Source organism: Mercenaria mercenaria, chromosome 6 (assembly GCF_021730395.1).
Source record: "Mercenaria mercenaria strain notata chromosome 6, MADL_Memer_1, whole genome shotgun sequence".
NCBI lineage: Eukaryota > Metazoa > Mollusca > Bivalvia > Venerida > Veneridae > Mercenaria > Mercenaria mercenaria.
This window is the reverse complement of record NC_069366.1, coordinates 78,962,104-79,071,270: the sequence shown is the minus strand read 5'-3', so window position 1 is coordinate 79,071,270 and position 109,167 is coordinate 78,962,104. Positions and strand designations below refer to the sequence as shown.

The following is a 109,167-nucleotide window of genomic DNA, read 5'->3' as shown; positions in this document are numbered from 1 at the left end:
AGGGTTTGGAGTTTCATTGTGATCAGTTCCAACAGTTGCTTAAATATATGTGACCACTGGACAGAAATGTTTTTTGAAAATAACTTGTTTCCACTTATTGTAAAGTGAATAAGTTAATCACTTAATATGTAGATAATATATATTACAGGTATGTCTTGTGTTTAAGATTAGAGCTTATACCAGCCATTTAATATCTTTGTCTGAATTACCATTAATTTCTGGTATGGTTCTTGAAAAATGGGGTCTGGGGTAAATCAAAATGTTCCTAATTTTTGTGTATGTGTAGCGGGGTGGGGTGGGTGTGGGGGATATGAGAATTGCTATTTCAAGTTACTGAAGATATAGTTTCAAAAATGTGGCTATTGTGACCTTTAACTTTGATATACTGACACTGGTGTATAAACTTTCTGGTATTATCTAGCCAACTACAAAAGCATCCATTCCATGGAATAGGTTGTATTCTGCTAGACCTGTTGATAAGAAAGGACTAAAATCCTCCAGACACCCCCATTTCCCCACCCCTTTCCCCTGCTGAGTTTGACCAAGGTGGAAAAAAAATAACTAAATGGAATGACTTGAAATTTTAAACTATATATGAACAAACAAATAAACAAGGGATGGAGATTTTGTCCACTTTGGTCAAATTTGAATTAGTTACCTGTGCGGCCCGACTTACCAGTAGAGGCTACATATAGACTTTGAAAAGCATAATTAGGAGTTCTGCATATCTATATTAACAACTTGCAGCTTATGTGTGCAATACTTTGTTAGTGCAATACTATCTAGCCTGCAGGTAACGAGTGAGATACTACCAAACATGCAGGTTCTTAGTGCAATACTACCAAACCTGAAGATTCTTAGTGCAATACTTTCAAACGTGCAGATTCTTAGTGCAATACTACCAAACGTGCTGGTTCTTAGTGCAATACTATCACACATGATGGGTCTGCTTAGTACAATAGTACCAATCGTGCAGGTTCTTAGTGCATTTCTACCAAACTTGTAGGTTCTTAGTGCAGTACTACCAAAATGTGCAGGTTCTTCATGCAATAATATCAAACGTCAGGTTTTAGTGCAATACTACCAAACATGCAGATTTTTAGTGCAGAACTACCAAACATGCAGGTTCTTGATGCAATACTACCAAACGTGCAGATTTTTAGTGCAATACTACCTAACATGCAGGTTCTTAGTGCAATACTACCAAATGTGATGGTTCTTAGTGCAATACTAACACACATGCAGGTTCTTAGTGCAATACTACCAAACATACAGGTTCTTAGTGCAATAATACCAAACATGCTGGTTCTTAGTGCAATACTAACATACATGCAGGTTCTTAGTGCAATACTACCAAACGTACAGGTTCTTAGTGCAATACTACCAAGCATGCTGGTTCTTAGTGCAATACTACCACACATGATGGTTCTGCTTAGTACAATACTACCAAACGTACAGGTTCTTAGTGCAATACTACCAAACATGCAGGTTCTTAGTGCAATACTACCAAACATGCAGGTTCTTAGTGCAATACTACCAAACATGCAGGTTCTTAGTGCAATACTACCAAACATGCAGGTTCTTAGTGCAATACTACCAAACATGCTGTTTCTTAGTGCAATACTACCAAACATGCAGGTTCTTAGTGCGATACAACCAAAGCAGTACTATCAAACATCCAGGTTCTTAATGCAGTACTACCAAATATGAAGATCATTTGTGCGATACTACCTTACATTCAAGTTCTAAGTGCAATACTACCAAACATACAGGTTCTTATTGCAATACTACCAAACATGTAGGTCATTAGTGCAATACTACCAAACATACAGGTTCTTATTGCGATACTACCTAACATGTAGGTCATTAGTGCAATACTACCAAACATACAGGTTTTTATTGCGATACTACCTAACATGTAGGTCATTAGTGCAATACTACCAAACATACATGTTCTTATTGCGATACTACCTAACATGTAGGTCATTAGTGCAATACTACCAAACATACATGTTCTTATTGCGATACTACCTAACATGTAGGTCATTAGTGCAATACTACCAAACATACATGTTCTTATTGCGATACTACCTAACATGTAGGTCATTAGTGCAATACTACCAAACATACAGGTTCTTATTGCGATACTACCTAACATGTAGGTCATTAGTGCAATACTACCAAACATACAGGTTCTTCGTGTGATACTACATAACATGCAGGTCGTCATTCCTAACATGCAGGTTGTTAGTGCGATATTACCTAACATGCGGGTGGTCAGTCCAAACATGCAGTGCTATACTACCTAAAGTGCACGTCGTCAGTGTAATACCAATCAACCTGTAGCCCGCAGTATGGAGAGCCCAGATCTACGGATCGCGGGGTCGTGAGTTCGAGCACTGGGCGAGGCGTATGTTCTCCATGACAATTTGATAAAAGATATTGTGACTGAAATCATTCGTCCTCCACCTCTTGATTCTTGTGGGGAAGTTGGCAGTTACTTGGGGAGAATAGGTTTGTACTGGTACAGAATCCAGGAACACAGGAGATTAACTGTCCCACGACAAACTACCTAACATGCCGGTCGTTAGGGCAATACTACCTAACCTGCAGGTCGCGAGTGCAGTCTATCAAATCTCCCGGCCGTAAGTTTGATACTATCTAACCTACCCAACGTGCAGGCCTTGAGTGCTATACCATTGAATGTGCTGGTCATGAGTGCGATACTACCTAACATGCAAGTCGCGAGATCACATGAGTCCAGGAATACCGGATAATCGTTAAATCATAAAACAAACGACGTGATTAAAAGGTGGTTTTCACAACAGGTAAATTGCATCTTAGATACAAAATTGAGCTTGTTTACCAACGTTTTACGCCTGATGTACGTTACAGAATAGATAATGTTAAATACCAGAAAAAAACTAGTATATCATAATTGTCGTGACACATGTATGGATTTTGCGTTACATCGCCGGCAGGTAAGACCTAGAGTAGTTTTATTTAAAATTTAAAGTGTATTTCATTTTTGAATTACTTTAAATTGTGATAGCCCTTATTTCAGACATAGCTTTGTAGGGCCACATTCGTAACAGATCGCATTTGTAACAGATTTCGTACGTATGCGATCTCATTCGTAACAGGTAAAATGTGTTACGAATGTGTTTGTCCAACACTGGTGTTGCAATGAGAAGCACATATGTATCATGTTGAGTTTTATACTGCAAATGTTCAATCAGTTGGTTGTCATCGCAACATCATTAAATGACTGCCATAAGCACCATCACAAGTTAGCGTGGTCGTCGTCGGCGTCAAAAACGTCATAAAATTATTTGAGCCGTATCATGAGAAAATGGGCCTTCGGGAATCTTCGAGGCTTTGCAACCAGCGTGGGCCTAGATCAGTGCAGCCAACACCGTTCGCTGTTATCTCAAAGAAGGCTTAGTAGAAACTTAAGATAATACATTTCTGAAAGAACAATTCCAGAAGATTAATTCTGGATATGGAACACTCGAATCAGTCAACCATGAAAGCCTGGGCAAACTGTTTTATGACGTCATCTTTAGGACTATTGAATTCGTAAAAATAATTTGATCATGTTCAGCAACGTATACAATTTTATTGCCCTTTTCGAAATTTCTAATAATCTGGTGACAAAACAATTGGGCTATGTAGAGCTTCTCAAAGTTACATTACTTTAAGAAATATCAAAGAAAGGTTACTTTTGGAATAATTGGTATGAACAGGGATAAATTATCTAAAACGTAGTATCACATTTCATAAACTTTACATCCTGTTTTCAAACAAAGACATTTTTTTATAAAATAGTGTTATAAAAAAGAGGAAGCATGTGTTCATAATTAGATTATATCGCTTTAGAAATCTTCCGACTATAAATGCCTTTTCGGGTCATTTTAAACTTGTCCACACATACCGGGGAGAGATACCTCATATTTTGCTCATTCTGAATGTTGTATATTTCTTTCTTGTAGATACGAACTAAACCACATATTTATGTAATGATCAATTCATACGTAGATCTAAATTCGAATTAAATACTTTTCTATACTTTTGCAGCGATATATTACTTGATACCATAATGAAGAACAATGTAGACTGATTAATTTCATGACTATTTCGCAACAGAGCTAGGCTAAGAGATGGCATATACAATACTAAGAAAAGCAGACCCTTTCTATTTGTTTAAAAGCAAGGAACGTATATAAAACTGAAAGAAGAAATATTCCCTTTATTCCCTTAAAGAATATTTGTAGGGATATGTCAGAGAGATTTTATTTGTACCGCGATGTTGCATACAGCTGTAAACTGTATGACAACATGCACTTAATAAATCTTCTAGCGTGGTACTTAGACTTTTTCAAATACCATTCAAATTACTAAATGCACATATATTTACTCATTTAGAAAAGTATATTGTTAGTAAAATGTCAAAATTAAGCTAACTGAAATATGCAATATCAAATACTTTTATTCACATCAGTGCCTCAACCCATTTAGAAGCGGCTCAATAAAAAACTTAATATATTTATTTAAGTATCTAGCTCGTATTTTATTGTTTATTGTAGTCATTTAAAACATTTATTTAGAACTCCATTTTTAAACGTGGCATGTGAGATAATGTTTTGACACGAACTAATGCAAGTTGATCCCGATAAGGTAAAATATCCGGAAAGAAGGTTTGTTGTGTGTGCGCGCGCGCGCGTGTGTGTGTGTGGTGGGGGGGGGGGGGGGGGGGGGGGGGGCGTACTCATCCGAATACTAGTATACTTTTTAATTGATGAATAAAACTTAATATTTGAGCATGTTTGAAACGATTTCCTTACTAAATTACATTTTTGGGGTGTTTTTACCTGTCAGAAATACATGCATTATTCTATTGTATAAATTAATGAGAAAAAAATGTATGATTGCTTAATGTTTTTCTTATAATGTGGCGACTTTGATATAACATTTTTATATCAAACTGTATTTCACCAGTGAGATGATATACTGTGCTAGTCTGTCGTATGACTGCAAACAAAATATTTATAAATGTACTTTTACATATGTTTCTAAGTCAACAAAGTACATTACATTTCTAAGTCAACAAAATACATTACAATTTGGACAGCGGGTGGGGGTACTCATCCGAATATACCTTTTAATTGATGAATAAAACTTAACATTTGAGCATGTTTGAAACGATTCCCTTATTAAATTTCATACATATGGGAAAATTAGACCAATCGATTTTTCACACGAGTGAAAAAATTTTATATAGCGCAAAGAAGGAGCCCTTTACCTTTTTTAAATTCATGGAAAAATTATTATAGGTATTTTAGCTTTGCAAACGATGTGATAATATTCAATGCATTGTCTTTCTTATGAATATTTTATTTTAAAAATGAATTTAAAAGAAAATGGTCTTTTTTGCGTATACTTTATGTCTGTCTATCTACAATTAGAAATATAGTAAAATATGGATAATTTACTGAAATTTCTTCCGTTTAACAAAGAATAAATAGATTCTTATGTGTGCTTAAAGACCTTTGCAAACGACTTAGTAATCTATATTCATTTAGTTATTGTTTCATACTAATTTCAGTTTTCTAGGTGAAGAAAAAAATGGTCTTTTTTAAGCATTTTGCAGATGAGTATAGGTTTTTTTTTCCTTATCGGAAAGACTCGAACATTCTCGTATGTTTCCGTCAATTCTTACGGAATTTAAGCTCCTTAACGGTAAAGACTGATATCTTCTCACCCGCTAAACAGCACACATGTACGGATTTATAAATTATTGGACGCTCCATAATATTTGTTTACAGCCAATAGTCAATTTTAAACAGCTTGAGGATCGAAGTTCAAAATTTAAAAAAGAAACGTTGAAATTTTAGGCGGCATATTTTGGGCAAGTTAGAAGTAGAAAATCAAAATTCAGATTTTGAAAGGATGACGTTGAATTTCGCTTACATTGAATTTCGCACAGACTCGGAAATCGAAATTAAAATAAAAAGAATTCGTCGAATTTCGAGGCAGAATTGAAATTAGATCCAGCAGGATGACCGAAATTCAAATATTTTGAGGGGTGCGGTCGTCCAGTGAATAATGTGTCGGCCCCTCAACCCAGGGGTCGTGGGTTCGAGCATCCGTGAAAGGGGTCACGACCATGACTTCTCATATGACACCAGTCCTGGGTTTTCCCGGAAGCTGACTGTTTAAAAGATAGTTTCACATTCAATACCAGTATTAAATTCGATTGCTTTGAAAATTCGAGCATGCTTGAAATATAATACCGAGAATAATCTATTTAGATTTTTAACAAGGAGCTGTGTTCAATAAACGCTTGATGCCCCGGGTGGCATCCTTGTCGATACAAAGCAACCTAAGTCCAAAACGAGGTCAAGTTCAAGGTCAAGGTCAAACTGAGGTCAGGTGATGTCTGAAGATGAGGAATGGTCACAGGTTACATCTGCATTAGTATAAAGTCATTCTAGTAAGGGGTATTGATGCTAGATGAAACGGTCCCATTTGGTTAACCTCGTACGGATGGACGGACGGACGGACGAACGAACGGACGGACAGGACAATCACAATATGCCTCCCGCATCAGTAGATACCGGGGGCATAAAAACTTGAATTTCGATATATCCGATCTTGCACGATTTTTAATCTTTGAATCTTGAGCAGATCGCAGTTTCAGTATTATACTGAAATTCAGCTTTCAAAATTTGAAGTACGATTTTCGAGATGGTTCGACACTAATTGCTTGCTCGATATTTGACTTTTTCATTTCAATATCAATCTTGGAACAGGCTGTTCATTCAATACGAGATCGAAATTTGGCTTTTGGAATATAAATTTTGATCATTGAGCTGGCCCGAAATTAAAAGCTATTTTGCAATTTGACGTTTTTCGATCTTCAGGTGTAGCTTAGGATCAAAATTCGATAAGTTATGAAGTTGAATTTCGATCTTCGAGCTGGCATAAGATTCTAAGCTCACGACATAATAATAAATGTGCAATTATTTGATTACATAAAAAACTACTGAAAATCTTCATTTCATAATCATGAACATCAAAGAAAGTATTATAAAAGCGAGTTTCCATCTGATTGTAAGAAAGTAGAAATTACTTTTGGCAAGTCATTGTTTGGTTTTATAATGATGAGTTTGTTGATTAAACCACCAACAGCCATTTAGGTTTCTATTTTCTAATCTATCTTTGCAATCACTGTAAATTAGACTTAACAATATCCCTAAATTCATATGATCAAAAGTATTAATGTAACGGTACATTGGCGAAGAAGGGTTAGACATCGGCCTGAAATACGGAGTAGGCCGAAAACTAGCGAACAGTCTCGACAGCCGATTTACCTGGCCAAACGTATTATCGGCTTTTGTGGTGATTTTCACGATGGGTCTAATTTTCCCATATGAATATTTATAAATGTACTTTTACATATGTTTCTAAGTCTTTGCGTAAAGGTGGAACAATTGCGGTATAGTAAATGTGTATGTTACCGGATGTGACCAGTGGGAAAACTGCATTGTGACACGACATTAATACATTTGCTGTAGGGTTCCCGAGAGGTATAACTCCTAAAATATGTAAAATTAGACTGAATATTTCAAGTAGTAATTATAAGATACACATCACCATCATGGTTCAGAAATTTATATTTTGGTATGAAATACACGATTTTTATTTAAAGCGCGTGTGAAGACTACCACCCTGTATAAACTAAACACGTCCATATGTTTCATACCCAGATGTGAACCACTAAACCACAGGCTGTTTCTTAATGATAGGGAATGTAAGATGAACATAAGCATTTTTACACAGCTTAATTAGTACTCTAAAACGATTGCATTTGATGAACTGAAATTAAATAAACAGTTCTACCGAAGTTAATTGGCTTTCCAAAACGGGGCTACAAATATCAGAACGTTTTGGATGTACGACTGCTTACAGACGTCGCGTAGTCATTCTTTTATGATTACACTGGACATTGGTCATTAGACAATTTGATGCATGCTTGTATAAATATATGCCGTAAGTATAAAAACAGCTTAAGTAATGCAAAACTGAATCAGTGTAAACAATGTTAAAGAAAGACTAATAAAAATGTACTTACATGATTTAAAAAGCAAATTAGCAGTGTACTACATTGATGCGTTCGAATTACGCACCCCTTAACATTTAAAACACGAATATATTTAGCTGATTTTTATTTTACACTATGGCCATAGACCTTTAGGATGGTAGGTCAGTAATAACTCTGTAAGACTTTTTCATGCTTTGTGTGATTAAAGTATGTTTTGATGTCAATTTTCTTTCAATCTAAAAATGTTCAAATGTCAGATATAAATACAGTTTGATTAATGTAAGAAATAAATTGCGACTTAGTACTGTTCATTTGAGTATATCTTTTATTACGTTAGTTTGAAAAAATATACAGAATGATACATACACCATGCCGTTGCATACACCATGCCGTTGCAAAGAGTAAAACAGCTTTGTTTGATTTATAGGAACATTTCACTTAAAATATCACAGCCATGTCTTTATAAAGGCCTAAATCACGTTGTTAAAATATCACATTTTAATTACATTTTTTGTAGATATATTAAAAGCATTTTGTTTCAATTCCTGCGCATCTGAGCTCTGAACCGTGATAAATCAGGTGAAAAACCACTCGACGGCCTTCTTTATTTTCATTCTTACATGGTCATTGAAATTTTATGATAAAATTTTGCTGGGCTTTATTTATCCAAGTAGTAATAAACCGGACGTCATGCCACCATTTGACGTCATAATGGGCTTCATAATGCTGTCTTACCGGTCCGCACGTCAACCGTTGTTTATCGCAGATTCTAACACAACCGAATTCATAGCTGATTATTGTGTATTTTGATATATCAGCACATTTTCCTGACGTCACAATTATTACGTCAGTCGCGCTGGAAAAGAAATCAACACAAAATTAAAAATAGGATGTAATTTAAAGTCCTTCATAACGTGTTAGAATTGAAATAATATATCTAATTTAGTGATTTGCTCTTCATTGTTCGTCGTTCTGATGTGTATTATTATATCACTCGAGCTACGCTCCCGTGCTTTTAATAATCCTTATTTCTTAAAAATACAGAGATTGAATACTTTCTTCTTTGTTTAACTTGCAACCAAATCCATCTATGCCAGAATGTGCAATTTATTTAATGGTAAATCGCCATGAATGATTCCACTCAATTACTCTTTTTGAGACCACGAACCTTTTAATCTAAATACATGTGTCTAGATACATGTACTTGTAATTGACCAATATTATAACACATTAATCACGGTAATGCGACAAATATGCACAATCTATTTCCATTTACCGATTACCTCCCTTTAAATTGCGTTAACTGATTTTTTTTCAGCGAAATGATATTTTCGATCGCGGATAATGTCACAAAAGTGTAATAAGTGTTGTTTTAAGGGTTTTGTATTGAAAAATGAATATTATATTACAAACATTTTACGGTAATTTTGATAATAATTAAGGACCGATAGCTGTTTATATACCACAATGAATATTTTTGTCTTTTTCTGAAATATATTATTTATTTACATTATTTCAATTTTGCATTCCTATAAAGATAAATCATATAACAACTTTGTCAGGAATCATTAAAAATATAACTACTAAGAGCATTTTTATCAAAATAACGGAAGTCGCTGCGCATGAATAAACTTGAGAGTAAACCTGCTTTTAATAATATAAATAGAATGACATTAACACAAAACACTTAAATCCCAAAAATCTTAAAGTTTTATTAAAAATTGAACGAAATATGACGATTTAAAATGGAATTTGCTGAAAATATCCTTTATAAATATGAGTTGAATGCCCCTGACAAGAGAAGGTGCGAAAAGTCAGTGTTCCATATCCAGATTTCTATTTGACATAACCTTCAATCATTTTATGTTCATGGCTTGTCTGTACTAAAAAGTGCAAGATCGAATGACTTATAAGCCGGGCTATCACTGCCACTACCACTATAATATGATTCAGCTACTTCTACTGAATTTCGACCAGTTGCAATGTAGACCCACATGCTCAGGTCACTGGTTCGAACCCGGTGGCGACATACATTTGTAGCTATCTTTCGTTATCCAGAGATGTCTCAAGCTGGGTAACAAACAGGAAGTTGCTATGTCCTGGGACAAATTATATACAATTTGTCATGGACGGAGTCGTTAGCCTTAAGTCTAGGAGGGTCCGACCTTGTGCATGCTGCGAACTAATGTCTATGAGATTTTATGAAAATACACCTTAGGTTTTAATTACCCTCACCCCACTGAGCTCGCTTGTAAGGATATAGGCCTTCGTTTATTATAATCCCGTCGTGAAATAGCGGAGTTTGTGCGTTCGTGTAGTTATATATAAGTTCTTGTCCTTGGTATAACTTGCCCATGCATTGTCAGTTTTTCAAAAAATTTGGTACAAATGATCAGCACGGATAGAAGGTTTGTTGCGATCATGATCCATGTTGCTATATCCAAGATCACGGTCACAGCTTTGAACTTAGATTTGTTTTGTTATTTTGCTGTAATATATACGTTTGTGTCCGGATCATAACTCGCTTTAGTCAGATTTCCAAATACCTTGGTACAAATAACCACCATTTATTGACAATCTGTAGTGATCATATTACACATATTACTGCAAACGACTCAAATTTTGGCACCCTGTAGAGTTTTGATGAATTTTATGTTTGTTTGTTGGATTCAGAGCGCCTGTTTTCAACAGTATTTAGGTAATACGGTTTAGGGCAGTTAATCTTACCATTGATCCTACAACGCACCAGTCCAAGATAATGCTGATGATGATTATGATGATGATAATGATGATAAAAATGTCAAAAATATTAAAATCAGTACAACAGTATCCTTATGTCAGTAACAGATAACTTCCGAGCTTGTAACAGCACCGATAGGCGAAAATCGCAACAGATACGCGTAGTTATCACCCGGTCTCGAACGTGTATCCCTCGACACTCTAGTCGATGGTTAGTTCCTCCCATTAATATTAATTGAATTTATACCCTGGCTCATATACGAGTTTACACTCATACGTTTACAGGTCTGGTAAAACGCACCGATACACGTAAGTCTTATCTGGGCGGATGAGAGACACAATATCTCTGGAAATTCCGGCCCTGACTGGGAATTCAACATGCTCCGCCGGTTTCGTAATCTGCAAAAATATCCACTGCACCACCCTCACCGATGGAGTTACTTGTGCCGCTCCTATAAAGATACAAAATAAAAGTGTTTCCATACGAATGCAGACACCAAGCCAGGCAAGAAAACTCTCTTAGTAAATATAATCCAATAAAGTTCACGTCGGGGTTTTGAATAGGACATATTTCATTTGATGTATCCATTGTCGTCGGTGTAAGTTTTTTATTTTTATTTTCGATGTTCAAAGCAATGCGAATTGACAAAGATAAACAAAACGAAAACGAAAAACCTATCTTGCAGCGAACCCGCGCACGCCGACATCAGGATCAGAACAAAGCCATGAGCAGTCTTCGAATAGTCAAGCTAGTCACTATTTAAAACTCCCTGGGGCCGAAATGCGACTATAGGCGTTATATTTTCTACCCCTGTAGCGTCGATATGCGACTATACGCGCGTTATCAGGACTCCCCAGGACGGCGATTGACGAGTATAGTCGCGGCACCGAGATCATGATGATTGCGATAAGTACTTGTTAATTTTTGATAAGTTTGACAAAAGCAAAATCACTTTGCATACGGCTATTATTTCTTTGATGTAATAATTACTAGTTGTGCTAATAATTAGTCCCCTTGTTAAAATAAATGTCTGTAACTATGCGGTAATGTAAATGAAATAAAATCTCCGCTGTGTTTCGTTCATACTGTATTTCAAAAGAGTAATTTGAAAATAATGTCGTCGGCCAGAGATCTTTCTTAAAATGAAGAAAATATTTATTTATTATCATGCTGATTCTGAAATATCAGTTCCGTCGGATGATGATTCCGACGATGCGATTCCATTATCAGACAAATGAATGGTCGGAAAATGTTAAGTTTTAGAAGGCTGAAATATTGGTACACTTACATCACATACGATACAAATGGATTAAAAATAACACAACAAAGCATGTTTCATAAAATACAAAAAAGTATATGTAAATAAACGCATGTTTGTAAATTTAATAATTATTCAAAGATGGATGTAAATATTACAACTTAACTGTCTCAGCGCGTGACACATAACATTTGTCTACATGTTTAGAAATAGATTATACATCAAAATAAACCACTGATACTCACACAAAAACGGGTGTAAATTTATGTAATGCTGTGATGCATTTCTATTTATTGGATTTTAGTGTTCAAATATCTATTAAACGCAGTAGGTGTGTTAAAATTGTGAATATTTCGAAGTGAAAATTGTGTTCTATTTGGATATAAGCTACGGACGAAATTGGATATAAAAATATTTGTTCAAACTTCGAGTATTTTGTAAGTATACCCAAGTTAATAATGTTTCCCTGCATGATTTCAACGGACTGTATGCGGGTGTGATTATGATAAGGTTAGATAATGTCTTCGACGCCAGGTGGTAATTCTTATCCCGCCGCAGCAAGTATATGTTACGATATCGGCCTCAGGGAGTTAAAAGTATACATAAATGTATATAGAAGACATGAGACTGTCTTGATCTTGTTTTTAGTGCATTTTATTTGTCGTTGAAGCGATACAACCTATAAAAGTTGAACAGGGGTTGCACGCGGTGTGCATGTGCCCCTTTAATCATACATATTCATATATTCATGCATTCAGTAAAATGAAATAATACAAACCAAAACCGATATGGGAAATTTATATGTGACATGTACATGTAGTACAATGCTACTATTGGTCCGAGAGCTCACGGACTTTTATTGCAACAATTGAGGCCAAAAGAAGTTTATACATTTTTGGAAACAATATTTCATATCCTCCATGAAAACCCATTTCTTAAGTGTCAAAGCCGTGCCTATCTATATTTTGTTCACTTATATTTGTGATAGGGGTGGTAAAACTCACTTGTTAAAATTTAGGGGGTAGGGTAAAGTTTACGACTACCAGTTTTTTCACTGTTTAATTACAGTAACTATCTTATTATCAGTAAATGTATATATGTCAACCAATGTCAGCAAAAAGAAATTCATCGAAAAGGAATGAAGGGCAAACTTGATATTTAAGGTCAAAGGTCAAATTATGTACAAATCACAAAAATTGGCATATTTGAAATTTATCTTTATTCTTAAAAATTAGTTTGTTATCATAAGTCACTTAGTTTTACTTATGTAATGTGTATATGTCAGCCAAAGTCAGAACTGTAAATCTTATTGCAAAACGTCAAAGTCAGTTCTGATAATTGAAGGTCAAAGTTCATTTTCATGCAAAAATGTGAAAAATATTACCTTTACTTTTTTAATCTGTTTAATATGTATTCACATTATTAGTCGCTGAAGTTAATTTGTTTTAATGTCTGTATGTCAGGCAAATTCAGCAGTGCAGATGTAACCCTAAAACTGCCAAGGGTAAAGCTTATAACAAAGGTCAAAGGTCAAATTTGTGTGAAAAATTGCATGAATAGCTTCCTGTTTGACATATATATGCTATTTCTAATCATTATTAGTAATTGCTCGTGATTTATTGTAATGAATATATGTCCCACACTGTCAGTAAACAGGATTTCGTTTGAAATTAGACAAGTTCAAAATGTGATATTAAGGGTCAAAGGTCATTTTCACGTAAAAGAATGAAAAAATGGCTCTTTAACTTTTCTTTTTGTTGATAATATTTCGTCGATATTAGTCAACGATATCAGTTCATTTTAATGTATAAATGTTAGGCGATGTCTAGTATGCATATATAATTTCAAAACATTTAAGGTCAACCATAATATCAAAGGTCAAAGGTCAAAAAAGTGAGTAAAATGTTGCAATAATATCACCTGTTTGTAATAATTTTTATTGTTTACAAGTATTTGTTTTTCATTTTATTAACTGATTGGGTTCATTTTACTGTATATATGTCAGACCATGTCATGGAAGAGAAAATAAGTCAAGGTCAAACCTGGTATTGGAGGTCAGGGGTCACTTTTGTATAAAAAAATCACAAATTTACCATACCTACTAATTACTTTAATCAAAAATAGCTTGTTGTTAAAATTCACTGTTAGCAATTTACTTTAATGTATACATATCAAGCAAGGTCAGCAATGAAGGTCTTATTCTTATAAGTCAAAGGCAAACCTATTATCAAAGGTTAAAGGTCAAATTTGTGTAAGAATTCGCAAAATAACAAGGACTTTGCAATGATTTTTTTCTTTATTGTGTAGGTTATTTTTGTCACTACTAGTAAATCTGATCAGTATTCATTTTAAAGTATATACAACTAATAATATTACTGTTGAAATAATAATGAAAAACAAGTCAAGGTCAAACCTGAGATTAAAGGTCAAAGGTCATTTTCATGTAAAAAATTCAAAATACAGCATTTTTTATTCCTTCTTCGTTACAAATTACCTTGTCATTTTGTTCATTGAAAATAATTTTGTCTGATGTTGAGGTAAAAGTTGAAATTTGCGTGAAAGATCGCAAAAAGCATGTTTGCAATACTTTTCATTGTTTAAAGGTATTTTGTCATTATCAATATGTTATGGCTATTCCTTGAAGTTTCATATATGTATATATATATGGGTCAATTTCAACAATGAAGACACCATAAGACATGAGTCTAGATCAGCCCTGATGTTAAAGTTTAGAATTCATTTTTGGGTAATAAATTCAAAAGATAGCACTGTTATTTTATTTCTTTATTCAAACATATCTTGTTATAACTTTATGTTAATTCATTTTAATGTTAGCCTTTACTTACTTACTTCCTTTCATCTTCTTATGGCCGTATATTTTATGATTGGATGCGGCAATGAACTGCACCGTATTCTGCAGGTCGCTGGCATCTCTCCACGGCTTGGTCTTAAATGAGATGTCTGTTGGCCAAACTTTCTGGCGTGCTTCTTCCTGACAGGAACAGCTCTGCAGAATGTGAAACGGTGTTTTTTCCTCTGATCCGCACTGACATTTAGCTTTCTCTGCAACTCTCAGCTTCTTCATATGTTTTCTCAGGCCACAGTCTTCAGTGCGCAGTCGGAAGACAGTTAATTGGCTGTTTAGCTTGTGTAGATAGTCCTGATTTGGCAGGTAACCTCCATTTAGGTTCTTCCAGTCTGACGCAAAGTTGTTCTTCCACCGAGTCTGAGCTTCTCTGTATGAAGTTGGAGGTTGGGGCTGTATTTGCCTGGTTGCTGTCTTTGCAAGTTTGTGCGCAGCTTCATTTCTAGCTATATCAAATATGTGCAGGAACCTATCAAAATGCTACATTGTTGCTCTCAGGTTAGGGGACTGATGTTTTTCAACATCTGTCTGATTAAGTTGTCTGATGGACCTGCTGAAAGAGCCTGAAGAGCTGACTTGGGGTCTGTTAGGAATATATTGTCCCTTTTCTCCTAGCTCCTACAGTTCGAGTGTCGCCGATGTGAGGGCTTGCATCTGGATCTGTTGTTGTGGCATCTCTTGCCGACTGGATGAGAGAGTATGAAGGAGGAGCTGTCTGAAAATTTGATGTAGGCACCACTCCCAGCTTTCTGAACTGCCCTTTCCATTGATCCATCGGTATATGCTAGGATACATGAGTTTGCTGGATAGCGGTTATTGATCATTTCTAGCGTAAGAGATTGTTAGTAAGCCTGATGTTGCTTTTCCTTTTTCTTCTACTCCTGGCACCTCCAATCTGATCTCAGGAGCACACTGTCTGGGAACCCGTTCACTGGGCTCGAGCGGCTCTGCTTCTGTGTCCAGTGCTGCTGCTTTCCCCCTTTTCAGTTCTTTGACGATATGGTTAAGACTCTGTCTTTTCAGTCTGCTCTTGGTTCTGCTCTCGAGTTTTGAGAGGAGTGGTAATCTCTTTGTCTTCTCTGCACGCACAAAAGCTTTGTACTCTCGTCCTGTCACTAATGGCTCAGCGTTGGCTGTCTTTTCCATTTATTTTATTGAAGTTGTCTCATTGCCCCGGGATTATCCTCAGACTTGAAATAAACCTTGTCCAGTTTATCTTTACTGATTTTGGAAGCAGTTACGCATGAGGTTGATGCGTACTCTGCTATGGACTGTACGTTGCCTGTGTAGACTTGCAGAGGATCTTTGCATTTACTCCCAAACATGTTCCAGCCAGAGTTTTTCATAATGGCGAGTATTTTGAAGGCCCTCTCCTTTGACCTTTAATGTCAGATTTGACCTTGACTAATTTTTCATTATTATTTCAAGAATGATATCATGTGTTATATATACTTTAAAATGAATAATAACTAGTTAATACTTTTGAAATACCCCCCAAAATAATAGAAAAATCAATTTTCACGCAAAATTGACCTTTGACCTTTGATTATAGGTTTGGCTTTGCCTTATTTGGATAAGACCTACATTCCTGACCTTGCTTGACATTTATACATTAAAATAAATTGCTAACAGAAAATTCTAACAAGCGCTTTTATTTTTTAACAAAGTAATGAGTAAGTATTCTACAATTTGATCTTTTACACAAAAAATGACCCCTGACCTTTAATACCAGGTTCGACCTTGACTTATTTTCTCTTCCATGACATCGTCTGACATATATACAGTAAAATGAACAACGATAAGTTACTAAAATGACAAAACAAATACTTTTAAACAATAAAACTATTACAAACAGGTGATATTATTGCAATATTTTACTCACCTTTTTGATCTTTGACCTTTGAAATTATGGTTGACCTTGAATGTTTTGAAATAATATGTGCATACCAGACATCGCCTACCTTTTATACATTAAAATGAACTGATATTGTTGATTAATATCGACAAAATATCATTAACAAAAAGAAAAGTTAAAGAGCCATTTTTTCATTCTTTTACTTGAAAATGACCTTTGACCCTTAATATCACATTCTGAATTTGTCTGATTTTAGACAATATCTTTAATACTGACATTGTGGGACATATATACATTAAAATAAATCACGAGCAATTACAAATAATGATCAGAAATAGCTCTTATATTTCAAACAGGAAACTATTCATTTTTCACATTTTTGCATGAAAATGAACTTTGACCTTCAATTATCAGGGTTGACCTTGGCGTTTTGCAATAAGATTTGCATTTCTGACTTTGACTGATACATACACATTACATATATAAACCTGAATGATTTATGATAACAAACTAATTTTTAAGAATAAAAATAAACTTCAAATATGCCAATTCTTGTGATTTGTACATAAATTTGACCTTTGACCTTAAATATCAAGTTTGCCCTTCATTCCTTTTTGATGAATTTCTTTTTGCTGACATTGGTTGACATATATACATTTACTGACAATCATATAGCTACTGTAATTAAACAGTGAAAAAGCTAGTAGACGTAAACTTCACCCTACCCCCTTAATTTTTACATGTGAGTTTTATCTCCCCTGTCACAAACATAAGTGAACAAAATTAGATAGGCACGGCTTTGACACTTAAGAAGTGGGTTTTCATGGAGGATATGGAATATTGTTTCCAAAAATGTATAAACTTCTTTTGGCCTCAATTGTTGCAATAAAAGTCCGTGAGCTCTCGGACCATATGAACAGACCAGTCATGATAACTGTATTCTTTCCAAGTTTAATAGCCAGATAAACCAGTACCAAGATATTAACCTGACCGGAAATATCCCTCTAATCAACAAGAGGGTCGTCATGGCCCACTATCGCTAACAAGAGTAATACTACATTATACATGTTATTAAATCTGCGATTTTTGCCATTTCAGGGACCAAAACTCTAAGACAAATAGCGTGATGTGGCTAGTCTTCGAGAAAAAAAGCAAGATCTTAATGATATATAATTTCAATGCAAGTCTGGTCATAACTCCAAGACAAATGGTGCCATTTAGCTGATTTTCGCAGGGAACCGAGATGTTATAGATATATAACTTCTATACAAGTTTGGTCAAAATGAAGTAATAAATATGGTCTCTATTGTGTTCACAAGACTAAAATAAGCAAATTTTGCCATTTCAGACAAATGACGCGATATGGCTGTTTTTAAGGTAGTTCTGCACGTTAAGATCGAAATTTTTTCTACAATGTAGAATTTGATTAAACTCTGATTTTTCAAAACTTCCGAAATACTAAGAAAATTCCGCAAATAAAAAGATGGGGTCGTATGCTTGATTTTTTGCTAGACTGATTTGAAATATTTCGACCTCACGCACAATTTTTCATAATGGGAGCCTATGGGAAAACGCAATTTTCATAACATTTTCGCGAATAGAAATTTTTCTACAATGTAGATTTTAATGAAACTCCTCTCAGTCGTAAATAAACATATGGCCTATAATATGGTGAAATAAAATGTACAGGTCCGTATGCTTATTTTTGAGATATCTGGCTATGATTACTGTGAACCGCCTATTTCAAGCTAATTTTAAGATATTATTTTGAATTATTTAACGTGTAAGATTTTTAAATATCATATTTTAACTTAAGAAAGATAGTAATAGTGCCATTTTAATACATTTACTCCCGGGTTGCCCTTAACTCACTCATTAACTGACTTTCGGTTCCGTACGCCGAATCCGGTTATTATTCTACGTTTTCCGGATATATGACGTTTTAAAGGAAGTGAGATCCTTCATAAGTTCAATAAAAATCAAATAATAAATGTAATCTCCATTGTGTTGATAAGGATAATTCAGCATTTTTTGTCTTGCCAAATCGGGGGCCGTAACTCCAAGTAAAATGGTGCAAAACGGTTGTTTTTGAAAGGAATCGAGCTCTTATAGACATATAAGTTGTGTGCAAGTGTAGTAAAAATAAACAAAAAAATGTGGTCTGTATCGTGTTCACAAGGCTAAAATCAGTAATTATTGCCATCTCTGGGGCAATAACTCCAAGACGAATAGCGTGATATGGCTGGTTTTTGAAAGGAACCGAGATATCATAGATATGTACACGTTCTGTGCAAGTTTTGTCAAATTGTCTCTATCGTATTCACAAGAAAAATGTGAACGGACAGACGGTCGAACGACGGACGACGTACAAAGGATGATCACAACAGCTAACTTTGTCACTTCGTACAAGTAAGCTAAAACATGTTACAAATGTGTTTCAGATGTAAAAATGCACTTTTTTGTTCATTTTTCCGATTGAAAATGACGTGTGACAAATGTGATCAGATGTCACATCAAAAATCGGCATCGATCACATTTGTCTCAAAAATTGTTACAAATGTGCTTGATTTCTGTTACATATGCGATCTAATTTGTAACACCTGTTACAAATGCGATCTGTTACGATTGTGGCCCTACATAGCTTTAATGGTCGTTCAGGTCCTTATTTTGTCTCCCTCTCTTAAGATGAATTGGGGGAGGTGGGGGGAGGTGCGGGTAGTGTCGGGAAAGGGTGCTGGGAGAGAATTTCCAACTTCCCAAAATTCGTCTTATTTTTGTGAGCAGGCATTTAGATACCCAAAGGAATTGGAAACACTCGGGCTTTCCAGGTTGCTCCTGGGATTCATGCCTTCGATATTATTTCGTTTCTTTTGTAAAACTTTAAGGGATTGAGATAGACCTACTAAGGTTTGAAAGTTTTCTTTTTGATCGCAATCAATCTTTGTTCACAGCTCACACAATCATACATCAGCATAAAGTCATATCGTTCTTGTTTGCTGTGTGTTGCATAAAAAGTATGAAAATGTGGTATCATAAAAGATGTTTTCTTTCTTCAATATTTAGAACTGAAACAGCTGTCAGAATAGCAGACGAGAACATTTCTGATTAGTATGTGATTTCGGAGAGTTAATCCATTCACAGATTTATCAGTTTTTGATTGTGCTTTTCTCCTCCCCACTCCTTTTCAGCGTTAATCCATTAATTACCTCGAAAAGGGCTTCCCTGGTTGCCGGATCATAATTCTGGAAAAAGCTGTTCCAAGGCTTTGTTTTGTTATTGGTTGCGCCGTTCTTCAACAGTACTTCAGTTGTGTAATGGTAGATAGTGTTCAGTACAAACATGTTCTTCGCACGTAATTGACAACTTCCCCACATTAATCAGAGGTGGAGCACGGATGATTGCAGACACAACGTCTTTTATCAATCGGCACGGAGAACATACGCCTCGCCCGGGGATCGAACTCACAACGTCGCGATCCGTAGGTCTGCTCTCTCCCTATTAAGCTATGCGGGTGGACATACCTTAGGACTATCGCTGCAAAATTTATTCAAAGTCAAACATTGGAATAGAGACCACATCGCAATACAACTGGTTATTCTGTAATTTGCATCTTGCATTTTAACATGTTCTTTTATTTAAAAAAAAGTGTGGTCTTCACATACTCGGTATGTTTTTGAACATTATTTGTAATTCTTAGAGATATTTTAGTACATGTTTCAGCACATTTTAAATGTTTTTTTTTTTTGTCATTTTTTTCCTGTTAACAAAACAAAGTGACAGTTTGCAAAAAGTGTACTGGGCAAAAAAGTTCTTATAACATTGTTACATTATGAACAGCCGACACAAACACATGTTCATATATACTGGCGTATTATAAATACATAGAAAGTAGACTAGGAATATTAAAATTTAAAGGAGATTATGATTATATATGTGAAAAGGAGAGGATATAGCCTTAGGGAAAAAGAAAAGAAAAAAAGCAATAAATAGTCCCGCTACGTGACGCGTAATAGGCCCATTATCTGTTATGTTACAGGTAGGTAATCAACATATTTCTAGCATAAAATGTTCTTATCGCATTTTCTGGGTGGGGTGTTAACCGGAATCTAAACGTGCATTAGCACAGATTTTCGCGTTCACATATTATTAAAACACCCTTCACATCTGCGCGTTCTATAGCCAACGTAACTAATGCATGACCCGAGAACTCCTTGTTGAAGAAAGTTTGAAAAGAAATGCGCCGGCGTCATTAGATGACGTCAACGTCAACGTCATCAGATGAGGCCGACGTTCCCGTGCTTTAATAAAACTTTAATTATGCTGGTTAGCACAATGGTTATCTTTTTACACTTTCGCATGCTAGAATAGTTTAGTGTTGTAGCATCGGCAGAATCCCTCAGATGTGTCTTTACCCTAACGTGCCCTGTCACCAACCAGTTCCACGGTATTATGCAGATATTGTAGCATAAAACTGCTTGTCGTTTTCGGGGGGAGGATTCTCGTGCTCAAGAGCAATTAACACAACTTTTTACCTATGCGCGTTCTGTGGCGGAGCGTAAACGTATTACGACCCTAAAACTGATCATTTAGACGGAAATGACTTAAACGTGATCAAACAACGCAGATATTCCTGCACATTTCATGAAAATGTTATGACGTTGATGGACAGTATATTACATTTACGCTTTTTACACGTTTTGTTTTGCTAGAAAAACGTTAACGCATGTTTGTTTCATGTTAATATAACATCAGCAGAATTCCTCTGTATATGCTGGTACCCTCGCCCTACCGGGCTTAGGAACCAACCAATCCCGGTATTTCGCAAAAGTCACCAACCAGTCTGTCCCTCCTCTGACAGGACTCGAACCTTTGACATCTGGACAGGTGCCTTATCCATTAGGCTGTAAATAGGAATAGAAAAACGATTTCCGCTCATTATGTCTAATTAGGAATGAGACATTGCAATGGATTTTTGTATGTATGTACCTTAATATGACAAATATTTTGGATTGTTTTCCTGACCACTAGAGTCAATGCACTTTTAGGTCAAGGTCACTGTTACTAAAAACTGTTTGAAAAACCTGGTTTTCGGAGAATTTCATGCACGGTCGACCGTTACTGAATTGCATTTAATTATGAATGTAACTCTACATACAAAATTAATTTATATATTTAGTAAAGTTAAAAACATTTAATGAGGATTATATACATTTAAAGTCGATGTCTAAAGAAAACAGATTCTTGTGAAAGCCGAACATTGGATATATTTTTAAAAAAGTTTCAGTAGTGCCTGAAACCAGAGTTTTCATTAAGATAAAAGAAGTTTCATAACTATCAAAGTTGAAAGGCTAATGGCAACACTTAATTTGTTAAATGATTTTATATAGATGCATACGAAAATATATCTTATTTTAAATTTGGTAAATATCGTATCATTACTGACTATTTCCACACATGAATCTTGTTTTCTATTACTTCAGTCATAAAAAATGGCACGTCCACGTTGGAGTAGAAGGATCGAGTTTTTCCTTACTTCTGTCGGATATTCCGTCGGTGTCGGTGATCTATGGAGGTTCCCCTACCTTGTGATGAAGAATGGAGGCGGTAAGTTAAATGATGAAGAAAAAAATCAGAATAGATTATAGAAACTACTGATAGGTATTAACACGTATATAATAAGACCGTTCTTATTTTGAAGCTCGAGAACTGGCTTTCAAACAATATACTTACATTCTTATTATATTGAAACAATAGAATTTATACAAAATGTACATGTATAACATTGGAAGCCAATATTTGTAGAAACTGTTGACATTCTTACACGCTTGTTTTCAGTTGTCTATTCGGAAATGGCATTGCTTTCAGTTCAGGGTGGATTTTTTCCAGAAATATCTGTTAGCTTTATAAAGTTTTAGGTGTAAAATATCACTCATTAAGACCGTTTCATTATGGTAAGAAATATGCTCAATGGAAAAGATATACAATGTAGTCTAAGATATTAATTTTGCATTAAGTATATTATTGCATATCCATGTTTTGTTTTCATCTTGCAGGAGCATTTCTGATCCCGATTGTTATATTCAACATATTGGGAGCAATGCCAATCGTGTATCTCGAGATGATAATGGGGCAATACTCCCAGACTGGAGCTTTACCTGTATGGAATGTCTGTCCTCTGCTCAAAGGTTTGCTTATTTTATGCACAGTTCCCCTGTTAATCTGTACTAAAAGATCCAGCTCTTAAAAGCAAACATAGAACTACGGTGCGTCATTTGGGCCATCGTTGTTCCGCTACCTTTGACCTTTTGACCTGCATGGACATCGCTCTTTCATTTCGTCTTGATCGTGTCCTAGCACTTCGTTATTTCACCAATCTGCATCTCAAAGTGGAAAAAAAACGATCACCCTAACGGAACAGCGTACCTAAGACATAGGTGAAGAAAGTGACGGAGTTACGCATATACAGTATTATGTATAGCTTAAAATCAAAATAGTCTTAAGTGTAAATTTTAAATACTGTTTAAGGTATTATGTTTCTACACATATAATGGTTCTTGTGAAAACTCACATTTTACGATTTTTAAGTACTCATTCTTCCTTTATACAAAGGTAAGTGCACAAATAACCTTCTAGTCAGGACAAACTGTATTTTCAGGAGTTGGTTATGGCACGGTGATAGCGACCTTTTTATTTTCTATTTACTATGCCGTGATCATCTGTTGGATGCTATTCTACTTTGTCCATTCTTTCTTCCCAACACTTCCATGGACAACTTGTGATAACGAATGGAACATGAGAGAAACGGAAGTTTGCATTCCAAGAGCAGGGGCCGATAGTACCGATGGAGCAGCTGACGGAAACGATACGGTTGTTGGCAATATTACGACTATGTTAACGACATCAGCAACAACTGCAATGTCTGTGGTTTCAGATGTCTCCGAATTACCAAAAGTTACATCAGCGGAACAGTTTTGGCGGTAAGTTTCCTGAAACATTACTTAGTGGTTTATATAAAATTTGAACACCGGGAACATGAAGTGCCCTGTGTAGAAGTAAACCACATACTAGTATACTTGGAGGTCAGTCCCCTCCCCTCGCCGCCTTTGGCAAATTCATCTATTTTTGGAAACCAGAAAGTTTAAAAACTTCAATGTTGGTTTTATTTGTTGACGAATTGCTATTAATCTTTAAGATATCTTACTTAGCAAATTATCTCTTTGAATATTTGAATATTTTCGAAAAAAAAAAAAAAAACAAAAAAAAAAAAAACAAAGTTACTCATAGGCCAAACTTTTACACAAGGAAAATTTAATTTTTAGCTCGTTTGACTTAATATTTTCAATTATTACGTATACTCGTTTCTCCCGGAAACGTCAATATTTTTCCATACACTGAAGCCTGAATTTCATATCGGGTGCGTGACCTAATTTAATATGTGTCTTTGCATTAGTTCTTTTGTTTTGTTCAGTATTGTCAACCTTATTCAGGCTGTTGAAATAATTCATAATATTTACATTACATTTATACGTGTCGATACGTATGTAATAAAAAGTTTATTATCTTTGCATCGGGAAATATGCACTCGTTCCTTTGCAGAAGAATATTGCGCTCCTAAAGTCGCGCAATATTTCCGCTTATGTCCCGATACAAAGCTAATAACCTATAAATATCAGAGCGTCATAAATGTTTTGCATTTAGTGGTCAAATGCTTACACACTTTATACATGTCTTCGGCACCATAAGATGATTTCAGGACAATACACATACAGCTAGCTTTGATTTTGTCAGAATTATGATCCTTTTTTGCATTTTCGGTTAAAGTAAGTTTTGCCGTTTTACATGTTCCTCAGAAACTATAAGGCCAGTGCTGTCAAACTTCCATGTCTCCGATTTAAACGGACAGATATCAAAATAGCTCTGTTTCAAATGCTGAAACAAGGTTTCTAGAGTGACAATATATTAGAAATCAAGAAAATAATTAGTTAATGTTATTTAAGAAATAATAAATTTGTTCCTATATTTTATCAGTTAATAAAATATGGGCAGGAGTTTGGATGCGTTATAATTAAATCACGAGTGCGTAGCACGAGTTATTTAATTATTCGCATCCAGACGACAGCCCATGTTTAATTAATTGATAAAATTATTGGAACATATTTATTATTTCGATTCTAACAACGCAAATAATTCGCATTTTACAGTACTACATTTTTCAGCGTAATACGTCATTCGGGTCATATGCGGTTACAATTTACCCCCTATGGTTAGAAAGTGTTGTCCATAGCCAATGGAACGTATAGATATTTGTTTCTTTTTTATCAGAATTTTGAGAAGTGTTTATAAATTAGTAATCTAACAGCTCCCAAACTAATTATGAACAGAATCACCAAATTAGGCGAGTTGACCATGTGTTACGAGTGACGAGCTTAACTTTTATATGACGTCACATCATTATGACGTCATACTTTGTCATACATTTATGACGTCAGCGATTAATCAAAATTGAGCTAATTGAATTCTATCGTAGAGATCAGAACGTGTTTTACGGTCCTACACATAAGTCAGTATGACTTTTTATCATATTTATGTTTTTGAAATGCTGTTTTCAACCGTTTGGCCCTGACATAATTCGTATGTAATGGAACTGAAGTAGAATCTCTTATGTCACAATAATAGGGAGTGAAATGTAACAGCCAACCATATTTTATCGTAGATTCATGTATAGGCGATTTCGCTATATTGCTGCGGATCGTGTTAGAATAAAATTTAGACATAGTCATATCATACACAAGTTGACGTTGTCACACCTTTGAAAACGCTGAATGTTGGCCCATTACCACAATCAGATATCGGTTAGGCATTGATGTATGATATCGATTGAATGTCGCACCAGATATTGGTTACCCGGTATCGGGCCAATGTAAAATGCTTTCTGGTCAAGTAACGGCCCCTATAGCAATTAATTAAAATATAATTACTTGACATGATATATCTAACCAGTAGCAGGTTTTATTTCTTATTCAGATACAAAGTACTGGATATATCAGAAGGTCTGGATTATTTGGGGTCCGTTAACTGGCCTCTTTTTGGATGTCTTGTTGCTATTGAAGTGATGTGCTTCCTCTGTATCTTCAAGGGTGTAAAAACGACTGGAAAGGTATTGAACACTTAATCTTTTTCAGTCTGTCCTTTTTCAAAGCCCAGAGGAAGTATGTATGCAATGCACTTAAACAGATATAACTTAAACTAAAATGTGATAAAAAAGAATATTACATTTGTGACTTTTCACATTGAATTTATTAAACTTGTTGAATAAAATTGATAAAATGCTCGGCAGAGGGGCCCTGAGTAGAACCACCGACCTTACGGAAGCCAGCTAGTTCGCTTTTACACATGAAGAATTTTACGCTCCGAGTGAGGTTCGAGTGATTTGAAGTCAGCGACCTTAACCACACGGCAACGGAGGCCCCCATCAATAAAAGAATAAAAATGATGTTCTCTTATTGTCAGAAATAATTTTATCATTTATAAATTGCACAAATCCTAGTATAATTTTGTGCTGAAAGTTTTCATGCGATATTGAATGACATATAAAAACAAGAGTTATAAAACCATAGTCTCTCTACTTCTCGTTAACATGTGGTGTACTTCACGGTACTTGGTCCATTTGTCCTGCTTGCTGTGTTCCTGGTTAGAGGTGCAATCTTGCCTGGCGCTGACATTGGCATCAAATACTACTTAACACCTGACCTGAACAAACTCAAGGAAACGAAGGCAAGTAATTTATTTGTTATTATTATCTTACACTACTGTTCCATTTTGGACATATACCCCAAGGACATGAAGATACTTATGTACTGGATACTGCCTTTTAAACTTCAGGAACAGTGTTTTTTATGAATATAAAAAAATGTTACATTTTCAGGAAAATATGATTAACTAAAAATAGTTTAAGATATTATCTTAATTTTATAGAAAAATGTTTAATGTCAGTCTCAACATAAACTTTTTTTCTGAAAGAGTCTTGATATTTTAAGATATGGGCTGAAGCATGCATGCAGGTTTTCGTATCCATCGGGCCTGGGTTTGGCGCGATGATCACGTTCGCAAGCTACAACAAGTTTAGTAACAACTGTATGAGGTATGATAACAAGTTTAAAGGTCCATTACTAAGTGAAAGTGAGTTGGCAATTTTTTTCATAGCCAGTGCATAGACTTCTGCAAGACACTAAATAATGAAGATTGGCAGGTCAAAATTTACAGAAGGTCTTTGGAACTCAAAGAAATGTATGTGTATTATGTTGAAATTTCAATAAATCGACAGAATGACCCCCCAGGTCTTTTTAACTTTCTTCATACTTCATAGAAAAATAATTGTACATTTACTGCGATTTATTTCGAATTTCTACATACCAACTTTCATTTTCCAATAAAATGAAATAGTTTCTGTGCTTTTTAAAAGAAATTCTAACACGATCCGCAGCAGTTGCTATATAAACATATAACGAAATCGCCTATACATGAATCTACGATAAAATATAGCTGTTCCATTCCACCCTACGATTGTAACATGACTGTGAGATTCTATTCTGCTTCCGTTATATGCCGACTAAATACTCGACTTTTTCAGTGCTAATCAGTAGTAATAAAATGTACATCAAATTTTCTGAAACAAACAATTTCTAACTGATGAATTTATTTGTTTATATTTTTACCGTAAGAAAATGTTTCAGCCCGGGAAGTTTCAACCTCAACACCAGTGCATCTATCTGGTCGTGTACGTAGTTTACAATTTCTGCGCTGTAAGCACCACGAATTTCAACTAGATTCTACTTTGACATTACTAAAATAAAATTATAATTCATGTTCCAATCTTCCAGACTCAAGTGCTTACGTGTTTATATGCCGCAATGTTCTGGCGTGTATGTTTCAGTGCCATCATGTAGTGACGTGTACTATTTTAAGAAACTGCATATATATAAGGTTTGAATAAAGTATTTACATCTGATTTCTATATCTGACCTTAGATATTATTGAAAATAGCATTTTCACAACTTAATACTTCAATTAAAATTTAATGAATATCGGAAAATTCCGTTTTATGCAACGCTTTCCATTCGTGGGAGGTTTTTGTAATAGCATATGGCCAGCCGAATGACATATTGAGCTAAAATGTAGTGCTGTAAAATGCGCAGAATTTGCGTGGTTAGAATCGAAATAATAAATATGTTCCAATAATTTTATCAGTTAATAAAATATGGGCAGTCGTTCGGATGCGAATATTAAATCACTCGTGCTACGCACTCGTGATTTAATTATTACGCATCCGAACTCCTGCCCATATTTTATTAACTGATAAAATATAGGGACATATTTATTATTTCTTAAATAAAATGTTCACTTTCCTTAGTATTGGACCTTTAATAACGCCTTTATAGTATTGTATCATTGTATGGTAACATAGTTATAAAAGACTGTTAAAATGTTACCACTTATTATCTGCTATTGGTGCATTCATTTAAGGGAGGTATACAGAAGTTACGCTGTCCGTCTGTTGTACGTTTGTTATTAAATCGTCACTTCACCATTCAATGTATTTCGTTAAAACTTTGCAGAATTGTTTTTAAAAGCATGTTGAGAATGTATGTTGTGTGGAAGTGTCAGGTCTATACATCCAAGATCAAGGTTACTTTAGGGACATTTGTCACTTTCGTTTCTTTCAAGAAAAATAATCCTGAGCACATTCCTCTTTTTATACCTTTTAAAATTAACTTACAACTTTATAATTTTAGGGATGCGATTTTAGTTTGTTTAATGGACCTATTAACTGGATTTACTGGAGGTTTTGTGATTTTCTCGGTGCTTGGACACGTTTCACACGAGACTGGGATTGACATTAAAAACTTTAATCAGTCAGGTAATAAGAACTGTACTTAGTCGCATAATACCGAAAATTATATTTTGCCGAACTGTGTATCAAGTTAACATCCCCAACTTTGAGCGTGAAATATACGAGAACCGCAACTCTTGTCGGTATTGATTTTTTGCCTTGTGCGCCGTTGTAGTTGTTTCCCTTTACACTAAAATATCGATAAACCTGCTGTTTGGCATTTATAGGTAAACTCGGCTCTACATTTTTGAGCAACGCATCTTGGTTAGATAGAAATATTGAAGTAAGCAAATTAAAGCAGAATATAACACATCTTTAAGCTACTGTAATTAATTGTATTTTATGGACTTTGCTAGATACCGACATTGTTCCATGAGTTATAAATAATTATATTATATTAAACAATAAGTAAAATGTACGATTTTACAGTAAAAATACTTGTTTATCATGCGTGTGTAATGTGTATTTTCTGACATGTATATGCTGAGTGAAGTTATAAGTTTCGTTGAATGCATGGACCGAAAATATAAAAATGAAAAATGCCACTTTTCAGTGGTAAAGGATATACATAAAACATCACACAAAACAATTTCTTTTCTTTCAATTCCCTTTTGAAAGCTTTTCCCCTTTTTGCTGTGAAGCGTAATGTTGTAAAATTATGTTCTCGAGTTATTTTTATTTTAATTTATCGCCCTGAAAATTTCAGTTTTGACAATTACTGCATATTGACTGTAAGTGTTTTACGCGTGATGTTTTATGGACCTTTGCAAATACACCGGATGGAGACAAGATAAACACCCCAGGCTATGCTAATTACCCCCAAAATAGGTCTGTAATAAAAATCATCAACTGAGACATAAAGTAGAGATGTTCTGCCATATATATATCTTCTTATAGCTTAAACGATAAAACAGATATTTATTTATTAAATTATTTATCGGCAAATTGATCGTAGATGTACTTTTTTTTACTTATTATACTTTTTGCATAAAATTTTAGATGGGTGTAGAAAATTATAAAAGAAATTTAGGTGACGGTTAAGCAGTTTGTTTCAGAATAGTTTCGAACAGCTGGACAATACAACCTAAACTGAATTAAAAACATATATAAATTTTGGCAATTTCTAGTGCCATGTGTGTTTTTAAATGCCTAGATCCACTACTATATAATTTCAACATTTCATTTGAGTCATCTTTGTGCACATTTATATTATACATACATTTGTTAAAAACAACAACAAACACATTTTATAATTGTCTAAAACACATACTATCTTACATTTTACAATTAACCTAAAGTATCTATTTGCTATTAAAAATTATTGTATTACAATAAAACTTCACTGTTTCACAATATTCGCAGTATGACCATAAAACATTTGTGAAGAGGTGTCCTACACGATAAACCAATCTTAAACCCCCATCTTATCTGCTGCTTATCAGCGATTATGTAATAGTCGCTAATTGATGGGCAATTTTGCACAACAGAGGTCCCCATGGACCATGAAGATTTGTGGAGTAGGAATTAATTTACCTTTATGGAATGTAGAATAATAATATAGTTATAAAAATGTCTTTGTTTTCATAAAAGATTTCTGCCAGTATCATGATAATGAAAAAGGTTATATACCTGTGAAAGTGATTATTGTATTTGATAAATATATACTTGTTTTTTTTTTCAATTTGAATAATAAGTTTCGTAAAGTGTACCTTTTTTCATCTTCTACTGAAATGCACGCACGGGTAAATAAATCAAATTATCACCACAGTTAATATGACCATCATTCATTAATTTGTAATTTATACTTTTACGTTCACGCAGTGATAAGTGAACGTAAAGAAGTCATGGTTGTATGTAATATTTTAGGCCCATATATAACAAAATTTCCGCGAAATGTTTCAATTATTGAACAGTTCATTGTAATATCATCAAAAATTATACCGGCACATAGTTTGTGAAGCAATTACATAGAATTAATTCTAATTGCCTTTTTAATTTAATGCGGACTATTTAAGACCATTTTTTTCCAATTAAAGATGTGACTTAAAGTTTGCCAATTCAAAAAAGTTTTACTTTTAATCATTATATATAAATAAATAAATAAATGCTCGAACAGATATGCAACACATTGATAAGCATTGCCTTGTGCCGTCAAGTAAATATTTGTGAAAAACATGCTCAAGATTGCTAGTACTTCATTTTCAAATTAAAATGGAAGCAATTTGTCATTATTCAATTTTAAAATAAAAAATACCCAAACAATGTTCAGACAATGGAGAATACTTCACGAGGTTATAAAATAATGTCATTTTGATAGAAAATGTTTTTATAGCCTTTTAAAACCTGACATAACCGATCTTTTCAAAATTTCTATATAGAAATACATAGAAACCATAGTCATCAACTTCAAACAAAAATGGAAGCAATAAGTTTTTGTATCACATCGATAAAAAATATATTGAAATAAAGGGCAAAAAATGAAGATTACTTCACGAGGTTATAAAATTTTGTTAAATAACGATAAAAATACGTTTAAAATGTTTGAAATATATTTTCCGATACAAAGCTATAGTAAAACTGTTTATCGATAAACGTTATCGGGTCCGCGATCCGTGTATATTCAAGGGAGACTACTTTTGCCGAAACTACTGGTCAATGTATTGGAATGTTGGCCATGAGCAAGACCTACTTCCGGCAGAACAGGACTCCCTTGTTAAATTCATCAAAATGTCATACAGTTTAAACTCGGTATCTCAAACTCGCTTACCTCGAAATTCCGCTTAAGTCGAAGAAATTTTCAAGTCCCGTCCAATTTCCTTCTTTATATATGTAATTCAACTTCGGTTACGTCAAAATTTGACTTACCGAGACTCCGGATGTGTCGAAAGGGATTTTTAGTCCCGTCATTAAAATGCAAGTGCATTGTAAACTCGGTAAGTCGAAGTGAGAAAAATATGCGATAAAATTTTACACATGTCATTGTGGATGTGTTTGGTTTTTAACACATTTCCATGTTTATTGCCTAATCAGAAAGCCGTGATGCCGACATACCAAAGGTACGGCGATTATTTGCATGTGCTATAATGATAATTGTTTGATGTAAACATTAGATTTCTTTAATTAGCAGTCATTTGTTATTAGACTTTATGAAAATTGCTTTTAATTTAAACTAATGAATTAATTTGTTTGAACACTTAGGATCTAAATACGGATTTATTAGAGGTAATCGCGATGAGACTGTATAATAATTAACTTTTTGGGGGAATGCAAAATTCGTTCAAAACGTCAGATCGAAATGCTGTCTGTCCTCCGGGAGAGAAACGTGATCCAGAAAGGAAACTTGACTCAAAAACATTTGAGGTTAGTATCATTTTTATTCTTCGAAAAACTGAAACATTTGATAAACACAAACTGTACGGGATCGTGTGCGCGTAAAGTGCCGATGGCGTATACACGGCATCAAGGAAACACTTTTTGTTTTTAATTAAATATTTTCACAATGTGTACACATTCCGTCCATATACTTCCCTCCTCATAACTCGAATTTCGGTTATCTCGAAATAAAAGGACGGTCCCTTGAAATTCGAGATACCGAGTTTCGACTGTATTTTAAACATTTGTAAAAAGCGTTAAGCTCAAGAGAAAAAAATTATGACATGTATGTGGAGATAGTTATAATACTATGTTATTATTCCCAGTTTAGAGATTTGAACTCTTGAGAGCTAAAAGCGCGGGACTGTCTTCTAAATTTATATGATACATTTTGACCAAATGATTCACTTTCTAAATACTCAACAGAAAAATGTTTCTTTTCTCAGTTATCTCTGATACAATTTATATCCCATTTTCAGGGTATGGTCTGGGTTTCATCGCGTATCCAGAGGCAGCCAACTATTTGCCTCCACCTCAGCTGTGGTGTGCGTTATTTTTCTTTATGTCTATATTCCTTGGAATTGATTCTCAGGTAAGAAATGCATTGCGTTCTGTTGCTTTGCCAATATTATAATTCTAATGAAAATGTTTAGTTTGAACTAATTTATAATAGCTCGTGTATAAATAATGATTTTCGCAGGCATAGGTGCCATTGTAAAGTTAGGGAAGTGGATGGGGGGGGGGGGGGGGGGGGGGGTGGAGGGCGACTGGTCGAACATATCCATATTTCCCAGAAATTTATGTAACATCCAAAAAGAAAGGAAAAAACCACTTAAAAGATTTTGATAGAAAATTACTCGTTTGCTCGTACTTAAATTTTCTCAAATAGGCTTTTTACATGTTTTTACTTTTTCTCCTCTGAAACAAGAGATTTTGGGATCAAAGTTGTGGAGGCCAGGCCCAAAGCATAAGCAAGTCCCCCTCAGTCAAAACTTGGAGTACCCCTCACCCTCCACACCCAACCCATACCCTGACTCATGCTGCTATTCCTTTGAAAGTAATTTGAAATTGTATTACCGTATTAGAATACGGAATTTATAAATATGGCTATCTCCTTCATTATATCATTAACGTTTGAACTAATTTCTTTTGCAGTTTCCGAACTATGAGATTGTGGTTACAGCGTTTCGGGATGAGTTCCCTAAACGTTTGAAAGGGAAGACAACTCTGCTAACATTGATTGTTATTGTACTTGCGTTCCTGCTCGCCATTCCACAAGTCACACAGGTAAACACAGTAACACATGTGTGGAATGCTTAGTAAAACTAACAGGGTATTTTCTGTAGACTCCTTGACGCTTGACTCCCCATGCATTTACGTTTTCATAATTAAAAATCACAAAGGGGCAACACAATGAAAGATTGGAATGAACATGGAGACAGTACGTAGAACTACACTTCATGTCAATAATTACTGTTAATCATCAATGCGCAAGAATTCCATGAAAAATCATCGAGTAGGAAAATGGCGACTACACTTCATACTAACCATTATGAACATCTATTCAAATCCAATCAGTACTTTAGAAATGCGCTGTCAAGATTTTGTGACTCAGATGAAGAGACAGACGGATGGACACCACAGATACGATATATTCCCCCTACAGAGGAAGACACAATTATATCTGAAAATAACAGAGTCAGCCAACAATCTAGATTGTATGTAAAGAAGTCTGTGTCGTGGGTAACGAGACACCCGTTTCTGGATACTTCTTGTTCTTTGGTATACTATTTAAATGGAGGTGCACTTGCAAAAGTACAAGTGCAGTCCAATTTTGAAGATACTTATCCATTCAAAAGCAGAGGCGCATCTGTTAAATACAGATGCACTGATAAAATGCATATGCAACTATAATTAAGAAAGCCAGAGCAGCATTTTTAAAATATGGATGCGCTTGTAACATTTTTAAGCATACATTTAAAAGTAAAGATGTACTTCTAGTAGCATTTTAACGTTTGTCAAAATAGTCTGATACCAGTATGTTTTAAAATTCAGGGAGGATTTTACCTACTTACGCTGGTTGACTGGTATGCCGCCACATTTTCGGTGACAATTTTTGCCCTGATTGAGTTACTGGTGATGACGTATGTTTATGGCGAGTATATATTTTACTTCTTGCATACGATTGTTTTTGGAGCGACAACATAGTTACGCTTCATTGAATTATCTTACTGATAGACATAGGATTTTGGGCGCGCCTTAAACATTTGGCCTATAGGCACAGGAACTTGGGCAAGCCTCAAACATTTGGCCTATAGGCACAGGAACTGGGGCACGCCTCATACATTTGGCCTATAGGCACTGGAACTGGGGCACGCCTCAAACATTTGGCCTATAGGCACAGGAACTGGGGCACGCCTCATACATTTGGCCTATAGGCACAGGGACTGGGGCACGCCTCAAACATTTGGCCTATAGGCACAAAAAGTGGTTTACGTCCCAACCATTTGGTCCAATTTGCACGTTACAATTAGATCAGGTTTGACTGGCTGCCTCATTCCCATACAAGACCCAAACTTTGAAAATAACTCGACGCCATTTTTATGTTTATCAGATAACCAAGGCATTCTCATGGTTTATCGGTTCAGAGTTATGATGCGTAGGACTGAATTTCCTGGATTTAAGGACATTTTGAATAAAAACCAGGAGCTACATACGTTTATGGGAAAGCTTGACTGTTCCATTTAAATGTTGAAAAGATCTACAATAACATGGAAGTTTTAAAATTATTTTCAAAATGTCAACAGCCATGATATGTTTATTTCTTATCATATATATGTTTCATAGTTCACAGACGACCAAAGTATCGATTTTAAGATTGTTTTTAAAGGGTGCTAATGCTGTAATCAGGTTCTTTAAACACATATTTGGGCATTTTTCACACCAGAATATGAACATTAGATCTGTACATTTCAGGGGTTAAGAGAGTAGATGCAAATATGAGAGAGATGACAGGAAGAGGGGTACCACTGATATTTAAAATTGCATGGTGTGTTACAACTCCTATACTCCTGGTGGTACGTATTCAAGCATTTAAATTGGAGCCGCGCCATGAGAAAACGAACATAATGCATTTCCGATCAGCATGGATCCAGACCAGCCTGCGCATCCGCGCAGTCTTGTCAGGATCTATGCTGTTCGCTAACGGTTTCTCTAATTGCAATAGACTTTGAAAGCGATCGGCATGGATCCTGACCAGACTGCACGGATGCGCAGGCTGGTCTGGAGCCATGCTGGTCGCAAACGCACTATGTTAGTTTTCTCATGATGCAGCTCATTTATGGAAAGGACAGGGCGGCTGTCGTTATTTCAATATCACCAGGGTCGTTGTAAAGATGTCATAACTGTGGTTAAATTCAAGATGACTATCATGATGTTTCTGAAGTTTCCTATCTGTATCCGAATTTTTGCCCAAGGGTGTTGAATTTTCAAGACGTTTTTTTCTAATGCCGGAATAACGTGCCCAAGAGGGCTTCTTTATTTTAGACGCAAGCGGGCAGATTAGTAGAGCTGTCGGCCTTTCGCAAGCCAACTAGATGGCAGCTCCGTACGGAGATCCGTGATGGGACTCAAACGTGAAAGAGTAAGAAAAAAGTCACAGTCAAAACTTTCCACCACCCTTTCACCAAGGAGACAATAAATGATTCAAGGGCATATCTGTTTATATGTTAGAGCGTCGTACTTTGAAACCTTTATGAAATACCTAGTAAAATTATGTATATTTTGCAAATATTTTGAAAATACATGTTAAGTTATACAAAATCATTTTGAGAGAGACAGAGACAGACAGAGAGAGAGAGGAGACTCATATTTACTGTAGCCATAATATCTTAAAGGAAATTGAACCGATGATCCATTTTGACATGACGGCTCTCATTTTGGAATATTTTATTGCAGGTCACCCTAGGTTTCACTGTGTATACATATGCACCACCTTCGTATGGTGACTACGAGTATGAACCATGGGCTATTAGCCTAGGCTGGTGTATAGCCGCGGCATCATTAGTCCCAATACCCGTCTACTTAACCTATCGACTCTACAAAACACCCGGATCAATTCTTGAGGTAATACATTAATGCGTTTACAGAGCTTTTGTAGTACTGTTACTCGCCTGCTTGATTTATTATCTCAACAACCCCCCCCCCACCCCAACCCGCCCTCCCACACCTCAAGTAATACGTTTACAGAACTTTTGTAGCATTGTTACCAGTTTACCTGATTTAATTTATTGACTCAACAACCCGTCACCCCCGGAACATTTGTTGAAGTAATACAGTAATTATTTTACAGGGCTTTTCTGTTACCCGTCTAGTTGATTTGTCCACTCTATAAAACCACCAGAATAATTCTTTCGGTAATACAGTACATGTTTTTAGTGTTGTTATCCGTATACTTGCTTTATCTACAGCACATGCTAAATCAATATTGTACTATATATACTTTACTGGTGGTTTCGTTATTTTAAAAGATCCAGATATATATATATGGTGTTATGTATCACGAGGTGGTAGTAGTTACTTTTAGATTTTATAAGCAACATGCCATTTTCTTAGTAAATCCCTCGCAAAGTTTTTACCAAAGAAATATTTAATTTTTGATAGTATCACTACATGTGTTATTTTTGTTCAGTGGAATTCATAATCCTTTATGCTAAAATATAGGTTACTTAAAGCATCCGTGCTTTTTTACACTGGTTGAAGCTCCAAAATATTTAAATTAGAGTAGTGGAAAAATCAAGCTTATGTTCGTAGAATTTTCTAAGTGAAATGTGAATAAAATAGTGCAACGGAGTTGTCTGGATAGCTTAATTCTTATTTTTTTTTTCTTTAGAGATTTAGAGTGAATCTACGTCCTAATGAAAAATGGGGTCCACCAAAGGAATTAACAAAACCAGAAATCATTTCTCCGGAGAAACTATGGGGAACCGACTCTACCGGACAAGACGCTGTCGGAACGGATGTTTCAAAGTCTTCGATAGAAAAAGGCGGATTGGATAATCCCGCATTTCAAACAAGACTCTGATTATGTCTTTTAAAACACATGGAGGCATCTGCGCATATATACTTTAATTTGATTTTTTAAAAAAATTCATATGTTATTGATACTTTATAAATCGAAAAAAAATATATAAATATAATGTATAAATAATTGCAAAAACGTACTACAAGTACTTTTTGAGATATTGACAAAAAAGCTAATGGTTAGTTAGCTTTTTTTAATATTTAAATCATGTTTTGACTTTTCAACTCATAGCTGGGATATTGACAATGAAACACAAGTACACGAAATAGACATTAACAATTATAAGATAAGATAAGATAAGAAATTGATTTATTATAGTGACATGTGTAACAACAATGATATGATACATATAAACAAGAAACATGAAATTTACACCCGGCCCAATGGACCTGTATGTACCTTATTTATAACGTACATGTATTTACAATTTTCAAAATTATTTGCACTTGAATATCTAAGAATGGCGATTATAAAATTTGAAACAATCGTAGAATAAAACAATGAAATGAAGCTCCCCTATGAATGAAGACTTAATTAAATGAATTTTAGTTAATTATCAGTGATACGGATTAATAAGGCTTAGTATTAGGATAATTAATCGAAAAGTGTAGTGAATTTAATGTAAATGAGAAGTTTTATCTGATGAAGTAATACTAGACAGATTATATTTATAGCATTAGTGTAACACCAACGTTAAATTGCAAAAGCGACTTTCTATATTAAATTATGTCTCTCATCCTTACTATAGCTATATTACAGTTTATGATTGCAATGATTATCACAAAACGTACTACCATACATACATGTGCGATTTCATTATATGTGTACAATTATCACAAACATCAACCTTATACGAAGCGAAAAGAATGAGATGTGAAATTGAACTGTTAAAATATATTGTAACAAAAGTGTTGGTCTTGAAACGAAACGAAAATTCAAAAAGAACACTACTAGTTTACAGTTACAATATACAGTACATTTAAAAGTATGTATTTTAACGATATAATAAACTTCTTCGTAATATGAATGCTTTAACAATATATTTTGCTACCTTTCTAGTATATGACTGCATTAATAAACTTAATAGAACCGTCTCAGATAAACTGTTCTGTGAAGTGTTTATATCATTAAATGTATTATTTCTCAAGGTTGTGTATTTATCACAAGATACCAGAAAATGAGTTTCACTTTCAATCTGGTTATTGTCACAAAACAGACAGTCTTTCCTCCAGACGTTTGCCACCGAAGCGACCGGTTTCTATCCTTAACGGGCGGATTTCAAAACGAAATTGGCACAACAGCGAACTTCAGTGTTAAGTACTCCTCATTTTTTAAACGAGGATTTCAACAGGCGATAAGTTCGTAGCCTATTCACATTCATGATGTCATTTTGCCATCTGATGTTGTACTTTGTCTTTAAACAACCATTCACAGTTGTTAAGTTAACAGTAGTTTTTGTCGTAAATTCATGATTTAGATTTAAGTAGTTCATAATTATTTTCGCGTCACTGGACCAATTGTTCGTACACCGTTCGTAATCGTAGTTAAACACTTCCTTGTATCTTATTTTAATCTGTGTTCATTGTACTACATACTGTTTATGCCACTAAGAATTAATTTGTACATAATACATTACTTTTGTTCATGTCTTTCACTTCACTGTATATATTAGGATGAATTTTCACCTTATTATGGTAGAGGACCATATGTTAGACTGGCTATTGCCAAATAAGTTATCCTCTTTAAATAAAGTTAAACGATTCGAAATATATTTTTTAGACTTTATCATCTTTTCTGAAATGCTTATTTGAATATGAAATGTCTGGCTTTACTGCTGGAATAGTCCTTGATGAAATTATCACAACTGTTTTTGCAGACAATTTGACACTATCCGTTGGCCCAGGCATGTATGATGCACGTTGTATTCCTTATCTTTGTAGGTTTGAGCGCTGCTTGAGCGTTATCAACGTCACCCTTGCAAAGATTGTTTAAATCTTAACCGACAAAACACAATATTCAAAGAGTTGTTCAAGCATGGAAAGACCGATAAAATGTATGGCGGCATTAAATTTAATTTAAAATATTTGTGTGGCACAGAAGAGCAGTTTCGTTTCCCTTTTTATTTAAGTTTAATAAATGATATATGCAGATATCAATCAAGCTCAAAACTCGTAAATGTAACGTAGCAGTTGGTACCAGATTTTATGCAGTTGTATTAGCTGCATTTGATTTGCACATGTTGATGTAAGCATGTCTGTTACATTCATTGTATAACCGGCGGTCCATAGTTGGTGCTACATGACCAGTCTATTGTCAACAAATAGTGTGCTTGCATGTTTTTGTGCAATGGTTTGACGGTTATTTGTATACCAGGGATGGATTCCAGTTTTTGTTGGAGGAGCATGTGTATGTGCGTGGAGCCACAAAGACTGACGTCTAAATTCAAGGATATCAAAAATATTCATAACTTTACTTCAGGAGTTAGAGGGCTGCATTTTCAAGTACCCGTCAGCTTCCACTTTGGTAAAGCGAAGTATTTTTACAATGAGCATATAGTGATTTTAGAAATAAATCTCACACTTTTTTTCAGAAATTAAATTAGATTTTTCACTGCATATGCCGAAGACAATGCTACAAACTACAAAACTTCGAAGTTTCATTTAAATATTATACGGATTAAATACTTTGATTTTAGTTTTAAGTTTGAGATTTTACACTGGAAGTCTATGATAAAGTCCGAGTAAAATGTAATCATTGCCCAAATGGAATTAGTATCATTTTGCAATGTTTCGGACATGTTAAAATTATGAGTACTCTCACTGGATTTAGGGAGGGGCTAGGGTGCGCACCCTTGTATCCTCCACAGATAATATACTTACTGAATCATTTAGGCTTGTCGGTTAATAGTCAGAACTATCTGCCCCAGGTCAGAAGGCAAACCATTCAATAAACGATAAAAAACCAACTTTTACAGATCTCGTTTGACAAGGCAGAGACATAAGATAGCACGTTGGTACATATTTAAGAATATCATTTGTGCGAAATCAGCAAAACAGATCGATTCTAATAATATCTAAAGCGGCTGTTTTTTTAGACATACTGAATAATATATGGCACAATATTACGGGTTATGTGTACAAAATATTGCATTATCTATGGACATGAATTCGTGTGATTATGGACAAATGTCTGGCAATACTCACTGGCACAAGACCAGAAAGAAAGTGCACGTGCATTATTTACAAAGATGGTGAAAGTACATTAGCAGGGTTATTTTGGTTTCAAATAAATTCTTTTCAAAATGTCTGACGCTTTGTTTTTGTACCAGTGCTGATGGCCAAATCCACATTTATGATATGCCTTATGGAATTTTGCGTCAATTTTATTTTGCAACGCACTGAATAGCTTAAAATATAATATCCCTAGCATGTATGTTTTAGACCAAAAAAAAATACATGCAGGTAAAAGCAGGAAGTAAAATGATCGGGGGAAAGTTTCTACGCTTTTGACAAGGGCTTTGAATCCACGAGATCATTACAGTACAGTACAAGAGGTATGCTTTGAACAGAACAAAATATGAATGGTATAAGTTTCAAAAGTAACAAAGACTTATTAACATTTCCAAAAAAAGATATATCTGTACACACGTATGTAATGTATGCATGCAGTCTGTAATATATGATATGTAACAAGTACACTCGAAGTGGTAGCGGCAAATACTAATGTTGAATTACAGCTTTTTGTAAATATGAACAACATTGTCATATGTTTCGTCATTTTTGGCATAACTGACGTACAATTTTCTGCTTGTACCACACCAACATATACCCCAAGGCGATGTCAGACCCTCCAACCAAGCACTGGCCCTAGTCAAGTCACAAGATATATTTTGTATCTTACCATTTCCATATTCACACACTAAAATAGATTCTTCATCCTCTAGTGTAGCTAAAGATCTTGGCTGATTCAATCCATCATACTTTCCTCCTATTTGTTCACCTTCGCCGTCCAACCGTAAAACTGCACCCTCTGCGTCAGATACATAAATATAGTGGTTGTTGGATGTAACATTACATGGCATTTCAGAATCTGAGATTTTTATATATTTTTTCAACACCATTCCTTTCAAATCAATAAATTGCAGGCACTGTTTCCCAGGATAGGAACGTGTAAGTACAAGTTTTTCCTGGAAATAACTTATACCATGGCATCTTCCATCAACCTTCAGCGTTTCACCGAGTGAAAGTTTGTTTGAAGAGACAGACATGAACTGGACTGAAGCCTTGTTAGGGAGCGTGACAGCAAGTAGGTCACCGGTTACTAAGGTGATATCCCAGGGTTGAGTATCTAGTGGTAACCGATCAGCTATGGAACTGTTGTTCAGATCAACCATTTTGATTGAACTGTTTCTGTTGTCAGCGAGAATTAATTTTGAAGGTGAAAGGAGAACCATTCCGGTTATATAGCAGGCTTTGCTTTCTTGTGGTGTCTTTACACAGAGTTCATACTCTGACGAGATTTTAACTTCCGGTTGTGCTTCTTTTGATACAGGCATCCTGTACCTGGAACACAATAACTATTTTGTTGAATGTCTGGAATGCATATAAGTTTCAAATTTGCTTTTTAATAACATTTATTTAATAAAGAAAAACTCTTTGAATGCGAAAGCAAACAAAAAACGGTATATATCTATAAGAGCACATATTGGTACATTTTTTATTCATACTTACTACATCAGGAGTTGTATAAATTACTTCCTTATTCAGCAAAACCAGGAAAAGTTAAACACACACACACACACACAGCTTAAACTTAGACATTTTAATTTAATGAACATAAAGATATATCTTTGTCACTTGTACGCTCTTCAACATCGCTTATGTAAAACTAAAGGTTGTTTATGTTAAACAATCATATAAATCAAGAATCGAACTTTGGTCATATTTATATGAATCAGGGCCCATATTCACCAAATTTTAAAGTCTGAAACGTAGACAAATGCAAATCTTCATTTTGCTTTTGCCTAATCAAATATGCAAATCAAATGTTGCATGAAAACCTTTTTAGGAATCTTCGATCCACAGCAAATGATGGTTCAGGTTATTTTAGTAGGCCGTTCCTAATTATAACTTTCAGGTTTTAAATGATGATGAAAACGGGCAGAGGTGTACAAAAATCTGACACTTGTTGAAGAGTAAATTTCTATTTGCGCATCCTTTCTCATTTGGTATAAATCATTGTTTAAATGATCAATAAATGTTAAAGCTATATATTGTGACAGTATATTTATTACACCACAATTTATTTATACGCAAAGATCTGGTATTTACAAGCAAGCGAATTAAATTACCACGTCGGAAAGTCATAAATAAAAAAAGTGAAATCTCAATACTGACATATAGTAGAAACAAATTTAAATTTGGTTTGATATTTGACCATATATCAGTAACAATATATATATATGTCCTAAAAAGTGACGCTTGCTCGTTTAATAAAAAAACAAAACAAAAACAGAACATCCGTCTATATTTTTACAATAGTTTTTAAATACAGGTAGAGGAGAGGCGATATCAAATGTATTATTCAACTTTATTGAATTTTTAATATTAATTAACAACTTGACTTTTAAAAGTATAGAAAACGTTGATACATGCACTGTTAGTGATATGACATATACTGTCAATTACCAAGGGGTCTTTTTTAATTGTTTTACTTTTCATATAAAACTGTACAAACTCTGGCTGCCATGTTATTTTCAAACCCTATATGGAGTAAATGGTGAGTTGATGTCCATGCTTACCATTTCATACATTTTCCTTGTTATTAGTAAATTGATTTACCAAATGTATTTCATGAATAATACCCTTTATTTCTTATTACCGTGGTTTGAAATGTTAATGCACCCCCACTGTCTCTGTTATAAGGTGGTCCGACGGTATAGTGGTATCACGCTCGACTGTCAATCCAGAGGTCCGGGGTTCAAATCCCGGTCCAGGCACTGGACATTTCTGAAATGCTCTTGGGTGTCTCCCACCTGACTAAGAGGCTCCAGGAAAGACGGATTCGCGTGTAACGGTAAGAACCAGACTGTCTATTCGCAAAGAGCCAGGCTAAATTAGCCGGACAAACCTTTATCTAAATGGATCTCTCTCTCCCTCTCTCTCTCTCTCCCCCCCCCCCCCTCTCTCTGTTCTAGGGGGTTTGTCTCACTCTGGGTCTGTACTAGTAGATGATGAATTTGGCGCCATGAGTGGCTGTATTTGCGCTATATAAAGCGCAATTGTAAGTGTTTATCATGAAAAGGGCCCGATATAAATCTGGTATAATATATTCTAACACTTTTAAAATTTTCTTTTATATAAATAAAGAAGGATTTTACCCTGTATTGTCTTGTCGATTAAAACACGTTTCGCAAAATGACCTACTTTTGGCTATTCCGGTTTACTGCATCCATTTACGCCTAAAAAGGATTCCAGATTAATATTTCTTCCTTTTGTAATTCAAACGTGTAAGAATGGAAATAGATATTAGTTTTGCGTGATTTGTTGGCAATAAAACACGGTTTTGAGTTCAGATGCGTAGCAATCTAATCACGAAGGTCGAAGGCCTGAGTGATTATTTACGACGCCACTGAACAAAAAAACCCCCAAACAACTCAACATAACTCATTGGATCTGTATCATACTTAAAGGAATTTCTCTTCATCATAAAGTATGACCAGATAGAATATTTAACGAAATATACCCATATCCTCTTTCGAATTTCAGTATTGACACAATTAAAAAAGATTATGTTTCCCTTCGCTTACAAATTATTACTGTCAACGAAACAAGCAAATCTAATAATTTTCATAACAATAGCGATAGAAAAATGCCAAAATTATTTCAAACTTTCTTTAAGGTAAATTCACCTGTTCACCATCATTGTATCGTTGTTTAACGTTTTCGACTATTCATTATCTTAATTTTGGCATTTCACCAAATTCAATGAGTTTCCACTTTTTCAATTTTCGACTTTTCACCACCTTAGTTTTGCTGTTTTATCAATTGACCTTCTGGCTTTCGTTGTTGACGGGTTTTTACTTTTCACCTTATTTCGACATTTCAACAATAGAATTTCACTTTTTCATAATTGTAATTTAGCCGTTTCACCATCATACTTTTTTCGACGTTTCACCATCATAATTTTGACTTTTCGACTTCCATTCGCGCATGTAATTGCGTGCTCACATAATAATTTGACATCTGCTCTCATTTTCATGATGTTGACAATTATTTTTTTTTAACATAAAACCTTTTTTTAAAAAAGTTCACAATCGTGAAGATATTTTAGCGAATACAATTAATATGATGAAAAGGATATGTAGATACTATCTTATTTACAAACACCCGTGTATATCATCCTCTCAGTGCTAATAAATTACTTTTTGGTATAAATCATTTAACTTATGAAGGCAATAAAAGGCTATTACAACACTTTCATTATTTTCTCAAATCGACAAGAAGGTTCGAAAATGACTAAATATGTTCTAAATTTTAATTAAAATACATTTTAACAACTGCTGTCTGACTTTGCGATTGGGCGTTTGGGCACGAAAATATCGACGCAGGCCTTTTTTATCTTCCTTTTCTCTTTCTTCCAAGAGTTGGGCGACAAGCCTTAACAACATTATTAAGGGTTGGCCCTTCCCAAAATGAGAGTAATAAAATAGGCATTACTTACTTTGTATTTTCGTAACATTTGAGGAAATGATGATAACGAATATTTGATAAAATAATGAAGTTCAAAGGAAAAATGAATAAAAGGGGAAAAAAAGAAAAGAAAATATAGAAAACAACAAAGAAAAAGAATGAACAGACTCAATCAAACCGAGTCTGCTTTTATTTTTCTTGGTTGCACATACTTTTGGATCGATTGTCTCACAATCGATCCAAAGTTAACAATGCAGAAATTTCCTTACTGCATACCGAACAAAATAGTGCGGAAAGTAGTTCCATGTTATAGATTATGTCAACCATCAAAATATAATTATTCTGGTACGACTGTATTTTCAGCTGTCGAACGTCCAAAACAAGAAATTCTTAACGTATTTTTCAGTTTTTATTATATACATTTCTGTTGTGTATTTCTGACTGCAGTGACTTATTAAGTTATTAATGCGCGAAAACTAGGTCACCAACAATCCTACAATGCCAGCTTTGTTTACAGCACAGGCCGATCCTTAAGACGTTGTTAAAAAATTACAGCTAGCCTAGAAGTCTTTTTTGTAGCGATTTTACTCGATAAGATTTTATTGAACTGAAAAAAAATCAGTCCGGGATAGCAAGGGAAACAGCTGTAGTTCGATTCGTCTTTAAAAAGTTACATCCCTTTGTTTCATTTACGTCCTTTGCATACATGTCAGATACATTTTTCCACGAACAAAAAGGTTAATATCTCATTCCAACTATTCAGATCATCAGGCAAATCATAACTTTATTGTACAACAGACATGCTGATTTAATCTGTAAATGCTCTACAGTAGACTCTACTGCAGTTTGTTAATATCTGTTTATGCAGGACGAAGGTGTTATTTCGCCCCAGTCAGTCCGTCCCAAACTTTAGTAAAATTGGTTAAGATTCGTTACTTAATATACAATAAGTAACATGTACGTATTTATGTACTGTAAAGCAAGTGTATAAAGTAATGTTTATGATTAGTAAGGTCGGTGGTTCTACCCATGTGCCCCTCTCGTGATGAAATAATGCACGGAGGGGCACCTGGGGTCTTCCTCCACCATTAAAGCTGGAAAGTCGCCATATGACCTATCATGTGTCGGTGCGACGTTGAATCCAACGAAAAAAAAAAAGTTCTTATCACGAGTTTTGTAAATGTATTATTTATAATTCTGATAATTACAACAAGTCATGAGCACACTCCATACCTCATTTACTAAAGCAAAGAGCTATAAAAATAAATAAATCAGCAACTTGAAAGGCATATAGAGCAAATCTTGCCAACGTCCCGTGACTACTGAATGAGATCTCGTAAGCATCTGTTGATCACTATTAATTAAGTCGGCAAACGCTTTGAAATTAGATTAATTTCGGATCGTTTGTTAATTTACAATGATAATGGTGTTTTTTTATTGTTATTAGTATTTTCTACATGGGGAAAGAATGAATTTATGACTGGAAGTCTGGCAAATAACAGTTGTTTGAAAAATGGACTCGATTCTGTTTATTAGGACCAGGCGTACAGCCTGTTTTATACTTAAGGTAAGCGTCTGTTAATTTGATCACAATTGATCAAGTTGGCAAACGCTTTGAAATAAGACAATGCGCTAACACGCAATGATGCGGAAGTATCTCCAGTTGCCATTCTTTGCATTTTATAGTTCTTTGACTGAAGGAAACGTTGATTATTTTCATCAGTCAGTTCCGAGACAAATAAGAATTTAAGAAAAGCTTCTGATTATGGTGTACAAATATCATTGGAAGTGTCTCGCCATCTGGTAAATGGATGTCTACTAATAGCCTGAGTTCTAGGCATTTCCAGAAATGAGACCGTGTTTTGAAGAGTATTGTCCCTTGATTATTAAGCCAGATTGGTTAAATTTGATTGTTTCCCTTTATACCATCTTAACGCGAGTATCGATTTTTGTTAATCTCTCTTATCTTGATAATCCTGACTTTACACCGGTTTTGTTAATTAGGGTTATTGTGACGACATTGTGAAACTTTTTACACAAGCGGAGTTTCTACCTTGCCCGAGGCTATTGCAGTACATTCTTCAAATTGGTGATTTTGAATGATTATCGGGTTTTTGTTTCAAAATTGAGAGCCGGGAAGGATATTCCCATTACTCAGCATAACTTTTAGATATGTATTTAATCCTTTGATTATATCTTTTAAGGGCAAAAATATATGTGAATCATAAATTAAAAGTTAATTAATTAAAAAGTAATTTTTAAAATTTAAATATTTTTATTCAAACATGTAATTTAAAATAACAATTTTGATTTATTTTGACAAAGACGGAATTAGATCGACATACATGTTTGTTATTTGATATACATAACATTATTATTTCTTGAAATTGGTGATTTTGAATGATAATCTGGTATTTGTTTAAAAGTTGTCAGGAAGCATGTTATTCCCATTCCTTAGCGTATTTTTTAAATATGTATTTAAAGGCATTGACTTCCAGATTTGGCTAAAATATTTCGTCAAAACCAATAGCGCTATAGCGGAATAAGTGAATTATGACTTCAAAATATAGATTTTTTTATAATCGAGACAGTTTACCTTGAGTAAAACGTTACAGTCGCTTTTCGATTTTCATTATAAAAAGTAGTAAAACAGCAAATTCTCATGTATTTCCGTAGCATATAATTTGCCAGTAATTAAGTTTTAAAGCCTTCTTAAGAAATATAGCATTTATTTCCAGATATCTATAAAAGCATTTTTTCTTGTTGTCGAACGATCTGGAGGCCAGTCCCTTTAATTTTTAAAATATTTTTTGAGGGCAAAATATGTGTATTTCGGGTCTCCTTGGAAACGTGTCTTTTCAGTTTAAAAAGTTTTTAAATATTATGGACCCGTGGCCTATAAATGCATTTTACTTTACAATAATGTTAATTTGGATTTTGAACGGTAAGATAAATTATCAAAATTTATAACTTCATATCCATAATTTAGAATTTAACTTAAACGTGTCGTAATAATTGTCCCTTGCCGCGGGGCATGTTAGACAAACAGACACTAATCCAATTAGTAACGGTGATAAAAAGAAATATGTCAGCATTCGGTTAACTTATTGTCAAACGCGTTATTTGACTTTATCATTACAAAAAGATAAGAAATTTATAACAACAATATTATGATACTTACAAACAAGAAACATGAAATTCGCACCTGACCCAATGGACTTGTATATCTAAGAATGGCGATAATAATATTTGGAACAATCGTAGAATAAAACAATGAAATGAAGGTCTCCCTTTGAATGAAGACTTGAATAAATGAATTTTAGTTAATTATCAGTGATACTGCAGCCGAATAATATGTTTTCATATGTGCCCATTACTTTTAAGTGAACTATGTGAAAAAAGTAAACTGCAAATGTACGTTTTAATGCGAATATTACTTTCAATGTCCATGTGTTATATTTACATGTACAATATTTAAGTTTAACTATGAACATGTAGATCTAGTTCTATATGTTCATCAACTTTATGTTATGTTATGTTTTAACGCAATAAATAATTCTGGTAGTGAAAATGGTATTAAATGAATTAAAAAATGGAATATTTGTTATTTAAACATGTAATTTAAAATAACTTTATTTTTATTTAAACTGACAAAGTAATGACATTAAACACGGAATTAGATTGACACACATGTCTATCTAATTCAGAGACGTGTACCAGTTTATCCGGTGTCATCAGTACACGTGTAATGTGACGGGCAAAATTTTCCAAATTAGTAAAATCAGTGCTATTCAAACGTTTAGGGAAGCAAGAAGACATAAAAATAACTTAAAAATAAACTCATTGAAAGGAAGATTAACTTTTCTAGTTTTCTTCAATAACTTAATAAATGTTGTGAGATGATTATAAATATAAGAATATATCATTTTAAAAGACCATGTAAAGCTTAAAATCTGTCATTTCCTACAGAAATCAATGTGACTCGGGATCAAAATAAGTTACTTATTTCAAACGCACAGGGAAGCAAGAAGATCATAATTTATTTTATCAAAAATTATATTGAAAGTAGTGAAACTAATTTGACATTGTCCTCAGAAATATTGAGATATTTTTCATATGGGCAATATCCGCACTCGCGTCAAACACTCGAAAGACCAAAAAAGTTGAAGCGATTTCCGATGAAACTTTCATGGCTGCTGACGCTTTACGTGCTATTAGTTTAATTGGCAATAAATTCAAATACAACTTACATGTATCAAAAGGGGATTTAATTCCTGATTGATTTATGAAAAAATTATCAAATAATATCCAAATTACAAATGGTCTGGTGATTTAAACCTATGTATGTACTGTACACAATTAACATCTACTGTTACGTCACAAGTAAATTAGGCCTAAAACAAATTCTTTGTTTCCGGTAACATGATAGAAAAAAATAGGGTAGGTAATTCGGATTTTTTTTTATCAGGGAGACTTTTCGGAAATTATTTTTGTTTAAAAAATGAAAACAAATAAGCGGGTAATGCCTTAAGAGCATCAGTAAATTTTTTACCAACATCACTGGCCATGTTTAAAGCTTAAAAAGTGCAGTTTTGCATCTTTTTATTAAAAAAATTAAAACATATTCAGGCCATAAAGAACATTAATTTAGGGCCGGGTGAAAAATTTAGGTTAGTTCTAGGGGTGTAACGATACATCGAAATATCGATGCATTGCGATACTGAGTGTCCCGATAGTATGCATCGATAGAAAAGTCACGAACCAATAACAATCGCCGATAGTTCCTTCAACAATCGAAAGTTTCGATAGTTTTAAAATTTTAGTAAATACAGAAATAATTTATAAACCAAGAAACAGAGCCAGCTTTCATTTGCGCATTGGAAAATGTTTACGTCTCCATTACAATAATTACCCTCACGGAATTAAACTTCCACAAAGGACTGGGAAGTCTGGGAGATAATAAATAAATTTGGTTTCTGAGAAACTTTGATTGAATATATTTAAATAACCTGTTAATCTTAAATGAGAAAATGTACAATGGAGAAAGTAGGTTACTTGTATGATATAGCAAACTGTTAGGTAGGGCCCTTCATTTAGTGCTGGTACACCTTAGTCCGATCCGTCAATTTTCGTCTTTTTCGATGATTTGGGTTATTAAACATGTTGACATTCGCAACAAAATGGCCGATTCGTTTGAGTATACCTTGCATAGGTTTATTGTTTTACCTATTGTTTCAAAGCCAAGGAAGGCAAGAAATAGAAAAAAAATGTTAAAAATATTTAATGTTAGATTTATTTCTGTCCATTTCAGTTATACAAACATGTATCTCAATGTGTATTAACAGCAATTATAAACAGTGCCGTGTCTTACATTGAGTAACAATGCCAGTTGGTAGTTTTACTGTATAAAACATGGTGGCCGATAACTATTGCAATAGTATTGCAATAGTAACCTGCAATAGAATAGTATCGCAATAGTTTTTCAGCAATATCAGTAGTATTGCAATAGTCAAAATTGGCCTCAATAGTCACCCCTAGTTAGTTCGGGATACCAGAAACAAACAATTTTTTTTTACTCCTTAGTGATAAAACCAATAACTTTACATGACTGTGCATTTTGATTTATATCTTCCATTATTTTGGTTTCTTCAAAGTTTTGATGTTAAGATTGCCTGTCACAAATATAAAACAGTATGAACGTCAAATTATTTTGACGCGCCCTCCGGTGACCGGACAGTTATCAGATTCTCAGGTGATTTTCTAGCTGTCACGTTATTGATTTCTTAATGAATAAGTAATGATTTTACATAGTTTTAACTGTTATTTACTTAAGATATCAATACTTATCTGTAAACAAAATATTGTATGAAATTCACACTGTGAATACATACCAAGGTACATTTTTCAACGTCTCGGATAGATTACCAATTTATCAGTTGATAAAACAAATGAGATTGTGTTTGTATACAAATCCATTGTTATTATCTTTTAGAAATGATATAAGATTGATCATGATCAACAATTAGGTAAAATTTGCCGTCTTATCGGTAAAATTATCTCCCTTGAAATCACCTGGCTGTGCGATATCGATGTTTATATGGTTGATATTTTCCAATAGAAACAAAGACGGAAAAAAAGTTTGAACAAATATTGTTTTAATTAGAATGAACACACAATATTTATTATCCTATTGAAGTGTTCGTCATTCTTTTCTCTATACAAAGATATAAAAATTATTTATCTAAAATGAAGAATTAATGTTTCCCTTGGCGTTTAAAAACATCTCTATCAGTCTCTGTTTACGGCATATAGGTACTGAATGAAATAAGCAAAAACCTGTGATACGTATCTTATTCTTTCCCCTGTAGCCACTTTATTCATAATTTGAGAATATTTATTATCCTATTGAAGTATTTTACAGACAATCAATTTTTTATATATGTTTTTATTTTGAAATTATTTTAATGTCTTCTTGCTTCCCTAGACGTTTAAAAGTTGGTGATTTTTGTATTATTTCTTTATTTGCACGTTTCCGTGGTATTTCCGAACGCGCGCGGAAACGCACGAACTCGCCCGAAGTTTAGCTGCCGATGATACAGAAAGAGATGATTGTTACAATAGAGTATTATTTTCAACTGGTAATTCTTACTGCATGCATCAGTATAAAAGAAAGAAAGGTAGAGAGAGAGCAGAAAGGAAAGTCATAACAATTTCATGCGTTAAATTTACACAATTAGAAAAGAAGCTAAAGTATATAAATGGTCTATGTTTTACTGTTTGCTATACACATTTAGAAAAGAAGCTAAAGAGTATGTAAATTATCTATAATTTCAAATGATTATTTCTTTTAATCTGGTTTAACGAAAAAGATATTGTGCAAATGGAGCGGTATGTAACCAGGTGTGCAACTTGGAAAATACGTTTTATTATTGCAGATAATGATAAAAGTGATAATAACAGTTCGGGAATAATTTCAGTTATATTAAGGCGAACCATAGTTTATTGAAATTACTAGATTTCGGCAAAATATATGTTACAGGGAAAGATGCTGACGTATCATGTTAATAAATAAAAAAAATCATAAGACATGATGCACGTTGCAACTATATATATTTCTTTCTAAAGAAGATAGCCACTGTCTCGTATTTTAAAGATTCGTTTAACTATACCCCTTAGTTTAAGTTTTAACCATAAATATGTTATAAAGAATTTATGTGATGCAACATTTTGAATAAATTGTTTTCGGAGCCACTGAAGCACTTTTTGATAGTTGCTTATTACCAATTATCAGCTTTTGGCAAGTTTATTGCTTATCAACACCTTTTTATTAGGGGATTAGGGACGATCAGGTCTTTTTATTACACAGATAATAATCTTTTCGGTGATTGCGTAAGAGCATTTTGAAAATTAGATTAGATAAGATAATATAACAGTGATTGAGTTTTTACTTGTATTTGATTAACAGTATTTTTTCCTGAATACAGGTTAATTGTTCGATATTAAAGTATAGATACATAGAACACGTGTTAAAGGTTCGCTTTAGAGTGAAAATATTATACAATAAAGTTTTGTGACAACATTGTGAAAAATTGTCGTTTATTGATTTATTAGTTTATTCAAAGAAGTATAAAATACATTTTATAGCTCTTTGGTTTATTGTCTCTCCCGAAAATTGTTATGTACTCTCTTTGCTCCATATTATATAATGCTTTCACTTGCTGTAGGCATTGTATTTATGCAATAAATCGAAATTGAGTTGAACTGAATGTACGCACAGCTAATCTCTAGCAGGTACAGCATGCACTAAAAGATATGAAAAATTTATTAATCCCTTGTTCATATAGTAAAAATATTCGTGATAATTATTATGAATAACCTTTACACTACTTTAGTGTCACATTATACTAAATTTTTCCTAAAATACTTTTTTCTATAATGAGCTTGTTTTGTTCTTAGGTTTTCCACTTTTTATTTTAAAAATCTGACATTTATTAAATCAGTCAGTCAGTCCCTTTGCGAAACCTTGAGAAGTCATAATTCGCACATACTTTACTACACAATGACTGGCTCGGGGGTAAATAGATCACACTTCCAATTAAACAGGCTCTGGTGTCATAAAAAGAGACCTTTTACATTGTCAAGTATGTTTGTTAGTTTTTTTTTCTGTTCATTTTTCATTAGTGTGTGACTGACAATATGTTTTTCAAATGTTCATTGCATAGAAAAATTATTTTTGACAAGTTAAACATGACTATATTTGCTGTTGTTAGCTTTACCGGTACTTAAAATTAGTGTAAAATAAATCACCCTTCCCACTACGTTTTTACAGTAGATCTCTAATCTATAATACTTGTTTTTATGATCGGCACCTCCCGTGATACGATAAGCGGAGATAACCGAACCATAACGATCTGCAACAGCCGCTAAAAAGACGGTCGAAGGGAGACAAAAATGTATAGCGTTGATCTCAATAAACAAGGAAAGATAATAGAATCGATTTTTGCCCAATTCTTCAGTATGTGCCGAACGTCCGTGTTATGTTTTTCTAACGGCATAAACTTTAATCCTTACAACACAAATTTAGAAATATCTTTTTGATGAATAGAAAGCTTATAAACCAAGCAATTCATTAATCAGTTTTTACTTTACACATGTATTTAGAATAAAATGGATTATTTCTGAATGCTTAACTACTGGTTTTCAAAAATTTGAACATCACATTGCCGCTATTGGTGTTACATGTCATTTAAAACAGTTATTCATTTAAAAAATATTTGAATACTAAAATATGAAAATTGTAAATATTTCAAAAGTTGAACTGTTTTACCTTTGAAAATCCATTGATAATGTTGTTAAAATCTAAAAATCTGAAAGAAAAATTTAAAATTAGGGCTGGGAGGATTTCAAAATTTTGAAACTGATTAATTATTTGTATGAAATCGAACCGATTTGTTTAATCGGCCGCCTTACCCTTGCATGATCGTAAGAGGCGACTAATAGGGTCTTAACACTTGGTTTTGCAGTAACTCTGTGATTCCAGCAGGTATGCAAATCTTGATTCCATACCTCCTGTTTTTACTTCGATGTAAATGAGATGTGGAACCAAAATTTGTAGTCCTGTTTGGCGCCATATAACCTATACTGTGTTGGTGCGCCGTAAATTTTACCCAAATAAATACATAAATAAATAATCGGCCGCCATATTTAAAATGCTGTTGTTTTTTTCCCGACGACTGTGTCAAGGTACAGACAGCAGCTGATTACATTAGGAACTTCCGGAATTTATCGTTTGCAAGCAGTGTGATAATTAATAAGTCATATTTTGATGTATTTTATTTTAAATATATCATGACAAGCAAATGTAGCAGTGTCATTTTTACACTTGCATTATGTTGTACATTTAATATTTAAACTCATCTCATATTTCATATTTGTCAACATCATGGGCCTTTAAACCTTTTATTTATTTATTAGCATAGGGCCTTTAAAGTACAGAAAAGTGAGATGTTGTCAACATTTCCACGAACTGATTATTTTTAGATTGGCTAGTTTCACTTTGTTTCGTCCAATAGGACTGGAATGTTGGTTGTTTTGTGGTCACGTGATCTTGGTTTGCGGTAGAAACCGCCATGTTTAATTTCTGGCCAGCAAGGCAAAGTGGTTCAACAAGCGTTTTACTTTTTATAAGTTTGCATGGTCTATTTGGATAATGGAATTGGGTTCGTATAATGTTATTACATTTTATCGATGGATTTGTATTGTTTCTGGTTCGGTTGATATTGTTGTATTCGTTCATTTTACGCGTTCATTCTGTCATTCTGGTATCCGCGTAAAGTTCTGTAATCGCAGGTCTACAACTGCCATTTACTTCTGTTTTAACATCTAGCATGAATATCACACTATTCACATTACAGCACAGTTACAGCTCTTGGGGATACTGATACACTGTAATGTAACAGGTTTGAAAGGTTCGGAATATTGTATATTCTATAAATCATTGTTAAATATGTTACGGAGAAAAATGATAAGGGATTTGTAATGTAACAGGTTTGAAAGGTTCGGAATAGTGTATATTCTATAAATCATTGTTAAATATGTTACGGAGAAAGATGATAAACTGTAATACTTGAATCTGAATAGAAAATATTGAAAGTTTGCTGATTTATCAAACCTGTCACAAAACATGTAGCCCAAGGGTTAAACAGGTATACTTAGTTGTTTATACCATTTACTTCCGGGATCAAATTTAGATATGTTTAAGGAAAAAGGCACGACGAATTGCGTAATTTTACATAGCGGCTAGACTGCTTAATTAAATATATATGTTGAAACATAATTATCTAGGGAGATTTTAGAGTTAGAGAGAAAGATGGGTTAGAAATGCTAGATTGATAAGGTCACCTTCACTTGATAATATCTAGCTAAAAATGTTATGTTTAATTATTAAAGACTGTTGCTATGTTAAATAAAACTGGTTAAAAGGTTATGTTTGTTGTATTAAATGGCCACGTTACGTTACAACGCGCGTTTCTGGAGCCGCAGACCAGGATGAACCTTTGGAATGTTGTCAGGGCACTACGATGAAGTACGCAATACCACTAGAAGATCACGCCGAGAAACAAGGTTAGAAAACTGTCTATTCTATTTGCTTGTTAAATAATTTATTCTAAAATGGCAGACAACGCTTCAATTTAGCAAATTTTTCAAGATTTGGCTATTCAATTAAAAAATGTTTCCACCGCAATAGGAACTCAAAGTTTACAACAGATGGTTTCAAAATTTGATGGTAATTCTGAAGATTTCAAGTCTTGGGTAAAATCAATAGAAAAATATTCCATTTTAAATGATTTAAATGATGAGAGAAAGAAATTAATTTGCTATCAGACAGCAACAGGGCCAGTGTCAGATTTTATACATAGATTTATGAACGAAAATCAAGATTGTACTTGGGCTGCTTGAAAAAAATCTTTATTTACTAGATTTTCGGAGATACACGACTCACAGCGTGCTTTATATCTTTTGCAAAATATAAAACAAAAACCTGACGAAAATGTAAATGTCTATGCTGAAAGATTATTAACTCTGGCAGAAGATGCCTATGAAAATCAAGATCAAGGTCAAAATCATATTGCAAATTTAGCAATTATTCAGAAACAGTTAATAGGTTATTTTATTGACGGGTTAACAGAAAAGTTTCTTAAAATGAAAGTTATGCGTGATTCGCCGGAAACTTTACAGGCTGCAGTTAAGTCAGCAATGAATGAACAAAATTTAAGAAATCGGTTGAATTTACGATTCGGAAATGCTAGCCAGCAAAATTTTTCAGAAACTTGTCAAAAAACTAAAGACTTAGATCACACTCAGCCAAAAATTCGTTGTCAATATTGCCGTAGGCAAGGGCATAATGTCAAGCAATGTAGGACACGTCAGAAATATGTTCATGCAGTATTATTTCGAAAGAAAGCAACTAGGCATATGCAGAAATTAAGCCAAAGTAAGTTTCAAAACAATTATGATTGGAAAAAATATATTGATTGCTGGAATTGTGGGAAATTAGGACATTTTATGAGAGAATGTAGAAGTGTATTGAGACCTAAAAGAAACATATTTAGGCCTTTAAACTAAGATCTTCCTGTCATAAAGAAGTCGATGGTAGGAAAAATGATTTATCCACGTATTTTATAGCGCTAGCAGGGAATCCAAACTCTTGTACAATTAGAATAGGGAAACAGAAGATTAGGGCATTAGTAGACTCTAGAGCAGAAGTCTCGTTAATTAATAGGAGGACATATGAATCATTAAACAGAATTCCAAAACTATTTAAAAATCATAAAGTTTCATTACAGTCTGTAAATGGTAATTCACTGCGTGTAGATGGATACACCAATCTTATTTTTCGAATAGGTGGTGAAAAAATAGAACATAAATTTTATGTGGTCTCAAATATGAATAGAAAAGCAATACTTGGAAGGGACTTTCTCATTCAGAACAAATGCAGAATTTATTTTGATCTTTTATCAATGAGAGTTAAAAATAGCTATGTCACATTACAAGAAGATGTACATATTGCTTCAGTAGTTAGATTGCAAAAAGATACTGTAATTAAACCTCAGACAGTGCATATTTGTTCAGGACAATTAAGAAAAGACTCTAAACTAAAGAATTTTAAAACATATGAATTAAAAAGTGTTGAAGATGGTTATCTCAGTACAGAACCTGGTTTAATGGTAGCTAATTCAGTCATAAAGTTACGAAAACATCGTAGGTTTCCTGTTATGTTAGTAAATTCTACAAATAGAACAGTTAAATTAAGAAAAGGATGTGCTGTTGCAACTGTTGAACAAATTGATGAAAAATGCATAGCTTCTGTTTCTGATGTCAATAAATTATCAAACAATAAGGGTGAAAAATCAAGTATTAATACAAAAGAAATAATAGCACCTAAAGAACACTTTCAGTATGTAGAAAAACTAGTTCAAACAAATAGGGACGTTTTTGCGAATAATGACTCAGAGTTGTCACAGACAGATACGATTACAATGAAAATTTCTACTGTAGAACATGAACCGATAAAACAGCGACCATATAGAGTGCCATTAAATGACAGGAAAATTATGAGTGATGCTATAAATGAAATGCTTAAGGCTAACATAATAAGACTTTCTCAAAGCCCTTATGCAAGTCCTGTTGTACTGGTTAAAATAAAAACGACAATAGTCGTCGTTTCTGTGTCGATTTTAGGCGTTTAAATTCCCTGGTGAGACCCACAGCATACCCTCTACCTATTATCGATGATATATTGGCTCTTTTAGGTGAATCAGAATACTTTACTACCCTAGACTGTCGCTCAGGAGTTTTGGCAAATACCGATTGATGAGAAAGATAAAGAAAAAACTGCATTTACCACATTCAGGGGTCTATTCGAATTTAACGTTATGTGCTTCGGATTAGTTAATGCCCCTGGGGTGTTCCAGGAATTAATGTCTAAAGTCTTAGAGGGATTAGATTTTGCTGTGGCATATTTAGATGACTGTCTTATATTCAGTAAAACATTAGAAGAACATAAACGCCACTTAGACATTATTTTTCAAAGGTTAAGAGAGCATTAACTTAAACTTAAGTTGAAAAAGTGTCAATTCATGCAGCCTTAAACCGAATACTTAGGTTTTGTCATAGATGAAGATGGCATCAGACCAAATCCTGATAAAGTTAAAGCTATTAGGTCACTTCCGGTTCCAAAAAATGTGCGTGAACTTCGAAAAATAATCGGGACTTCCTCGTTTTATCGTCAGTTCATCCCCTCATTTTCAGAAAAAGCAGAACCTCTTGTAAACCTTACAAGGAAAAATTCTCCATTTATTTGGACAGAAGAATGTCAGAAAAGTTTTGAAAAAATTAAAGAACAATTAACAGCTATTCCTTTCTTATCTTACCCGGATCCAAACAAGCCGTATACATTGTATACCGATGCCAACGATAGTCATGTGGCAGCGTGCTTAACTCAAGCGTGTAATTCACCAGAATCAGATGAAAATAAAGAAAGACCTATATATTTTCTGTCTCATAAACTTAAGTGAAACACAAAAGAAATACAGCACTATTGAGAAGGAGGCGTACGCCATCTTTTATTCTTTGCAACGTTTAGATTTCTTTTTACACAATGCTGAATTTACAATCAAATGCGACCATTCTCCGCTGCAGTATTTATTAAAACGTCAAATGCAAAACAAGAAAATTCAGTTATGGGCATTGTCTATTAGTGGTTACAACTGTAAGATAGAGTATCTTCCAGGAAAAGCAAATGTTATTGCTGATTTCTTTTCACGACCACCAGATTCTGAAAATAAACAAACAGAAAGTGAGCAAGAAATTGAACCAGATATTAATGACAATACCTACAAAATATCTGACAAACATACAGTGAAAAGCATAAATGTTATAAACTCTAACAACTTAAATCCAAAAGAGGTAGCTAACAAAGAATATCAGAAACAAGATTCTTTAGTAGAAACTGTCCCAGAATTTGCAGAGTTAGATATGAGATTAGAACAAGATAAAGATCCTGCAATTGTTCAGATGAAAATGCAACTTAAGCATGGTGACCCAAGTAAGGCTGAACTGAAGAAGTATTTAGAAGTAGACAATGTTCTATACTATATTTCAAACCCAGATAAGGAACCAGTTATGAGACTATATGTTCCTAGTCATTTAAAATCATTAGTTATAACAGAATATCACAACAATGGTCACCCCGGTACACAGCGTATGTTTGCAACTATAAAAACAAAGTACTACTGGCCAATTATGTTTAAAGAACTTCATAGGTATGTAACAACTTGTGTTGATTGCCAAGCTAGAAATTTGACAAAGGTTAAAGCGCCCTTAAGAGAAACAAATATTGCACCATTTCCATTTGCTATTGTTTCAATAGACATATGTGGTCCTTATGAGAAAACACTTAGTGGCAATCGTTGCATCATTTGTTTTGTTGACATGTTCAGTGGTTTTCCAGAAGCTTTCGCAGCTCCTGATAAAAGTACAAATACAGTAATAGGCTTACTTTTGAATGAGATATATCCTAGATATGGATGTCCTCTCCAGATAATTCCTGAAAGAGTTAAATATTGACAATGTATCATGTACAGCATACCACCCTGAAAGTAATGCAAAGCAAGAACGAATGCACAGAGTTCTACATGATATTTTAGCAAAAAGAGTTCAAGGTAATACACGAGAATGGGATCTCCATCTTAATATGTCTTTAGCAGGCATACGTCACAATGTTTCTTCAAGTTCAAAGTTCACACCTTTCTATTTAGTTTACAACAGAGACCCGATTTTACCTATTGATAATCTGCTAAAGCCTAGGGCTAAATACCATGGCGAAGAGTTTCACAAGATAGTTCTCCAAGAACAACATTCAAGTTTCCTTACTGCTTATAGACATTTAAAACGCTCAAAACGAAAACGTAAGGCACAAGTAGACAAAAAAGCAAAAGACATTAAGTTCGAAATAAACGATCCTGTCTATTATAAGAACTATCAAAGAAAAAACAAGCTTGAAGATCGCTGGAAATCGCATTACAGAATTCTTGAACAAAAAGGTCCAGTTACATACCTTATTAAGAACCAGCTTGGCAACTCTGTTGTTCAAGTACATGCAGATCAGATAATGCTTGCTGACATTGCTGAATGGCCCGAACGCAAAGCTGTCAAAGGTTATCCAAGACGAAGGGTTAACTATGTAATACCTCCAGATGATTCTAGCTCAAGCAGTAATGATGAATCTGATGTTTCTGAAATATCAAACAAAATCAGAAAAGTTAAAATGCCTAAAAGCACAAATAGGGTCCGTCAAGAACGTAAAAATTCGTCCTCAGAAGATAACATGCCTTTAGCTCATTTGAGAAAACATTTAAGAGAACAGAGTAGGGAACAAAATGACTCAGAAACGGAACAAAAAGCAAACAATACTGGCGAAAGTTCAGCTAGTATAGGTAACAATACAGAAAAAAACAATTACCTTGATAATGAATCCCGTATGGAATCAGGTGCTTCGCATTCTGATCAGTCCATAGAGACGGATGACATGGATACACAGTCTTTGTCAAACGAGTCTGAAAATAATCAAAGTAACATGGTTATTGAAAATGTAACAAGACACACAAAAACACCTAATCTTGTTATGAAACATGATACTGATGACAAACAAAAATATCTGCAAATGATATTAAGTCACATGGCTGAGAGTGAAAAAAGCAAAAATATGATGTTAAGTCACATGGCTGAGAATGAAAAAAGCAAAAATATGATGTTAAGTCAAATGGCTGAGAATGAAAAAAGCAAAAATGACATGATGCAAGATCTGCTAAAGACATTGTTTTAGACTTTAACTGTAAGACAATTGTTTCAGGGCTTAAACGAAGGTCCTATCTTAGAGAATACTTTGCTAATTTATAGCATAGCATGATACACAAGAGATTGGTAAGAAAAGTAGCGGTATATGATGACGTTGATAAATCCAAATGACTTCACCAAGGTGTATATTCATATACACTGTATTGTTTTTGTAAATATCTTCAATTAAAGTTATTGATCATACATTTATTATTATAATTGTTTGGTGTTGGTTAAGTTCCCAATGCACAAAGTTATATTTTCTGCATAGTAAAAGGCTAGTAGAAAATATATGATACAATCACAAAGTAACGTTTTTTTTCTTTAATTCTGATTAGAACAGAATACCTATACCTATGATAAGTTTCTCCACGCACCTGTTACATTAACTGGTGTCATGATAAATTTCTCCACGCACCTGTTCCAGAAACCCGTGTCATGAAAGGTTTCTACACGCACCTGTTACAAAATCCGGTGTCATGGTAAATATCTCCTAGCACCTGTTTAAACGTATTTCTGAATATTTTAGTTTAAGATTAAGAAATAAGAAATAGTTATATTCAACCCATTTGAAGTTTCTATACGAGATTTATGTTTTATTAAAGCACGTACGCTTTGCCAGTATCTAATGACTTTTGATCTTTTTTTTTTCTTAATAGTAAAATGCAAATACGACTAAAATTAAGAGGCATAACAACAATTTAATAATATATCATAGAATAAGCCGAATAAGTAAGGCTTACAATACGTAATTACTTTATTGCATATATGATTTTGTTGATTTAGATTTAGTGTTCTCATACCTTTTTATGCCCCCACCACTTTGGGGGGGGGGGATATAGATTTGCTCTTGTCCGTCCGTCCTTCCGTGTGTCTGTCCGTCCGTCCGTCCTTCCGAAAATGTTGTGTCGTGCGTAGCTCTGAAAGTATTTGACGTAGAGTCACAAAACTTTACAGGAATGTTGGTCAGCATGTGTAGTTGTGCACCTGGGGTTTCGCGTCCGGATTCATTCAGTCATGTAGAAGTTATGGCCCCTGACTTTGTAAAAATTGGTCATTTTCATGTTGTGTCGCGCCTAGCCCCAAAAGTATATGACCTAGAGTCACAAAACTTTACAGGCATGTTGGTCAGCATGTGTAGTCGTGCACCTGGGGTTTCGCGTCCGGATTCATCCAGTCATGTAGGAGTTATGGCCCCTGACTTAGTAAAAAATTGGTCATTTTAATGTTGTGTCGCGCATAGCTCCAAAAGTATTTGACCTACAGTCACTAAAGTTTACAGGAATGTTGGTCAGCATGTGCAGTTGTGCACCTGGGGTTTCGCATCCGGATTCATCCAGTCATGTAGGAGTTATGGCCCCTGACTTAGTAAAAAATTGGTCATTTTAATGTTGTGTCGTGCGTAGCTCCAAAAGTATTTGACCTAGAATCACCAAAGTTTACAGGAATGTTGGTCAGCATATGCAGTTGTGCACCTGGGGTTTCGCATCCGTATTCATTCAGTCGTGTAGGAGTTATAGCAACTGACTTAAGTTAAAAATGGGTCATTTTAATGTTGTGTCGTGCGTAGCTCCAAAAATATTTGACCTAGAGTCACCAAAGTTTACAGGAATGTTGGTCAGCATGTGCAGTTGTGCACCTGGGGTTTCGCATCCGGATTCATTCAGTATTGTAGGAGTTTGGCCCCTGACCTAGGAAAAAATTGTCATTTTGATGTCATGTAGTGGGGGCATCTGTGTCCCATGGACACATTTCTAGTTTGTGAGAACAAGCACATTATTTTACTAGCAATTATAGTTAAAGCACATTTACCGCGATACATTTCCACAAAATGAATGAATTGCTGTAATCGCATTAATTCTATTTTTTTGTATCAAATATACATGTTTCAAAGTTCATATATCCTTAAAGTATTCATTTTAAAGTTATATTGTTCTATCTTTAAATAAAGTAAACATGGTCACAAATGCTGTGAAAAAAAAAGAAAAGAAAAATGCGACAACCAGTACAAAAATTGTTATTCATTTAACTATGTATCAGATTCACTTGCCCGAATAATTTTAGCGAAATAATTCATAAAATATAAGTCTGTTTGCAAATGCAAATTAAATGTTAGAGTATTTTTTATTTAAAACAATTTATATAAATTAGAGGATAAATATATAATGTACTTACCTTATAATAACTTGAATACGTGTAATCATTCCTCCTGTCCATTGTTATATCCTTTTATTATATCTGAGTGCTCGTATTACGGTGGAACTTTAATTAAATTTCAAGCAAAATTTCTAAAACACGTCTGCACACAATACAAGCAAGAAGTACAATGCCAGTTAGCTAACAGTTTCTGCCACGAATGCAAAAAGGGACTGACAAGTTCACGGTTGAACGCACAATATTGACCAATAAAAAACTGCGTAACAATAACAGCCCTCAAGGACTTATTATCAGTCAACTATACCAGCAACTTCCTGGTGGAATGTCAAAGTGTTAAAGATAAAATCATGAATAATACAACAATCAACGAAAAATAACCTCGAGCTATAATGATAATCAATCTTTCTCTCCATCTACAATTAAAGGAACTTTGTTAAGACAGAATTTATGAACAATGTAAAAATGAAAAAAGAAATAATCTGAAATTCTGTGTAGAAAAACAACAAAGAACCAAGACAAATATGAAACATTTTAGCAATAGATATATTTACACGATGCCAGATTCTCGTCAGTGTATTTATTCCCTGTATTCCCCATGAAATTCTTATTGAAAATACCCGACACAGTTTGCAAATAAATTGATTATGAAGACTATTTTACCAAGCTGATATGAAGACTATATTTTGCTTTAGCTGAAAACTGTAAAGAATTAACATATTAAAAACTAACTGGAAGTATTTTAGACAGTTTTAGTGATTAGCAAATTCAGGATCCCACAGCCATCTACTACTCCGCAACGAGATGTGTGCGTATAGAATTCAGCAACAACAGAGAATTGTTGCGGAACTATGGGACGCCGATGTGAACAACACGAAACAGCAGACATGGTACCACTTGCGGACAATTGATGTTTGTACTCTGCAGAGAATCAGCTGATGTTGGAGGCAGATTTGTTTAAAACTTGTATCATTTATTGTTTATTTCATTTGAATATTTAAAAGAAAGAAAGGAAATTTATTAAAAAAATAAAAAAAATAAAAAAATAAATAAATGTTTTCGGTGCATACAAATGTATTTATAAAATGTATACTCTATATAAAATGTATAAATGTATACTCTAGATACAAGTCTTTCAGAATTTATACTTTTGAAAGAATATTCAGTATTTTTAAATGTGTGCTTTAGATATCCGACTTTCGGCGTATACACTTGTAGCATGAGCGCAATAAAAAAAATACATGTTCAAGGCATATAAATACATTGATCTTTAAACTGTACTTTATACATGTGCGCGTATTTAATTTTAAAATACTAGCATGTTTCAAAAGATATATCGTATCTATAGAAGATGTGATTTTACGGCTGTTGATATCTATAAACATGTACATGTAAAATTTAAAAACAGATATGTACTTTTGCTTTCTAATTTCAGAACCACTTATGTTTTATATGTATGGCAAGCTCTGATAGATGCATTAGAAAGACGGAATTTCCACAAAATGAATGAAAAACGAAACAAACAGACGCTTATCTGACAAACGTGATACTGTACATGTTATAATAATATATATATATATTATATCTTTATTCTGTTATAGACATGTGATTGCGGAAATATAGACAGATGTGACTTTCGCAAATGAAATACTGTTTAATTTCAATGTATAATGTTGTAATATTGTAAAACTACAGACGAATGTTTTAAAAAAGATATATAATGCACTTTATTTGTATGAAAGAAATCATCACGTTTAAGGAAATTCCTCGATTATATTTGTATTATGCTTGCACTAACTATTCTGATGCCTTAATACTGAGAAAATTGTATCTATCTGTAATATTATGTACTTTAAATTGTCTTTTAATATGTATGTGTAAAATTACCCAACTGTTTAAGTCATGCAGTCAAAAAGCTAATTCCGTTTACAAAATTATACCTGGCGAACCCTCGGCATCATTTCTAAACGATCAATATTAAGGATTTGTTATAGCTTAGATTTACTATTAATCTTTTTTTTATTATTTTTTTTGTGGAAGAAATGAAGGGATTTGTAATGTAACAGGTTTGAAAGGTTCGGAATATTGTATATTCTATAAATCATTGTCAAATATGTTACGGAGAAGGACGATAAGGGATTTGTAATGTAACAGGTTTGAAAGGTTCGGAATAGTGTATATTCTATAAATCATTGTTAAATATGTTACGGAGAAAGATGATAAACTGTAATACTTAATTCTGAATAGAAAATATTGAAAGTTTGCTGAATTATCAAACCTGTCACAAAACATGTAGCCCAAGGGTTAAACAGGTATACTTAGTTGTTTATACCATTTACTTCCGGGATCAAAGTTAGATATGTTTAAGGAAAAAGGCACGACGAATTGCGTAATTTTACATAGCGGCTAGACTGCTTAATTAAATATATATGTTGAAACATAATTATCTAGGGAGATTTTAGAGTTAGAGAGAAAGATGGGTTAGAAATGCTAGATTGATAAGGTCACCTTCACTTGATAATATCTAGCTAAAAATGTTATGTTTAAATATTAAAGACTGTTGCTATGTTAAATAAAACTGGTTAAAAGGTTATGTTTGTTGTATTAAATGGCCACGCTACGTTACAACACAAGCACAGGAGACTGGAGAGTGTTGTTACATGTAATGTGGGTGTTTATTCTACAAATAAGGTATGCTATATTGTCAGTAATCTAATTTTTTATATACATGTGTTTTAGTATGAAGGAATAGAGTGATTGAAGTCAAGATCAGTGCAGTTTGCCAGTTACTTGAAACACTAGGTATTAGCCACTTTACAGACCACTGGACCACTAGATAACAATGATGTGATATGTTTTATATCGTTTTTAAGTCATTTATAATCTGTTGTGTAATTAATGTATAACCGGTAACCTATAAATGAACAACAGATAGATTAATGGTTCTACTTAGTATAATGTAAATGTTCAAGTAAAGCGGTATGGTGTATAGTGTAATTGATATCTATTGTATGTATGATATCTATAGTATGTATGATATCTATTGTATGTATGATATATGATTATCTGTATGATATCCGTTTGATATCATACCTATCTTTTACTATTGTTATATATGTTTCAGACCCGGACATGTTACACGTCTTGAGTGGTTTGATGATAAACAGTTATGTGTTCAGAGACATTCAGAGATAATACAGTAACATTCCATTCAGAGATAGTATGTATATGCAAAGTGAAAGGGACATTTAGAAAGACTGTGCCATGATATACATGATGACAAAATATGATGACTTTATTTTACCATACATGTGTTATCGAAGAGTATATTAAAAGTAGTAGAAACCCCGAACTGTGTAGTTTCGTCTCTACTAGACAAGTTATTGACTATTGACTATGTTCACCATGTTTTAACAGAAATATTTCGCGGGTCTATGTGCTTGTCAAAGAAATGTATAAAGATAAACTACTATTCTTAATTTTAATTTTTGAGAGCAATTAGCGGCTTTGCAAAATTGAAACCGGTTTCAACTAGTAATCAAATCAGATCCAATTAACCAAGGAATCGTCCCATTCCTATTTAAAATCTGGCGATGATTTTAAAAGTTTGCTCTCCTACTGTTTTTCTTGTCCGTTTATGTGGAACTTAGTTACAGGAAACATAATGGTGAAAATACAATGGCAAATTTGGCAAATATTAAAGGAAGTGTCTAGCTGTCCGGTAAATGGATACCTAGCCAGGGGATTTTCTAGCCGTCTAGTAATAAATTTCTTGAGCCACGCCATGAGAAAACCAACATAGTTTGTTTGCAACCACCACTTATCCAGACCAGCCTGCGAATATCCACCCAGAGTCTGGCCAGGATTCATGCTGGTCGGAAAGGCACTATGTTGGTTTTCTCATGACGCGGCTCTTAATGAATAAACTTACTGATACCTAAGGGTGACTATTGAGGCCAATTTTGACTATTGCAATACTATTGATATTGCTGAAAAACTATTGCGATACTACTCTATTGCAGGTTGCTATTGCAATACTATTGCAATAGTTATCGGCCACCATGTTTTATACAGTAAAACTACCAACTGGCATTGTTACTCAATGTAAGACACGGCACTGTTTATAATTGCTGTTAATACACATTGAGATACATGTTTGTATAACAGAAATAAATCTAACATTAACTATTTTTAACATTTTTTTCTATTTCTTGCCTTCCTTGGCTTTGATACAATAAGTAAAACGATAAACCTTTGCAAGGTATACTCAAACTAATCGGCCATTTTGTTGCAAATGTCAACATGTTTAATAACCCAAATCATCGAAAAAGACGAAAATTGACGGATCGGACTAAGGTGTACCAACACTAAATGAAGGGCCCTACCGAACAGTTTGCTATATCATACAAGTAACCTACTTTCTCCATTGTACATTTTCTCATTTAAAATTAACAGGTTATTTAAATATATTCAATCAAAGTTTCTCAGAAACCAAATTTATTTATTATCTCCCAGACTTCCCAGTCCTTTTTGGAAGTTTAATTCCGTGAGGATAATTATTGTAATGGAGACGTAAACATTTTCGAGGCGCAAATGAAAGCTGGCTCTGTTTCTTGGTTTATAAATCATAAATTATTTCTGTATTTACTAAAATTTTAAAACTATCGAAACTTTCGATTGTTGAAGGAACTATCGGCGATTGTTATTGGATCGTGACTTTTCTATCGATGCATACTATCGGGACACTCAGTATCGCAATGCATCGATATTTCGATGTATCGTTACACCCTAGTGATACCTGTTATTTACTATAGATATTGATACTTATGTGCAAACAAAATTTTGATTTGAAACAAGATTTTAGAAAAGCATTGGTTAGCTGGACTTAGTCATCATTGTGGCGAGTAGGTGTTTGTGTGTGCGTCTGTCAGTCTGTGCTTCCGTCCGATTTTGTCCGGATCATAACTTTTACATGCATCTTGTTTATATTTAGCATGAATGTTTAGAAGATGTGACATGCATAAACCACATGTTCCTATCTCAAAGGTCAAGGTCACAGTTGGGGGTCAAATTTCAAATTGAAGTTCTTCTTCATGCATGGTTGGATTTTGAAGTAACTTGGCATGAATATTCACCTTTGAATTTGCAGGTGGCACTGCAGTTAAGTGCTTTTGCTTTATGTTCCTGACTGCCAAAAACAGACAGAGTGTCCAATTTGTATGTTCTTACAACTCAATTTTAGTGATTTTTACCAGTGTGACTGAAGTATTTCTAGTTTCACAAGAGAACTAAAGGTTTAAAAAATGCTGCACAACAGACCTAAAAGTATTTATGAGGAATTCTCATCCTATTTCAAAATAATTATATAGGTAATTTCTTAAACTTGCATTTGGTTGAAGAAGTTAATTTTGGATTAATCTCATGATTTTCAATGTCTCGAAATAAAATAGATGGAGGAAATACATTTAGGCATAACTATACATTTTCACTTTGTCATTATAATGTGTATACATTTGTTTTAAATTCTTCTGATTGTATTTTCAAGTGTTACAACATTTTGGTAAAACCTCTCCATATTTCAATGCAAGAATACTTCTTACACCATGTAGGAAAAGGCCTGGGTTCAAGTCCCAGTGGAGAGTATTTTACTACTGGGTATAAAAACATTGTAGACTGGACAAAAACGTACCTGCTCTGCATAAAAAGTGACTAAAAAGGAAATGTAAAAATTATAGTGTAACCCCCACCCCTAATATACCAAAGTCAAAAGCTATACGATATACATAGCTTTAATATGTTTGTATTGTTATATTCAACAATAATATTGTTTACAGACAATAAATAAATATTGAGTTGATTTCACAAAAAGTAGGTTTAACTTAATATTACCTGTTGTGCAAGCTTTGAATTTTCAGTTCAGTTTTGTTAAAATCTACTCCTCATTACCATTTAAGATACTGCTGTGATAGGTCATATGGTGGTGAAATATGATTACTGAATGCAAAAGGCAAGCACATGCGTTCCTACATCAAAAGTAAAGTTCACATATATGGTTAAATGTCAAACTTTGTGTACATTTTTTGTACATTTATTCCCCTGATATTTACACAATGTGTACAATCTGTGTTGTTCAGAGACAATCGATCCTTCAGTGCTTTCAGTGCTTTGATATCACAACAGCAATCTTTAAGTGCCGTGTGGCAGCTGTAAAAAAAGTCTCCCCGTACTTGGATTCAGTGTTGTTATATTTTCTGGTCCTTTCGGATCATGGAGTCCATTCAACACATGTGTAATAGAGTTCAGCTTAAGCCGGTGCTAGGGGGCATGAGAGGTGTTGCACATTTCATTACCTCTCATGAACAGACTCAATTAAACCGAGTCTGCTATTATTTTTCTTGGTTGCATTCTTTGCTTCCAAAGGACCCTTTTACAGATTTTATTGCCATGGGTTGAAAGTAAAAATATATGATTAAATTAGATACAGACTTCCACAAGTCTCATATAACTCCCTAAGTTTGGCAGGCCATTAACGATGTTTTAATTTGTCATTATTCACCCCCACCAACACACAAACACACATACACACAATTCCCCCATCCACACACAGACAAAAATGAAAATCGCTCGTTTATAAAATTTAATACATTAAATCCATTTATTGTGACTTTTGAAAATGAAGTACGGTCGGAAATTGAACAAATTTATGTGACAAAATTATTAATTTTTTACATAGCTGAAACTTTGATATGCTACTTACAACATGCAGTGTTCAAAGAATGTAAATTTCTGAATTGTACTTTTAGTAACATTAATGATATTTGTAAAATATATAGTGTTACCTTAGAAAATTTGCTAAGTAAATCTTGGACGACATTTCTCCTTAACTTAATCAATAGCAATTATCTGTTATTTTTCATTCATACCAAAGATCAGAGCTTTGTTTTCTAGTACTTAAGGTAATGGACCAGTAGTGCAATCGACAAATTTCGTTTGTAAACGTTTTCTCCGTGTGTGATGTCGGCATAATGTTGTTATGAAAAAAAATCTATTATGGCCGAAGGACAAAAAAATAGCGTACGGGAATCACGCGGAAATTGCCGAGTATCATAACGGGTTAACTACCTTGAAAAAATAAATTTAGTTAAATTAAAAGTTTGACTTCAAAACTTACCATACACTCTTCCTAATTCCCAAATTAAAAGTCAAAATGATAATGTATTTTCGAAAACTGTGAATGTATACAAATTACAGTGTCTTTTCTGTAAGGCGAGTGAAAATATCAGTTTGGGTATAATCTATTGACTTTTAAGATTAAGTTATGATAAGATAAGAACGTAAGAGTGTACCTATTAGCTCGACTATACGAAGAATAAGGAGGACCGTTGTACTAACTCCGACGACGCCGTCGTTGTCGAATATATATTACATTTCTAACACTAACTTGTATCTCATATTATCATATTGTCTCTTACTGTCCCTACTGACCTTCCCACACCCCACACGACAACATCAACAACAACAACAGCAGCAGCAACAACAACAACAACACAAATTGTAACAGACAAACAAACATTTTTTTTTTCATTTCTCCTAGAACACCTCCATCCTGTATTACACCCCCTTACTCACAACAAACACATGAAGGTAGCTGTAAAATATTTTTATTGCATTCATAGTCTACCTTCCTTACATCTTCGAGCACGCTGTCCTGATGACATCTCTAGTTTATACACTCGTAAGTTCACCCATAATCTCTGTTTGTTCAATGATTTGAGTATTGTTGAGATATCAAACGGATGGTGTATCTATATATACTAGGTAGGTCAAGTTATATAACTATGTAGGTCAAGTTTTGAATGTACAGTACAAAACTTATCTTAAACATAACCCTAACCTTTAGGCAGTATATTTGTACAGTCAATACATGCATACATCCAGTAGGGGCGTTTTAACGTTAAATAACCAGCTAGAGCACTATACTCAGGGATTTTCGCCCTTGACTTTAAAACAACAATGTCCGCACATTAACTTTCTCATAAATGATATTTTTGGCGGTTAACATTAAGACTATTTCTCTCGGACTGGTCAATCCGTTGTTAGTATAATGTGACTGGGTGGAGTATCATGTCACGTGTCTATGGCGTGATATTCCAACACTATTAAGTTGGACATTATGCTCACTGCTATTAGCAGACACCATCGTTTATTTGACTGAAAAACTGTTGAAAAATACGATAAACCCGAACACACTAATTGATATTTTCTATTATATGTAGGTGCAATTAAATTACTTGATTTTAGGATAAGAGCTCTTTGAGTTATCGCCCAAAAGTTACCATAGTTTTTCAAACTTTATCTGTATCATTTTCGTTGGATGTTGCAAATAACTTATAAATTTTGTATCGAACCTAGGTTACAAATATACATTTATGCCAGATTTTGGAATATTTTTATTTTGTCACCCATCCTTTTTTGTTGGTTATACACCGACACAATTATGGGTCAAAATGCGACCTTCCGGCTTTTAATGGTGGTGGAAAACCCAAGGTGCACCTCTTGGTATAATTGAACGTAAGTAGAATAACTAATATTCCGGGCACCAGCTGAATGATTTCCTCACATGAACAAATTCTACATCCTAAGTAAGTTTTTGAATGTAACAGATTAAGGAGATCGGACAGTGCAAAACTATACTAAATGGATATCTCTAACCATGAATAAGGAGACATATATATTTCAGTAAGGAAATCTGAGGTAAAAGAACAATCATATATTTAATTCCTTGAAATAAACATGTGCACGTGTTTTGTGCATTAGAATGTTTAACGACATTTTCTTGAAAAAGTAACGCTCGTGTGCACTATTTTGGCATTTCTTTGATTTGAAAATAAATATTTTATAGCAATTTAGGTTGCATACGATACCAAAATTTTGCACCAAAAATGTTCACTCATTTTCTTCCAAAGCACTGTGGAGATAGGGTTCAGCGTAGCTTTCATGCTCGCAAGTTTACCTACAGATATATCATTTCAGCTTTTATTATATATTTTTTGTGCTCTTGCATTTCGAAAGCTGTTTTCACATGAATTTCTAATTTCAATTTGCGGAAGTACCTTAATCTAGTTCTAACCTGTTCATTAACTTTTATGTGTAACTATTAGTACGTTACACTCTATTGATTATCATGTTTGGTGTTATTTTCTCTCACTGTCACGTGATGCTTGCAAGGTGCTCGCTGAACAGAATTCCGTTTTTTTGTGAGTCCAGTAGCTCTACCTATTTATTCAAATAGTCGAGCTAATGATCTCACGTCTTCACTTAAAATAAAAAAATATGGAAATATATGGTAAAGTATACAAAGTAGGATTTATTAATAAGGTTTAGCTCTAAAAAGTGCATGTTGTTTATATTAGACTCACGCGTGCGTCGGCGTCGACTTCCCGATTTGGATAAGTTTTTGTATGTAAGCTGGTATCTCAGTAACATGTTGTGGGATGGATTGAAACTTCACACACTTATTTACTGTAATAAACTGGCCTGTACTGCACAGGTTCCATAACTCTATTTTGCTTTTCTACAAAGTTATGCCCCTTTTTCGACTAAGCTGGCGTGTTCATTGCGGTTATTTGACATTCATTGCGCAGAGTTCATAACTCTACTTTGCATTTTTACAATATAATGCTCCTTTTTTTATTCAGCAATTTTTGGTTTAGTTTTGTATGTAAACTGATAGCTCAGTACCCACTAATGGGAATGGATTGAAACTTCACACACTTGACTACTATGATAAGCTGACATGCATTCTATAGGTTCCATAACACTGAATTGTATTTTTACAAAATTATGCCCCTTTTTCAAGATTTATATCAATTTATTTGACAATGCTGTTGCATAGTCGAGCGATGCTGCCCCAACAGCTCCAGCTCTTGTTTTATCTACGTATCTGTTTTCCATCATAGGACCAACAGTCGATAAGCGTATGCCAAAACAAATATTTGTATAAAATAAAATTGAGGGGCTTGTGACATGAAAAAGTTTTATAACATCTTTGCAAATATGAAGTTACAATGTGTATGTTTTAGATTATGCCATGTACACAAGCGAAATGATATAGTAGGCAATTAAAGCGACTTACCCACACATCGTGGTGTGAGATTTGAAAAAAAATCAAACTTTTCCTATATTCACCTTTATGTCGCATATTTGCTGTTCTAACAATTTTTTTTCATCGAATTCTGTTGAAAATCATTGTTTTCCTAATAAATTTAAAACAAAAACATTCATGAGGGTTTCCCGGTTTATAAAAAAATCGGAATTCTGTTCAGCGAGCACCATGCAAACATCACGTGACAGTGAGAGAAAATAACACCAAACATGATAATCAACAGAGCGCAACGTATTAATACAGATTTTCAACTTACTTCGACGCGGACTGCGGATTGCGTACTTACAGTAGGGGTTTTCTCAAAATATTTAAAGGTTCGCAAAAAAAGGAAACATACTTAGGGTTTATACCTTTCTTTTACCTATACATATGTGTAGTAACTTTTGCCTTCATTGTACAAATTAGTGTATTGTGATATAATTATCTGCTATAATACAATACATACGTTTGAAAATATATGGATAGTGAATAGGCTACATTTAAAACACGTAATCGCAATTTTCAGATGTCATCTTAATACTCTGTCCCATTTTACCTGCGTTAAGCAGGTTCTTCAATTATCCGTATGCTTTAACATTTTGTTTTTATATTTTAAGACATTCCTGGCGTTACTTAACCTCCGCGCGAATCGAAAGACATGACATGTGAAGTTTCGAACACCCTATACTACAATAATACTTTACCATAATATGTTCATGCATTAAAAATACAACTTGAAACATGGATTGGAAGATAACGGCGATTCCTGGTTTTAATATGTGTCCGTCCGTACAATTCCTACACTAGTTTTTCCTAGCAACAAAATAAGAAGAAAAAAAAAACGCAGTACAAAATATAATTGTGAAAAAAATAATAAAACATTCTGAATGAAATGAAAGTCCGTTTAATTTTTGTTGCATAGTATAAATACCGTGTTCTCGTAGACTTCTGTACGAAAAAGGTCATCGTTTTCTATTAATTTTGATAATTGTATCTAATGTTCGATAAAATAGAAGTTTTACTGAAATATCTTGAATGATTTAGTTTAACACTTTGTCTAAACATACAGGAAGTTCTCATACATGTATCTTTCAACCCCGTCGAAACGAGATCCGATACATTACCATATTTTAACTAAATCATCCTGAACTAGTGATGTATCAGCATGTTTGGAAATAAAAAAAAGAAAATTAGCCACTTCGTATTTTCATAATGATTAAATCTGATATCAGAATTGCATGCTAGAAGTTAAGTTTTAAATTTACTATCTTAAAGTGACTACTCAGTATGGATTATCAGTCTCAACTGGAATTTAATCTTTAAGTACCATTAAAACTGGTTGTCAAAATGATTCCCTGATCTAAAATAGGGGAACCTCTTGCGGCACAGAGGAAGAGTGTCTGTCTTCTTACTAGGTGGTCATTGGTTCAAATCCTTGATTAAAAGGTATGTTGATCGTTGAATTAACAGCCGTTTTCACTGCTAGCGAATACTGGCTAGAACTCACGAAATTGACTACAAGCGTATTAATAAATTGCTACACTTCAGATAAAAAAGAATAAGTTTGCGATGTCTTGTTTATAAATACGGTAGTCGAAAAATTTTAATAGATACATAAATAAAAAGGGTATAAAAGGTTAAAAATGCGCCCACGCTGTTAAGAATGCTTGTAAGACAAAATACATGTATATCGGTAATTCATGTATACAATACAACGGATATTAATAAATCTTATAACTGTCTTTTCTCGGATATTTTAAATGGAAACAGTATTAAGGCATTAGAACCGGATGCTAAATATGCCACTGTTCAATTATGCATAAAAAACAAACTTATATACAGTTTGAGAGAACCCCTATAGTAAGTTCGCAGTCCGTGGTCCGCAGTACGCGTCAAAGTAAGCTGAATATATGTATTAGACCTTTATCACGGACACGGACATGGAAATGTAAATGTAAACGTACTCTGTATTTCGGTCAAATTTTGGGGGGTTTCTCAAACATGTTTTAGGAATCATGGTAACTTGTACTTAGTGTGTATTGAGAATATGTATTATTATAATTATAGCGCATTTTCTTTTAAATTGTGTAGAGGTAAAGTTTAACTCTGCAAAGTTGCATGCTGTATATGCTTACAAAAAGCACTGATCTTTCACGTATTTGTAATTGTTTGGGAAGGGGGGGGGGGGGGGGTTAAAATAATTAAAAGATATACAAGGAATTATTGAAAAAGAAAGGAATATGAATAGAAATTACAAAAATAACTCACGGTTGGTGTAAGAGTGTAATAGGAAGGTTTAAGGGTCTGGGTGTGTTTGGGAGAATACTAAAATATTAGAACATATTCATTTGTTGACTCATATTTTGGTGGTCAGGATGTAAGAGTCAGTGGAATTGAGGAAAAAGAATACTTAGAAACAATATCAGCAATAACACGGCCTGTAAACACTGGATCTACTTTTCATGGCTAGTAAGTTAGTGGAGGAAAGAGCTAATGATACTTCTGAGAAGGTTTCGAGTACTAAAAAAGACTACTCTCTGTAACAATTAGGAACCTTATTCAATTAAACGTGCAATATAGTGCTAATCGTAAATGACCGTAAATTACATTTACGAAGATTTTTTTTCAGATACTGTTTTATGTTAGCACTTACGAGAGTAGTGATACAGCGTGTTTAAAACTAAAGTTAAGTTTTGCAATATATTCTGCTAAATAGTATTCCACAGAAATAGTACCTATTTATTTGAGAAGCTTACTTTATTACAAAATAAATAATGTGGTTTACTGTTTGTTCTTACTTACCGATTTGCACTTTTGAGATACGAGATGCAGCCATTGCCACTTGTACAGGCATAAAGAGTTGGAGCCTATGAGATATTTACTTTTTTACAAGATCAATCCTTAAGAAATGATTCTTTTTATTATAGGGACTGTCACGAGTTAAGAAGGCATTGAGAAGGTTGACCTAAACGTTTAACCAACACTTTTACAAAATAAGAAGTTTAATGATTATAGGGGCAATTAATAGACAAATTTAGAAGGTGGCCAACTTTGACCCCAGTGGAGCTCGAACCCACGACCCCTAGATTGAGCGGCCGACACGTTATCCGTTAGACCACCGCTCCCCTTTCCATATTATAGGGTACCTGCAGATAGTTTCAACTTTTGTTACTGAAAATAGAATCAAAGGTTTTCGGTCAATAACTAAAGTTTGGAATGACATATTATCTCCAAACTTGTGAAATAACACGGTTATAAAAAACCAGTTTGCGATTGCATTACAGCTGCTTGGGTCAAAGTAGCTGTATCTAAATTAATAGATAATGTTCTGCCATAAACTATACTTATTTAACTGAAGAGACCTAGCTATGGGCTATTTGAGTTGAGGTCAGAATTATTTTACCTATACAAAGAAACAGCTACCGTCCGATGAATTTAGTTCAGAATTTATTTTCTGCCACTACGACGAAATTTGTTTTTACTGCGTTGCTTGCTGAAAGACTGGCAAAATAATTCTCATAAATTTACAAAATTAAAAAAAAGGTATTTTATCAAATTGCAGGTATGTGACGTTTTATTAAACTGAACATAGTATGTTTTCATCAGTATACGTAGATATAAAACGTTCGTCTGTGTTCTCCTTAGAGACAATGTTTATTCGCAGCAAAGGATAACACTGCCAAGAATTATAAGGATATGTTGTGCGAAAACTTTTTAGATTAATACCTTACAAATGAAACGAATCCCTGATGTTACGTGTTTTAATTTTTGTGTTTTGAAAAATTCCCCAGATTTTGACCATAGTACATAGTACGATTACATTGTCCGTGTCCGCTATAAAGGTCTAATAGTGACACATATAAGTAGAACAAGATTAATCAACTCGTTTTGTCTTCGTTGAATCGTATTGAAGAATCAAAGCCCTGAGAGGACTATAGGGAAGCGTAACTGAACCGGTATCATGCCAGGCAAGAAAAGATTCCATCATTTTACAATATTTCACTAAATGCTTCCAGTTTTTTTAAACTTATTGAACCAAAAAGTAACCCCAGACCAAAGCCAGTAAAGGTTTCTCAAATCATAATCTTTGACTTGACTCTAGATCTAATAGGGAACCAATGACTGTATGTATGAAGTCTGATCATCAGTAAAAGCAGACGAAGGCTTTAAGGTCATCGAAATCAATAGGGGTTGTTTATGTCTTTGGCAAGGTTCTAAGAAAATCAAACGGACCATCATGGCAGGATCTTCCAAAGTGAGATGTAAATGCACAAAACCAAGAGAACAAACAGAGAAAATATTAAAATATTTATCTTCTAAACTGTGTAACAAATTTTTAAAAATCTTACAAACCTGTGTAACAAATTTTTAAAAATCTTACAAAACTGTGTAACAAATTTTTAAAAAATCTTACAAAAAAAGTGAGATGCGCGTGAAAATAATTTGGCCAGAATAGCAGCATATCAACAAAGTACCACAAGAGGGTTGGCAAGACTAGCATCATATCAGTGATATTTAAGAAAAGGGCCCTAATGGCATTTTTAATTATGAGTGACTACTATTTTTTGCAAATACTTCATAAAAAATCTATATCCGTGATTTTCACGTTATAAGGATTGGTGCTACTTGTATTTTAGCGGATAGTTTCCCGTGTGTCATTCGCCTTGGTCACATGAAAAATATTACCGCGTAATTAAAGTAGTTCAACGCGTAGACAAAAATCAATACATTTATAATATTTACAAGTGTATCCGATCAAAACCACATTTTTATTTGAAAATTAATTAGTGTTCACATTTATTGCATATCCATAATAAATTGCATCGGTCTGTTTACTCTCGTATCATTCAGTTCCTTGTAAGTATTGACCTACTTTTACGGCCATGTATGGAGAAAGGTAGCGCTGAAACGGAACCATGTGTTCCTGGTCATGGTCAAGTGATAAATATTTACGTCATAAAGTAGTACAATGCGTAGACAAAGTTCTTTAAAAGAACTTATAATCTTTGCCATATTTTTCATTTACTAATTATAAATGTTCACATTTATTGCATATGCTAAATTACTCTGAGACCCTTGAATTTCATAGAAGTACTGAACTACTTTTATAGCGTATGTATGGAGAAAGGTAGTAACGGCATTTGTAACTACAATTTCACAAATGTCGGTATACGTAGTTTGGCGACACTTGGAAGGCTACGCTTCTCAAAAAAAAATTAAATACAGTTTTAAAAACAAAATTTTTACTGGTCTGGTAATCGAACTCCCGGCGAAGTAGTATGATATGAATACCGTAACCGCTCAGTAACATCGTAAACGTAGTGTATTGACTTAAGGTATTAGACCCACAATAGTGTACCTCCTTAATTCCTACCATAAACCTAATTTGACATAAATTTTTCAGATGGGCGTTGGATCAAGCCCCACTGGGACCAAATTTTATTTTCCTTATATTTCCCTTTTTCTAGTAAGTTTTTACTTTTTTTCAAGACTTATTATTGATTTATTGAACAAAATGAAATAATTTTGTCATTTGATAAGCGATTTCTTCCTGTTCAAAGTGAATTTATCTCTGAAACAGAAGGGGGCAGAGTTAGACATCTTTAAAAATATTGAGTTACGTGCGTAAAAGGTCTCTATTTCGCCTTTACTCTTACTCTTTAGATTACATATTGTGGAAGAAATGTAGGTAGGTTTTACTTCTGCCCCAAGGTTATTTTTGAACGAAGTTAGCAAAATTTAAAACAGTCCCTCGACCTTAATTTTTCAATGTTGGAGCTCATTAAATCCTTTTACTTGAGGCACCTTAGGAAAAAACGATATTGACAGTTTTATTTTGTGTTTTATAATTGTTTACCAATAGTGTGACATTTCTTTTATCAAAATTAATGGTATAATGAATTCTCTGCAAACGTTTTGGACAGTGGCCATCACTTTGAAATTTGTCTCTACTTGAGCTTGAGGAAATATTATAAATTATACATAATTTATAAAAGACGGCATGGTAAAAGTTGTTTAAAAATTGCAACACAGTGGGAAATAAGGTCAACTTCAAGAATATACCAAGCAAATGCCATTTTTTAAACATTACCATTAGGACTCTTATACCTTAATGTTTTGTTATTATTTTGTTTGATTACATTTTAAAACGCCATAATACTGTGCGATACCTATAATTTACAACACACTAAATAGCTGTTCTTCTATATTTCCAATGGCCGCAGCACACATCAGGACCCATTTTAAATGTCTGTAACTTACATTTTCTTGAAGAATGTTGTCAGTGCTGAATAAAAATAAAAAGAATAGTGGGGATCATGTCTGATGCAAGAAAAATATTTTCAGTCAAACACACACTGCAAAATCAGCTAAAAATGAGACCCCGAATTGTAGTGGTGGTGTATGATCTAAGTTTGCGATGTGTCAAAATGTAGGGGGATTCGCTTCCGGTGCACATGCGCAACCTTTAGTCTACACAGGTTTCTAAATCTATTGCGTTTCCAACTCGGCAAGCATCCAGCCAGCATAGAATGGTAAGATACCAATGATATTTTTCTTAGCGATTAGCTTTTGTCCTCTTACCTCTTGTTAATAGCTAAGATGACAGCACTAGTCTTGTAAATAAACTTGAAATCATATGTTTCTAGTATACATAAAGCCGCTAATAACAAGTAACATACTCTATGGATTTTAATGACGAAAACTGATATCAGGGTCCAGTAGTTTATATTGCGCAAACTGTCAAACTTTCTTAACTTATTCCAATGTTAGGATGAAATTCTGTTACATTATTGTTTCATGGTATATCGTAGTAAAAGCATAACATGTGTATCATTCTCGTTCTAAAATGCCAATATACTGGCCATGATCTATTGCAACACCTACAAAACTTAAGCCTCAAAGGTCGATTGGGCTAACGGTACAATTTTCTGCATTTACCGGCACTGCTAATTCATATAGCTTTGGTTTAGATATTGTTTAGACCTGAGATATACTTATTAGAAACATATCACTAATGTTACATTAATCGACGGCGTGTGCTGCCAAAAATCTTTCTAAACTGTCTAAAATTATGGTTTTAAAATTATTAAAAAAGCACACACAAAGAAAGTGCATAGTTAGGATTGAAACCTTAATGAAATTTTAAACCCTCTAAAAGATATTTTAGAAAACTGTCAAGACCCAGACCCCTAGCTCCAAGATCAAGGTCAAAAGTTAATAGGGTCTGTTTCGTGTCCGGTCCATTACTCTTCCATCCATGAAGAGGTTTTAAAATAACTTGGCATAAATGTTTACCATAATAAGACAATGTGTCATATGCAAGACCCAGATCCCTAGCTCCAAAGTCAAGGTCACACTTAGAGGTCAAAGGTTAACCGGTGTCCGGTTCATTACTTTGCCATTTATCAAGGGATTTTGAAATTACTTGGCATAAATGTTCCCATAATGAGACAACATGTCATGCGCAAGATTCAGACCCCTAGCTCTAAGGTCAAGGTCACACATAGAGGTTAAAGTTTAACATGTTATGTTTCTTGTCCGGTCCATAACTCTGCCATTGATGAAGGTTTTTAAAATTACTTGCCATAAATGTTTCCTATAATAAGTTGATATGTCAAGCGCAAGACTTAGACCCCTAGCTTCAAGGTCAAGGTCACAATTAGAAGCCAAAGGTTAATATGCTCTTTTTCTTGTCTGGTCCATAACTCTGCCATTTATCAAGGGATTTGAAAATAATTTGACACAACTGTTAACCATATTGAGAAGGTGTGTCACGCTTATGACCCGGGTTTCTCAGATCAAGATCAAGGTCACAAAATGATTCATACCTAAACTATTCTGGCATACTTTGTGCAGATAACTGTAGCATTCTTTGGCACGCTTCGAGGGCATTTGTCACCAATAGTGACAGCTCTTGTTCATGTTTAAAATGGTCAATAAACAGTTTAACTTGTACGAAAGTCTCGTGCACATAAACACAAATTTTAAATTTTAGGTTTGACATAGTTTTCCTTCATAGTTAGCCAGGGCCATTCAGTTACTTGCTCACCGGTATACAGTAGGCATATCTTTCATCCCAGGTTTTCTGAAGGTCGAAGTCCTGCTTGTGCTTGAAATTAAAACCTACATTGTCATGCAAGGTCTTCCTCTTCTTTTGAAGGAAAGTCATTAAATGCCTTTAGCTGTCAAGTTTTGGATCAACAATCATGGGTTACATTATTAGTATATATTATAGATCATTTATTTACCTTCTAATTGAATATAGGTTCGCAGTAAAGGAGCGTAGGAAATAAAAGCAATAACTTAATTAATTAAATAGCCGATAAGTGATCTATAACCTACCTCAATAAGTGAGTCAAAAATTTGAAAATCCCTGATTGATGATTGGTTGTTTAGGCTAGTATAAGTAGTATTAAAAATCAAATCCCAGAAAGAACTGATAGCCAGTGCTTATTATTAGGGTTAACTAATCAAAACGCTGTCTCTCCATGCTGCTAACCATTCAAAGCCAACATAATTTTATTTATGCGTGTTGCATTACGAGTAGAATTTTAGGTATGCGCGAGAGTGGGTTTATGTAGAAATACTGATACAAAAGACAGAGTGAGCGCAGTGATTCCCAATATTTTGAATGTGAATATTAAGTTCATATTTATTCTAGAATCCGTTGCTGCTTGTTTTTGTTGTTTAAAACACACACTCACACAATACCAAGATTATAAAAAATAAATATGGGACTATTTTTTTACACGTCCAGAATATTTGTGTGATGCGGTCACATAGAAATAGAAGGAAAACTCAAACGACGCGAGGTTGAAACTTGGTAGTTGATTTAGCTATAGCCAGTTGCTAAAGCACTGGCTAAAAAATGAGATGAAAAATATATCATTGAAAATAGTTTATTTCCAACACTTATATTTCTATACCATACATTGAAACAGTTATGTGAAAACGGGACAACAGAACAATAGGCTTAAACGATTACAATTTAGAAAGAAAAGACAACATAACAGAAAATAGTGCAATATTTACAAGCGGGACGTCAATTTTCTAAACAAGTGTCAACATTCAATACATCTCTGAACTAAAACCATTAAACCTATTGAATTAGAAAAAAAGATTGCAGAACACAAAAGTAATCTTTGTTCAAAATAAAATCAACAATTAGTTAAAATGTACTGACCCGATAATTCCAATATAAAAATTGGCAACAAAAGACAAAATACATTGTCAAGAGAGGCTATAAACAAAGACAATTTACTTAGACTACATTTATTATGTTGCAATTTCTTTTGTGATACAATTAAGTTTAAAGATAAAAAAGGTTTGGCATAGTTCTGCCATGGCTGACTTTACAACCACAACGAGCATGGCGTTAAAGCACTGAGAAAACTTTCTCACAATCTGAATAATTTGCATCCGGTACTGCGCTGATCCCCTAAGATGGCATAAGCCGGGGCAATATGGCAGAGACCGATAACTCCGGATAATCGGAAGATAGAATGAATAATAACATGCCGGATAATCGGACACTATGATTTTTTATCGCCGGATATCGGACGATATAAGATTCTCATACGCCGGACAATCGGACGTAATTTAAATGTACACCGGAAAATCGGATGATATCAGCTTCTAAACAACCGGACAATCGGATGATATCAGAATATAGAACTTGTTGTGAATTTACTCGGGAAAATCTGAAGTAATTAATTGAAATCGTGTTTTAAATTTTGCAATGGTAATTTATCTGTTAAGAAATACTCATGAATAATTTTGAAATTGACAGCCATGTACATTGTGGTTGCATTACAAAACCGCGCTAGTATGCATAATACAAAATATCAAGTAATGATCATTATGTGTGGAAGAAAAACATGTGACTTATTAGTATAAAACAAAGTGTAGTTAATACAACTTAAGATGAAGTAAACAAGCTTGTGTACCTTATATAACAGTGGTAAACTGGTACTATGAGTAGTGAAAGAAAGCATACAACATACTAATTATATATCTGAAATCATTATAACTTGTAAGGAAAAGTTGTTCTAATGTTACATGCACAGAATGTCTGCTTGTATACAGTTACGACAGTTACATAGATTAGAATTCACATTAGATCTATCGGAAAAGTAAGCGTTCATGAACTGGCAAATAAAGTATTTTACACTTTGTCCAGAATATTTGTACAGTTTGTATGTGAGTCTATACATAAAGCAACGTTTTTGCGCACATGTATCTTCCACCCGTCAGCCATGACGATCGATCTAACACGTGTGTACCAATGGAATCATGACGTCAAATTCTGAAAATATACAGAAAAAACAGCAGACACAAGAAATATATGAGGAAGGGAGGGAGGGTAACAAAATTAAAAATAATAACCGAGACAAACAATTTTCTGACCTGTATTCCTTGCTGGAATCTTCGAAAGAGAACGCTGTGACGTATTTCATGCATTACGTCAGCAGGGGATAATCGCTGCTGATAGCTTTACTAAACAAGGTCGCTAGAGTTGTCTTCCCCTCTCGACAATGACATACATTTCAAGACAGGCTTTAAATATATGTGATTGTCAAGAGAGGCTATAAACAAAGACAATTTACTTAGACTACATTTATTATGTTGCAATTTCTTTTGTGATACAATTAAGTTTAAAGATAAAAAAGGTTTGGCATAGTTCTGCCACGGCTGACTTTACAACCACAACGAGCATGGCGTTAAAGCACTGAGAAAACTTTCTCACAATCTGAATAATTTGCATCCGGTACTGCGCTGATCCCCTAAGATGGCATAAGCCGGGGCAATATGGCAGAGACCGATAACTCCGGATAATCGGAAGATAGAATGAATAATAACATGCCGGATAATCGGACACTATGATTTTTTATCGCCGGATATCGGACGATATAAGATTCTCATACGCCGGACAATCGGACGTAATTTAAATGTACACCGGAAAATCGGATGATATCAGCTTCTCACACACCGGACAATCGGATGATATCAGAATATAGAACTTGTTGTGAATTTACTCGGGAAAATCTGAAGTAATTAATTGAAATCGTGTTTTAAATTTTGCAATGGTAATTTATCTGTTAAGAAATACTCATGAATAATTTTGAAATTGACAGCCATGTACATTGTGGTTGCATTACAAAACCGCGCTAGTATGCCAAAGCGTGACAGTCCAATCTAGCATGCAGACTGTCAAAGCTCCGCCAAAAACATATAAGATCTTTCACGTATTTGTAAAATTAGAAAGGCGGAGTAGCGCGGGACAAAAATGAGTCATACAAATATATCACTGAATCTACTGAGGGTAACACAAAATATCAGTCTGACAAAAAGTAAACAGTGCATTTTGAATATTCGACACCATAATTTCTATGCCTTTATGTGACAAGTGCACACCATCTGAAAAGAATTCTTGGTTTATGCGTGATTTCAGGATATCTGATGTAACCACCTCCCGACTGCATACAGAATTTTGAAAGATCCGTATTTAATCTTTTTCTGGCTTTTTCCAGTTTATCGTGATTAACTTCGTTTCGGTAATATAGCCTCGGTATAACTGAGGACCAAACAATTCTTGTTGATGGTAAAATACTTAGAATGGATTCAACTGACTGTTTTAATTGAAGCTGAATATGACCCAAAGGAGCTTGTCCTAAACCATTTCCGCCGCAGTGAATAACAATTAAGTAAGGAAGTGGTTTATCAGTTGACATTTCCTGGATAAGCGGAAAGAGTTGATGTTCGCGCAAACCAGGCTTAAATTTCCACTCTACTACCCTCCAATTTGCGAGAGACCAAGGTTTTTGTCTGTTGCATGGTAAAATGCATCTCTCACCATGGAAGAACCAACTATCCACACATGGAACGTATCTAAGAAATTCAAAAAGTTAGATTATGGAACATATACTCATAATACCAGCAATTTGGTACCAGTTACAAATCGCGTTAATAAGGCCTAATATAAGTTTTGTATGCCGACGATTTCCAGCGCCCGAGCTGTTTGATATATTCCTCTGAAAAAACCCTTGTTGTGAAGATATGTAGCGCCACCTATTCTAAAGGAATGACTCTGAAATCTTTTTATTGGGACCTCTAGAAATTTCAGTGACTTTTTCAAGATTGATTTAAATTGATATTGAGTAAGAGGTAACCCATCAATGTGACACAGGAATTGACCGTCACAGCCTGGGCGCATGGAAATGTACTTTTGTAGAACTACCTTTAAAGATGCAGAAATTGCTGTATCTAATGGAATTTTGATTAAAGAACCTAGACCAAACTGGTCCGTTTTTGAAACTGGTAGAAAGAATATAAAGGAAGTGTCTGTTAATCGAGCTCCTTTAACGGGAAATGAAATCTCGCTGACTCTTAAAAGTCCATGAAAAGCTAATAGAAAGCCTGCTGAAAATAGGCATTGTTCGTATTGAGATGAACAAACGCAGCCCAGGCAACTTATAATTCTATGAAGCAGTGTAGGGTCAATAGGTTTGCGAACATCTTTACGACTTTGAATTCTTTTCAGACCTACAAGCATTTTTCGAACTATGAAAAACTGTGTTTCGTCATTAAAATTGTTAATTTTGTTAATAAAACTTATCGCCGATATGTGACTGCTTACAGTTCTGTATGCATACGACTGCATTGACATAAATGATATATATTCCATAATGTGTTGCAATGTAGGTGGCCACCTAGCTGTGTTGTAATTTAATCGCCTAAATTTATCAAATGAATTTAATCCCGCCTGATAGCTTCGGCGAGTACTTGTTGACAAAGATCCTTCTAACAGCTGGAAAACATTGTGCTGCAGAGATTGATGAAATCCTGTGGAATTGATAAAGGATCATGTGAAGCGTAATGTGGTAACAAAGTTAACAAACGAGAGACCTGTAAACGGCTTAATGCGTCACATATCGCATTTTGTTTCGAAGGAATATGTACTGCTCTTATTTGAATATTTTGTTGCAGAAGTCGTAAAACTAATTTCCTTAACAAAATCAATACTCGTTTATTACGAGATGACTTCTTATTTAAAATGTGAACTAGGCTTTGATTATCCGTGTGAATAATAATGTTTTTGCCTTTCATTTTTTCAGCCCATAAATAGAATGCTAGTAGTATTGGAACGAGCTCCAGAAATGTTATATCTCTGAAAATGTCATCACAGCAGGACAATGGCCATCTAAAACAAGTCCATTCTCCATCCAGATAAGTTCCGCACCCTAAGTTTTTATTCCCGGCTGCATCGGTGAATAAATTCATATCGCAGTCTAAAACCCAGTCTAAATTACTAAATACTGACACGCCATTGTAGTGATCTAAAAATTCTAACCATATTTTTAAATTTTCTCGAATTGTATTTGTAATTCGGATAAAATGATGAGGTTTTTTAGCTTGTGACATTGCGATATATAGTTCACAGTTGAATGCTCTGCCTGATGGTATTGCCTTAGTGAAGAAATTTAAGAGACCTACCAACGACTGAAATGTCTTTAATCGTACTTTTTTTGAAGAAAGTATTTCTTGTAAACTTATTTTTGCTTTAGAGATTTTATCCTCGGGAATTCTAAATTCCATCCTCAATGAATCTAGTTCAATACCTAAATATGTAAGTATCGTGGTAGGCCCCTCGGTTTTATCCTCACTAAGCGGGATACCTATATCGTCACAAATGTGTCTAAAATTATCCATTAGATTTTGAAATTCAGAGGTTTCCCTTTTCCCAAGAAAAATAAAATCATCTAAATAATGATCAAGAAATTTTGACTCTGAATAATTTCACACTATCCATTGTAACGATGTTGAAAATTTTTCAAAAATAGAACAACTTATTGATGCACCTTGCGGCAACATTTTTTGTATCCAGTAATTGTCGTCAATTTTAATTCCCAATAAATTGAAATCAGCTGGTTGAACGGGACATAAATTAAAAGCTGATTCAATATCTAATTTTCCTAGTAAGGTTCCTGTTCCTAGCTCTTGAATCATATCAATGATATGATCAAATTTTGAATATTGAACCGAACAATAACTCGGATCAATAAAGTCATTTACACTTGCCCCAACCGGATGGGACAAATTTGTAATAAGACGCCAACCTCCGGATTTTTTAGGAACAAGACCGACTGGGTTTATTCTTAAGTTTGAAAATGGTAAAACATTAAATGGACCCAGCATACGATTTAATCTTACTTCTTTGTCTATTTTTGCTCTTAGTATATCGGGATGAAGAATGACCGATTTCAGATTATTTGAACAAATAAATTCACGCGGGCCAGAGTACTGGAGCGAAAAGCCATTTTTGAATCCGGACAGTAAAAATTGTTTTTTATCATTTTCATAACCTCTTAACCAGTATTCCAGACGATCTGGCTTAATTGGCGTTCGGCCTATGTCTAATAAACGGTCGTGGAATTGGGAATCTTGTGACTTGACGAACAGCGGCTCTGGGTCTGAAATTGTTTACTGAATTTTGAGACATAATTTGCCGACACGAAATAAATGAATGTGGCCCCTTGCATGTTTTACACAAATGCTGATATGAGCAATTAAGTTTGCTGCAAAAACCTTTATTATTAAAATGAAAACAAGGCTTAAAAACCGGTTGAGATTGCTGAGTAGTCATAGTCAACAGCCAAAGTTCACCATCTAGCACGGACCATTTGCAAGACTGGTACTGAGACAGTTTCCGCCTGAACAATTTGTCATAAGAAAGCCAACCAGTTACATTACGTTTAGCAGCTAACCTAATTGTATGTAAATACTGAATAAGATCAGCGGCAAGATGTGGTTTTTTCATAATCATTATTTGAACAAATATCAAGAAAGCATCTGTCCACAAATTAATGGTTGTAATTTCTTTTACATTCTGTTCATCTGCTACAGAAAGCTTACCCTCTATAATTTTTAAAGATTGAGATTTCTTGCTATCTCTATCAAGTAAACTTTCTAATTGAATGAATTCGTTATTCCATATTTGTTCTTTAATTTTTTGCGGCACGTGCATGGCCATATTAGAACACACAGATTGTAAACAAAAAACATTACCTTCTGTAACAGGGTCAGGAGGTAGGACAGCTGACGATTGTGGCAGACAGCCATCTTGGTTCACTACAGGGTGGGTCGAATCCATGTGTAATGGCCCAGTCGGTTGTGGCGCATGTGAATTTGAAGCACCGACTTCTTGAAAGGCTGTACCGTATTGCTGAGAATCTTGTTGGATGTTACTAGTACTGGCCTGAATGCTCTCCGTGTTCATCAGAGCAGGGTGTTCAACATAATTGTTGCGAAACTGTTCATTTCCCTGCAGATTAATCGGATTATACTGAACACTAGGAGAAAGAGGGTTTGTAATGCTGCTGGTCTGTAATTGTCCTTGATCATGTCCAGAAAATGGAGGAAATGTATATTGTCCTTGTGGAATACATGAGCCAATATTAGCACTAGAAATGTTAGTGTTCTGAAGTTGTCCTGAACCATAGTGTTGTCCCGGATTAGCTGGAAAAACACCAAAAGCCGTACATGTAGAACTACTTATACTGGGAGAAGAAAGAGGGTTTGTAATGCTGCTGGTCTGTAATTGTCCTTGAGCATGTCCAGAAAATGGAGGAAATGTATATTGTCCTTGTGGAATAAATGAACCAATATTAGCACTAGAAATGTTAGTGTTCTGAAGTTGTCCTGAACCATAGTGATGTCCCGGATTAGCTGGAATAACACCAAAAGCCGTACATGTAGAAGTACTTATACCGGGAGAAACCCGAGTGTCGGTGTTCTGGTATTGTCCAGACAGTCCTGTTATAAAGGAACCAGTGGTGGGGTAATTGGCAGATCCAGCACTGAAGTCATTTATCGTGTCTGAAGCGTGAAATTGTCCCAGATTAGAGCTACTTAAGTGAGAGTTCATGATTTGGTTATACTCCGTCGTAACCGGATGACTCTGTGCTGTTAATTGGCTGTTAATGGCTCTGGGTGTACGCCTACGTGTCCTCCTGGTTTGAACTTGTGAGGCCACAGTGGAAGTCTCCGCCCTACGGCGTCCGCCCCTGGATTGTCGCTTCGGCATTTCCAGATATGTAAATAAATTGAATGCAATGTTAAAAGCATAAAGCAAAGGTGTGAAAATATGTAGATGTTTGCCACGGGCTCGGGTCTTTAACGGCCGATCTAGAGCTAAATCTGCTAGCCTACTCAGTATAAAAAATTTAAATAGAGAATCTAAATCCTCTGTACTGTACATCTAAAATATTTAGAGTTTCTAAATAAATCAAGAGAATAACATCGCAGCTCATTTAAAACTTTATAGAATCTAGTTTAACAAAATTAAAAATAATAACCGAGACAAACAATTTTCTGACCTGTATTCCTTGCTGGAATCTTCGAAAGAGAACGCTGTGACGTATTTCATGCATTACGTCAGCAGGGGATAATCGCTGCTGATAGCTTTACTAAACAAGGTCGCTAGAGTTGTCTTCCCCTCTCGACAATGACATACATTTCAAGACAGGCTTTAAATATATGTGATTAAAATGATAAAGATTTACTCAAAAGCCACATAAGTTATTCTTTTGACTGTTACATCTTAAAAACTGATCGCTATCCCACTTGCTTTACAAGACGTGCAGATAAAAAGTTGTACATTGAATAAATAAAAAATAAATCATAAAGTCAGTTAACGAATCGTACTTCCTAGTGAAATCATCAAATAAATGTTAAAATATTAAACTGATACTTGATTATCCGAACCATAGCTTTGAAACATAGAATAAAATATTCACCTTTGTACTTTATATATATTTACATTCAATAACAAATTAGATTGACTGATTGGCAGAACTAAGTTACTAAGAAACTATTAGAATAAAACTGAGTATTGTTCTGAATATACGTAATTTTTGGAGGACTACAACTAAAGCACTGATTAGGAAGAGTAAACAAAATACTTGGACGATTATTAGTAAAGAAGCTCAAAGAATTATTTTAATCACGTTATTTCGACCATTTTTATAAACAATATAACGGTACCAAAAATAATAAGAGGGCCATGATGACCCTATATCGCTCACCTGTTAAACCTGGTCTTGGAATCATCAAGATAAACATTCAGACCAAGTTTCAGGAAGATATGGTCATAAATGTGGCCTCTACAGTGTTAACAAGCTTTTCCTTTGATTTGAGTGGTGACCTTGTTTTTGACCCCACATGACCCAGTTTCACGCTTGGCCTAGAAATCATTAAGGTAAACATTCTTACCAAGTTTCATGAACATAGGGTCAAACATTCTTTGCAAGTTTGTATCAAATCAAAACATAAATGAAACCTCTATATGGCTGAAAGGGCCAAAATAGAAAGTTTGCCCATTTCAGGACCAGTAACTCTAGAACCCATGATGGAATCTAGCCGGTTTTCGAAAGGAACCGAGATCTTATTGTGACTTAAGTTGTGTGTAAGTGTGGTTAAAATCGAATGTAAAATGTCACTTTTCTATCGTGTTCACAAGGTAAAAATTAACAAATTTTGGCTCTTTCAAGGGTAAATCAGGGGCCGCAACTCCGGAACCTATGACTGGATCTGACGGATTCATCATGGTAATCCAAGATCTATTGTTGTTAAAGGTATTTTGCAAGTTTGTATCAATTCAAACTATAAATGAAGTCTCTATATGACTGCAAGAGCCAAATAGAAAATTATGGCTCTTTAAGAGGTCATTACTCTGGAACCCACGATGGAATCTGGCCAGTTTTCGAAAGGAACCGAGATATTATGCCAGTACAAGTTGTGTGCAAGTTTGATTAAAATCGATTGCAAAATGTAGTCTCTATCGTGTTCACAAGAAATTGGACGGACGACGCCGACGGACGGCGGACGAAGTGCGATCACAAAAGCCCACCTTGTCACTACGTGACAGGTGAGCTAAAAACTGACTGAACTAACTGTTACGTCAAGTCTTGAAATAAAAGTAAAATTGCTGCTAGAAACAAACTTGAATTTTGCATACATGAACCAGTCAAATCTAAACGTTTAAGTGACTTTTATGTTTTAGAGTGATCTTGCTTAAAACCTACAAGCCATACAATTGATAAACTATCGAATCCACTTTTATACATTTTATTAAAAAAACAATACAATAGTTTTATTTATATGGAGAATACTACTTGTTAATGTATTAGTAGAGCAATTAGAGAATTTGATAACTGAAACGTTATCAAAATTATCCGAAGAAAATAAACACGAGGACCGACTACACGCTGAAAACAATATCATATTAAAATAATGTCCAACAGGAACAAATCCCTTTTTTAGCTCACCTGAGCATGAAAATTAATAGTGTTCAGATGAGGATGCTGTTATAATGATTCTCTTCCAAAATTATTCAAATGATCCCGCTTGGTTGCACCTAGGACCGCCAAAGTTAAGAACTGAAAAATCTTCAAATGGCATCAACTCCTAAACCACTGCGCCGATTTCAAAATAATTTCACAGAAATGTTGCTTACTTACTCTCTATCACGATCATTATGATTCGGCTGGGTCTGGGGTGGGGTGGGTTGGTATTTTTTCCCTATCTTTATATAGGGAAATTGAAAAAAAGCCTTGTCAGAAACTCCTGGTCCAATTTTTAAAAAAAATTGACAAATGACCGTTTGGCGACTCCCTACCAAGGTTTTTCAAATTCTTCTGATTCATCTAAAACATGAGCGACAACTGGTGTGATCACTTTGTGATCACTTTTCCTATCTGTACATTGCGGAAATTAAAAAAAAACTTTCTTGCCGGTAGCTGCTGTGCAGATTTTAAGTTAAATTCAAATGAAATGATTATTGGTTGACTCACTACAACTGAGTCTGTTAAAGTTATTCCCATTCATCAAAAATATGGCTACCATTGAGCATGGTTACTTTTCCATATTTGTATATAGTGGATATTTTAAAAATCTTCACGTCAGTAACTGCGATGCTGGGCCGAGTTTGATTAACTGAACACAAATCATTCTTAAATAACACTTTGCCATGATCCAATGCATCAAAAATAGGACCGACTGAGGGTGTAGTTACTTTTCCCAATTTGTATATAGTAGAAGTTTTTAACAAAACTTGTTGTCAGTAACTGCATGCTGGCCTGATTTTAAAATAATTCCACACAAAATTCTTTGGTGACTACCAAAATTACTCAGAATTATCAAAAAACATTGCCACAAGAGAACGTAATCACCTTCCGTAGTGGCATAGTGGAAAAATTAAAAACAAGTGGTGGTCCAATTTACAAATGATTTTCCACAGACTTGTTCTTTTGGTTACACTTCAGAAATGTTATTTAAATTTATCCAATTTCGTCAGGAAACAAGACCACCAAAGCTATTTTAAAAAAACGATATCTCTTCATTAAAACTATTGGCGTGACTTTAAAATATACATGCAATGTCACAGTAATGTTTCCCTATATGTATTTAATGACACACTTACAGCTCTTTTTTCAGTTTTAAAATAGTTTCACATAAATGAATAAGATACTAAGATTGTTCATTTTTTTCTCACTCATAGCAAAAACATCAAAACAACAACAACAACAGCAGCAACAACAACAACAACAACAACAACATGGCCGCCACAGGGCGTGCACACTTTCCCCTCTTTGTATATAGTGGAATCGTTATCTTTAGCCCCAATATTTAATAATTTACTTAGAATAATCTTTTTTATTCGTAAAAAAACATGACGACCTGAGGACATCTCCTAAATCGTTTATAAAAAAATAACGTAAATAATTCTTGGGCAACCCTCTCTAAACAATTTAGAGCATTTTAGTCGCCTCAACGTTGGAAGAGGTAAATTTTCAATCTACGCATATTGTGAGAGATTTAGGAAGCTACCGGCCCAAATCTGCAATTATCTGAGATTGTTTTATGCATTTTACAGCTTTTAGCCTAATATCAGCATAATAAATTCCATGTTGTATTAGACTTAGGCATTTGCGTCCAAACATTTTTTGAGAAAAAAAAAAGACATTATTAGAATAAAAAAAATACAGTTATAGATGCGTTTTGCTCATTCAGGGAATATCTTACTTGACCATTGTAAAAGAATCACATGTATAGTAGCCCACAGTATTAGGCGAGTAGACTCGCGAATAAAAAAATCTGTAAAAAGATCGCTCGAGCTCACCTTTTTGTATTTTGTTTACACTTGTATTCTAACCTGATATGAGCCGCGCCATGAAAAAACCAACATAGTGGCTTTGCGACCAGCATGGATCCAGACCAGACTGCGCAGTCTGGTCAGGATCCATGCTGTTCACTAACGGTTTCTCTAATTGCAATAGGGTTTGAAAGCGAACAGCATGGATCCTGAACAGACTGCGCGAATGCGCAGGCTGGTCTGGATCCAGGCTGGTCGCAAAAGCACTATGTTGGTTTTCTCATGGCGCGGCTCATACAACAAGCTAAACTTGTAATTCTTATTTAACGCAGATTACTATTACTTACGTTACAAAACAGTAAACTTTCAGGGACACAGCTATTTTTTGAATATTGATTAATCATTACATTTCATCTGTTTTCTCAACATACTATACTAAAAAGATGTTGTCAAATGGGATGGGATGAATTACAACTACAAGGTATAAAATAAACGTTGAATAAATAGGGGTTTTATACATTTTATCTCTATATAATTGTCACCCAAGCACATAAAATTTAATTTATATTAGGTGAAATATTATGGCACATGTACATGTCTGTTTCTTTTAAAATGTAACATGATATCACTTCAGTTCTTTTCTGACCGCTCCACCTCCCTTGCTTTGATCCACGATTCATACGTTAGAACCGCGGTATCGCGGGTTACCTCAATCTGTGCCACCTCTGGAAGTGCTTCATGTCCGCCGCGCCTGTAAACAAAAACAGCTTCGTGAAGTATTCTGTTTATTAATATTTGAATAAAAATATATTTCTATTCAATATCAACCATTTTTGTTACTGTTACATTACACTGGCTGAAACGTTTTACAAGTTCGATTCAGTAGAATTTTCATATTATGCAAATGGGATGGAAATATTTGGACCTCACAAAAGTTTTTATAACAGGAGTCTAATTTTTACAAAATAGTACTTTTCACAATGTAAATTTTAATTAAGAAATAATATATTTAAATTAGTTCTTTGTCGTTGAATTAAATCATTGTTTAGAGTTCAAGTGCGAAATAAATATGTCACGAGGACGCATCTGAATGACAAAGAATGGTTTTATTCAAGAGCAAATCGCTGTTTGAGATATATCATTTCGATTCCAACACGTTATCAATGATATCTTTCATTGATTTCTTTAAAAACATTCAACAAACATATGCCTGTTTTGTATGGTTTTCTTTTCCAACACACTGCTCTGACGTTTAACGCTATGACGTAATGACTATGACGTAAAAACTGTGTGTGGTTGTGTTGCACACAGTTTCAGTATTCTTTGTTTAATAGGAAAAAAAATCCGACCGTGTTAGAATAAAACTTTTCACGCTCGTAAATTAACACATTATCTGTTGTATTGAAACATATAATGTACAGGTCAGAATTCTTCTTCTTGAGATTACTAGTTTGTAATTTAAGAGAACAGCAACTTTCAAGCGGATTTGACAGCATTATTTAGACTGCTCAATTATATATATGTTTATTAACTCATTGTTATTTGTGTAAAATCTACATCCCGTTCGATCGTTGGTTATGCGAAATATCAATTTAAAGTTACGAAAGTTACACAATCAACAATCGTAACGTCCCTATATAATCAACTTTATCATTAGTTCACGGAAACATACCCAAGTTGTACTTGTCTGGAATCTACGGTCGAGTATGGATGTTCATCCTTCCTACCAGTGGTAGGCGTGTCACTCGGAAGATACCCAGGATTCTCAATGGCAATACTTCCGTCTTGTCCTTTGTGGAACTCCGCCTTACCATAATTAGCCGATGCAGCTTGTCGGCTACCGCCTCTTCAAAATTCAAATAAAGCAACCACTAGTACTGTGTCCAAAATATCAAGCAGAATAAATACAAGGTTTCATTGACAGTTCTTAAATAAGTAAAACGGTCATACTATCATACAGACAAGCGCAAACTGTGTTTTGGTAGAACGAAGTTCTCTAAAATGTTTTAAAATTAATAGTATATAAAATGACCTTTTTGTAATATCCTACTGACATTTTGCAACGTATCTATTGAAAATAAAAAAAGAAAAATGATCCAAAAGGCGTGTTTTAGAAATGACGGTCAAGATTTGCAGAACTATTTTCAGGTTTTTATCTTATTATTTTTTTCTCAATGTAAGACGAAAATTTTGTGTCAAATAAAGAAATTTGACACACACGAAAATGAAACCTACCTGCGAACAAGGTAGACAATGACGACAACAAGGGCGATAATCACAAGGACGAGGAACACAATGCCGACAGAAACTCCAGCCACTGGTAAACCTGATGTCTGTTCCTGTGCCACAGTAATAGCCACTAAAATTGAAAATGCATGTATACATCAGTGCACAATACTCAGATTGAAAATGATCTGTATACTCCATATATAAGATATCATCGATGTTTAGATAGCAGCAATACAATATTAAAGTCTTCAAGTTGGATTAATTTGCTTGTAACCCTTTCTTTAAACGATCTGATAAAATATTAAAAACAAACCTGCCTAATATTCAGATTTATTACATACACGTTTCTATTCCCCGTTAAGTTACACTGGTACCGGAAACGTCAATATTTTTCCATACACTGACGCCTGAATTTCATATCGGGTGCGTGACGTAATTCAATGTTTGTTCTTGCACTATCTTTTTCTAATTAGTTCAGCATTGTCAATCCTATTCAGGCTATTGAACGAATTTATTATATTTACATTAACTTCATATTTGTAGATGTGTATGTAATAAAAAAGGTTATTATCTTTGCATCGGGAAATATGCACTCGTTCTTCAGTGGAGGAATATTGCGCTCCTAAAGTCGCGCAATATTTCCGCTGAGAACTCGTGCGTATTTCCCGATACAAAGCTAATAACCTGTTAATACAGTTAGGATATTGATACATAATACTAAAATGATACTGTGTCTACGAGCAAAATCTACGAAAAAGGTAGAAATAGGCAAATGTGTGCATAAGTATTACAGCAGATACATTTTACATGACTTTTTTGTTTGTATTGTTCTGGAATTCCGCTTGGGAGCACTGTCTCAAAAATTTTAGCAAAGTTTTCACAAGGACTTCAATATGTTACACCGTGATACGTACTACCAGTAGCAGGTTCCCGTTAAACTGCCTTTTAGATAATCTATATCACTTTAACTGAATTATACAAAATGAAATATTATTTTCTGCTTCAAGAATGAGTGCACATTTACAGGAAAAAAACATTTTAGCATAGTCAAGTTGGCATCATATTCGATATTAACCGGATCTATCCGTATGAAAAATTTGTGAAATAATAATGTAAACATCATACCGATACAGATACTATGCCCCAACGATAACTTGATATTTACAAACATGACTATAAATAGATTAACATGGAACATAGGGAATTCAGCATTTTTCTAGCATGTTACAATCTAAATATTTCCGAATTTTGTTCAAATTACAAATTAGCTCAGTGGTAAAGCATAATGTCCATGGTCAACAGATCTTTTGCCGTGTGGGTTCGAAACTCAGTATTGAGAATTAATTTTTATTTCACTTTTGCATAAAAATTAGGTTTCCTTCATGAGCTCTGTGACAATACGACAGAGAGGTATCTAAAGCCGATATGGCAGATCAGAATAGTTTATTATATATCAAAGATGATAGATTAAATGCATGCACTCAAGTCATGCAAATAATGAACATGCTATTGTGTTATATAAAGACATATATACAAATTCAAACCATCAAAGAAAGAAACAAAAGTAATGAAATAAAAATGAAAACGAATAGAAAAAAAAAAACTGAAAAAAAAAACTCTTATGAAGATTCGAACCCACAAAACGACTTGCTTATATCCAATTGTTGTCTGCAGTTTACCCAACTGAGCTATGTTGCCATATACATAATAACTATTTAAAATGAAAGAAATACCAATATTTAATTGTCAAGTAAATGAGTAACCATTATGAATTATTATTTCGTCAGTTATCATGAAATAGACTCGTCCTCGCGTTTCGGCGGGAATCGCGTTATCATTGGGGATTAGTACATTCCACCAGGTTCGAGAAACTCATGAAATTGTAATTTAAACATCGTACGGGTATGGAAATCTTTCAGAAACAAGCCATTGCATTTGTACATGTTACAAAAGATGTTCATACGTAAATTTTATAAAACTATATTTTTGGTTTCTTTATCGTACTTCAAAGCATGTGTAGTAAATTGCAAACATAGAAGCCTAGAAGATGTGTTCCGTTCAGCCTTCTTCTTGTTACTGCGTTTTGAATGTGTATGGAATAAGCAGTAAGCCAAAGTATTGTCATATATCTGGTTTATTATTCACTTAGTTGTTCTTAAAATTGAAACAATGAATTTTCATATGAGCACCCTTTGGTGAGATTTTTTTATCATGGAGGAATGCTGCAGAAAGTTGATGAAATCAATACATATGGTTTGTTTGAGAAAAAGTCTTTGATAATTTTAACATTTACATTCATAAAGGAGTAGAGTGGTACAGAGCATGTCAAGTAACTGGCGTGAAATTTGTTACAATCTTCTTATTCGGTACTAACGAACCTTTGTACAGTACAGAATAACAGTTTTTATTGTTGACAGATGCTACAGTCCAAGTTTGGTGAAGGTTAATCGATCAAACGGTTCATGTTCCTTTTATCTCCTAAAGGTTTTACAGACGGACGAAAGGTGCTGCATGATCACATAACCTTACCCTATCCGAGTTGAAATGAGACGCGTTGTACTGTGTGTGATTTCCCACTTTGACTGAAATGGCATTTCTTTGGTATATTCTTAAAGTTGACCATGTTTCGCACTGTGTTGCAAATTTTAACCAACTTTTACCCTGTCGTTTTTTGTAAATTTTGTATAATTTATGGTATTTCCTCAAGCTCAAGTAGAGACAAATTTCAATGTGATGGCCACTATCTAAAACGTTTGGAGAGAATTCATTACAGCATTAATTTTGATAAAAAAAACATCAAACTATTGTTAAACAATTACAAAACACAAAATAAAACTGTAAATATATTTTTTTAGGGTGCCTCAAGTAAACAGATTTAATGAGACAGAATTCTAACTCCAACATTGAAAAATTAAGGTCGAATCCTGTGGGTCTGTTTTGAATTTTGCTCACTTCATTCAAAAACAACCTTGGGGCAGAAGTAAAACCTACATGCATTTCTTCCACAATATGTAATCTAAAGAATGAAGGCAAAATAGAGAACTTTTACCGCATGTAACTCAGTATTTTTAAAGATGTCAAACTCTACCTCTCCTGATTCGAGGTAAATTCACTTTGAACAGCGAGAAATCGCTTATAAAATGAAAATATGGGAAAAAAATTGGTCCCAGTGGGCTTGAACCTACGCCCCCCCCCCCACCCCCCCCTGAAAATTGCAGTCAAAATAGGTTTATGGTAGGAATTAAATACTCTTCAAACAGGAGGTACTCTGTTACGGGTCGAATACCTTAAGTGTCAACTTACGTATTTGCTAAAATAGGGCTAAAACTGTCTGAAATTTTATGCTTTTAATATGCTTGACATGGCGACGGACGATTATCTTAAGATGAAGTGAACGTTTTTGCTAGAATGTGACCCCAATTTCCTGTCAAATGTTGTTTTTAATTTGTTTTGACATGATGCACGATGAACTTAATGTGAGGGTTTTGCTACGAATGAAACTTCTTGATTGTTTTACCTAAGCACGCACGTTTATCTATCAAAAATGTCTGCTACAAATGGGGCTTTAAAGTTCTGTAAAATTATATTTTATATTTGTTTTACATATAGATGTACGATTAATTTAAGGTCCGTCTTACGTAACTGCTACAAATGGAGTCCCAATTTCATTTTAATTCCTTTGACAAGATTACATGAAATTTCCTTTCAATTTGTTAGACATGGATGAAGCTCAAAGCCCCTTTACAAATGTATTTTGTTATGAAGATACACGACTATATCAAGGTTACAATTTCGTAATTGCTGCAATAGGGACCCAACATCCTTTTTATTTGTTTGACATGAAAACGCCTGGTTATTTGAAATTCTAACATAGGTAAGTTTGTAATTGCTACAATAGGGTTCCAACTTCCTTTTTATTTGGTTGACATAAAGACACATGTTTATCTTGAGGTCCGGCGTACGCTATTGCTACAAGGGTTCCCCAACTGCCTGTGATATTTTGCATTTAATTTGTCTAATATACCAGTAAAAGGTTCGTGTGGTGTCCATTCCATATTTCTGTTGCAAAAAACCATATTTGTTTTCTTTGTGTAACCTTGTTCACACTTGTACATACACGTATCACAAATCCTCCGACTACAATTTCCAATTATGTTTCCGTTTGTTACAGAGCTGTCCGAACATGCCAATTCTAAAATTGAAAAAAAAGAACATACTACAAACAAAACAAACAAACAAACAAATTACAATCATTTCTAGTATAGACCTCCCTGAAAATAATCTAATGTTTATATCTTTTTGCCAATTAAACATTTTTAGTATTCGAGCTCAGTTTTAGAATACATTCTAAATCTGAATATCAGTTTGAAAACCCGTAGCTTCAGCTAGTTATGTTGTCTTGAAAATTACCATGAAATGATTCGTACATAGAAAATTATTCCAAGATCAAAAGTCTTTTTGTAAGTACACAGATTATTATACTTGAATGATACATTTGCACAGTAACTGGTTACAGGATATAACTGAACATGCATAGCAAATGTATCATAGACTGAGGATAGAGGATAAATTGATCTATTTTCTAGTCATAGCAACATATAACAGGATGCAGTATTTCATACAAAATATTTATTAAGTTTCGCTTACCTTTACAAAGCGGATCCCTTTCTTTATCCCATCCAACATTAGTGCAAGTGACCATCGTGGTTCCTTTGTTTACCTTGATGTCAGGCGCGTACAAGTTTGGGCAACGGTACTTGCAAGTATCGTTGAGGTGACGATGGCAATTTTTGTCAATAACTATGTCAATATTTTCACTTCCTGTTGCAGTTTTGGCCTCCTGACGGATTACATCTGAGCACTGGTAAACTGAAAATTGTGACACAGGTCAAAATATAATAAGGTAACTCATTCCATGTTGTAAAGATAATTCCCTATTTGGCTTACACGGAAGTGAAATGCAAAGAAATCAAATGTCAGTGTAAAAAATTGGATATAGTTGCATCTGCAATAAACATTGGTAATAATAGCTATGAATGGAAATATAGGATTTAGGGCCGTACTCATTTCAAACGTAAGTCACAGACTAGAAACACAATTCGAATATTATAAGTATACCGTGCTCAAACAAACAATATACTTACTATTGGAACAAGTCCTGTCGTCCAGTTTAAGTGGTATATCCCCTGCGCAAGCACATCTCCTGCCAGTTTTGGTTGAGAGGCATATTGAGCTACAGTCTCCAAGCCCACCACGAGCTTGGCAAGCTTGGTTCACTGAAGATTTAAAACAGAACAGAACAGAACATATATTTTATTAGATTTGTACATAGTACATCATCAATATAAGTTTAACATTTACATTACATATACATCACGTGTAACTGTATGATAAATTATAATAAAAACAGTTTACATAGAGGATGATCATAGATCATAGTTTACTAGACATTTATGATAGTATTTCTAATTTCTAAACTTTCTTTAACATATTTTGCAAATTTGTATAATAGAGATTTGTTAGTAGTTTGCAACAGCTGAATAAATTTGAACATCGATGGTCTTACATAAAAGTATTTCTTTATATATTTCTTACGTAAATTCCTGTAACAAGGACAAATTAAAATAAAGTGGTACTCATCTTCGATATCATGAGTATTACAACATTGGCAATGTCTCTCATTTCGTGGCAGTCTATTTCTATTAAAACGACAGGTTTGTATTCTGAGAGAATGAGCGGATAGTCTTAATCTAGAAATGTAAAATCTTAAGTTACCCGTAAAATATCAAGATGATTTTCATATGACAAACTTGTTTTACATTGTAAGTAAAGTTCTAACACCTTGCTGTTTTGAATGGAGTTATGCCAGTCTTGCATGTAATTATCAATCAATCTTTGTTTAAATATATTAGGGAATGTTTTACAATCTATCTTATCACTATATATAAAACAGTCAGAAAATCCATGCGTATCTAACAATCTTTTAACATTTGATATCCAATTTTTACAACTTTTAGAGCAATCAGAAACATTTTGCTCATAAATCCTTTTCAATATAATATTGTCTGTACTTAACAATTTACACCAATATCTAATTACCCTAACATATCGAGAAATATACAGAGGATATCTCCCTAATTCACCATAAACTCCAGCATTACATGTGCTTAATCTGACCTTAAGAATACTTTTACAAAATTTGAGGTGAATACGCTCCATTTCTTTAGATTTAGTACACCCCCAAACCTCAGAAGAATAATTTAAGATAGAGCCGACAAAAGAATCAAATAATTGGCATTGGAGTTTAGGTTTTACATCATATTTTTTACAATTGAGCATCAGTACTTTCAACGCTTTTAGTGATTTGCCTGTTAGATGTTCTAGATTCATTGAAAAATTACCAGTATAGTTGAAAATGGTACCGAGATAATTAAAATTATCTACAGTTTCTAAAGACTCCCCCTTATATAACCACTGTTCATTTGCAAATATAGCGCCTCTTTTTCTAAATACCATTACTTTAGTTTTATGGGTATTAACTTCTAAACCCCAGAGAGAACAATAATCAGACAAACTATCTAGGCTGTTTTGTAGGTCTTCAGGTGATTTTCCCAGAATTGCCATATCATCAGCAAATAGCAATAATATTAAAACAATATCATCAAAAGGCAAACCAGAATCAATATTACTTTGTAAATGTAGTTCTAAGTCTTCAACAAATAAAGAAAAGAGCAGAGGCGAAATTACCTCCCCTTGACGCAATCCGACTGCATAGTTGAAGAAATCTGAAAATGTGTTACAACATCGTACACACGATTTCACCTTTTCATACATGTCTTTAATAACGCGTAAAATTTTACCTTGGATACCATGTCTATATAATTTAAGCCACAAACAGTTTCTATTTATGCTATCAAAACAGGATTTCAAATCAATAAATCCAACATATAAACGTTGATTGTTATTCAAATAATGTTGTATAACGGAATGCAAAATAAATATAGCATCTACAGTAGATTTGCCTTTTCTGAAGCCGAACTGCGCATCAGAAATGACATTGTTATTTTCACAAAATTTTTCTATTCTTTTATTTAAAACTGTCGTGAACAATTTCGAGAAACAACTTACAAGTGTTATTCCTCTGTAATTCTGAACATTTTTTGAATCACCTTTCTTATGAACAGGTATAATAATTCCTTCTGTCCATTTATCTGGGAAAAAACCAGACTCTAAAACTGCATTGAATAAATCACATAAATGAGAAATCAAAATATCTATACATTCTATAAAATATTCATTAAGAAGGAAATCTGGGCCTGCTGCTTTTCCCTTCTTAAGTGATTTTACCGCACATAGAATTTCTTCAGGCGATATAGGTACATTCAATTCTTCAAATGCACAGTCACAATTATCAAAATCATTTTCTTGACAAAAAGTATTGGCTTCATTATTGTTACATTCAAAAACATTGTTACATAAATTTGAGAAATAGGTACAGAATTCGTCCACAGAAATGTCATTACTTCCAATTGATTTTTTCTTATTTTTGAAATATTTCCAAAATTGCTTAGGTTTACAAAATCTCAGCTTTTCTATTTCAGAGTATTTATTTTTCAAATATATTTTCTTCTTTTTTCTTATCAAGTCTTTATACGCTTTTTTGCATTTACAAAAATACTCCCTACTTGCTTTAGTTTTGCAGTTATTAAAAGCGCTTAAAGAATCCAAGTATTTAGCTTTTGAAATTTTACATTCATTATCGAACCAGTCTGCATCTTTAACATGAGATGTGTCAATAAATGACACATTATTTTTACACTTTAATGTTTCTGAAAACAGGGGATCTGCTACACTCCGTATCATATTTGTAAATGTATTCAACGCATCATTTACAGAGGCGCGATTACTGTTATCAATTCTATCCGTAAGCCGATTAAATTCCGGCAATTTTGCAATCAGATTAGCTCGAAATGTTTTTACATAATCATTATTCCAGTTATATAAAACATGTGTGCTTTCGTCGCCAGAAGGCGATGTAGTATTACAGGAAAGAGAAAAACTAACGGGAGTGTGATCACTCCATTCATTTACAGACTGTATAGTGAAATTACAAATACTTGAAAAATTTATTTCCTTTGTTAATAGATAATCAATCACAGATGCTCCATCCAAAAGTATGTGAACCAATATTGAAGTCATTTCCCAATCTACCGTTCACTATACGGAGATTATTGGATTTACAAAGATCAAGTAGTTTTGTACCAAAATTGTTACAAGTTTTGTCCATTGAGGCCCGTTCCATGTTATTATCGGGAACATAATCATCGTCATCAAAACACTGATTGACATGATCGAAAACAACAAAATCCCTCCTATTATATACAGGGCCTTTATTCTCAAAGTGTGCAATATCATTTTCAATAATTTCAAATAAATCTACATTGTTCGTATTGTATGCCGGAGAATCCTCACCCCAGAGATAAATACCGCATATGTAAACATCAGTATCTAAACGAAAAAAGTTTTTGTCTAATTTAATCCATATGCACGTGTCATATTGGTTTTTTATAACTGATATACCAGCTGAAAGTTTGTCTTTATAATATAGAGCAACTCCACCGCTTGGCCTTTTCGCTCTTCGATGTTGGAATTTTCTATAAAAGTTGTGCACTTTATAACCCGTTAGTTCAATATTACTGTCACTACTAGTCCATAATTCATACAAGAAAATAATATCCTGATTTGATAAAATATTTACAAACTCTAAATTATCCCTGTTATTTATTCCTAAAAACAGTAAATATTATCTCTTTTTACAATTTTATCACCTCAATAATGACGAAAGAACAAAGACAATAATCACTCCTATGGTTTCACGCCAAAACTAAATTTGACACAAAAAGAGAAAGTATACATTATATCTGTGAATACCTTATTTAGTCTCTTTGAAAATCATGACCAGTAACCTTTTTCGCAAAACTGACAACTTCGTGAAAACAATGATAAAGATACATTACCTGGTTGTATATTATATATTTTGTAAAACGCCATTGTGTCAATTTTTCCAAGGCCAGGGCTTTGACCTACTATGGTCCTGATATCGGGTTTCGTCAAGTTCAATCGAACAACATGGCTGTGAAGAAAGTGATAAAAGTAGAGACTTTTTCAGAAACAAAATGTCAAAAATTAAATAGCATTATGAAAGTATGGAGTATAAGTACATTATGAATTGGTAATAGTGAGAAAGGGGAGGGGAGAACTATTCTGAAAACAAACCTTACAGAGAGTCATTAGACTGAGGATGAAAATAACGCTCGTGAAACTGTAAACTAAACTTATATTATAAAATATTCAACATTATGAAAAATAGGAAACTTGTAGACCGTTTTCAGATATAATACAAACAGAGGACCATGAGGATGAAAAATGTTAAAAGATAAAGATATGTACATTGAAGAAAGTGAGAAAAGGAAGACTACTTTGCAAAACAGAATCACTAGAGAACAAAATGAGTAATACAGCATTTCATGACATGAAAATGAGTCTTCGTTGAAAACAAGACTGAAAGAGAATCACCAGATAATTAAATAAGTGTTATATTATTTCATGTTTTTACACAATGAAATAATGAGAAAAAGAAAAGAATAGACAATATTGAAATCAAAACGTACAGAAAATCCCCCGAGAATAAATTGAGCGTTATGGTATTTGAAACAAAGTTACACAAAGAAAAAGCCAATAAACAAAGAGACAGGGTGAGAAAAAGATAGACTTCTTTGAATACAAAAATACAAATAACCATAGGAAATAAAAATATATGTTTTGATAAAATTACGTCATGTTATGGCCAATGCACTGTAAAGAAAGCGAGAATATGGTAAAATTGCTTTGACAATAAATCTTGTAAAGGATATCAGGGTGATGATATTGATACATAAATAAAACTTGTGCTATAAACTTGTCATTTCACGTCGACATGTTACTTTTCAGAGAAGCTGTGATTATACGACGTGTACAGACATATAAAATCGTGTGAAACATGTGAAATCTCAGACACTAACTGAAATGAAGTCTACATGTATCTGTAATGGCTTGTCAGTTAATAGTCAAAACTGTTCTGAAGTTGTGGATGAGCAAGCCATTCATTAAGTATTATATTGCATGACTTCATATTTTTTGAAGTTTGGACTTTTTGGCTCAGCAAAATTTAGTGTTTAACTTTACACTTGTTGATAATACAGACTATGGACCGGCGGATTAAAATAGCATAGGTCAATATTGTATGAAAGGAAAAACGGCTGTTTTTTTTTTCAATGAGAATTGTATTGTTGATAGGAATATCCCTTTTGTTCGAGTATTTAAGAACATCACACTTACTCTCTCCTGTAGGCAGAGTAATACAGATAAGTTCCGTCTGTAACCAGGTCTCTGATTTCCTCGTGTTTCCAGGAACCTGTTCCATTCACTATTGTCAAGCATTCTTCACCATCAAGATTACAACGTTGTATAGTATCGTGGGTGGCATCTGACCAGTACAGATGATCACCTGAAGTAGTGATACAAGCTTAATTAACATATCAGTGACCTATATAAAAGCTAATATATACATACAGTACAAAATGCAGCACTATCTCTAAAACAGGTAGTCCTCTATTATAAACTAACATTGAAAAGAAATAATAACAAAAGACATTTAGGCGACATTTACGGCCAACACACTTCATATAAAAACGACTGTTGTAATTATAGCCAGAGGCTGCAGCCAAGCAAAACAATATATGACTAATTTCAGGTCCATTATTAAAGCTGCAATTTAGATAGACATGTAACACATGGCATGTCATGTCAGAAATACAAACACTATTACTTTAGACAATAAACTCAATAAACTATTAATGCTTAAACAAATGATTTATTTAATATACAAGTAGTTCATATTTAACCAGTTTTTATACAGATGCCTGGGTGCTAGCATCAGATTCTGTGCATTTATTTGACATCTAGAACAATGCCTTCAGTGTAATACAGTTGAAAGCTGATTGTTGATTGTTCGAGAGTTACAAGGGGCCGACAGCCTTACTATGAGGTTGCCGGAATTCGACTTTAAAAGACACTCGCTACAGATGTGTTTTGCTATACTGCCTCGTGCAAGACATGACAAATACCTTTAATATACATTTTGAGAGTACTGAGATATTCAGAACGCATTTTCTCGCAGCTTTTCTTCATTTTTGATTTAACTTTCAAATCAGTCAATAAACTACAAATGAAACTTAAAATAGCCTGCTATTATGCCTCACAGAGTACAGCATTGTATAGTATTATACATACGGGTAAAGTCAATGGCTAAGCCATCTGGGTTAGTAATATTATCCCCGACTATAATCTTAACTTCATTTGTCCCATCCATATTTGCCCGTGCTACGTAGGATATAGCGTGGAGTACTATAGTAAAGGCCATTTATGAAAAAAGGGGAAAAAACTCGCAAAGAATTGATTTTTGGTGAAAACATTAAACAATATGTATGTAACAGCATACTAAAAGTATAGAATGTTATCATGGTGCAAAATGCATTTTTCGGGGTAAAAAGTTTAAAAATATAATTGAAATAGTTAATTTCTGGAATCGGCCCATAATGATGTCAATATTTTTATTAAGAAAGCGAAATTTTGCATGGTAGTAGACAATTATAACACAAAAAAATTAAGCTCATGACTATTTCTAAAAAAATCCAATATGGCCACCAAAATCCAAGATGGCCGCCATTAAATTCTCATTTCACAGGAAAACCGTTTAAGTATGTCACAACATAAGTTCAAATAGTGTGAAAAATGACCAGCATCATAGAAGATACACACATTTTATTTCAAAACACACAAACTTCAGTCTTAAACAAATTCAAGATGGCTTCTCAATTCCAAGATGGCCGCCACGGGGTCATTTAGACAATACAGACCCCGAATAAGAAAATGTCCCTAAAAATGGTTTGACTGAAAATATTTTTCTTGCATCAAACATGACCCCCATTTTTTCTGATTTTTATTCAGCACTGACAATATTCATCAAGAGAATGTAAGATACAGACATTTAAAGTAGGTCCTGATGTGTGCTACAGCCATTGGAAATATGACAATGTATTTGTGTGTATGCACAGTACTTCTTCTCAAAACTGCATTTTGGTATCCTAACGATTGCTCATTTCTAGTAGTCAGAGGTACAGTTGAACATATTTAACAGTTTAAATGTGTAATTTGCCCTGACAGTGTAGCAGATCACAGTAGAAAATGACAAAACAGGGCAAATGTAGGCTACAGATATGATAACTGATTGAAAATTATGTTGTGACAGCTATTTTTGCCAAAATTTGACGAGTTCTCCACGATACTGAAATTGCCATAAAACCTTAGAAATTGTTGGTATAAACTAAAACCTTGTATTTAGGTTGTTTGTACCTTTCAAATGAAACTGGCAAAATCTTAGAGAAAGAAGATTTTCTTATAGGCATACAGGCACTTAATAGGAAAATGGTCAATAAATCGTAGTCGCGTAATGGCGGATTCACATAGTCCTCATTGTTTTTGCTCTTTAGAGCTATTTTCCTTATTTTCTTTGCAATATTTGCTGAAATCAAATCATTTTATGATAGATCTATGCCTGACATGTAAGTAGCATTTTCATAATAAAATAATAACACTACAGAATGTGTCATGTTGACTTAGATCATACACTACCACTAGAGGGATCTCATTGTTTAGCTAATTTTGCAGTTTGTGTGTTTGACTGAAAATATTTTTTCTGCATCAAGCATGACCCCTGCTTTCCTTTTTCATTTTATTCAGTATTGACAATATTCTGCAAGAAAATATAAGTTACAGACATTTAAAATAGGTCATGATGTGCGCTGCAGTCATTGGGAATATGTGAATTTTATAAAGAATAAAAAAAGAACAGCTATTAAGTGTGTCATAACCTTTAACAAAAACATTAATTGGATACATTTTACTAAAGTACGATTCGCAATAGCATAGAAATCTATATCATAACAACACTTCCACATGGCATAATTAAATATCAGGATATGTGACTATTTGATAAACGACATTGTGTCTGAAATCATTAGTCCTCCACCTCTGATTCATGTGGGGAAGTTGGCAGTTACTTGCGGAGAACAGGTTTGTACTGGTACAGAATCCAGGAACACTGGTTAGGTTAACTGCCCGCCGTTATATGACTGAAATACTGTTGAAAAACGGCGTTAAACCCAAAACAAACAAAACAAACAAATATCAGGATACGAGTTATATGACACAGGAAAATGCTTACGCCTTTTTTTTTTTTTTTTTTTTTTTTTTTGTTTTGGGTTTAACGTCGTACCGACACATTTTAGGTCATATGGCGACTTTCCAGCTTTGGTGGAGGAAGACCCCAGGTGCCCCCCCCCGTGCATTATTTCATCACGAGCGAACACCTGGATAGAACCACCGACCTTCCGTAAGCCAGCTGGATGGCTTCCTCACATGAAGAATTCAAAGCCCCGAGTGAGGCTCGAACCCACATCGATGAGGGGCAAGTGATTTGAAGTCAGCGACGCTTACGCCTTTAGTATCTAGAACAATGTCATGAGTCCAATCGCGATGGTGACTGTCCTATGTTAAAACGTAGAGCTGGTGAGACCATATACAGTACCTTATAAATATTTTTTTTCTCTGGCTACCTCACCTAAATGATTCA

At 34.1% G+C, this 109,167-nt stretch overlaps 5 protein-coding genes across 10 annotated transcripts; 3 read left to right on the top strand and 2 right to left on the bottom strand.

The window, feature by feature from the left end:
• The first annotated feature begins 2,846 nt into the window (after positions 1 to 2,846).
• Positions 2,847 to 26,614, top strand: LOC123549924 (sodium- and chloride-dependent creatine transporter 1-like). 3 transcript variants are annotated; one of them, XM_053546428.1, is made up of 5 exons: positions 2,847 to 2,981; positions 22,304 to 22,427; positions 22,877 to 23,008; positions 23,479 to 23,800; positions 25,848 to 26,614. In XM_053546428.1, the coding sequence occupies exons 2-5, from the start codon at positions 22,313 to 22,315 to the stop codon at positions 25,993 to 25,995; spliced, it is 717 nt and encodes a 238-aa protein (XP_053402403.1). In that variant the 5' UTR covers positions 2,847 to 2,981; positions 22,304 to 22,312; the 3' UTR covers positions 25,996 to 26,614. The 3 variants fall into 3 exon arrangements, with proteins under 3 accessions (XP_053402403.1, XP_053402404.1, XP_053402405.1); XM_053546429.1 differs by lacking the exon at positions 2,847 to 2,981 and adding an exon at positions 12,415 to 12,539; XM_053546430.1 differs by lacking the exon at positions 2,847 to 2,981 and adding an exon at positions 19,801 to 19,931.
• A 245-nt stretch (positions 26,615 to 26,859) lies between these two features.
• Positions 26,860 to 34,293, top strand: LOC128558096 (sodium- and chloride-dependent neutral and basic amino acid transporter B(0+)-like). The gene is made up of 5 exons (XM_053546924.1): positions 26,860 to 26,964; positions 28,616 to 28,740; positions 32,565 to 32,677; positions 33,241 to 33,372; positions 34,141 to 34,293. Exons 1-5 carry the CDS (start codon positions 26,879 to 26,881, stop codon positions 34,291 to 34,293), a joined length of 609 nt encoding a protein of 202 aa, XP_053402899.1. The 5' UTR covers positions 26,860 to 26,878.
• A 763-nt stretch (positions 34,294 to 35,056) lies between these two features.
• Positions 35,057 to 38,016, top strand: LOC128557883 (sodium-dependent dopamine transporter-like). The gene is made up of 3 exons (XM_053546427.1): positions 35,057 to 35,162; positions 36,043 to 36,210; positions 36,977 to 38,016. The coding sequence occupies exons 1-3, from the start codon at positions 35,085 to 35,087 to the stop codon at positions 37,166 to 37,168; spliced, it is 438 nt and encodes a 145-aa protein (XP_053402402.1). The 5' UTR covers positions 35,057 to 35,084; the 3' UTR covers positions 37,169 to 38,016.
• On the bottom strand, positions 37,461 to 70,167 carry LOC123548442 (uncharacterized). Of its 3 annotated transcripts, XM_053546426.1 has the most exons (3): positions 49,110 to 49,224; positions 41,069 to 41,730; positions 37,461 to 39,142 (listed from the first exon to the last, which is right to left on the bottom strand). In XM_053546426.1, coding segments are annotated over exons 1-3 (669 nt in total). In that variant the 5' UTR covers positions 49,112 to 49,224; the 3' UTR covers positions 37,461 to 39,137. The 3 variants fall into 3 exon arrangements, with proteins under 3 accessions (XP_053402401.1, XP_053402400.1, XP_053402399.1); XM_053546425.1 differs by lacking the exon at positions 49,110 to 49,224 and adding an exon at positions 70,082 to 70,167 and having other exon boundaries at positions 37,461 to 41,730; XM_053546424.1 differs by having other exon boundaries at positions 37,461 to 41,730.
• A 12,123-nt stretch (positions 70,168 to 82,290) lies between these two features.
• LOC128557882 (uncharacterized) lies at positions 82,291 to 89,543 on the bottom strand. 2 transcript variants are annotated; one of them, XM_053546423.1, is made up of 2 exons: positions 88,121 to 89,543; positions 82,291 to 83,360 (listed from the first exon to the last, which is right to left on the bottom strand). In XM_053546423.1, the coding sequence occupies exons 1-2, from the start codon at positions 89,310 to 89,312 to the stop codon at positions 83,323 to 83,325; spliced, it is 1,230 nt and encodes a 409-aa protein (XP_053402398.1). In that variant the 5' UTR covers positions 89,313 to 89,543; the 3' UTR covers positions 82,291 to 83,322. The 2 variants fall into 2 exon arrangements, with proteins under 2 accessions (XP_053402398.1, XP_053402397.1); XM_053546422.1 differs by lacking the exon at positions 82,291 to 83,360 and adding an exon at positions 83,751 to 84,943 and having other exon boundaries at positions 88,121 to 89,541.
• Between the last annotated feature and the right edge of the window lie 19,624 nt (positions 89,544 to 109,167).

What these genes read in the sequence shown, in the direction of transcription:
- LOC123549924 (XM_053546428.1), top strand. Translation starts at nt 22,313, where the DNA reads ATGGCACGTCCACGTTGGAGTAGAAGGATCGAGTTTTTCCTTACTTCT. An exon ending in TGTGATGAAGAATGGAGGCG is followed by an intron (nt 22,428 to 22,876) that starts GTAAGTTAAATG and finishes TTCATCTTGCAG; the next exon opens with GAGCATTTCTGATCCCGATT. An exon ending in TGTCTGTCCTCTGCTCAAAG is followed by an intron (nt 23,009 to 23,478) that starts GTTTGCTTATTT and finishes CTGTATTTTCAG; the next exon opens with GAGTTGGTTATGGCACGGTG.
- LOC128557883 (XM_053546427.1), top strand. Translation starts at nt 35,085, where the DNA reads ATGAGAGAGATGACAGGAAGAGGGGTACCACTGATATTTAAAATTGCA. An exon ending in CAACTCCTATACTCCTGGTG is followed by an intron (nt 35,163 to 36,042) that starts GTACGTATTCAA and finishes ATTTTATTGCAG; the next exon opens with GTCACCCTAGGTTTCACTGT. An exon ending in CACCCGGATCAATTCTTGAG is followed by an intron (nt 36,211 to 36,976) that starts GTAATACATTAA and finishes TTTTTTCTTTAG; the next exon opens with AGATTTAGAGTGAATCTACG.
- LOC128557882 (XM_053546422.1), bottom strand. Translation starts at nt 89,312, where the DNA reads ATGTACAGTACAGAGGATTTAGATTCTCTATTTAAATTTTTTATACTG. An exon ending in TCCTGACCCTGTTACAGAAG is followed by an intron (nt 84,944 to 88,120) that starts GTAATGTTTTTT and finishes TGAATTTCTTAG; the next exon opens with ATACGTTCCATGTGTGGATA.
- LOC128558096 (XM_053546924.1), top strand. Translation starts at nt 26,879, where the DNA reads ATGCAGGTTTTCGTATCCATCGGGCCTGGGTTTGGCGCGATGATCACG. An exon ending in TCCTTGGAATTGATTCTCAG is followed by an intron (nt 32,678 to 33,240) that starts GTAAGAAATGCA and finishes TTTCTTTTGCAG; the next exon opens with TTTCCGAACTATGAGATTGT. An exon ending in CCATTCCACAAGTCACACAG is followed by an intron (nt 33,373 to 34,140) that starts GTAAACACAGTA and finishes TTTAAAATTCAG; the next exon opens with GGAGGATTTTACCTACTTAC.